Source organism: Falco punctatus, assembly GCF_963210335.1.
Source record: "Falco punctatus genome assembly, chromosome: 3".
In the NCBI taxonomy this organism is placed as follows: Eukaryota; Metazoa; Chordata; class Aves; order Falconiformes; family Falconidae; genus Falco; species Falco punctatus.
The window spans coordinates 46,389,440-46,503,823 of record NC_137582.1 but is presented as its reverse complement, the minus strand read 5'-3'; the positions used below and the strand labels follow the sequence as shown (position 1 = coordinate 46,503,823).

Here is a 114,384-nt window from a genome sequence, read left to right as displayed (position 1 = left end):
CAGGATGAGTACAGGGCTTCACCGTGCTGAGCTCATTGCAGGATGAAGAGTTACACACTCCGTCTGACACACTGTGTCTGTCTGGTGCTTGGTTTTCAGTGGGGGTTAAACCACGGCAGCATACAAAGTTTTAAATCTTTCACTGCACTAATGTTAAAAATCACTTTTGGCTACGCAGAAAATTTAGCACTTCAAAAGTAGTAATCATCTGTCATTATTAAACCAGAGCTAGATTCCCTCCCTCCCTCCTGGCCCCAAAGGCACCTAACACAGGATTTTTGTGAATGCATACCCTGTGCCCAAAACTGCACTTCATATATATTTAATGATCTGTAGTTGCATGACTCAGTAGCCAATGGTTCAGGCTCTGGTACACAGGAAGGTGCCAGCCTTGGCTGATTTTTGGGTGGAGAAGCAGAAGCCTTCTGAGCAGCTGGAGAAAGGCTGTTCCTCTGTAATTCAGCGTTGCTGAGGCTGCTACCCCAATCCTACGCAGCCCTGCGGTGCTCACCTAGGATGCTGGCAACTGGAGAGGATCAAGAAACAGGAGGATTGGAAGATACACAATGCAACAAAGTATCTGTTTCGCTTAAGTAAGGTTATAATTGTTATAAAGCTCAAGTAATGAAATGGCCTGTTAGTGCTGGAAGAAAGGGAATCAACCTTCCCTCTCATTCCCGCCTCTCCTTCCTCCTCCTCCTTTCTCTTGTTCCCAGCCATACCATCCCTTCCCTTGCTCTGGCTGCTGTTGGTGCTTGTGAGATCCTTTTGTTGCTGGTTTGGCTTACTAACCCAGCAGAAAAGCATTCATGTTTTTCAGTGGATTTGATTTCTGCTCGAGCTGTCCCACAGAAGAGCCTGACAGCTGCTGGGACTGGCTGAGGACAGGAGAAAGTGACTGGAGATGGGAGCAGACCTTCCTCGCTGCTGGCAAACTGATGAACTCCTTTACTGAATGCTCTGGTTTCTTAGCTGAAAAGAAGTGTTGGGGCGCTCAGCACATTTCATTATCTGAACAAGATTTGACAACAGGCAAAGAAGGAGGCAAAGACTCTTAGCAAAGAGGGATTTTAACGACTGAAAATTGATGCCAGAGGAGTTAATGCTATAAATAAGGCCAAGGCGGAACAATTATGGTAATGGAGTATGAAAGCCTCTTTCCGAGTGCGTTCTGGGATTTCCCTGTGGCTGGTGTTCTTTACTATCACAGTTTCTCCAGGGGAGCTTCCCCAGGGGACATGCTCTGCCCCAGGCGTGTCCGTGGGGGCGGCTCGGGCAGGCGCTGCCCCGCCGGCCCGTGCGCTGGCCCTGCAGCCCCGTGAGCTGGGCCCCGTCCCCGCCGCCCCGTCCCCGTCCCGTCCCGGCGCACCCACGCCCGGCCGACAAACACGCAGAGCAGAGCCGGTACAGGGCAGTTAGCAGGGTGCGCTTTATTGCCGGGGAAAAAAAAACAAGAAATGATGAATAGAGATGAATAGAAGAACTGTACTTCTTCCTTCACGAAGGTGACAGCTGGGAACCAATGAAGGCAGTGCAAAGGCAGTAAAAAATGAAGAATGCCAGCGGCGAGCCGTCGCCTAGGTAAAGCAAGCGGCCGGTGGGGAGTGTTGCCGGCCGCGGTGGGAGCGGGGGCCGTGTCTAACGGAGCCGGGCCGCCACCCCCCGGCCCCTCGCCGCTCCGCCGCCGGCCCCGACCCCCGCCCCGCGGCGCCACCTTCCCCGCCCGCCGGGCCCGGCCCCCTGCCGCCGCCGGGGGAGCATGCGCGGGGCCGCGCCAGTTCCGCCACCGCCCCCGCTCCTCTCATAGCGGCGCTGCCGGGACCCACGGGAGCCGCCGCTGCCCCTTTCTGTGCTGAAGGGCCCCGACGAACGGCAGCCGCCGCCTCGGACGAAGGTACAGGAAGAGGCCGCGGCCGGCTGGCGGGGCCCGGTGCCTCGTGTCCCTTTGTGCGCGGGCCTGGGGCGGCGGCCAGGCCTCGGCGGCGGGGCGGCGCGGTGGGGAGGGGGGGCGGCCGGGCTGCAAGCACGGCGGCCGGGCATGGCGGAGCGGGGAGGGGGCGTGCCGGGGAGGCCGGTGCCGGGCTGGCTTCACTGTGCCGCTGGCGGGGCAGCGTTTGTCCCCGCTCCGCCGGGGAGCCGTGACGGGCTCCTGCGGGAGGGGGCGGCTTCCCGGGGGCGGCCGCTGCCGGGCGAGGGGCGCCCCCTCCCCGAGGGGCTCCTCCGTCCGCGGCCGGGGAGAGCGGCGGGCGAGCGAACGCCAGTGTGTCCGCGTCCTCCGGCGGTCGTGGGCTTGGGGGTGTCGTCCGACCCCGGTCAGCCCCCGGGGCCGTTGCGTGAGGGCCGTGCTTCTCGGGCAGCGCCTGTGAGGAGGCCGGGACGTTTGTAATAACTTCTTTTCAGACAGGCTAAATATTGCGGGGGGTGGAGTGGATGCGACCGGCCTTTTCGGGTAAGCGGGCCGCGCTTCGGGCCTGAAATGGAGGGAGCAGCTTTCGGAGCTAAACGTGTAACGAGAGCAGTCGCTCAGAGGCTAATTGGGTGCGTATCAGAAGGGAAACGCTGAGTTACGTTAGTGGAGGGCTCGTCTTGCGAAACGGTTGCTCAGTTCCTGATGTCTCAGCCTGACCTTCAGGAGGTTTTGCCCCGGATCTGCTTCAGAGGTGAATTTTGGGGTTCCGAAGTGCCTGACGTCTGGAAGTGGAATCCAGTGTTTCAGTACTGGCGTTGTGGGCTGCCGTAATGTCTCCACGGGCCACAGGCAGAAAACACCTGTGGGTGGTGGGGTTTGTTCTGGTTTGGTTTCTTCCCCCTCCCCCAGTACTGACGGCGGGTGCTGCCAGAGACGGCCGGCGCGGGGGCTCGGCGGGGCCCTGTGCCGTGTCCAGCTCCGCGCTTTGACCCGGGCAGCGTGCCCGGCAGCCCGGCTGCTCCCGGCTGTGCCGCCGAGGGCGGTTCGGGATCGCTCCCCCCCGCAGGGCTTCCTGCTGGCAGCCCCAGCCCGGGCCGGGGCCTGGCGCTGCCCTGGGCGAGCAGGATCTGCTGGGTGGGACGAGCTGGCCGGCAGCGGCAGCCAGGCGTTCCAGCCGGGGGCACTGAGAAGTGGGGGGAGTTCTTAGGCCATCTCTCCTGCTCCACACTCTTCCTTTGGGTTTTACTTTTGCTTTCCTAAACGCTTGCGTCCCTCACAAGATGCAGGAATATGGAAATGATCAGGGAAAATGATTCTGATGTCACTATAGGTCTTTAACAGAGAAAAGGAGGTTATAGTGACTCCTGTTTTGTGGTAGCTACTGCCCAGTGCCTCAAGCCACTACAGTGCCTGCTGGAACTCCTGCTTATGCTGTGAATAATGCTGCACAGAAGTTGTGGGGAAGTTCTTCCTGCAATTACTGGTCCCTGACAGTGACAATTGTTTAAAAAAAAATATCATATTTTAAACTAGATACAGTATTTTTGTGGGTCTGGCCTTACCTGGCAAGGGGTATTCGTGTTACAACTGCCTGTGCAGAAATTGCAAATACCATATAGAAAGCTATGAGCTCACTGAATGCATTTACCGTGGTGACAGTTATTCTGGCTGGTTAGTTGGAAAACCAAAACCAATAACTAGTAAGATTACAAGGAGGGAGCTAGCCTGGTGGCTCCTTGGTACCATGGTGAATGCTTGGGTTTGTGAGCCCTTGGCTGGGCAGGGGAGGTGGCTGGGGGCTGTAAAGTGGCAGGATAAGCTGTTGCAGTGTCGTCTGTGATCCGAGAATGAATATATATACTTAGCTTTGCTTGTATCTTTCTACCAAAAGCACTGTGCCTCTGTTTATAAATTAGAGGAAGGTTGAGGTTGCCTGTTGATGACAAATGTCACCACCAGTAATTGTGTACAGACTGAGATTGGTCTGTGGAGTGAAGCTGGCTGAGGAATAAACATGCTGGGGTTTGCGGCGTGGAAGTGTCACTGGGACAAGGGATGCAGCAGACCCTGTGCTGCGCTCCGCTACTGTGCGGATGTCGGAGATCACAGTCTGCAAAATGCTGCTCTTGTGCCCTTTGGTGCCCTACAACAGGGTGATTCCTTTGGGGACACACTGTCCTTTTCCTGCCTGCATGCTGCTGGGGGTGGGCTGACTTCAAACATGTACCGGTGCTTGGACCGGCAGCTGTAGTGTAGAATTAGATGGTGAGTCTGATGCTGTGTCTGACTCGACTGGTGTTAGCAGCAGAATGCAGCATCTGGGCACCACTTACCTGAGCTTTGCTGGACTCCAGCTTGCATTTGCTATTACCTGTTTGGGATGAGCAAGAGCACCAGACTGTTTCAGGTCAATACTGGATTAAAATGGAGCTTTAAACTGGGTTTAAGTATGTATGTTTAATTTATAAAGCTTCTAGGCTTCAACCATGTTTGGTTTAGTTACAACAATTAGTCAAAAATGTCAGTGGCAATTAATTGTTACAACATAACTGGCCGCACGTTCACAGTTTAGGTCTCGATTTAGGGCATGCTTTTTGAAGTTTTATTTGTAGCTTGATATGATACTGGAGCTGTTGAGCGCTCTGCTGAACAAGTAGAAAAGCTGTTGATGAGTTTAGTGTAATACAAAGATGTCTGTTGTGTTACTGCAATATCACATTAGACATCAGTGTATTTTTTTTTTTAAATCACTTAGTATCTGCATGTACAGAAGCAGTAGCTCAAGGATTTGTGCAGTGGTCACTTTTAATCGGGAATTTTTGCTGAATTGCTACACTAATAAGGACCTCTGTTGTTTGGATGAGTAAATGAATCCCCAAACTGGAAGATTTTAATAGAGCTGCCTCACTAAGGGCCTTCTGTAACTTGCAAAGCTGTATCAATCTTGTTGTGTTGTCCCGCCCCGCAGCGCCCCGCACCCCACCCCCACCCCCGAAAATGTTCCCATATGTTGATGTGAAAGATTTTATTATGGTTTTGAAGAGTTCAGCTGACCTAGGTAAGAATGTGAGTGAGCTCTGGAAAAATGGGGTTTCCTGAAGCCTCAGGTGCTCAGCCCTAGCACCAGGCGAACTTCCAGCTCCGCCTTAGAGGATCATGTGAAACGTGGTGTGGGTTTTCGTTTGTTTTTTTTTTTTCCTGGTTTTGCTCCCTTCCCCCCTCCTTGGTTTCCTTTTGTTGTATTACTTCCTGATAAGTTGTTACAGGGCTCTCCCAACATCACATGAGAGCCAGCCTGGAGCCTCTGTGTTTTGAAACTCACTACTGACTGAATCTTGCTGGTTTATGGTCTCTTGGTGCAATTAATGTGCTACAGATGGGCATGGAAGGCAGTTCTTTTCAGTGGCTTCTTAATTAATGTCATGGTTTAACCCCAGCAGGCAACTAAGCATCACACAGCCGCTCCCCCCCACCCTCTCTCCCCTGCCACCCTGCAGTGTAGGGGAGAGAACTGGAAGAGTAAAAGTGGGAAAAAAAACCCTCATGGGTTGAGATAAAGATAGTTTAATGGGACAGAAAAGGAAGAAAATATTGATAATAAAAGAATTGCAATATACAAAACAAGTGATTTGTGATGCAATTGCTCACAACTTGCTGACCGATGCCCATCCACTTCCTGAGCGGCAGCCCCTGGCCAGCTTTCCCCGCAGTTTGTATACTGAGCATGATGTCATATGGTATGGAATATCCCTTCAGCCAGTTTGGGTCAGCTGTCCTGGCTGTGTCCCCTCCCAACTTCTTGTGCCCCTCTCTCACTGGCAGGGCACGAGAAATTGGAAAGTCCTTGACTTGGTATAAACACTACTTGGCAATAACTAAAAACATCAGTATGTTATCAAAATTATTCTTACACCAAATCCAAAGCGCAACACTGCACCAGCTACTAAGAAGAAAATTAACTGTCATAGACGAAACGAGGACATTGGAATATCAGAACTGATGAAGGTGTTTAGATCCTTTAGATAACAGGGTGAAAGCTTCTGCAGTTGTATATAAAATACTGTCCCAGTTGGGAGGAGGAGACTAGGAGGAGATGGTTAGATTTTTTCCTCTTAACCCGCATCATCATTGCATCCTGGCCTCCTAAAGTCTGTCTTTGCAGTGCATCATGTGAAACTGTTTTCTCTGTATAGGCTTTCTTACCATTGAGACTTAAACTTTGACAACGCTAAGTTTATTAGGTAAAGCCTATTACACAAAGGCTATTGCTGATAGTGGTTTAAATGGGTAGTCTTAATTGAATTTGTGCTGTGCCGGGTATCTGTAGTACTAAGACTTGCAGGTCACAGATCACTTATTTAACACTCTATGCCTGCTTGCTTTTTCTTAAAGTTGTAATACTAAGTAAATATCTCTAACTGCTAACCCTGTTGTTTTTTTGCCTCCCCATACCCAGTGAGACTGCATCAAAATGTCTCTCTATCCTTCCCTGGAAGATCTGAAGGTTGACAAAGTTATTCAGGTACGATGGGCTCTAATAAGATGAGTTTTGATGACAATAATATATATCTTGTGATATTTAATCCAGGGAAGGGGAGACTTTTGTTGTAGGTGAGAGTTCATTTTACCATCACACTCTAAAAGGGAAAAGATAAAAAAACTGTTCACTTTGTGATGTTAAATATGATTAATGCTTATTTTACCACTGTTGGGTATATTTATTGTTTTATGTATTCATTAATAGTCATTTGTCTTTATGTTGGAATGTCTAGTTTTTTTGAAGTATAGGTACTTTGTCTTAAATAGACAAACGTGGTCAGTCTTTTCTCATACTTCAGCTCTGATGTGATGAATAGGTGTTGACTGCACTAACAGATCTGCTATTTCACTCCTGGTGTTCAAACCTGTGTCAGAAAACTCATGGTCAGTTGGGCACAACAAAAGAACACTGGGCTCTCTTAGTATCATCTGGCATCACAACTTGTCCTCTTGCTATTTCATGGTAGTGACCAGTTCTTTTAATATTTCCAAGATGCTCACGTTTGTTTAAAACAGTTTATGTATAAGAATATTGGTAGCTTTATTATGAGACAGGATGAGGCTGAAAAAAATACCTGTGCAACAAAACAATGAAAAACATTAATGGATAAAAACTCCATGAGAAATTTGATATGAATGTATTTTACAAGGAGTTTCCTTGATTCCTTCAGCATTTTACTTAGCTCCTGTTCCTATTTCCTAAACTTAAACTGTGTTGCCTGCCAGTTCAAACAGTAGCAATGAGTTATACTGCATTTTAATGTAGCTGCTACTGCTGTCCTTGTCCTTCTCATTGGGAAGCAATTAAGCAAACTGCACAGAACAGCTTATTAACTCTCCTGAGCTGTCCCAAAGTGGAGTGCCTCAGCCTCACCTGTGTTTCTGTGTGTGGGGTGTGCCTCTTGAAGTTGTGGGTGTTATGCTGGGATTTCTCATCGTTGTCTGCCCACCTCACCCCTTTTATCTTACCAAAGTCCTTCATCTACAATCAGGTAATCCTGAACTGGGGGGTGGGGGGGTGGGGGGGGTGCGGGAATAAAAGTACCCTGGAGCCAAGAATATGCTCCTTTGGCCTCTTAATGACCAACTGCTAGAGTTAATCTATTACGTTTATTACAATTGTTAATTGTAACAAGTATGCCATTCCACTTTCACTGACATTTTTCATAGAACCATGGAATGGTTCAGATCAGAAGGGATCTTTAAAGGTCATCTACTCCAAACCCCCTGCAATAAGCACTAACATCTTCAGGTTGGACAGGGCTCTGAGCAACCTGACCCAGCTGATCTTGATGGTTTCCTGGGATGGGTTATCTAGCATCTCTCTGGGCAACCTGTTCCAGTGTTTTGCCACCCTCTTTTAGTTGAAAACCCTTGTTCTGTTGCAATGGGACCTGCTAAGAAGTCTGTCTCCATCTTTCTTACAAGCCCCTTTAAGTACTGAAAGACCACTATAAAGTTTCCCTGAGGCCTTCTCTGGGCTAAGCAACCCCAACCTCCTCAGGCTGTCTTCACAGGAGAGGTGTTCTGTCCCTGTAATCATTTTTGTGGCCCTCCTCTGGACCTGCTCCAACAGATCCATGTCTTTCCTGAAGAGCTGAGCAGACGGGGAGAATCATCTCCCTCAACCTGCTGGCCACAGCACGTAGCAAAGGCTAAATTATTTGCCTCTCCCAAAAGGTACATTACAAAAATGCTGTTTCTTAAAATACGTGTCTGAGAGCAGTATTAGGAGAAAAGGAGGCAGCGTACTGAAAGATGAAGCCTGTATCCAACACAAATGTGTGAGATTAAAATGACTGCTGTTTAAAACAACATACTTGTTACATTAAATATTCTAACCTGTTCTTCTTGTCTAACATTTCAATTGAAGGCTATTCTTCTAAATACATGTGGTACTGATAAATGATGAGTCATTCTTGCTCTGAAACATTTTCTAAAAACAACTTCCTGGAGAGTACAGGACTATGAGGTCTTCTATTTTAAGCGTGATTTCCTTAAAAATGTTAAGTAATTTGACTGTCACATTGTGTTAGATGATTTGTGTGTCCTGTTCAGTGTCAGGTTTCACTATGCATTTACCAATTTCACCCCCACCCTCACCTTTGACGTTCAACCTCAGGAGAGCTATTGGTATAGCTGTTTCCATCACACTTAACAGGCCTTTCTAAGGCACTGTTTTTCACTGATACGATTACACAAGGCCAAAAATTAGTAGCTGAGGTGTTGAGAAGGAAGGAAGGAAGTTGGCTTACTTTATTTTTAACTTATATTGTATTTATTAAATACAATCTCTATATTTGTGAGTCAGTAAGCAATACAGAAATTAAGCTTAGTGTGTTTGCTGTAGTGGCAACTTCTGTTTAAAAAAAACAAAACAATTTGATAAGTTCCATTTCTTTCAGAAGGTATTAATCTAGTAGTGTTGGGTTTTGTGGAACTTGCAACATTTAAGGGACCGTTGTAGAACTCATGAAGAATGTCTGTAAATGACAAAGAGGTAGAACAGCTGCTATCCAGCTGGAAAAAGTAATTGCAAAACACTCTACCAAAGTTCATACCTTGAAACTTAAAAGTTACAAAGCTTTGTCAGCCAAGTTTAATGTGTCTTAAGGCTCTCTAACTTCCTTGATGACAAAAACAGAACAGGTTGACGGAAAAGCCTTTCTGCGTTATTACTGTAGCCTTGTCTTTGAGGGAGATACAAGTTGATCTACTGAAGTACTTTGATACTACTACAGCATATTGTATTGAAGTTATTTATTTCAAAGAAAAACATGTGACTTCAGAACTTCAAGATGAATAGTAACTAGTGTGTACAAGAAAAAAACACACTTAGTCTTCAGCCTGGGTAATAAAGTTGTAATAGACTTTTTTTTTTCTTGTGCAAGATAACTTATGTGAGTGTCTTTGCTTTTAGGCTCAGACAGCCTTTTCTTCAAATCCAGCTAATCCAGCAATCTTGTCTGAAGCGTCTGCTCCTATTCCTCACGATGGAGGTAAGCTCATGTGCTGTATAGTATCCTAATGTTGTGGAATGCAGTTATGAAATACTAAAGTTAACAGTACAGTCAAAAATACCTATATATATGTAACCCTATTTATGAAAGGTGAGACTGTGCCTTTTTGGAAATGCCAGCACCCACCTTGGTGAAGTGTTATAGGAGTCAGAAAACAGTGTTTGCTTATAAAAGGAAGTTGTGGCAAACACTAACTCTTTCCTTTTCCAAGTAAGCCTAATGTAACAAGGTTTGCTGTTGGTACCATTTGAGCTCTTTTAAACTCTGACTCAAACACTTAGTTTTCCTTATTTATCACATGTATATTTGTAAGCTTTAGAGGGCAGCATGAGACTGTCTTTCTTCTCTGTATGAGGTTGCTTAAGCACAAACACAAATCTTTTTCAACAGAGAAGAGCCCAGTGTTATAAACAATAACAATTAAAACAATTTTATTTGGGGTTCAATCAATTTAGATTGAGAAACAATAAGCAAAAACAGCGCTGGGTGTGCGGAGAACTAAATTAGTTCCACCACAGGCACACCTGAGTCCTAAAAGCAGCATCTTTTCTCCCCGGATCCTGACCAATCTCTTCTTGCCGGATGTTCATCCCGTCCCGCTCTTTCCCCATTGGGTCGTCAGGGTACGCCTTCTCCTCCTACTGGCTCTCCTTTGGCGCGCTTTTTTCAAATCTCAAGGTCTTTGTCTCCTTTGGCTGGCGTTTTCCTTATCTCCCTTGTCGGGCTTTTCCAAGCAGCGATTGCCTCAGGGGAAGGGGAAGCCATCACGTTGTCTTAAAGGAGAACCACACCTGCCCACTCACCACAACTGCGATACAGGTCCCAGATTTACACAGGGTACAACAATTGCACTTATCACAGTACATTCTATTTTTGACATGAATCATGACTGCGTTTATCACACCAGGAAGGTGGAACTTAATCTTACCATGTTATCAACGTAAAGCTTTATCAAGATAAAGCATTAGGCGAGATCTAATGCTGAATGACCTGGGAGTCCTGGGGGACAGCAAGCTGGCCATGAGCCAGCAGGGTGCCCTGGTGGCCAAGGAGGCCAAAGGGATCCTGGGGTGCATCAGGAAGAATGTGGTCAGCAGGTCGAGGGAGGTGATCCTCTGCTCTGCCCTGGTGAGGCCACATGTGGAGTGCTGTGTCCAGTTCTGGGCTCCCCAGTTCAAGAGAAACAGGGAGCTACTGGAGAGGTTCCAGTGGAGGGATATGAAGGTGGTGAGGGGACTGCAGCATGTCCCTTATGAGAAAAGGCTGAGAGGGCTGGGCATGTTTAGCCTGGAGAAGAGAAGACCGAGAGGGGTCCTTTATTGATGCCTAGAAATATCTCAAGGGCAAGCGTCAGAAGGACAGGGCCAGGCTCTTTTCAGTAGTGACCAGTGGCAGGACAAGGGGAAATGGGCACAAACTGAAATGAAAGCAGTTCCTTCTGAATATGAGGAAGAACTTCTTTCCTTGAGGGTGACAGAGCCCTGGCACAGGCTGCCCAGAGAGGCTGTGGAGTCTCCTTCTCTGGAGACATTCAAAACCCACCTGGACGCGCTCCTGTGCAACCTGCTCTGGGTGAACCTGCTTTAGCAGGGGCTGGACTAGATGATCTCCAGAGGTCCCTTCCAAACCTGACTATTCTGTGATTTGTACCTACTTCTCCTCCTTTTCTCCCACAGACATGTACATCCATGAAGGTGCACAAGTATGTTTGAGGTCAGAACTCTGGGTTAGTGAGTTATACTTGGTCTAAAAAGCCTACAGCCTCTAACCAGTATGACCAGCAGCAGTGCTGGAACAGCTGTCAACAATGCTGGTGGATCAGATTGTAAAGCTTGGTGGATGTAACTTTGTCCCCTGTTCTCCTGTGGGTGCTGGTGTGTTTAAGATGACTTTTAAGGCAGGGGTTTGTATAGCTGACCAGAGTGCTGCCTCTTGTAGATCCCTTCTGGAGTAGATACTTACCTGGCTTAACTTCACCAGACCAGTTTTGAGTTAGCTTCAGCACTCCCTTCTTGGCAGCGTTCTTTCTGGTGTCCAGAGTTTGAATTTTCCAGAAGTTTTTGTGTCTGCCGGCCAAATGACAGAACTTTGATATCAACTTGTGCACTAATTGCTCAAGACCTGTGCGTAGCTAAAGAGTGGTTAATAATTTAGTATATCCCAAATGAAGGGAGGCCTACACAATCTATAGGATGTGCCAAACCCACCAAGAACCCTTCTGTTCTGGGAGAGGCAGGAGAATATACAACATCAAGAGCTTTTGGATGTGTTCTGCTGTTTGGAGGTGTCGGTTTTGAATGAGAATGTAATACAGCGAGCAAAGATGCATCTTGTGTTGTGGTCTTTGGTGAAGAACAGAAGAGAAAAATGGAGTAGCTGCAGAAGTCTTGTGCAGCGTTAATTGTATATAATCCTAGGGGCTTTAAAACACAAGGAAAAGTAGAAAGAATATTCATTGAAAGCTTGTTAACCAATATTGGTGAAACTACAGGCTGATAGATAAATCCTGAAATAAGATCAGACTGCTTTCATGTGAAGCAGTGTGCAAACATGACCACTGAAAGTATTAAGGAGCAAAAAAGTCCCCAGTTTATACTGGAATTCACCTTGCAATGACCTTTGTTCTGTCCCAGAAAAGTTACTTTCCGTTCTGGTCAAATGTAGATTCTTATAATAGCTTTATATGTAATAGTTTTATACACGTACCCATAAACAAACTGGGGAGCCTCCTTGCTTCCACGGCCGGCCAGCCCTTGCACCACCTCGATTTTCAAGTAGCCTGTTCTGTCCCCACCAATTCAGTGAGAACAGCAGGTGGACTCTCAGAAGAGTTCTTCTAGCTGCCACTTGTTAGTAGCACCAGTTAATCTGTGGAATGTCAAGAGCAGTATCAAGCTTATTTCCAGAGTGGTTTGACTCGAGGTCTGACAAGTCTGTCGGTTTAACTTCCTTTCCTCCCACTCCTTTCTGGTGTAGAGGAATCTTCTGCTGGGTATTAGGGGCCGTGTTTGTTTTGTCTTGTTCAGAAGCGTGTCTAAAACCCCTTCAAAGCTATGAGGAAATGACAGCTACTTTATGATGACTGATACAGCAGACTGTGCTGTGGACCTTACAGCCGGGAAGCTGTCTTCTGCAGAAACTGCCGTGCCTGGGATCTGGAATGTCCTTGGCATGGCCGTCTTCTGAGAGTGCTGTCTTGCACTTGCTGGAAGGTCGCTTTGTGTCTGTGTGCATTCTCCAGCATACCTGGTTTGGGGGTGGGAGGGGGAGTAGTTCCCCACTAATTGCCCAAAAGCTTTGGAGCAAGGGTGTGTCTTTATGGAGGGCAGCCCAGTGTTGGTTTTGGAATTTAGCACCATGTGTCTAATGTTTGTGCCCTAAAGGATGAATGGAGTAACTGAACGTTCTCTGTAAGCTCTTCATCTCAGAAGTGCTGCTGGTTACTCAGCTAAACTGGACTACAATAACAGCCCTGCTCCAAGTGTGTCTTCCATTGTAATTTTCAAATTAATGCGTTACAAAAGCACAAGATCTGTTGAAGTAATTATACATGTGAAAGCAGTAACTGCTCGTTCTGTTAAACCAACAACTGTAGTGATGGAGTTTTTTTGTTTTGTTTTTCTCCTATAGGCTTATACCCCAGACTGTATCCAGAACTGTCTCAGTATATGGGCCTGAGCCTCAACGAGGAGGAGGTGCAGAGAAACTTACCGGTGGCAGCAGCTGCTCAGCCACAGGGTGTAAGTACCAGTCAAGCATGTTTCGGCAAATGTATAAAGACTAAATGTATATCTAGCATTCTAGAGAGTAGATTACTATTTATTTGTTTTGAGTACCATACTTGACTGATAAATGAATTATTTTGACTAACAATACCTATTTTAATCTGGTCTTAAACCAAGCACTATATTTCCAGTGTTGGGGTTGGGGAGAGAGTGAAGAGAAGCAGGTGTTATGAATTAATTTGTGTGGGTTTTTTTAAATATCACTTCATATAAACTGACATATACCTACTTTAAAAAAGTTGAAACTGTTGTCTGGTTATTTTGTTTTAATCAGCAACTCGTAACACGACCTTCTACTAATTACATGGTAGCTCCAGTGACTGGAAATGATATTGGAATTCGCAGAGCAGAAATTAAGCAAGGCATCCGTGAAGCAATTTTATGTAAAGACCAAGACGGCAAAATTGGACTTCGCCTTAAGTCTGTTGACAATGTAAGTATAGGAGCTTGCTTTTGCTTATACAGATATTAACGCTGGATTAAACTAGTAGTGAAGTTAGTGTATGGTCACAAAATTGTCTTCTATATAATGCTTGCTTATCCTTTATTTGGATTCTAAAATCCTTCATTAGATCAGTACCTAGATTTCCAGCTATCTGGACTAGGATCTGAATTTACAGTGACAATTTAACTTCCGTGTGTTTTGTAACATCTGAAAAATCCTTGTAAGTTTGGTTGGGTTTTTTTTTCCCCCACTTCACAGCATGAAATTGTCCTTGCAGAACTGCTGTGATACTTGTTAGCAGTTCAAGACTTCTTGTCTCAGTCTTTGTGGAAACACTGAGCGGTACTTAAAGCTCAGCAGTATGCAGAGAACTGCCCATGGCTTAAAGTAGCTCCTCTTATAGATTCTTGCAGTGTGTTGCTGGTGAGAAAAGTAAGGATAAGGGTGGGTGTCATCTCACCTATATGTAAAGAGTAATTTCAGAGTAGCCTTTTTTTTTTTTCAAATTTCCCTCAACATGAACATAGGCGCAGGGAGATCCTTAAATCTGCTCAGAAGCTTCTGTGTTTCAGTGTTGTTTGATTCTCAACATGGAAAATGCTACTTTGAGTGTTTATTTTTCTCCCCTTGGGAAGGCTATTTAATTTGATTGTTTAAGAAAAAAATGTACTCAAGATTTCATATAAGGTTAAAATGCTTTTTGTAGTTCTTGTAACGCAAGAAATGCTGATGTTTTCTTAGAGTAGATGTTTTTCTTATTTTGTTTGTGACACCTCCATCTCAAAGGTATTATCTACAGTTTGCCTTGATATGCTTTACTTGGTTTTCAGGGGTACTTTGACTAGAAATAGTTTTTTAACACCTTGGGTTTTTTAGAGGTGCTAGCAAGTCACAACAAATGGGATTGTGAAAGAAGGAAAAATCTGCAACAGAGTTCCTAGCATTGCTGATTTATTCTCCAGCAATATATAGACTTAATGTCTGACAAAGGAATTGTTAGTTAAATGTAGAAGGAGATACGCAAGTTTACTACTGGTCTGTTTTGATCCAGTTCAGATTTCTTGTTAAAGCAGAATAATATTTACCCCTTTGAGTAAGGCTTTAATGTAATGTTTGTCTTTTTTTTTTTTAATGTTTAGAGATCTAGCCAGAACAACTTGCCCACTTCTGAATTTTATTTTAGCATTAATTATCTGTCAGTCTCTTAAAGACATCTATAAACAGGTTGAAATTTCAAAAACACCTCTTAAAGTGATATAGTTAGCAAATTCTTCTGTCTTTTTGGTTTGTATTACATAGAGAATGGAAAAGCTTAAAGGGCTGTGTGTTATGTCACTGGTCTTCATCTTTAGGGAAGAACTTCCTTTTTTTTTTTTTTTTTTACACCCCCTTTTTATCCTCTTTTGTAGGGTATATTTGTCCAGTTAGTTCAGGCAAACTCTCCAGCATCCCTCGCTGGTCTGCGGTTTGGAGACCAAGTTCTGCAGATCAATGGTGAAAACTGTGCAGGATGGAGTTCTGATAAAGCACATAAAGTTCTGAAACAAGCTTCTGGAGAAAGGATTTCGATGATCATTCGGGACAGGTAAAGCCAACTGCAGATGTGGACTGTCATTGTCCATCTCGGAGTAGTAACTCTGTGGGGATTGGGTCTCTCCTTGCTTGAGCAGGACTGTGGGCATAATAGAATCTGTTTGTCCATGTACTTCAACAGTAAAGATACTCAGAAATGATCCCTTTTGTGGGGAACAGTCAAAATGGTTATTAATTTGTTATACCTCATCGTGCCCGGAGTGTGCATGGGATACTTGCATTTTCCAAGGTAAACTAGTGAGTGATCGCACAAATCAAACTTAAAACTCTGAATTCAAGAGTTCTGTGCCTTTTTTTTTCAGACACAAATTGACTGTTGCTTATACTAACTGAAAAGATGGTAGCAAAATACTTGCTATGTTAATGAATACATTTGCGTTTTTATTTAGCATGATACTTTTCTTGTGAACTGTTCCTTACGTGTGGATTAATGTTAGTTTTGCTAGAAGTATACTTGAACAATACAGATATTTAAATAATGAGCTCGTAGCTATTTGTATGTAGTAATAATAGGTCAGATTCAACAGAAGGTCTGTAGGTTATGAGAAAATGGATGGTATGACTAGGTACATGTCCTGAAGCTTTTTCAATGTTCATTTTTAAGAACCAAGTTTGACTCGGTGGAGGGAATGCTGCTTCCATTGGTGCAGCTACTTCTATCCATGTATTGAATCAAACTACTGCAAGCAGTAGATTCCCTGCTCTGTCTACCACTCCTGTGCCCAACTCCTCACCCTCTTCCTGGATTTACTAGCTTTTTTTTAAGGCACAACTTAAATGTTTATGGTCTGTAAAGCAGTAGAAATGTTGGGGAAGCCTTGTACTCCAGAATCCTGTGGTCTGCCTATAACTGTTAAAACTGCCTGTGCTATTTTATCTACTTTGTAACATTTGTAGAGAACGCTTAATTTTTGGTGGATGTTTGTGTGTGGTGGTGGGTGGGTTGATGTTGTATGCGATTTTTGTGTTACTATTGATCCAGATGGTGAAATGCCTGTAGAACAGGGAAAACATATAAGGTTTATAAACAAGTATATATTAATATCACAATACTAACAAAATCAAGTTAAACCCAACTACTTTTCGTTGTAGTTGATGTGTAAGTCTTTTAGAGTACAATTACCTTTTGTAAGTCAAGGTTGCTGAAATACTGTGTGGTTCTTTCTGTGGCTTAGTAGACTGAAAGAATGGTTTTGCATTTTAAATGTCTTCTAGGCCTTTTGAACGAATCATTACTATGCATAAGGACAGCACAGGGCATGTTGGTTTCATATTCAAGAATGGAAAAATAACCTCCATAGTGAAAGACAGTTCTGCTGCAAGAAATGGACTTCTTACAGAGCACAACATCTGTGAAATTAATGGCCAGAATGTGATTGGATTGAAGGTAAGATAAGCAGCATATGGTGGGTGTGGGCAGCTGTGAGTTTGTGTGTGTATAGTAACAGTCTTGGAGATGGCAATGGATTGTAATATATTGTTTAATGTTCATAAAATCAGTCAGTCATGAAAGGTAACAACTTGCTTGGAGAGAAATGTGTATTTTGAGGCTTCTTTGCAGTTCTGTATCTGTAGGCAGGGCAACACATTCTCTTCCTCTCTGCCCCTACCTGGCTAGGCTGACCCTCAGTTTTTATCTTTAATCTGACTTTGCTGGCAAAACAAAGAATAGGCTTCTCTTCCTGCCAGCCTGTGTCAAACTCTAGTAGGAATTCTGTGTATAGTGTCTGTATCCCTTCTCTAGGCAGTTTGTACTAGTGATAATGTGATAAGCAAACATCTATGAAGTGGTATTGCAGGTTCAGTGATTTGCCCTGAAGGTTAAATACTCCACGCAAGGAGTTGTGGGTCTCTTTAAGCTGCATGAAATGTCTAGAAAAAGCTCTTGAACAGCTGCTTTATTAGTCAGCTCAAGTAATGTTGCTCATATGACTTATTGTTTAATAACAGGATCCCCAGATTGCAGACATCTTGGCAACAGCTGGAAATGTAGTGACCATTACTGTCATGCCTTCCAGTATTTATGAGTATATAATAAAGAGGTAGGTAATAAACAAAGCAAAGAAGCCGTGGTGTTAATTATAATCAAGTTGACAGTGACTATTTTTCTGTAGGTTAAATAAAATGTACTCATGCTAACACTTAATTAGAAACTTAACATGAAGACTGGAGAGGGGGTGGGAGGAATCTGAAAATTTGCTTCATCTGATGTTTTACTCAAACTGGTGTGTTTTTGTTGTTTTTAAACTAGTCATGTGTTAGTGATGCTTGTTTGCCTTCTCTTGAAAATGCCTTTTCTAAATGTAATTTGACTAAGACTTGAGTTTCTGAGAACTTTCAAGTACTTAAGTAACACAAATATTTGTTACCTTGTAACTAAAACACTGCTCCTAGCGCAACTAACTCCGGTGACCTACACCTGACTCTTGGCAGGATGGAGGTTTTTTTCTAATCCTTTGGCAGCAGTGGCTTTCTACATCTAAATCTCTCCTTCAAAAATGTTTTTGAAGCTGCTAGAAATTAATAATGCTTTAGGTATAATTGAGTCTTCCCCCTGCCCTCTTTCTCTCACTTGTGGTGCTACTCTGCTTGCACACATGCCCACATCCTGAAAGATGGCTGTACCACAACTCTGTTACTAATAAAAACATTGAGTATCGTGGGCTTCCCTTCTGTGTGTGCAGTTTGGTGCAGCTCTCTGTAGCAACGTATTTGTCAAAAATAGTGGAATAAAAGGCCAACTTTGAAGTAGTTTTAAAGGGCTGGCAATGACAGAGGGACAGTGATCAGAAGCTTTAGTGGTCTTCTGCAGTTGTCTTACAAAACTGAATGTCTTTTCCTTTTCTTTAGGATGGCAACTAGCATTATGAAGAGCCTGATGGATCACTCCGTTCCTGAAGTCTAAACTTGCATCATGTATGTGTGTGTACATATATATAATGATAATTCCACTAAACTTGGGCTATTATACTCAGTGATTTTTTTTCTTCTGCACATGAGCCTTTCTGGAGGCTAAGAGAAGATATGCTGCATCAAGCATTTGCATCTATAATGGCTGGGAATGTTACAGTTCAACATATCTTGTTTATTCACAAACTGTAAAACTTGTAGCCTTATATGCTTGACAAATGTGAAATTCCACTTGTTATGACTTCTCTTCGTAGGTCTTTTGGTTTACTACTACTATAAGCCATTGCAACTAAACCAGATATCACTTGCGAAGTCCCATGTTGTTACCTAGGACAATGCTGCGCTTTGTATGTCTAAGACGAATGAGTATTTTTACTGCTTTCTGTTTGCAAGAGTAGATCTGAAATAGCATATTAGAAGTATGGCTAGTACTAGTTAATTTTTGTTCTAGTAAATACTGTTTACACAGGAATGCCAGTTAAGCTGAATATAGCTAAAGGCATCATTCAGTAAGCGTATTAAATAAAAGTAGTGTACAGATACTCAATATCTTTTTATTACTTGTTATACAAATTGTAACTAAAATGCTTATCTCTTGCCTTAACCATGTTCTTAAGGATTCAGAAGTAACCAAATAAATGACTGAAACTTTAGATCCTCTGTGTGTACATACTTAAGATGAGCTAAGACCAGCTTGTTGAGGCCAGTTTCAGCCAACAACAAAGACATAGGAAATACAATTTAAAGTAGTCTTCTAAATAAGCTTACTGCCTACAACGCTGAAATGTTTTGAAAGGGTAGATCTAGGATAATTTAAACAAGATCTGTGTAACTCTTCCCATACATGGCATGGCAGCCTAGCTGTTCTACAAGATGTACTGATTGTATAGATGCAACTTTATTTTAAAACTGTTTGCAGCTGACTGGGTGTACTGGGTCTGGTTGGGATGGAGCTAACTTTCTTTGTAGCAGCTGGTCTGTGCTGTATTTGAGACTTGTGACTAAACCAGTGTTGATAACAGCCATGGGTTTGCTACTGCTGAGCAGTGCTTGCATGGCATCAGGGCCTCTTCTGCTTCCTGCTCTGTCCCCTGCCCCCAGGGGGTAGACTGGGGGTGACCAAAAGGCTGAGAGGGAACATAGCTGGGACTGCCAACCCAAACTGACCAAAGAAAGAGAAATGCCATGTGGCTTGACACCATGCTCAGCAATAATCTGGGGGGAGTATTTTCAAAGTAGTTGTTGCTTGGAGACTGGGCATCAGTCTGCTGGTGGGATGTGGTAAGTGATTGCCTCTGCATCACCTTTATTTTTTTTTCGCCCTCCTTTTACTTAGTAAACTATCTTTATTGTAACCCACAAATTTTCCTAATGACAAAAGAGTCTAGTGTGCCCAAAATCTGGGTAAGACAGCATCAAGAAAACAAGTGTGAAGGTGCATAGCATACTGTTGCTCAGGTAGTTCTTTTGTGGTTTTCAAACACACTGGCATATAACTTGAGTTGCAAAATTGCACATTAGCAGGTACAGAATACAAAAATAGGATGTGCTGAAAGGAAAAAGGAGTTACAGTGCACCTCTTAAACTCAGGCTTGTGCTGTAATGCAGAAAACCAAAGCCTTGGGGGCCAGGGACAAAATACAACAGGGTGGAGGTAAACAAGCAATGACAGGCATGCTTGAAACACCACATAAAAAGCTTTTAACACAATCCAGAAATGACCCAAGACATTTCCAGGCAAGTGTAGAATGTGATTTTCTATCTCTCCTTTGCCTACACAGAGATTTATTTGGGGAAATATAAATACAATGAAAGGTGAAGGATCAGGGCTCATGCTAAATATCCTGCAGGAAGACTGGTAACAGCAGGCACAGGTGATATGGCTTAATACTTTGTCACATGTGCCTTCACCACACATACTCATTGATTACATAAAGATTCAGTTATTTGCTAAGCCAAGTGAGTAAAGCAGCTGAAATACCAGTTTGCTTTGACATCATGCTACTACCTTACTGAAAGGTAAGTTCAAACTCCAGCATAATAAAAAAAATTGGGAGACTGAGAAAACAGCACCTAACCATAAAACAATTGTTTTACAATGCCAGAGAAACACCTGTGCCCTGAAACAGGTGTTTTGGTATCAAAACCAAGGCAGGATATCTATAGACAAAGGGCCAGCTGAACATAATTTAGAAGAATGCTTGGACTGGACACATTGACAGGCCACCTTAATACCAGCAGTAAAGAATACCATCAGAGAAATAAATATTGATCTTAGGTCATACTGGGGCAACATCACAACTACTTGTTGCTGTAATAAGCCACTTAAAGACTATTTCAAGTCTAGTTTCAGAACAGCTTATTGCAGGAAATCATATCTTAAGTCCTACAGAGTGTAAGCCTAGTACAACACTGCTTTGTCACTGGGTTAAGACAAGAAGGGACTGGATAAACACAGGAGCTGTAGCTCTGTTTAAAGGCTCTATTTAAATTCCATCTCAAAGATTGTATGAGTTGAAAGAAGTTGAGAACACCAAACAAAACAGGACAATGCTTAAGATTAAATATTTAGAGAAGGACAGCAACAGAAATGATAAAAGGCAGTAACAGCAGCTCCTAAAACTAATTTCAGGTCCATTATTAGGGGAAGACTGATATCAATACATTACATGTGTTCTCTGTTAAGAGGATCACTTCCTTTCAGGCTAATATATTAATGCTGTTTCTCAACAGGAAAAAACAATACAGAGTATGTTCTTATTCTCTATGCCTTTGCAAATAGCCACCTTTAGACTAGACAGTAGACTAGACTGACCACTGCTCAGGACAGCACCTCCTTGAGTGTTCGAAGTAGTATTTAGCACTGTATGCATCGTCACTAGGAAGAAAGGTTGCCTACACAAGAGGTACATACATTATGTCATGAGACATGGCACTAAGCTGCAAGCATTCTTAAAGACTTAAAGTTATTGCGAATGTTTCCTCTTTGAAATCTGTTCAAACAGCAAGGTGTGATTCATTCTATGTAAATTAAACAACAACTGCAAAGACCTCTTTAGTTACAAAAAATAGGTCTTTAATTTCATCTCAGATACCATTTTAGACAAGCATTTTCAGTACAATAGTCGATGAAAAACAAATGCATACACTATGGAAGTTAAGAGCTCTCAGTGAAGTTACCATGACATAGAAAGTCATAGCTGAACAAAGCTTCCTATCTGGTTGAACTTCAGCAGCCATCATTGCACAGAGTTAAGTTCCTTTAAAAGATTTGGTTTAAAATAAGAGTTCATTTAAATGTCTGGAGGGAAAGGCACTTAGTATTGCAGTTTCCAGAACATGATTTGTTTGTCTTCCCCTCCTGTAATAACACTGTTGCACTGTTCATTCATCCACATGGACATTACAGCACCTGAGGAAAAAAAACCACCAAAACCAAACAAAAAAGTAAATCCAAATGCAAATAAAAGTGGTAGTTGAGAGGATGGAACAGATCTTTTTAAGAGCGTTTAGGATTGTATGATCGTTAGTTTGGATTACATCAACACCACATATACCAAGAACAGTTTTAGTAGGCTTCCAGCTGGCTGCTTTTATTCACACTAACAATCTCACCCTACATTGCCTCAGCTGCCCTGGGGTACTTGAGGGACAATGTCAATTGCCGTGTAGAATGCAGAACGGCACACTGGCAAAAGGATTCATAGGGATAAGGGGAGGAGGTTTCTTCAGAAAGTGAGATTTTTCACGCCGCCATTTGGACTTCTCGTATTAGAAGTGTATTCACATCTTCCAGCATATGCTTAGAAGCTCACTTCTAAAGCTTCCCCTAGGTACAGAACGATCTCTACACACATCAAGTTCCAGAGTACAAGCTCATAGTAGGGAAGTTTGAAATAACCATTCAGGAAGGCAGCCATAAAACCGAAGCTGAATAAAACTTGAGGGTTTTTTTTTCCTTCACGCATCCTGAATGCTAATGTACTGGAGACTGTACAGATACCTTTAAGAAGGCTATAAATCCCCATCCAAAACAATTTATCTAGTGAACTTCACTTAATTTGTTGTTAGACTCACAGTCTGGATAGACTAACAAAGTATACGATGCAGCCTGTACTACACTTTATTAGGGTTATGAGGTAGAAAAACGTTGACTTCTGTGATGTTGTGTGAATTAGGAAAATGCCAAGTCATTTACCTTTGGTCAGTCTTGTAAACGCAATATTCCTTCATTGTTAGGTTCATGTGGACCTACTTTTAGTTCTGGTGTTCCAGATAACACTATCATCATGAAGAACTGCCCACTGACTGAGCAGATGACTCTCAAACTTTTCAGTACTAGCAGGGCTGGAAAACAGGAATCTTCCATCCAATTTGAGAATAGGAATAGCTCAGGCATACCTGTATGTCCTTTGATTCTTTCAGTAACTTTTCCTCCAAGAAGGTCCCAAATCAATAATTCACCGGATTGACCTCCCGATAAGATGGTATTTCCATCCCATTTGAAGCACCTGCAAATAAGTCTGTAATTAGTTCACTTCAAGATTTTGTATAATGGAGTCCAACACTTCCAAACTGACTAGGCCAAAAAGAACTGAAAATGGAGGTACAAAACTGAAAGAAGTTCTACCCTTTAACAGTCTTTCCAGAAAGGTTATTGCCAAATTATTTTAGAGGGTTGTGTCCCAAACTTGCTTCTCTGTCTGCCCTAGACCCAGCCAGACCTTCCCCTGGCAGAAGGATGAAACTAATTCCTGTAACAGAAGAGGACCCAGTCAGCTGTACGCGTGTATAGTACCCGAGCGCTCACATGAACTACCGCTTTTACTTCTGTCACTTCGTGTTCCTGAAACTGTCATCTAAAGTGCAAAGATGAGTTTCAGGGAAATAACTGAGCAAAACAAATAATATATGCATCTATCTATCTATCTATATTTACGTATAGGCACACACAAGAAACGAACAAGGATACTCCATGTATGGCTGCTATATTTTTACTCCAGTAACTGAGTTAGCATTCTGCGGTTTGTCAGGTAAACAGATAAAGAACTGCATTTTGGTTTGGAAAAAAAAAAAAAAAAAGACTAATTATGATAGCCAATCTTCTTAAAATTGTCAAAACAAAAAGGAAGCATTTGAACTAAAAAAAAAAAACAACCAACCAAGATTATTAACAGAGACGATTCAAGAAGAATCCTTGTTAGAAATTTCGGTGGCTCAACTGCTGGAACTGCTAGTTAGCTACAGTTCCCATAGTCTTTTACGGATGTTACAGTTGCTGTTGGAAAAAACCCCATGAGGCGAGTTACTTAGATACTTGTTTGTTTTTGTCCCAGCTTGGAAAGCTTGCTTTCCATAATGCACACAACATGCTAGAACATCAGCCTTTGCACTTTAAAAAGTGATTCAATAAAACAGAGTTGCCAGTATTACTGCCCCTTCCATTCTGCTGTCACCAGCCAACTATCATCTCCACAGTCAACTAGTGGGCCACACAGCTTCATAACCTGAATGGTATCAGAATTACCTCTGTGGCTCATCAGTAGTTACAGAAGATATAAGCATTCCAGTTTGTACATCTATTACTTTAAAACAATTGTCCTCTCCTGCGCTAAGTAGATGTCTGCTGTCTGTACAAGAGAAAAAAGCAAACAAAAGAAACAATAACAACAAAAAAGCGCATGTTTAGACATTCAGTTATAGTTACCAAAGCAATCTGGGATACAGCGTGTTGGATGTGACATTGTCTGACCTACTTATTTATAGATAATTTACTGTAAATTAAGTCTCTAAGCAAGCAATGATAAACAAAACCGGTTAAGAGTCTAGACCACTGGTCTACAGTCTAGTATGGCCTTGTGTACAATTAATAATTTTTTTATAAAGGAGATGTGTGCCAATCCAAAACATCTCACCATCCCCCTTGAAGTAGTAATTCCAATTAAAAAAGAAAGGTATATTACATGACACCAGGAATAAGATTCCCTTTGAAACTCCCAAGGATGCATATTAAAAACTGAAATCCAACGTACCAGGACTAAAAGCAGCATCAAACACAGTCCCAGAATGACATGGCAACTGGTGCAACACTGTTGCTGTAGTAACATCCCAAACACTAATGGTACCCTCTTTGGTTCCAGATGCTAGTATAGTGTTTGCAGCATTAAGGTTGATTGTATTTACCTAGAAGTTAAACATCCCATGATTTTCCTATTCTTTCATGTCAGCCATCTTGAGACAGGTTTTAAACATACACAAAAGAAGGGCATTATCTATGAGATGATATTTTATTTACAAAAAGCTTTTCCATTTAATTCTGCAACATCCTTAATTAAGTACAATTATTAAAAATCCTGCCCGTAAAAAGTAAGAGATAGCTCCCTTTGATGATATTTGAAAATGCTTTTTATTTGCAGAATCAGAAATGCAAATTGACATTTCCGACTACTCTGAATACCCATACTCTCCATCTAAATACAAGAATTTACCCTTAAGAGTAAAATTCTTTACTTTTAAGTCTTCCTAGCTGTCAGCTGTTTCCAGTTCTCTTGGGCAGAGTTCCTAAATGTTATCAGAACTGGTTTAGTAGTTGCCTATGTTGTGACCTGTTAAAACTATTATGAAGGTTTAAAACACAGTAATTCTAAATATCCTACTAGAGTGATATTAGAAGCTTAACAAGTGTGCAGTTACATATTTATGATTCACTGCACACAATATATAGTTCTAGTGAAATTCACTGATATGTTTTATAGCATGGTAAACAACTCAGAGGAATTCTTTTCCATTTCCTTGCCATTGGCAAACATTAAGAAGTTGTTGTAGTAATAAAAATACTTGAAAAACATTAGTCTTATTTCAAAAGCAAAGCAGCAAACACCACCCCCCGCAGTCTTTCCTGTCCCAGCTGGAACTTTGTACGTACAAGCCAAGCAGGCAAATTAGGCACCTCTGTTTACGCTGTTGCTTCAGTCCCCAGGACAAGGCCTTTCGAGCAGGGGAGCAGGGGACACTGGCGCAGCACGCATCAGACAAAAACCCCCAAAACAAAAAAAACCCACCCCTACACACACACTTCCCAAAACAACACCCCCACTTTAGCCCCCTAACCTAATCCTTGTGCTTTAGCACTACAGCTTGACTTTGATTTTAATAAGTAATTCATTTTCATATTCTGACATACTCTATCTCTACCCACATACTTACACTAACATCGTGTTCTAGCTCTGCAAGCAGTTCAAAGTGGTGTTTCTTATTGCTCAAGGTCTCTCCGGGAACACAGTGCCACACCTACAACACAGATATTTAGGTTTGCTCAAGGAAGCATTAATATAACCCTGGATGAGTTTCTTCAGTACTGAATTCTCACGTTTCCAGGAGGGCTGCTTGTGTTAACTGTGGGCCTTGCCCACATGGCAGAATACAGCAACAACAAATGGCACCCGAACTCATTTACCCTAAACAGAACCACATACGCTGATTCCAGATAGCTTACAGAAGCCTACCCAAGTACAGGTATATCACTGCACTGAATATATACTTACCAAAAAGCTGTACAAGGAAGGCTTTGGGAAATTCTTTCCTGTCCCTTATTTCCAAATTATCTTTCTACCTAACTGTAGGCATACTTTTTCGATTAGCAAGTTCCTGGTCCACCTAGCTGAAGAACATCAGCTACAAAACTATTAAACATTTTAGAAGCCTATTCCACTCAGCAAACAGAATCACCGGTCAAGGTCTCAGAACATTCCAGTTCCTCCAACAAATACAGACTGCCTCCAAAACTCCCATGTTCAGTTACAATGAATTAAATTTCTTTCAAGATAACACTTCAGCTTTGAAACAACTGAGATAAAGTTAAATGAAGAAGATATTCTACAAACAAACTTACTATGATACTAGCTAAGTTATTATTCTAGTACAACAGGTACGGTACATCCACTCCAAAGCATTTGGCTGGCTGACCATTACAAAGTACTAAATAGTTTTTGAAGTATAACAACCCCACATACAAACCTTCACAGTGGAATCCCAAGATGCAGAATATAAACGCCCATCACGCCAACAGATCTTACTGACTGCATCATCATGTCCCATTAAGATGTCCTGCTGTCTTCCAAATGCAATTGAATAAAAATAGCTAATAGGAAAAGGTTAAAAAAGCATTACGTCTTCAGAAAAAAAAAACCTTTTTTCCAAATAGATGAAAGTAGCTTTGCTTTTACAGTTTCTAGCAGAAATCTACTGAAACAAAAAGTAGAAACATAGACATGGCATTTTAACAATGAATTGCTGTATCATTATCTGAACCCATAAACATAATGACCAAGGCACTTGATGTAATTCAGTAAAGTCAACAGGAAGTAAATACATACATATGATTGTCCCATGAAGAACTTATGACAGTGGTATCTCCTGGTAAAATTAGACAAGATGACAAAGCCTGCAAGAAAAAATAAATAAAAATAATGTAGTGTTCGATTTCTTACCCCAATTCAAACAGATGTACATTAACATGCTTCTGGAGAACAAGCAGCATTTTTATTCACACAACATAAATGTGTTTTATGAACACTAACTATGAAACACATTATGGGTTGGACACTGTACAGCAAAAACACTTAATCCCTCATAAATATAAAGGTAGCACTGAAGTTCAAAAACACATACAGAACTGACAGATCTCTGTTCTTTAAATGCTGGTGTTTCAAAGTTTGCATACATGGTATGCAATTTCTCATTCTGGAGAAATTGTGTCAGCTCTTCATCTTGTAAGCTACTGCCAATTTTACATGCAAACAGCTAACAGAAACTAAAAATGAAGGTTTCCTTTGATGTTTGTTCTCCATGACAGCTACTTACCATCTCAACTCTTCCAAACAAATGTAACCAATTCCTACTATTCTCAACAAGAAATATTCTTTACAGACAGCAGCTCAGCCACATTACCATCATGGGAAGCAGCAAAAAAAAAAAAAAAACCAAACCCAAAATAAAAAAAAAAACAGTCCATTGCCTCTACTAGTATCATTACTTGTCACGTTTTAAGACTGTTCTAAAAAACAGTAAGCTGCTGGACTGTAAAAAGGTTACTGCCTCTTGCATTGCTGCAACAGATCAGCACTAAAACTACAGAGAGAAGAGGTGGTTTTTTTTTAAAAAAGTCCTCCTCAAGCAAAAATAACCTTTGGCCTAGGAGTCAGCAAAAAGCTTTCTTTTTACAGTGCCAAGAAACAACATTCCTAACTTTGCTTGGCTAAAGCATTAGAAATTACTGTATCCCAACTCACCTGCTAGCATGTGCCATGGCAGGCCATGGGGTCTTGACCTTGCAACTTAATTGGGTACCTGTTAGAGCATGCTATGGCCTCTGTCTGGGTGACACGTTTGCCTTTTTTGTTCCCTCTAGAGATGAGGGTACAGAGATGGCTGATACATCTTAGTATCTTGCCTCAATAAAGGATTCCAAACACGACAATTGGGAGTGAATCTCTATGACCTAGGTCAGGCCACAGTGTTCAAGCACAGAAAAATTAAATACAGAATCTCTTTTCAGTTGCTGTTTTAGAAGCAAGGGAAAAATGTTGTTAGAGGTTGCCATGACCATGGCTCATTGAGAAAGGGCGGCTCAAATTCACCCAGCATAGATTCCACCCCGTGCTTGATTTTCCTCTGCCAGCTGACTCGCAGCCTTCAAACACTTGGGAGCAGTAAGGCAATGCTGGATGTGAGCACATGGGTGGAATTTAAGCTTTGTGATTCTGATCCCAGTGGCAGTTCAAGGTTGTTCAGGAAGACTCCACTGCACATGCCAGACTTTGTCTTCTGCAAGCCCTTCCTTGGAGAGCAGGGCAACTCAGAACAGAGCTAGCACAGAAGTGAAGTGCAACCATTTAATGCTTCCTTGCCATGTTTGCAGAATGTGCTTTGTCTCCCTGGAGGCCTGAGTGACTATCAGTTCACTCCACTAAATTATTCACACACAATACAGTTGAGTAGGCAGCGGAAGAAAAGAGGCATTGATGCATGCTAAGAACCATTTCTCCGAGTAGCTTTCAGAAAATACCCAATGATCTTGTTTCTATTTTGACAGCAACTTACCATGTTTGAAAAGGACACACTTCTCTGGATTTTTTTTGACTCTTTAGAAAACATCTTCAAAGTTGAATCTGTCAATAATGTACAAAATTGAAGATAAAATGACTGGTTTATATTACAGAAGCTAGTAATTTTGCTCCTGTTTGAATATGCAAGTATCTTACTATGAAAAGCAGGTATAGCTATCTCATATTCTTTGAGAAACTCTTTATAAAGCTTATGATTTGAGCCTGGAACCAGCCTGTTTTGTACCAGTTACAGACAGACTGCCCCATGCCTATCAAACTCTAAAAGAACTCTGGTGTCTAAAGGGAGAAATTACCACCTTCCCAAGCCGAGATAGAGATAACATTGAGACCCTTGAGTCAAAGTGATCTGAAACTTAACAGATTTATATACTTCAGCTATTTAATTACAGGAAATATATATTTAACTTAATTTCTATAATAGGTGACTTGCAAAGGTGACAATCCAAAAGCCAAAGAGAAGTAGCTTTCACATATGAATACTGAAATCCTCTCAAACAGTAAGGAAGAATTGAACGTGAAGCAAAGACAAAATTCCTGCATTTGGCACAAGATAGGGCCGCTTTCATGACTGTAAAAAAATCAGATCTCAGTGATTCCAGAAATATCCCATGTAATGTTGTCTTCATTTTGCTCTCAGTGAAGATATTAATGGGATTCAATCTTAACTACATTTCAGAGTTTCATGCTGTTTTGTTCACAAAAAGTAATCTGCATTTATGCTACAGGTTCTAGTAAATACCTCTGAAGTAATACTTACCCTGGGATGTAGTGAAAACAGAAGACCCATTGCAAGTGACTGCTATTCCAGTAATTGCCCTGTTTAATACAAACAAGTTTATAGGTGATTTCATAGGTTTTGAAACTTAACCATCATACTGTAAACTGACTGCAGGTAAAATCTGTTATTTGATCTAAGAGCTAAAACACTGAAGGAGATTAAAAGCACCACAGTGGTATCTTATATACCTAGAAACAATAATATACCTTGATATAATATGTGAAACGCCAGTACAGGTTTCCCATATTGTTCTGCAAGAACTTCATCCTCATCAGAAAGGACATTGCCATGTGAGAGGATAAATATTTCATAGTCCACCTTTCCAATTTGGGATTAGGCAAAAAAAAAAAAAAAAAAAAAAAAAAAGCCCGAAAGCCAGCCAGGAACCTGCCTACAAGCAGATACCGAATACCTCAAATGTCAGGAAATCAGAACTTGCATGTCTTTTCTCCTCAAATTTGACACTGGCAAAGTCACTATAGTCTAGAAATTCAGACATATAGCTTATGTCAGGGAGTTGGTTAGGAAGGACAAAGCACTCTGCACAGCTAAAATCCTGTTATACAGACCTGTTTATTATTTTCTCAGCAGTCCTCAGGAAAATAAAAACTAAAAAAAAATCAGAAGCTGAAATTCAAGTCTGCTTTCAAGATCAAGATTTCCCTAACCCTAACAATCTGGTAACAGAGGCACTTTCTCACTACAAATATAATCTTGTTTTCTGGACAACAGAATGCTTCTTTTCTAGATTGGGTTACAGTCACCAAGAAAGTAGTTGCACTCAGGGTAGTAAGAAATCCTCCTACTAGTCCAGCCACTAGGACAAAGGATGGCACCAAAGCAAAATCTGTTCTTTAAAATATAGCTGATGTTGTTCATTGTTAGGTACTTTCAAAGTTCACCTGAAGTGCCCCTGCTGACCCATGGCTTCCTAGGAATCCATCAGAACAATAGTTTCTTACCTGGATTAACAGAAAACCTATAGCTGGAGACTTGGCAAACTGCTCATACAGCAGCAGCTAAAGGTGTACAGTAGCTGAACTTAAGTGGGTTAACCTTTCAAATTAAATGAGATTAAGTAGTTAAGTCTTTCTGGGGTTATAAATAAATAAATGGAAGTCTTTGTGTAGCTGCTGCTACCACAGTTTTAGAGATGGGTAATCAATATCTGCTTCAGGTACTAAAATGATAATGAACTTAGCTCTAGATCTGTATAAGAAACAAACAAACAAGCAAGCAAAAGATAATCAAGCTGACAAATACTCATCTTGTGTAATCAAATTAATGAGCTGTCTCACAAAGAAAAGTATTTACCTTAAACCCTAAGCCATCATTCAGATGGATATGCAGATACCCCTACCCCACAATTAAATTGAGCAATTTTGACTGTGAAAAGAAAAGAATAGTACCTACTCTTTGTGAATTTTATATTGCTCATCTAATTTTAGTTTGGCAATATTATTCCAAGCAAGGGTTATACTTTCTTCTGTCAAATCTTCAAATGATTCCTCATTTGGAGAAACTGCAATAAAATGCCACACAATAAAGTTTCATCACAAATAGAAAATAGATTTCAAACAATGAGGTAGCTGAAGTTGCAAACATAAATATGAGAGTACAGAAATCATGCAGAGCTCCAGAAATAAGAATTTTTGGCTAATGCAGGGAGTGACAATATCACAAATTGTTTTTCCAAATTTCTTCCTGGATGCATAATCTTACACAGTCAAAAATATTATTTTTCTCCCAAAACTGGAGCTCTTAAACTGGAGACTTTACAGAATACATTTCCAAAATGGAAAAAAACCCCAAAACCAAACAACAAACCAAAAATGTTTCTGCAAAGGTGTTCTGGTGTTCCATTGAGATGTCAAGAGCTTTCCAAATGGAAAAGTACCAGGGAAGTCACCTACTGTTACAATACAGCACATGCTTTTATTATTCTATTGCATTCTGTTAGGAATGTCACAACTTCTTCACACTGCACTCTTGCACAAGGAAGTTATTCAGTCAACATTGTCCCTGCAGTATGTAGGGAAAACAAAGTAATTTCTATACAAATTCTCATTCAAGTCTTGGAAAAGAAAACAAATTTGGACATTTAATTTAAATTCTATGGGATTATTTACAACAAGCCAACAGATCACTCCAAAGACATGCCTGTTCAAAAACTGAACAAGTCTTCACATCATTTAGAATGCCTGGGGATACAGTCATTGAAGGTGTTATCATATTAGCTTGATTTTGAAGCATCATGAAAGGTCAAGGATGACAGTCCTCCCACAGCTTCAAAAGCACAGGTTGAACAGTCCCAGAGAAGACCATTCAAACAGAAGACAGACCATCGGACAACACCTGTATTTTCAAATTTGAAACTGGTCTTGCCCATTTTTCTTTAATAGTTAGTTAACGGATTTATTTTGAGTTGGCTTACAGGAGAAGTGGCCAAGGGAGCTGTATAATGAGATGCTGTGGGAGAAAGATGTAGTACTTCTCAAAATTACAAATCTGCTACATTGTCAGTTTATTTATTAAACATTTACCTGGAGACTCAGTTATGGAAACACTGTGACTAGATGTTCGAGACAAGCTTTTCAACTTCGGTATTATCCTTCGAGGATGAGGAATTGTAAACAACTGTTTTGGCGTCTGTCCAAACTCCAAGATTTGTGTCAGCAGAGCTACTTTTTCATTGGGGTCCATAATACTTTACAAAAACAAGATATTTAATTAAGCCAAGTAGGCAAGTATTTTTTTTTTCTTGTCCTCTCCCCTGAAAGCATGGGCCTGCAGATGCAGTTACTACTGCACTATAGGCCATCACAAATTCTTACAGAACTGATTTACCACAGATGTGATGGACAGTCATATGACAGCTTCCTTATTTTGTTTATGTACGATGACAATATGCTCATAAATTAAAAATTAAAGCAATTTCAGAAAAGCCGGACTGACAAAGTGTTCACATAACAATCACTCAATGCATGCTGAAACTGAGAAACCTGATGCTGGTTCTCTGTGTATTTGGGAGTATAAAATGGAAGAGCTACACCATTCACATACAGAGCACTTCTACAACCAGCAAAGAACCTGGAGGGATACCGAGAAATTTAGCTAACTGCTTTAACAAAAAAAAAAAAAAAAAAGTGGATTCCTGTTAATTACCTGTTTAAATCCACTCCTCCTTCATAAGTTAATGGGTGAAACGCTAGAAAATAAAGAGTTTATTTGTACAATGTAGACACACAAGGCTTATTTTCTTTGTTTTTATAGTAGTTATGCAAGATGAAGTTGTGATTCTTACTCAACTTGGTTATACCTAAGCAACCAAGCTATTTCAGCAAACTATAGGGTTTGAGATCTTGTGTTTTAATCCTGGGTTTCTTACCTGAAAAAAAGTTAGGATTTCTAAGAAACTCAGAGAAAGTTTCAGAAGAAATCAATCCTTTCATAAATGAAGACTTATTTAAGCTTCATTAAATAACTCCCCACACATATACACAATAAAGGAAAAAAAAAGCACAGTTGCATAAATGGATCTCTGGTTATCTTCTCAACAGGTAACAAAATGTGGTAAAGAATGATCATAAAGGTCCGCCTATTCACCTGTTAATTTGCTATGAGGATAGCAGTTATACAGTGAATTACTTTGGGGTCTCTGCATAAGAACATGTACTTTATCTTTTGACACAGGTTCATTCATAAACAGATAAATTCTGTCTCTCTTTTCTAAAGTATCTGCAACTTGTTATGCTAATAACAATCCATGCTGCAGCAGAAACAGCACGTTGTGCATAAAACGTGCTCTTATTTGAGAGATAAAAATATAGGTGCCGTAATTTAAATGCTGATTTACCATATTCAAAGCCTCTGCCACATTATAATTGACACTTACGGTCACTGTACGGTTGGATGCCAACCCCTGCAAACCTAAAATACAGCCAATCATGATTTAAGGACATGTGGGTAAGCATATTAAAAAAAACCCCAACAACAAAAAACCCACCACAAAACAAATCCCATTATCTTACCCTGGAAGTAGTAAGCACGGGCTACTAAAACGAAGAGTCGCTTATTCCTTCCCTCCCCACTGTTGTAGGCAGGTTTTCTTTTTAAAGTTATTCTAGTTTGCACTTAACAGGGTATCTCAATATTATCTGTTACTTGCAATCCTTCAAAAGCATCAGGGGTTCTGGAATAAACACCCTAAAAATCTAAACTGCTAATGTTCCTTTGCCAAGAAGACATTTCCTTACTGGGTAGCAAAATACAGCAGTTTGATATTTAGCTGTAAGTTAATAATTGGTATTACTGTTAGATTTAGATAAATTAAACACATCATCATAGCAATTACATAACAACAGCCCCTTTTGTGAGCATTTACAATGGCTACATACATGCTCTGAATAAGCTTGCAAATAGTGAAACTTTCCACATGTACAGTAAAAAGTATATACACTACTGCAGTAGTATATATGTGCATAAGGACAAACCTAGTCACTTGCACATTTCTTCCTTCATTCTTGCTCCTGAACAGTTATAGCCCATTAGCCCCTTCTTTCCCTTGCCACTTCTCTCAGGTGGAGTTTGGAAAATTGTATGGATATTCTCACACTGCAATCACGGTGTAGGGAAGTTAAATACATGTTCATGTGGAGATCCTACAGATTCCTATTTTTAATCAGCAGACACTAATTCCATACTACATTGCCACACAACGCTGTGCGAGAAAGTAACAGCAACGCTATAGAATCTTCTTGCCTACTATCTTAAGTACATCTTCAAAGATGCAAATTACGATGAAGGCAATAGACTTTACTAGATTAAGACATCGATTCCAGTAACAAAGAACTGCATTTCCTTTAAGGACCAAGCATTCAAAGCAGTTTTGAACACTCAAAACAAGTCAGACATACAGATATGCTGTTATTTACAATTCCTGTCTAATTAAAGCATCCCTTTGTTTTATTTTTGCAATTTCTATAAAGTGTGTAATTACCATTGTGAGCTGCAACTGCTTCACTGCCTTTCTGCTTGCAGCCAAATATTAGGTCAATCCATTCATGAAGATGTTCTGATACATACTGACTTTCTAAAGCTTCTTGACTCTTCCGCAGAAAGTCATCAGGACCTGGCAAGAGAAAGGTTAATTGAAGGAGAAGATACCCCATTCAGTATTGGTTTCCATCTCTGTTCATCTTCCTTCTTGAAAAAGAAACCAAACAAAAAACAAAGCCCAAACAACCTCAACAGCCCACACCAAACCTCGAGTTTGCTATAAAAGTTAAATGTGACTATTAATTATCTCAATGGTTTAAAGCAAAAAATCCTTCCTAAGAAAACAGAATGGGCATTTTTGAGAGAATCACCACCATATCCCAGAAATCTAGATAATCTTGAATTAATTCATAATACAAGAAGTTTGACTATCATTACCTGATGCCCAAGGGGGAAGCTCTACATCTTCAACTATCTTTCCACCTTGCCTTTTTCCCAAGTCCAACTTCAAACTGTTTACTAGAAAACTAGAATCATTTTCATAAAATTCTGGAATCAACTGGAAGAAGAAAAAAAAAGGAAATTTTGAGATTAGCTTAGCTTTGATCATTTATGTCAAATACAGTCAGTAAAAACTAAAAGTTTTCCAAGTTTGTATGTCAAGTCCTAAAGCTGCGTAGTAATTTTCCAGGCTTTCTTCTTTGTCAATAAAGAAGTACTGGAAACTTCCTCCCATTATATCCTTCCAACTACTTTTAGGCTTTTTGGGTACCCACAAGGCAATTCTTTGAGATAAAAATATTTATGCCACTCTGAATTTAACACATAATGTGTGGCATACAAATCCATAACATCTAAGAGTATCTTCAGAACTGCCATTGCATAGCTACCTTCTTATTTTTAAGATATCAGGTAAGAGTCAAGACAAAAGTCTAGACTAAAACAAGAATGATAGCAGAAGTTTCAGAGGTTAAGCCAATTATTTAAGAACCACCATAGCTAACCATTAACTATAGATATTTTTTTTAAAGTATCACTATTTTAGACTCCTTTATCAAAGAAGCATTAACACCCACTATCTGACAGTTAATCATTCTCAACATATTCTACAAGTTATGGTTTCTCTAAGGCTCAAAAAACTAAGATAAAACTACAGTTTAACCTCACCAGATGTACTGTTGTAACACAACCAAATCCTTACAAGATTCCAGCAGACAATGCATAAAATTGCATCTTTTCAGCCCTAATCCACTCTGGTAATTCCCACTTATTCTAATAACATTCACAATAACACTTCTATTAAATTAAAAGCAGACACAGACAAGCAATCATGGAATTACAGAGAAAGAAGACGTTAAAAACGTTAAAGGATTCATAAATTGCAGTCAACAGCCCCAACAACCCCCCCACACAACTACAAACCACAAACAAACCCTCTAAAAAAATCCAACCAAACACACCCCAGCCCCACTTCAAAACTCTCAAATCAACAGGAGACATCTATGAACAGAAAGCTTAGCACGGATACCAAGGACTTCAATCATTTTCCATCCAATTACCTCTTTGAAATCTGTTGCGCCATCCAAACAGTTCTTCCATGTTTCTGCAAGACTAGATAACATGTATCAGTCACTCATTTGTTAAAAAGCTATTTTTTAAGGCTTTGCAGTCCCTTGATGCATATCTGAAAACAAAACCAATTCAGTTATAGACAAAATGTAAACAAACCTGTTGAACATTCTGTCAGCATGATCAAACTTTCCATTCTGCAGACACAGCATGTATTCTGGGGCTAAGGAGAAATAAAAAAAAACCCATCAGCTTGCTCCAAACTTTGTCCACTTTGGAGGTAACGGTCTGCTCAGAGAGCATGTAAAAGCTGTCTTACCAACTCTAACAAGGTAAAACAAAACGTAACCCGGAGATGAATAATGGCTCCCATACATGAACTTGGGCTCTGGCATTTCCTGATAACGTGTCTGCAACATATGAAGAAGAAAGAGAGGTCTGTTTAAAATCAGCACTCCTGCTTTCCCTCAATATTAAACACATACACACTTTTTATTTTTTTAAGACACAGACTAGGACCACCCTTTTTTTTTTTTTTGTAACAATAAAACAAAGCTCTAATAACCATAATCAGTAAATCAAGAAAGTAAAAAGTTGTTTTAAGTTATATTAGAGATATAGATAGATGATATACATATATATATACACACACAAATTACATATATCATCCAGAATTACCAGGGTTTTTTCCTCTCTCACTTTCACATGTAACTGCAGCGACTCAGCTTCAAAGGAGTCCAAACAAATACTTCCTTTTTGTCTTTCATGTGAAGTTTAATAAGTATGGAAGAACATACTGACTTAATTCAACCTGGAAGACTCTCTCCTGTTTGAAGCACCTAGGTGTTATCCCTAAAACCTATAATAATCTAAATAAAGTTACTTCTACTGTAGGCATGAGACAGCTAACAATTTAAGGACACAGTCAGATCTTAGAAAGAAAACTGCGTACTGTTATTGAAAACATAACATTTATCGTGTTCCTACCTTCAACAACCTTAGGAAGCTTTACAATTTTGAAATATTTAATCTTTTTTGACAATATAATGCAGTTAGTCTGGCAATATTTTTTTGCTATGCTTCATTAAGAACTAATGAATGTTCTAAACCAATATGGTTATGTTCTGTAAATTATTTCAGAATAATTAACTTACCATAGAAGACAATGCTTTTATACAAAGAATTAAAAGCTAAGAAAGGGAGGATCTTCTAAGCTTGTAATTATGTGTTTGCTTACGTAAAGGAAGTCTGCCTACTTTGAGAAATAGAAAAAGTTTGTGAAAGGAAACAGGTTCAAATGCTTTTAAATCAGTACCAATGAAATCAAGCTGAAACGAAATGTGGTATGTTTACAGGTAAGTTTGCTTCTGATAAGGTTTATAGTTTGGTATCTACGTAATTCCCAAAACCTGCTTGACAAAGCTCCTTTTACTGCCCATATGTACAAGGCCCACAATGCACAGCACGTAAAAGCCAAGATATACATACCAATAGCCTATCCAGCCTTTCCTTATTCAGGGCACCAATTGGTTTGCTAAGGTCACGGAACGTTTCAGGCTTGGTCAGATCTAAAAAGATATAGTTAGACTCTAGGCATTCTACTAGACGGGAACGTACTCTGATCAATACTTGAAACCAGAAGACACCCCACCCCACCCCAAACAGCAATAAAACAAACAAAAAACAATGCAGAACCCCTCCAGTAACTTCTGCTCCCTAACTGCAAAAGAATAAAGTCTTACTGTAAATGGCTACTCATCATCTTCCTTCCAAGCAGATGTAATCTCATAGCTCTTGCTTCATTCAGAACTAGTACATGTACATGACATCACCTACTTAGCACAGGTCCTGCTACCCGAGGCACAAAATCAGCTGGTATTGTCTTCCTCCTACTCATTAACTATTCTGTCAGGCTACAGTTAAATACCACCAAACAATTGGATCGAGGTGTTGGTGCTGATGAAAACAGAAATAGATTCCCCTACTCTCCTCCTTGTAGAGGGACACAATCCTCAAGAGGACAAGCTTCCAACACAAACTGCACTAAGACCCTTAATCAAGTAACCAATTTTGGCACAGGCCATTAGTCTCTTCCTTTCAACTTGCTATGCTAAGAACTATAAAAGAACAAGTGGATCCTACACATTTCAATTAATCCAACTTGTTCCATAAAAACCAATTTTACTGGTTCCTTTGCATTTATTAGGCACAGACAGTCTTTGAACACTCAGTACTGCCAATTTTCAAAGCGACCAAGCAGATGCTTGGTGCATACTCTGGATGTGAAGAGTTAAGTTTTTAACAGAAAAAGGTGAGGTATTTTATCCACTAAACTTCAGAGGAGGGGTAAGTGCACAATAAAACTTCCAAGATCACTAATGCCAGGTTCACTCTGATGTAACGTTAACTTTATGCAGTGTAAAAGCTGCCCTGAGACACTGCAGGTTGGACATGATGCACTAACATGCCTTTTTTGTATACACATACCTAATACTGAACTAGAGTAGTCTGCTATGATCCAGGGAAATACAGGATACTGGGAGAGATCGTTGCAGCTTCTATCAGCCAGATTGTTTAGATGAAGAAGATACTGGTAATTTGATATATGTCCTCGCTGCCATTGCAACATGTAACTTTCAGCTGTATGCTCTGTAATATGATTTTCTAAAATAAAAGAAAACATTAAGAGTTTTGTGGTTTGCACTTCCATCCCCAAATTATACTGTGATTAACATGCAAGGTACTGTAACATTAAGGGCACAGTTGTTTAAAAGAACAAGCCAAAATTAAGTGGTAACTTCATGCTTCAATAGCTACCATATTGTATACGTTTTTTTAAGGATCTGTTCAAACAGGCCTGAATGGCATTCAACAAGAACAACCATGCAGAAGGAGTGCTGAAAACATGGAAACAATGGATGGGAAAGAATTTTAACTTTTACGGAGGTATAGAAAAGTATTTGCAGACCATGAACAGCCCTCTTGGCAATCAGGCAATCTTTAGGGTTTCAAATTTCTAGAAGTAGTTCTGCTGGAGTCAAGAAAAAAAAAAAAATATATTTTCCTACTGGACAACTAAGGATGCCCACTAACAATGACTTGTGGAAAGAAGTTATGTTCGTATGTGAACAGGATTCAGTTTCAGAACCACCAAAACAAAGAGACTTGGGGAAGATAAAACTTGACCACCACTCAAGAAAGTAGAAATTATGGACCTGGAGTTTCCATTTGAAGCATTAGGCAGGGGCTAAGATATTCAATATTGCACTACCCCTCTACTCAATGGCAAGAATACAAAGTTATGCTGCTGGACAACAAAATGACCTGGGAATGTTGACTGCATTCTGTCCCTCCACCTTAAAATGAAATTAAAGGCCTTCCTTTGTTATCTTCTCTGGCAGGTTTATCAGGAGAAATTGTGGGGTGGGGGAGAGATAGCTTTGCACAGAGTTTTTTTTCGGGTTTTTCTCTGTTTTTTCAATTGTTCCTTCCATCAATCCAGAGTACAGCACCTTGGCAAATGCCTGAAATAGAACTGAAGGACTGCAACCATGGCATGATGGCAAGAACAGTCCAATCATCAAGTAATCACAGTGAAACCACATCCTAGCTACAGAAAGCATTATACGGCACATTTCTGGATGATTATTTTACCACAACTGTGTTATAGGCTGCTCTTCCCCATACTTAGAAGTCTTTACCTTTTACCATCATTTGCTGCTGAAGCTATAGCACAAAGCTATAGAATTTCTATGGAACATCAAATTACTCCAATATTATCACTGAAAATATTAACTAGAAGAAAAGGAATTCAGATTAGGACATGATCGGCCTCTATTTTAGACTAGCATAGGCTGGAAAAATATATTCCAATCCTCCCTTCACCTTAGCACCTTAAATTCTACATGTAAAAAGCATTAGCACCTTCAAAGAGAGGATTTTCTGCTGTCAGACAGCTATTGAGGTGCTACAAACACCTTTAGAGAAAGGGCTCACCCTTTTTTGATTTCTAAGCTCCAACAACATCATCTGCATCTTGAAATTTCATCTTTGAAAGTTATCCAGAAAAAAAAGTCTGAAGCAGGGTAACAGCAGCAATTATTTCAGTAACAGGGAAAACCATATCAGAACTTACTTCCTTTTCAAAAGGAAAATCTAAAAGACTAAAACAATTCTTAGGGGAAGTGATTGTTCCTGTGTGGCCTTTCTACTTTGCTTAGTGATCTGGGGAAAACGTCAACTGATACTTAGGCAAATTCATTACAAAACAGAACTAGACCTCTGGTACAATAACAGAACAGTACAAACTTTGCATAAACACTTTCAATATTGGCAGTAAACGTGAGTTTCAGTGTTTCAGTTGTAGTAGCATTACAGAAAAACTATTAGTTTTTTTTCTCCTTGTTTTTCCTGTACACACTAGTCTATTTAGAAAGTTTTATAAAGTTTCAGTTCATGATCTGCAAGAGACAGGTATCACTTCCTAGAAATTAATGCAATTAAGATTTAACAGAAAGGAGAATTTAACTGTTTCAGAATGGTAATTTTCATCAATCACTGCTACGAGTGAGGAAAGCTCACATGCTTAAGTGTACACTGGAAATCCATCCATTACAGGAACTTTCTCAACAGGATTTTCACTTGATCATAACTGGTGGCCGGGGGTTCCACCCACAATTCAGTCAGCCTTTCAGCAAAACACAGTTTAGCTGAGTGGATCTTATTTACCCCTTGCTTTGAAGATAAAGTGTTTGTGGGGCTTTTGTTGGTTTGCTTTGTTGTTTTTGGTGGGTTTTGTTTGTTGGTGGGGTTTTTTGGTTTTTTTTTTTTTTTGGTGGGGGTTATGTCAAACAACAGTGTGTATCAAGTTGCAAATCAAATTTCACCTTAATAATGCTATCTCAGCTTCCACACTCAGCTCTTCAAACGAAGAAAATACATGCAACATTCATTCTGAACTTCGCTTACTTCCATCAAAAATTTTTAGGGCCAATATATCTGTTTATTCTTCTCATTTTTCCCACAAATCAACAGAGCAAAGCCCAGACAAATTTACGTTCACAAAGTACTACAGACTACATTAATAAATAAATACTTCAAACCTATATATGTTGCAATAAGGAAATAGAGCTCATCTCGATCTTGATAGTTGTAGAATTTCAAGTAGATGTCAGAACATAGATCATTTTCTGTGCAAAATACTTCAAGTCCCTTAGAAGTTAAGGGGGGGGGGGGAAGAGAAAAGTAAATGACAGCATTACTGACAAGCTGCAATATTAACATTTTTTAAACAGAATATTCCAGTTACTAATATCTAAAACTTAGGACTGTAAATTGGGTAAGAGTTTTGCCCACATATTCTGACATTTTTATAATTTCTATTTCCAATCATAAAAGCATTCAGGTCACACCCAGCTGAACAAATAGCTTTATAGCTAGCCATATAGCCATACACTGGCTCTGTCTAGATTGATTAAGCACAAGTAATATACTTTTTTTGTCCTAAGTGAATGGGGTGAGGCAGAGTTAAATGTCTAGTTCAAATGTGTTTTGAGACAAAAAAAAATTTGTTCGAGACATGCTTTCAGTGTTCACACTGAAACTTCAAAGTTCAGAGGTTCTACTGAAGCACTCTCATCGTCTCTTAGCCATGTACAGCAGAACTCATCACTCCGCATTAGTCTCAATCTGAACCAGTGATCAAACTCCCTCCATGAATCAATTCAGAGAGAAAACACACCATGAGAGAGCAATTCATTCTATCCCAAGATAAGTGTTAGAGATAAATGGAATTAATTGCTCCCTGGAGGTACTCCCTTCTCCCTTCCCCTACACTGACTGCTTACAAAAGAAATTTTTCATCCTTGACAAGAGTTCAGTCTTCCTGTTTTCATCTTTTTCACAACACTGGGAAGCAGAACACTTGAAAACCAGAAAGGATCTGTGAGTGCAGTGCGCTACTTAATTCCGAGTTTTTAAAAACATTTAGCTTTTACCTAATGACATACAGTTTCAGCTGCTCATTTTAAGAAACAATATATACAGAAAGACATAAAATATATTTGAGCTTACCAGTGGCATTAGCCCATGTCTTCTTTTATAGATGCGACGTACATTTTGCAGTGTTATTTGTACTACTGGCTTCTGTGGGGGGCAAGAAGGGGGAATTAAAAATAGAGATATTCTAGAAAGTATGTTCTTCTACATTAACTTCTCCAGTCAGTCTGGAATACCAGCAACACGAAAACAATATCCATCCATGTCATTTTAGCGGTAGAACAGAGGTGTTAAGCAATTATGTTAAAAAGAAGCAGCTTGTCTTTGCTGTTGGTTCTTGTCTGAGTAGCAAAGCAGTTTAAGAATAACGAAAGAATAGCGTATTATCACCCAAGTCGGTTGCCAGTTATAATAATCATGCAAGAGAGGAGCAGAACACAATAAACTATACGAAAAAATAAGGAAGCCATTGGGCTGCTGCGCAAACTGTTTGCCAATGGTGCCAGCTGGTGGACAGAAATGGAATAGCACGTTGTCATCAGCTGTGAAACGCGTTTTCCTTGCCTGGACATAAGTCTTAGCAGGCCACTAATACTCTAAAAGTATCACTGCTATTTCTCTGACAAAAGTTCCAAAGCGGTAACCCGTCTGCCACATGCATTCAATTTTCCTCTAGAGAAAAGAAATTATTAGTTTAATAGAAAACGTACCGAAGATCTTTCAATATAAAGTAAATGCACATAAAACCCGCACTAGGTAGGAACAGCATCACAGAGTAAGATTAAGAAATTTATCTTAAATGCAATGTCAAAAAAAGTGATGTTTAAATATTAAGAGTATGAAGAAAGGATATTTTGTGCTTTGTCAGTAGGAGGTCAGCTTTAAGCAAGTTGGCACAGAATAAAGCCTCAGAAGCAGATATACACTGAATGCAACAGAGCAGCACAGATAAAGGAAAACTAAAGAGCTCCTGATTCTAACTGAAAATAGAGCCTTGGAGATGTGCGCCATGTCCATTTAAGAGGAATCATACAGAAAATGAAAACTGTCCACTAGAGGGGCAGCGTGCTCACACCATATGCAAGATTGTCTACGAGGCACTTACAGGATATCCATTAAGAGGTTGGAAGTACAAGTTAGCATCAGTAACACACACATGCCCTGGATTAGTCACCAGTGGTGTCACCATTTCTGCTTTACATTCCATATGCAGCGTTTCAGAAATGCTTTGAAATCTACAAGTGAAGAAAAGGAGTAAGTTTACCTCCAGTTCTTTCTTAGGTAGAGCTACCCTTAAATTCTTTAGAAAGGTTTTAGGTTAGTTTATAACCTTGGGACTCTACTAAGCCTACTTTAGACATGAATAAAGTTCTTTGTCGAGAACTCTACTTTAACAGGCACTCCAGAAAGGAAAGTTGCTACTTTCTGCATCAGTCTCAGAGCAGTAAGCCAGCTGATTTTTCCACACAGAGCTTTATTTGGCATATACTGATGCCAAAATTGCAACAAATTCACAGATAAATGAACAGTGTGGAGAGAGAAAAAAGTAACACATTCATCTTCATAACACAGAATTTCCCATTTCCATTCCAGATGGTTCAGAATACAAAGATAACTGCCTGAATTAGAGAATTTATGCTGCCCCCAACAAGCACCTTGTTTGTTAAGTACTCTTGCAGTAGACTCATCAACCAAAAAGCTGAAAATAATTTCCAGTAGAAAGTGATTAGAAGGATACCTGTTTTTATCAAATGATGTTCTAGCCAAGCGTGACTGCAATATAGCAGTTATCTAACGTGGAAGAAAAAAAAAGTTAATATGGTCTATGATTCAAATGCAATTAAAATTATTAAACAGTGATAAAGAGCTAATCAGTTACTTACCATGGCAGCTTGATCTCCCATCTTATCTAGACAAGAAGCCCTGTAAAGCTAAAGAACAGGGAGCTTTAAGTGAAATAGCATAGAGAACTCCCACACAGCTCAGAAGTCAATACAAACTGGAGGGGCCTTTAGCATTCTTAATGACAAGAGTACTAAAAGAGATATTATTTTTTCTTTTTAAAGTAGGACATGTTTGTTCGTTGCTACTGTCATGTTATTACTTTGCCTGTATACTATACCCGTGCACAGTAGAAGCTAATATGGGTAGCTTACGACAGGTGTCAGAACTAGATGCTGTGTTCAACTGCTACATTTTAAAAATAGATACTGCAAAAATTTCACCTTCAAAGTAAGTATTTAAATACAGCTCTCCATTAAATATATATATATATAAAATAATGCTGTGATTAAGTGTGTAGTGATACCAAATAACCACATACCTGATGCAGAGTTTGCACAACATCTCCTAGTTTCCCAGCAACATCCAGTTGGAATAAGTGCTCTGTTCTACCCTAAAACCAAAAGTACATTTACTACAAATGAGTTTAAAATAAAGCTCAGTAAAAAAAAAAATCAAAACTAAAAGCACTCTAAAACCTGGTCAAAGTATGCTATCAAAGGTTGCAGCATACCTGAAACATTCCCAAGGCAGATGTTAAACACTATTTTTTATTCTTTACAAATGTATCCTTCCTGTGGTAAGCTCTTTGTGCAGTATTTAGTCCATTATTTATGCAATCAAACATAGTAACTTTGAAGTGAACAAACCAATACAGCTTAAACATCAGTAAATATAAAAGAGCTACATATATAGCTAAATATATATATTTATATTAGGTACTATATACCTTTATATATATAAAAGGTACTAGCTAAATATAGAGCTAGTACCTGCTCTGTGTACTTTAATATCAGCTGAACACAAGTAAATGTAGAATTAGTAAATGACATATCAAACAGCTACTATGTATCTTTTAGACAAACAATACCAGCCCGTCAAATCTTTAAATACTAGTCTATAAAAGTTACCTTTCTCCTCTACATAAATAGTTTTGAGCTGAAAAGATCCTAAAGCCAACCACAACCTGTTTTGACCAGTTACTTATAAAAACCTCGCTAACATACCACCCAGCATGTCCAGTATACTCATTTTTCCCCTTCAGAGTTTTCCCAGCTTTCTTAAGTGTCATTTCATAGTACATAGTTCTGGGTTTGACTTAAGCATGTTCAAAGTATGTGCATAGATCGACTGGCAATACTTTTACACATAACTCATATTTAGCAAAGGTTGTGGGATCCCTTGATGACCCCTAATGTAGTATAAAATGTATCAACACGTTTCTGTAAGGTTTTGTAATTTCTCAGGCTAATCTTTAAAAAAGAAAAAAAGTGAGCAGTAAGATGACATCAAGACATTGATCAGTGGGTACAACCGGATTGATCTGAAACTGAAGGAAAGAAGACAAAGAAACCTAGATGATCTTCAGTGAAATGTACATGATCTGAGCTGAACTGACAGCAATCCAAAAGGAAAGCATGCTTCAGGAAGCAACTGGAGCTTGAGTAAAGGGAGACAAGAAATCCAGTAACATTTAGATAAAAGCCTTGTAACATTTCACCCAGAGCACCATCTTCCTCCAACAGCGAAAGCACGGGTCTCATAAATCCTAGTGGATGATCCAACAAGGATTGCTCACAGACAACAATGTAAAAGCTTTTGTAAGCAGTTCTCTCTGTAGCTCTCCAGCCGTACACAAAGACAATACCTCAGTATTTTGTAATTAAACTGAAATAATCAGTGCAGGACATGGAAGATAAAATGTACTACCAAATTCCAGCACTCAATGACATGCCAATGATTCAAGTAGAAGATATTCAGCAACAACAGAAAAAAATCTGCAATGATTGAAGACAAACTAGATTTCTTGTTTTAATATGCAGAAACATAGCTGCACTTTGGTGAAGTAAACTATAATGGTTAACTGTCAGGAACATTTTAGGTATGAATGAATCTTGACTTAGGAGAAAATAAAGTGAAAAGCCTTCCAAACAGCCCTTTTGATTGTTTTATTTTCACTGTGTTGGTAATGTGGTAAGGTATTTGTATGATGCTTAATAAATTTTGCACATGGAGGCTAAACAGAAAATAGAAGGACTAGAAAAAAACAGGTTCAATATATAAAGAATGCACAAAACAAATAAAGGAAATGTAAAAATCCCTGTTTAGAGACAGATCTAATCACAAAACCAACCTAAAGCAGCTGTTGAGAGAACAGAGATCAACTCTTGCCTCTTCCCTGCTCATTACAGTAACACAAATTTATGTCTCTATCATTCTTGAAATGTCTTACTTGAACAAATATGTTGAGAAATATAATTATGTCTGTTTCAATTCCAGGGCAAATACGGTGTTTAATGACTCTGAATTTTCATTTTGAGTTTTTGTTTTAACCTGTCCTGCATTCTAGGTGAAAAACTCTTACCTTGAGGCCTCCAGGCTCAGAATCAGAGGAGACCCACTCCATCAAGAGAAATCAACCAGAATTAAGCTCTGATTTATGCTGTAAGCAGTCTTATCTGCCATTTCTTTGAACTGTGAAACACTCAGCTGGGAACTATCAATTAGCAATCTTATCTCAGGTGTGAGCAGAACTGATGAGAAGACATTTAGCCAGGAAGAAGTGTCCACTGGATACTAGCAGTCAGCTGACAGCTCTGACTGTTGAGCCCCCAGAGCCGCACATCAAGCTAAATAGCAAGTGTCAAGTCTGCAGTATGTCCTCCAAAAAATATCACAAGCCAGTTATGGAAGAATTCAGACACTTGTTTTATCAATATGCACAATTATTAATTTTTTAAGCTTTATTGTCATATTCCTCAAATGATAATTATCTTACCCTTTCAGAAATGGGAACATAAATCCTTGCAAAACATTAATTTGCTAAGATTAGCAAAAAAAAGAAAAATACTTACTCTTACTGTTTTATAGGGTGCAATAATGTTTCTTTCTTTAATGAGAAAAACCTGAAAGAGTAAGAGATGTTACTGCTTCAGTCCTTTAAAATAATAAATAAATCAGAAGTACTGATAAAGACAAAGCTGAGAACACTGTTTAAGCAAGCAAAACACTGTTGCAATATCCTGCTTTAGCTACCCCAGACCTACACTGCAGAAAAACAATGGCCTTTTATAGCAGCTGTGTCCTATTTAGTTCAGAGGCTTACTTATCTATGTAGTTTATTAGTGCGTTTTTATTCTAATCATATGACCTTCAAGGAGCTACAACATTAAAGGCAATATGCACTGCCATCTCATTCAGTGGAAGGATCGTCTCCCTCTTTCTTCTGGTGGCCCATGCCCTTAGGGCTCTGTCCTGATGGGCATTACCCCATACAGCAATTCATAATATAAACTACCGTGTAAACCTTCTCAAATGAACCTTCTTCCACTTTCAAACATTTTGCTTCCAGTTCCAGCCACCATGAACACCAGATTTCCTCTCTCATCCATCATTTTGTTTCTATGATCCTATTCTCACACCTGAGAGAATCTTCACACACACACACACCCCCAAACCCACATGAGTACTCTTCAGAACAGACTTGACTGCTAGCACATTGGTTTGTAGATATTACCTTACTATCAGCTGTCTGAGAGAAGCCAAGCCGGAAGGAAGTTGTGGTTTTGCTCTGTTTGTAGGGAAGGCTCAAACTTGCTCAGTCTCAGGTCTGAGTGTTAAGACTCAGGATTGGTTCTGAACTGCAAAAACCACACTGGACTGCACTACCAACTGCCTTCTACTCCATGGCCCCAGAGACTTGGCTTGATCAAAGGGCTTTTTCCAGTGCCTTAGTTTGTTTCCTACAGCTAGCACACCTGTGGCTCTACACTCCAAGGCATCATGGCAGCAGTCTCAAACCAAGAGCAAACACTAAACTTGCAAGAACAGATGCTGTACCATTCTCTAGCCAAAAGCCTTCTGGCTGGCACGTGCAACCTTCCCACTTCCCCTTGGCTGGCAACAGAACCAGCCTTCACCACATGACCACTCACAGCACTGTCCAGCTAGAAGAAAGCGAGTGGTGTTCTCAGAAGCTTACAAGCTCAGCATGCCTCCCTAAGTGCTACATTAAAAAATAATGGCAATTACTGCTTTCATCCAACATCAGCATGTACAGATCTCAATCAGGCCATAGGAGAATAGGAATCAGAGACACCTGCTGTACACTCAGATAGCTCTTCTGCAAGAAAATTAAACATTTTTCTACACTGAGAGCCCCAAACTACATTAAAAAGTAGACAATAAGAAAAAAAAAAGCAGCAAGCAGAGCAAAAACTTTAGGAAATTAAGACATTATGCTATTTTGGAGCATTTTCCTCCAATTTTATCTTGAGAAAGAAATAGTGAAATAATCTCCTCATTCCCATTTGCTGTATTTTATAGCCACTGGTTTCTATGTTGCCTGTTACGCAAAGCAGTTTCTTATCCAGCTAAACATTAACAATTTTTTTGAGCCTGACATTCCAATTATTCACTACGTGCAGTTTCCTCTAAGGCAGAAATTCTTACACTTAGATCATGATTTGTCATATGTACAACTAACAAGTGCTTCATACTTGAAAGTCCCTATGCCTTTCATACAAAATACCAGCATTTATCATGCCAGTCAACTATTTCAGAATGTTTCCCCAAAGACAGAAGGATGACTGGCAAGCTACACATGGGAGAGGCAGGGAGTGGGAGGTACTAACCACTGTTGCCATTTTAGAAGTTAATTCTCCTTTCCTATGAGATGTTTTTATAATCATTTTTTCTTCAGAACATATACTAAAGATGTATGGTGGAACAATGGCATAGAACAATTAGAAACGTATTTTTAAAAAACTACTTAATACACTAAAGAATTCCCAAGACAAGAAACTCTGACTACACAATACTTTTCACAGAAGCAGTTTCAAGATGAAAATAAATATACTGATTACTTTAACACAGTCCACAAGTTTCTCCAGCATAGACAAAATTAAGTGCTTGAGTTCATTTTTGACTGTAGCAGTACTTAACTGAGCAAAGCTATCAATTTCAGGTATTGCTAAAGGCAGATTTTACAAAAGTGTTGGAATGTTTAAAAGGTTATTTCCCACCTCATCCCTGTTTTTTCCTGAAATGAAAACAAACAGTTTTTGGAAACTTTTACAGCTTTGGAACACCTATTAGCTGCAATTTATCAAAGCTTGAAGTATATTCCCTTGGTTAACATTAAGTATGAACATATCCAAGTTAATCACAAGTCATGATTGAAACTCGAACTCAATATTTCAGGACAGCTATGGAAAATTATTTGGTGGACATACAGCACAGTACAATGTTTTCACAAAGCTGAACTGCAAGGATCAAGATGGCTTTGCCATTATCACTACACACTGCAGAAAGCAGAAGAAAGCAATACTGGAAGACCAAACCAATTATGATTAATAATCAGTTTAATTTCAGTCTATTCTCCTTTTTCATTCAATTCTAAAATTGCTTTAAGCTCCATTATAAAATGCACAGTGCAAAAAGTTTGCTTTAACAAATTAATGACTTAATGAAGTCATTAACAGTTTGAAATCTCCAGTATCAACAGCTTCACATTAATGCGAAGATTTTGACACTAATTAGTTTTGTTCCCAGTTAACCCCCCACCTTAAGATTCCAGCTTTGAGGAAGACACCATTAAAGAATGTAACCTTGCTCATTTACCAAGAATCTGTTATATGCAGGTCTTACCTGGTTACTTACAACAGAAATCCCTCCAGATGTATCCCTAAAATATAAATAAGATATTTGAAGAGACGGGTGTTTCAGCTTAAAAGAAGTTACATATATATATATAGTAACTCAAATTCACGTACCGTGTGAAAGGGTTATTTGCTTCATTATCTTCCGGGGCTTTTATACTAATGCAGTCTCTCAGTGATATCTGCAGCAAGTTATAAAAATACATACTCCTTAAAAGCTTTTTAAGAAAATCTTAAGTTACCAAGAAATTGTAAGTTGACACTGCTTACCTTGATAATGGGTCGGATATTGTCATCAGGTTCAAAAATTATTGACTTTGAGCAAATTTTTAGAGAGCCTCTGAATTTTCTAAAAGGAACAGTGAAAAAGAAAGTATTTGTATATGTGTTAGGAGATACATGAGACTAGAATGATTCCAGTAAATGAATGTATGCAAGAGTTGTACCTTTCATCTCTGCAACCTTTATTTATAATATGATTAGCTGTGTGCTGCTCAAAATAATACTCCTCCAGGTTAAGAAGAAGCAGGGAAAACCTACAAATAAATAAAACTATTTGGTCAAAAAGAAACCACCATAACAATTAGTATTCCAAATAAAATATATCAGGTGTTTGGGAAGTCTTCACTGATTTCTGTGCCATACCCCACACCCCAAAAATAAATTAATTTTAATTATTTTTTTTAAAAGAACAAACCCATATAGAAAATTTGTATACATGTATACACATGAAGATCAATGGATGTTCTTCCAACATATACAAAGTTAGATATTTGATTCTGTTCATATGTCTCAGGTGGGAACTATCCTAACGTAGCCAGGATTTCCGCCTACTAAACATTAGTTTAGCGCTGATCAGTGTATGCCAGTCAAAACATGCAATAACACAAAAGGAGGGGCAAGAACTAATCACTTGGAACAAAGGAGGTTAGATCTTTCTGAAGCAAAGCCAAATTACATTGGTCTAAAATGTTATATGAAAACATGGTTTTTACAACACAGCTGAGCCACATGCCGGATACCCTCTGAGGAAGCATTACCTTCCTCTCCAACCACACTTCTGCACTTCCTCTGTACCGATGCCTGTTCAACTCCACAGGATGGCTGTTTGTGAACTAATCCAAGAGACAACAAAACCCAACAACAACAACAAAATTTAAGTCTTCTAAATATTTAGTTGCAGGATTGTAGTAATGCCGATGCTGGTACGAGGTAAAATGCAAATAGGCTAGATTAGACACAACATGAAAGTGCATTCTCTAGGGACTTAACTTAAAAAAACGTTATACATGATTAAAACTCAACTTTACTAACAAGGTGAACACATGGTCATCGATGTGTTTCAACTGTGGGGAATGCCAGTGGGTATTGGCACAGCAGGAGAAGCAGAAACATATTACTTCAGCTGGAAGTACAACAGCTTGTTTGTGCGCAGCACTGGTTTGATCTGCAGCAGTACTTAGCATTCATTCACATCCATGCTTTGAGCTTTTTGTACTGTGTTCGCAATGTGCTTCACGAGAAATGCCTGTGACAATGCTAATAAACACCATCTCCCCAGAGCAGTACTCAAACAGCAGTAAATATGTTGAGAGTTCACAAAATGAACTAAATATACTGAATAGCATGCTTGTTAAGAAAGCATATATCACAATAGGAAAAACAGTGTTATTGGAAAACACATCTTACTCACGTAAGATTTGTGTTGTGTCTGTTATATTAAACAGAACATAACAATAAAGGTTTACTGTAACTACAAGTAACAGTGGGTCCATATATTCAAATCTGCTTGTGTGTACAAGACACTCTGTCCTAATGCTCTGCTGCCTTTTCAAAATGGCATTATCTTTACCTCTCCTCTTTTGAAAACAGATAGTTTATGATGCCATTAAGAAACAAATTATGTTAAAATTTTAGAAAACATGTGAATTAGAACAGTATATGCCATACAAAATTCAATACAAGTCTCCAAAACTCTCTTCAGCCTCTACTGTTGCTGCTACTATATGGTTCTTGAATATCTCTAGTTTCCAACAGGGTTTTAGAGGCTTTGCCTTCCTGTATCTTTCCTCAAAAGACATAACTTCTTGCCTTCTGTTTCTCATTAAGTCTGTTCTTCAAACTTACTGTCACCTATGAAAGCAAGTACTATCAACAGGTGTACACTGAATTTCCAGGTTTCTCAGGCTTTGGTGACTTTGAAGGAGGCAAATCATTTTTTTCATACCTATTTTGATCACTCACCTTCAGGAAACTGAAACAGAAGGTCTAGCCCTGCATTTTGAGGAAAAAAAAAACTTCACTAGGAACAGTCTACAAGCCAAGGGAAAAGATGAGTATGAAACCATAGCAGCTTCCACACAGTTACCATTACATTCCATTTTTCAACATATCATCAAGTTGAAATCATCTGGGATGAACTTAAACAGCTTTCAGTCAAAGCGTGATAGGACTTGCTACATCTGAGTTTGCAAAATCCCAGAAATATTAATAGTTACATTAGGATACATAAAGAACAATTCACCATCAGAATGCTTTTCTTTCTAGTTTGTATAAGAACGCACATTCAACTTATATACAAGCCAAAACATTTAAATAAAATAAGTTAAGAACAAAGGTAAAACCAAGATTTGTTTGAAAAAAAAAATTAAAAAAAAATCTTCCTCTACCCTTATCAGGGGACAGACACTACTGACATAGGGAACAACCAGCTTCACAGCAATGACATCCACTGTACCACAACTTTTCTTCCAAGAAAACTGGTAGCACCTGGTTGATAGAATGCATTTCTGAAATTGTTCATTCTTGGGCTCTTCCCTTTGTCTCCACCTATTTGTTAGACAAACTCCCCACATTTTTTACACTTTCCAAATTCAGCTGTTGGCAGCACTGGTAATTACTAAACTTTCCTTTTAGGTCTTTGGTAAATACAGGAGTCCTTCATATGTTCAAGACAACCCCTGTTTTGACATTAGAACATTTGCTCTGTTATTCACAGTAACTACAGCATGTTTACATAAGCCTAAAAAACATGAACCAAGAGAGTACTTTCAAATTTCTCAAGATAACCATCCCCTAGAAACTGCAGTATCTTTATACTCAACACCTTATGCATCAATTCACCTTCCCAAAACCAGAAGCTGTGGGCTACTGGGAAGGATTTGAAGTACATTCTCCCTGGCATAATCCTCACTCCTGCTTAATCAGATGATTTCACAACAAAAAATAACACACAAGGTATCCACAAAAAATCAAGATAAACTTTTCATATAGGCTAACTAGGTACTGTGGGAAGGTGTAGGTTTCTTCCTTTTTAAATACAGTATTTACCAGCAGCATCCAATTTACCCTTCTACTATTAGTCTCTGTGTCTCTTCCACATGACTATTCCCTAACCAGTTTCACAGGGCATTGCTGTAGAGCTCCTTGCTGGATAGCAGTTACCTCCTTTGCCATAACCTCATGCTCAATTTCTGATCTCAGTTTTGCTGTCTTGAGAAAGGGTTATTTACTAGGAGATGTTAGTATGTCATATAGGCCAAGTGCATTTTCCCTGTTTTATCTTTCAGTTCACACTCTCCACAGAGCCATCCAGGTGGTTCTGCAGTCTCTTCCAAGCATTTTTGCTTGTTACTACTCTCCTACTTGCAAGTCCACTTACTCTGACCACATCTTCCTATATTTTCAGCCTGCTGTAAGTCACTTCTGCAGGCAGAGCCAGACATCATCTCCACAAAGACGTTAAATCTCCACAAATACAATCACCAATCTGTACTCTTCTCAAGTACCCATTGCAACTGGAATGAACTTAAAGCCTGTCCAAATATTGTCACAAAAACTGCACCTTTCAAAATTCTACCTTTCTTGGCTATAAATGTTCCCTCAAACCACATGATTTCATGGTCTGCTTCTTCACCAGGCCAAAAGAGCATACGATTAAAGACACCACTAGCTAAGAAGAAATATCGTTATCCTTTTTCCTGGAGTTCGGCTGTTTACATACGCCTATTGAGTCTATCTTTAACTCTTTCTCATGGTACTGCCAGTGTCTCCAGCTCCCTGGAGCTTTCCATGTCTCCTTTTCTCTTATCATGAGGAATTGAAAGAGAAGAGCAATAGTCCCTCTTACCTTCATTTCTAAAAATATGTTTTCAAGTTCTAGTTATGATACCATAAGTAGAACCAAAATTTTCAGACCTGCATCTCAATTACTGGCTAACAAATCTAGATAAATTCAAGTTACTGCTAATTATGAACTCTGGAGATTATGAAGCATGATCCCTGCAGTAACAAGTATTTAAATTTCATTTGTCTGTGTTAAAGATCCACAGGGTTGTCAAAAAAAGGAAAAGTCTAGTAGCATCATCAGATGTTACTAGAGTACAGTCAGAGCTTTTTATCTTCAAAGAACAGACTTCTTCCATGTAAATAAGCAGAGCTACTGATAGTTATTCTATCAACAGGGTTCCTCTTGAGAGCAATTACTGCACAGGATGGTACTTCAGGCTTGCCACGAGGTTTAACAAGTATCTACAGAGAGCAAGGGAACAGATCAGTCTCTGGTATGTTGTGTGAGTAGACAAACAACATTGTGAAGGCCTGGAAAATTAGGGAATCATTCACAATAGCTATACAGTTAAAGCCATGGGGATCTTTAAGATGCAACTAAGCAGCTGGACCTTAGGCTGACTGTCTTCCAAAGAGCTAAAGAAGGTATTCCGAAGACACTTTTGATATCAAGATGATAGTATATAAATTTTGTATGTCAGTCAACTGCTGTGTAAACCTATGACAGGAATTTGTATGCACACTTATTATAGATCCAAAATAGTAATTTAATACTTCTGTGCATGAAAGGAAGAAAAAAATCCAACCCCAAAACAACAAATAACAGTAGGAAGAGAATGCACGATACCCTGCATAAGAAACTGATTAAATCTGTAACAGCTGAGAATTGTATTTTAGTGTTCAGCCACTAAGCAGCTGTACCGTTCCCTGGGACAGCACACACTGTTAGCTTATGACTTACCACAGTGCCCTGGAAGAACAGCCTGGATCACAAAGCCAACGTCAAGTCAAGTAAGACTAACCCAGTTTGTTCCCAGTCTACTCATGCTTGCCTTCAAGTCTAACTGGAAGGCACAAACACCCCCCCTCAATCTCACCAATTAATCCAGTAAACTGGTCTTCCAGTGAGAAGGACTGGACAACTTCAATAATGCAATTGGCTCTCCCCCCCAAATATAAAGAAACCAATAAAAATAAAATAATCACATGGCCCTTGAAGCAAACCATAAGTATTAAATGGGAAATGTACAAAAATATTGTAATATCTAAAATGAAAAAGTTGGGCTTTTTTTTTTGTACTTTTAAATTGTCAGCAAGAACCAGCATCTTAAAAAACCAGTGCTGGTTCTAACACAAACAGTTGTGGGTTTTAATAAAAAGCAAAAGGATCTTCTACATTTGCCTGCTATTCTCAAACTTTGTATTCTTATAACACAGAAATAATCAAATATCAGTAACTATTCCATTTCAGGCAAATGGAAAAGAGTCAAGTTTGAGATATTTTTCTTATCATCAGCAAGTGGTTCATTTTAATCCATTTTCCAAATGTATAACTCAACTGTTACTTGACACTTCCCAAGTATAAATGATTTAACCAACATTTATTAAAAATCTACTTAGAGAAGTGTAATGCTATATCTTCTTTTGGAAAGCAACTCATGTATCTGTTGATGCAAACCCCTTTGAATTCAAGCAATAAAACTCACAGCTTAAGGTGTATTACAGGATATTTTTATACTGACTTCCTAATAAAGACACATTTCACAGGTGTATGTTCACAAATTTTGTGGTCACCATGCTATTTAATGGCTTGCAACAGACAGATTAAGTTAGTAAGCCACAGTTGTGTCTTCAGAGATCATTTATCATTTTCTTATCTAAATAAACCTTATATATTCTTTTGAAAACGACAAAGAGAGACAAATTAGACAAGATTTTCAAAGAAAGCTCAAACCTTATGAAAGTATCTGTAAGGGGTGAGAGTTTGAAAGATGTTCAGTGCTTTATATTATGGCTTCTTAAGTCTGGTCTTAAAAATCTTACCAATAGCAAACAAGCTTTCAGAAAACTTCTGAGAAGATGATTTTCTTAATACATGTGATCATTTAAAAATTGGAACTTAAGGGAAAAGAAAAGAAAAAAAAAAAAAGCTTCAGTAGCTTCAGTGGTCCACCAGCCTGAACTTGCAATGCCACAGAAACTACTTATGGTTGTGGAAACCATCCACTTCCAACTGAAAAAGCTATCACATTAGCAGATAGCTCACAATACAAGCTTCTGTTCACAGCTGTGGAGTTTCCCCAGGGCAGTTTTGCACAGATTTAGTAAGCTGAATCAGCCCATGGAAGGGAACATGAAGTACCAGAGACAGTACAATGTGAAGGAGCTAAGGGCAAGAACAACGTGGCCAGGAATGAGACCCTACCCTTTGGAAGGCAGGAAGCCTGCGCAGCAGCTCTGCTGTCAGAGATGCTAAGAAGCAGTTTCACTTTCTAGGATGAAACCAGTCGGTAGCTACCACTGCCACCAGGGCAAAGCCCTAAGCTTTAGGGTGGGTGGAAGGGCACTTAAGCTGTTACAGCTCAGGTTCAATGCAAACCGTGTATTTGAAATCAACAGCAGAAACAGCTTGGAGGAGGCAGGGAAAGAACAACATGCTAGGCAAGAGAAGATCTTCTATTATGACAACTGACACAGCTGGGGGGAAAAAAAGCAACACAGAAAAAAACAACAACCTTTAAAGAACATAAGGAGTTTCCCAGGTCTGAAACAGAAAACAGATTTTCAGTCACGGTTGTGTCTGTCTGTCTGTTTGGAGGTCTGTCTTGGGGGTGGGGGCGCACGAGGGGGGACAGTAGATAATCAGTCATGCACACCTCCACACCCCCCCAGATAACTCTAATGAAGGCTCTAACAGCTTTTGTGTTGGAACATCTTCAATTTCCACTCAGTGTTGTAAGTATACAGAACCTGGTGGAGTAAAGGTTTTACTTTTTAATAGCATACGACAGAGCTGTTTCAGCTTAAAAAGGTAAGCATCTACACTTAAGGGAAGTAGTAGATTAAAGCATGCTAATATAATTTTTCTTGAAGGCTCATTTTACATTTCTGTCTTTGTATAGTCCCAGAAAAATTACATTAAGAAAATCTGAAAAATTCATATGAAGTGACGTGGAAGGTATTTTCTTGTGAAGGGAATTGGTTTGAAAAGCAGTTTGCCAAGAAAAGCAGAACTTAATCTACAGGAGCAGAAAGACAGGGGTGACATAGGTAAAACCAGTAAACGAACAAAGCAGTTAAGAACTGCGGTTGCTTTCTTCTAAACACAAAGTTCAAAGTGACCTGTTTACTTTTTGCCTTTTTCAAAAAGCTGCCATATAATTGACACTCTGAAAGGGCAGAGAATGAGTCAAGACACAGGAAAACTAGGTAAACAAGTCACGAAACTAAGCAGCAGCAAAACTTCGCCTCCTATTATGTCATACCCTATACACAAGGTTTAGGAACCCAAATGGCACCCAAACATTCCTAGCATTGTTCACAGTATGCAACAATGAAGCAAACCACACTTTACAACTACAAGTCCTGACAAGATGCTATAAAATATCCTGCAAATAGAGTGTGTCCTATCAGGCTTAGTCTACTTTAGAATTTTACTGTTACTTTGCTTGATGTGCATGTCCCTCTACACTTCACTTTGAAAAGAGCTTGTCTGAGATCCAACAACATGGTAGGAAAAAACCCCAAAACAATAAACCCAAACAAACAAACAATTTCTTTTATATGCTAATGTCACCTACCAGCTGAAGCCCTGGACTTGTTCAAATTGGACACAGAAATGAACATGCAGGGCCCAGTGTCTTAGCAAAATCCTGATTATACCACCCAGAGAAGGTACCCCACTGATCCTGCTTTAAATTCTTAATCTGTGGTTGAATTCTTACCATTTCCATCACTTCATCAGGAAAGCACATGCTGGAAATCTACTTGGACACAAGGATTTCAAGTGGCTGATCCAACACGCCTTGCACAATCACTTGACCTGATATTGGAAGTACAACCCTGATAATGGAAGGACATTGTCAGGGATGCAAAAGCAGGCCGGCCCAATCGAGCAGCAACCAACAGCTATGTAAAACCAATTCTGAAATTAAACATAATGAGAGCAAGCTGTAGGACTCAATTGCTGATGTTTGAATAAAAGCCTTCATTATGTACATTGTGTCCCAAGAAAGTAAGATAAGACTACAGACCACACAAAATATCCATCCACAGGACCTACATGGTGGCAGTAGGCTGCTCTGCAGGAGTGATGCTCCCAGCAGAAGAGATTAACCCCTCAAACGGGAAGCTGAGCAGTGTGCAAGACAAACCAGCAGAACCATTTCATAAAGAGCCTCTCTATGAAGTGTTTGGTTGCCCGGGTTTGGGCACACTGCCAATAGAACCAAGAACTCAATTTATAAAGAGAACAACACCGTGAGCCAAACACCACACCGTTTAATTTGAAGTTTTGTAACTAAAGCTGTTGAAAAATGGATTCTTGTTCATGAGTGCTGAGTATTTTAGGCATTAAATAAATCAGGTAAGCATGCAAACAACACTAATTTAAAAAGGACATAATATCTTTCTTTACTCTGAACACCTGGGCAAAGTGAAAATAGAGATGTACACAGATGAAATCGAGATAAAATACAGATGAATTTGAATGGAAAATTCCTGCTAGAATGAACCTTCTCAGTAGTGACTTGGATTTGTTCAATCAAATGTAAATTTAAACCCGCTCCTTGTCTCAGTGTGCACACACAGGACACTTCAGTATTTTCTTGTTTTCTTCTAGAGAACTGCATACAGTCAGAGAAGTAGGTTTATGTAACCAGACATTAAAGCAGTCCAACTAATTAGTTAAGAGGAAACAGTTCTTTTCAGATCACTTAAAACCAATCTGATCTTCCCCCCAAAGCAACTGTATAAGAGGATTAACTTTTTACCTACTAAGTTTCACAGTACTCTTAACTAGAACTTCTACAGGTTACATTTTATAGAAAGTGTTGAAAAGAAAAGCTCTCCAAGGCTATCCCTTCAATTAAGTGACAAAAAGCTGGCTTTTTCCTGCTGTTTTAAGGCAGGACTGTAAAGAAAACAGGAGACAAAGCTCACTATTTCTCATTTGGTATTTCAGAGCCCGAAATCTTTTAAGTCACTTAGATGTTTTTAAGATTTCCTGATTCAGAAAAGCACAGGAAGAGAGAACGGGAGAAGACCTGATACAGGGTAAAAATTATACACAAATTTACTTTTATTTTAGACAAATATCAATTGTTAGGCAAGGGGTACAAACAGAGAAATTAATTTGCAGAGATTTAGATAGGAAAAGCTGCCAGTGCAAATTAGAACAAGTCTCATCTTTCATGAGCTGCTCAAATTACAAACCCAAATAAGATGATCTTAAAATGCCTGAGCAAAGAAAAATATTTCTCATTAGAGAATTTCAGTAACTGCAGATCAGTAATACTGACAGACATTGATATGTTGGGTTTGTTTTCAGGCCTTTTTAGAAGAGATTTAGATGCCACTTGGGTTCTTTGGGACAAGTCTGATGAGTTCTGGCCACCTTCTCAGCTTCTTCAGACAAAGGAGACTATATACAATCCTTAACAGAACTAACACAGTCATTCTTCACACTTTTCCTATACTTCAGGTATTTTACTTCAAAATTAAAAACGCTTCTCTTCTCTTTCTACACAGGAAATCCGTCCATTCTCCCTGTGATCCCTCACACACAACTGAAACCACAGCAGCCCCCAAAAGCAACAAGGAGAACCAATATACAAGATAGCAAAAAGCAAGCCAGAATATGTCTGTACTTAGAAAACACTTTAAAAGTTGCAGTAGCTTCATGGGCTGAATAGCAATGAATCAGAATTTTTATAGGGACAAAGTGAGACCAGCGCTTTGTCATGTGGTTTTCTCACCAACAATAAACAGTGCTGCGTAACCAGCAGAGACCTACATCAGGAATTTGCACGGGATCAGACTGTCCAGCTCCCGTGCCTGCTGGCTCCCCAGTTCCTGCAGCAGGAGGCAACTGGGGAGCCCTGCTCCCCCCAGAGAAGACACCCGTGTCGCTCCACTACACGACCCATGCTAACCTGGGCTCTCATCTTACAGAGATTTCATACACGGCAATAATGAGATGGCAAATGGTTTTGACACTTTGTGACAAGCCAGATGCTGATAAGCCACATGAAGGAAACAGGACACTACCTAAAAATAAGAGAGTAAATTCAGCATGTACTCAAGACGTTCTTGCATGTTCGGTTAGCCACAGGCAAACAGAATAGATTACAGTCAGAAAGCAAGAATGGGCTAATTGAACTTAACACTTTAAAGCGCCAGCACAGAGTCTGTAATTTAAGGGCTGACAATACACTGATTATAATGTTCATGAAAAAAAAAAAAAAAAACTCAGTCTTATAGCGAAGCAGAGCTGTAACTCCGTGCCACTAACACAACTGAGAACAAATACAAAGAAACCTGCAGACGCTATTTTCACGCAGTTTACGCACGGCAAGCTGCATTCATATTTTCCCAGGTCTGTTCTACAGCCTTTTCAGCCTTAACTCTCGGGAATCATCAGCCACCTCATTAAAACAGCAACAACAACGAGGGCACAGCCCGGTACAGCGCTGGCTGCAGATCCCGGCGCTCCACCGGGGCGGGCTGCCTCTCTGGAGGCCGCCCCACCGCCCCTCCGCCGCCCCCTCCCCGGCGGAGGGGGCAGGCCGGGCTGGCGTGGGGGTAAGCCGGGACACCGCGACACCGGACCCGTCTCACCAGCGAGGGAGCGGAGGGCGGCCCTGCCGCGGGGCCCGAAGCCGAGCGGGTGGCCGGGGCCGCTCACCTCTCCTTGGAGTACAGCTCCCGCTCCAGCCGCCGCTTGCGGATGAAAGCCATGGAGCCGCCCGGCCTAGGTGCTGCTGCCGCCACAGCAGGCCAGGCCAGGCCAGGCCAGGCCGCGCCTCAGGGAGGCGGGGAGAGCGGGCCGGCCCGCGGCCGCAGACAGGCAGCCGGTCTGCCGGGCCCGGGCGGGGGCGCCCGCGCCGTTTATACCACCGGAGAGGCGGGGGAAGCTGGCACAAGCAGCCGGGAAAGCCGGCCTGTCTGCGCGATGGCTCTGCGCCCTCGCCTGGGCTGCGGCGTCTCTGCGGCCCCTCAGGGCCTCCGGGAAGAGGGCGCCGGGGCCGCTGGGCTGCCTTGGCGGGGGGGGGGGGACCCTGTCCGCGGGAGCGCCGCAGTCCACCCCACGCTCCCTCCCGCCATCCCTTGCCTTAAAGCTTCAGCCGTTTTACGTGTATGGTTGCAGGCACGCAAGTGCCACCCGTGCCCGCGGCTCCCGGCAGCGGGGACAGGCTGCGGAAACGCGGCCCCTCGGGGCCCGGGGCGACGGTGGGCCCGGCCTCCCGGCCGCGTCCTGGGGCGGCAGGGAGCGTCGTGCTGGGGCCGAGAGCCGCTTTCGTGTGCGCACGGAGGGAAGCGCACCCTTCGTTACGTAGCGAAAAAGCCTGCTTACTTGCATTAAAATAAAAATTGTAAATATAATGCCAGTGCAGTGAGATCCCCTCTGCCCGTAATGTGTGTGACAGATGCCGTCCTGGCAGGGGTTAAGTTCTGCCGGGTGTTCAAAGCCCAAAGAAAAACTCTGCGGAAGGGGGAGGTAAATAAAATCCCTTTGTTCATATAAAACACTTCAGTTCATATAACTGCCATTGTATCTGAACAATTCATAATGTGTTTACTGACACGATCTCTTGTGAGGTAGAAAAATACTGCTACGTGCATTTTTATAAGTAAAAAAATCGATTCACAGAGGGAATGTAATTTTTCACATAGGAATAAAAATAATTACAGGTGCGTAGGCCTCAAGAGATTGTCTAATCTAATCTCTGCGCTGAGGCTGAATCCGGTATATATATATGTTGATCAGTGTTACTCAAATATTTTCAATTTGTGGACCTATAAGCGTGGGTATGAGAAGTATATATACTGAGGTTTGCTTTTCCCAATTGTCTTTCAAGGACTTCTTAGGAGTAGTTCACAGAATCTAAGGAGGTGACAGATCACAGTCTGAAAACCAGTGATATCAGCTGCAAGAACTATTTCTCCAATTGATTTGTAAAGGCACCTGTTTGAAGAAAATCTGCAACACTTGCATGTAGCTTGTACAAATGCCTAACAGCATTTATGAATATGTATGTCCAATATCCAATCTGAATTTTCTTTGCTGCATTCCTTGTTGTCATACTCCTGGTGGAAATGGACCATATTTGTTATGTTGTTAAGTTTTAATAAATATGTGTGTGTAAATATATCTATATTTATTTATACAGCTGCTTATATGTGCAGATATGTATACCATCTTCTCATAGACTAAACAGTTTTGTTCAGTTTCCTCAGAGAATGCACTCCTAAATGATTTATTCTTACAGTTTTACTCTGGCTTCTTTCCAGTGTGACTTTTGTCTTTATCTTAAGGTATAAGATAGCAGTCCAATTGAGGCATCAACACCAACTAGAGTGCAGTAATTATATCCCATGTATTAAACATGAGAGGAATATTTATAAATACATCCCAGAAAAAAACCTGCTTTTCTTATGACAGAAACTGCTGCTCAGAACCTTTCCTAACATATTGCCACCTAGTTCTCCCCATTTTATGCTGTGTCTTTAAGTTCTTCTCGGGTATTTTGCCTTAGCCTTAATGATTTAATCAGCTAACTTTAGGCATTTATACAAGTTATGAAACTAGTTTTGAAATCTGATTCTGTCTTCTAGCTCTCAGGTTGGTGAACACCAGTTTTTTTTATGTATCTATATTCCGTAGCATCTTGCAGATCACTAATGGAAATATTGCATAGAACTGAAGTGACTACAGATCCTTATGGGTTCTCACTGCAAATGCGCTCAAAGTTTGATTTTTGCAAGGAGCATGCCAACTGGTTGGTAGTTTCATGACAATTATGTTTCCTTTGCTTTTTGTTTTAATGAAGTGGTGTCTAAATTGTACTAAACTCAAGATCTATGATACTTACTCTTTTTCTACTGAATCAGTGAAATTGATTGTGAAAAAGAGCATTAGACTAGTGTGAGAGCATCTGACAAACTTATGCTAACTATGTCTTCTTCATCATGGAGTTTCTCCTAGAATATCCCTAAGGATCAAAATTAATCTGGTTGTCTTTGGACCTCCTTTCCTTAGATAGACACATTTTATCCTTTTATAGTTGCCTTGAACCTGTGTGGTCTTTTAGCAACTCAGAGACTGTTTTTGCTGTATTATTAAGTAAATTTCTTCAGGCCCTATTAACTAGAATACATGCAATTAAAATAGTTTTTAATGTGTTCCATTTCTAAATTCTATGGTAAGATAAATTTAACTAAGTATCTGGGCACTTCTAATGCATTTCCAGAACATTTTCTTGTTGCCCTTTATACCACTTTTCACCTGTCACTCATCTTGTACTGTAGGCTTTCTGATTTTATTATTTTATTCATATTCTTTTATGTTACTTTTCAGTTATGTCCCCTTATTGTGACTTTTTTTTCAAGTCCTTGAAGAGCTCTTAGTGTGATGTTAACACAGTCTACTTAAGCTTCCTCTGGTTTCTTTTGTTTACATCAGGATAGCTTTCTGTTGTATGTTTAATTAAAAATGAGTCTATTGTTCTCTGTAGAAAATCTAGGTTAGCTTTTAATGACTGAGCTTAGGCCTAGACCATACAGAAAGGAGGTTAATTAACTCATATAGAATGTCATGCTGTTATGATGAGCCTGCTTTTAGTACCTAGACTAGCTTGATTAAGGTTAGCTTAACTATTTCTACATAACAATGCAATCCATAGTTGGCAGCGTGAGCGTGCTTTTTCTTCCTCTTTTAATTATGGTAGGGAAGCCTATTTTGGTAAAATGTGTCATGATCACTTTCACCCAGTTTACCTTCTGCCTTTAAAATCAAAATGAGTTCCTCCCCAGTTGTCATGCAATTGAAGTTGGTAGTGCCTCATATAACTTCCTCTGCCCTGTGCAGCAAAAAATCATCCCTAAAATATCACAATAATTTGTTGGACATTTTATGTCCTGCCATATTGTTTTCTAACTCATATTCAGGTAATTGAAATCCACTGTTCTCTCCTGTGCAAGCTTTTTGAATACCTTTATTAGTTGTTCAGAGTAAGTCAGAAAAAACATCAGCTTCCTCCTTTTGAATATAGCTATAGCCTCTTATGAAAAATAGGCCCCAATCGTGCCATACTTTTACTTCCTCCTTGACATTTTCACCAAGAACAGTATCTTTTGTCTCTTCCTATGTTCAATATGAAATGAGTCATCCTCCCCAGATTTCCTGTGCCCATTTTCCATAGCATTCTTATATACAACTATCACTGATGTGTGACACCGTATCTCTGGGATGCTACTAAAACCATATTTTCCCCATAGGTTCACTAGATCCCTGGCATTTGACTTCAAATATGCCAAGATATTTTTCATTATTTTCTTTTCTGTCTTAATACCTACTTCTTTATTTTCTCTTCTTCTCTAAGAGTCCTTATTTCTAGCACTTTTTAACTGACCTTTTTTAAAGTCCCTTCCTAATGGTGTCAAAAGGTCTGTGAATCACTGTCCTAAATGCTTTTCCCTGTCTTTGTTGAATGGACGTTATTTCCTCCCAATAGTATTTTGGAACAACACCCCATGGTCAAGTAGCTCAGACCCTCTGCCAAACCGTCCACAAAACTGTGTCTTTAACCGCAGTATTTGTCACGGAGCAGCCAAAATCCAGTCCTCCCCATAAAAATATTAGTCTTCTGTCAAAGTGCTGTGATAATCCTGTCAGTCTGGCTGGTTTCCTTCATTCTAGATTTGTACCAGCATCTTGCTAGGGATGTCCTTGTCTTTGCTTGTATTTTCCAGGTAAGCATCCCTGCTCGTTTTCCTGAAGAAACTGGTGGAGAGCAAGTAACAGAAAGAATCAGAATGACAACACTTAGAACCATTATATTTTCACACTGGTAGTGCCACCTTAAATAAATAAATGGTTCTAATCAGTCAGTGCCTACGTATCAGCACAAGCTTAAAAATGTACATAGATTATTCTTTCATATATACATATGAATTTATATTGCACAATATGTACCTTAACATCATTGTAAATACAATCTTCATGTCTCAGGCGTAATACTGTGTCAACAGTTTTATTAGGGAAGGTTTTTATAATAGTGGGTTTATGGCAGCAATTCTTTGGGGTATTTATCTAGTAAAGCTTTGTCTTTCAGGTGCCTAAGAAGCCTCAAGTAATACAATGCTCAGTGTTCCATGTCAATCTGTTCTATTGTGTTGAGAACTTTTAGACATGTTCAGAATAGGCTTAACCTCAACTATTGAAATCAGTGGTGAAGTTCTTACTGAACTGTTGGGAGCTTAAAAGACTCCTGCGTGTATTCAAGAATTCATCCAGTAATATGTTTATTCTGCAAGGTATGTCAACGGCCAACCCATGACACATTAACCAAAAGCAAAGCTAGTAAAGAATACAATACTTTAGCTTATTGTTAGAGTTAGTCAGAAAATGGAAGCACAGTTTTTTCATGGGAAATAGCATAGTCATCGCTCACTGTTTTCAATGACATTTAAACTATTTAAAATAAGTTTGCAGTTTTGTAAAGTTATCATTTTTTAAAGATACAAATGAATAGTTTTGCTTTCAGCAAAAGTTTAGGGCAGGCTAAATTCTGTAAAGCAGATGATAGCTCCAAGTTCTTTGTGGCATATGCTATCTTTTCATTGTGTGTGTACTCAGCCTAGAATAATATATCCTTAACTGGTACGTCTTGTTTCTACCACAGTAACAATAATAGAATCAACATCAGCAACAGGAACAATTAGATGTACCATGGCTTACCTGTTGCCCTGATCTGAATGATGACTTGAGGTACATGCAGAAATTCTCCTAATTTAAAAATAATCATATACAGTTTACCTTGATAATACCATTGCAAGCTCTGGTGTGAACACATTTAAATTTATAATCAGCTTTTTCATACTAAAGTCTTCTAAGTTTTTTTGAGCTAGTTGTAAATCAGTTTGTATATGTACACAAAGAAGTTTGTAAATATTTAACTGATTTAAAATCAATTTTAATTAAACCAATATCTGTCAATAAACAGATGTATAATTTACCATTGTACCTGGAGTAAAACAACCATAAAGTCAGATTTTCAGTGTCAGCATTTAGAGCTGTTCTGTAAGTAATACCATGAAGGCAAGGAAGAGAGACTTTTGTACAATTATTTTACCCAACAATTTAAATTCATGATTTTATGTAAAATTAATGTTTCTAGTGACATCCCTCTAAACTACACCCATGATTAAATGGAGTACTTGACTATATATATATATTTTTTTAATTTTAGTTTTCATTTGAAGAATTAGGTGGTTAATACATCTCCTTTAGATCGCTATATTCCTGTGGTAACATTGCTACCAGCTCTTTTTCATAGGTTAAGCCATGTAGAATTTGAGGGCTGGATTCTCAGCCTCTGGTTTGGTATACACTGCTCAGAAAGATTGATCCCTCCACTTCATTATGGAAGTGTCCTGAACAGGACTCGTAAAATAGTACAAAGTGTATGGTAATCCAGAAATAATCTGGTACAGTTTATATATATCCGCGCTGCTGGGGAATACAACAATACTGATTTAGTCTCTTTAAAGGCATGTAAGATTTAAAGATCAGAGGCAAAATTTTAACAGAAAGGAATATATTTACTTTATTAAAACATGCTGACTGTACTGGAAATAAAAGCTGAGTATGTTCATCAAGTAAGATGCCTCCTCACACCTTCAGTGACTCAGCTACTTTATGAAGCTGATGACTTGGCTCCCCTCCAACATTCATACTTCATGTCATTAGATGCATAAGAGTCACTCTGCTTTGCTGTATAGCTACTAAATATGATACCAGAGATGTTGATTTGAAAAGTGGATGAGCAGTTGAGTCATTTCTCTGTATAACGAGTGTTTTAAGGAAAGGCCTTTCTGTAAACTTGTTACATGTAGTCCACAGGACAGTGGAGCTGTATTTCATTTAATAGTAATAAAAGTAAATATGGATAGTAGTGGTGAAAGAAAACCCAACAAGTCTCAGGGAGGGTGGGAGCATCTATTGAGGACAGATACATTATGCCAAAGTAGTATACAAATACAGCCTTACACATTAAATTCTGTTTTCTTTTTTAACCACCTCTAAAATATAATGGAAATTTAAAGAGTAACTTGTAATGTCGCAGGGTTTTCCCCATTTTTGTATGGGCAAATTTGATTTGTTGGCAGAACATTAGTTTCCAGATGAATACATTGTTTTATTTCTTTCCCTGTGAGCAAGTGCATGTGACTATATGTTTAAGAATATGTATGTACAAAACTCTAGGTCAAAGGAAAGTTTAAATCCCACTCTGTAAATGCAAAATCACAAGTCTCCCTTTTTTAGTCAACAGGCTCAGTGTTCTGCTAGGAAGAAAGTGTCCTCCCTGGCAGATGGTGGCTTACCTTGGACGTAGGAGAGGGAAAAGAAAGCAAATGAACTGAGATGCAGGGCTAGACTGTCATTTGCTTAGATAGGTTGTCTTTAAAACTTTTAAGTTTTCAGCTAAGAATATTTTAAATGGCTATGTTGTTTTCCATAAGTAATAGTCCCAGAGATGTTGGGCCATTAATTAAGTACTTCTGCCCTGTTCCCAACAACATTCCTGCTGCAAAGAAGAGTTGTGACAGAATAATATTCATGCTTCCATTTTAGTTCAGTAAAACAAATGCATAATTTAGACTAATTTTCAGACATACATGCAAGCATGTAATATTTCTTTGATATATATTCTAAATTATTGGTTGACTGTATCCTGCTTTCCACAAATCATAACCTAGTTCAGCAAAGGTAAAGAGCAAACCTATGACAACATAAGTTCCGTATAAAAGATAATACTGTGTGATGAACTGGGGAGATACAAGATCAGCTCAGCCAAACCCTATATTGAAGAACACACAACAAATGTATAAAGGCCCTTCTTCATTCCCAACTAGAAAACCTGACACATTTTGTATGATGTGTAATACACGTGTCCTATGAATATATTTCTGAATGCAAGACCAGATTTTTTCTGAACTGGAAAATGCTGTCTCCTCTGTCACCAGTTGATAGAGTTATATTTTATTTCAGAGCAGCTGGAGAAGTGACAAATGAATACAAACAACTCTTGTATTCAGAGCGATTGTTTAGAACATAATTTCTTCAGGAAATAGTTGTACTTGAGGCACTAAGGATGGATTCTTCTCACTTAAATTTAGCCAAATATGTAAGTTAAGCCTCTAGTCTGAGATAGTCTTCCGTGTTTCTACTATACATCATGGAGACAGGTGGGTGATTCACCGTTCTTATCTCTGACATCACACCTAAGGAGAATAAATTGCTATAGGACCTCCATTCGCTATGGAGAGAGTCCAGATGACTGTCTTAAATTAGACATTCAGTTTTAAGGTAACTACAGCTTGACAAAATAGCCATGTGCTGCAGGAGGTGCTTTTCAGAGAAAAGTCATGGATTATGTTACGTTATTTATTAACAGCAACCACAAAATTGTCCTAAAGATCAAACTCACCAATTGCCATCTCACACACATGCAGGAGTAACTGCTAGCACATTTTAAGCATGTCAAAATCTCTGTGGCCATGCTGGGCTCATGAGTTATAATGATCAGACATGCCTGGACAGGCTTTCCACCAGGCAGCATTGTGTTCACTGGGAAGTTGAACATTGAAAGTTTGCTGGACATAAAGCACACTGCTCTTATAGCTGCTTTGTAAGTTGTGCTTTTAATTGTGGTAGAAACATAGCTACTATCAGGTGACTGGTTAGAAGGAGAGAAGAAAAGGAGCCTTTTGCATTTTAAGAGGAGCAGAGGTGAAATTCTGGGTTCTTGTGTGCTCTGAAAAATTTCCAAAAAAGTTAGCGCTTCTGCTCAGTACTCATAAGGATATGGTAATTTTTGCAGTATCACATTTAGAGTTCCCACTTGGTATGATATGAAAGAGAAAAATTCAGTATTTGATATTGCTGCCTCATTATAATAGCCTGACTTCAATAGCCTTCTGTTCAAAGAATTGGAACAGAATAGGGTGTGAGAAACTGCTTAGGACTACACTCAGCAATATGCAGAAAATAAATTGAACAGTTCCTCATGCTATATGCCTTCCAATATTTAAACATTTTTTAAAATTTTCTAAAGGAAAAGACTATATTAACGGAAGAACCTGTTCAGCTTCAAGGTGGCTGCTCACTTCTTTCAAAAGAATGCTGGAAACATGGTTTAGACATTGAAGCTGTATTTATCTTGTCATTCTTGGCTGGTAAACATTAAAGAGTTCATATGCTACAATGGCATACTTTAAGTAAATAAGATTTTTTAGAAGTCTAAAGTGAAAGGCACCTATTCTTCTAAGATTTTGAATCTGAAATCCATTTCTTCAAAGCCACCTGCGTGGTCAACATCTCTTAATGGTCAGACGTTAAAGGATGTAGGACTTTGGCTGACAACTTAAGCAATGAGCTGTGGTGGTTTGGGAAAAATGGAACAGAAGGCAAAAAAGCCAAGAGTATGGTTCATCATCACTACATGGATCACCACATCTGTGTCTAATAAGTGGGATGCATTCTTCTAGCCAGTTGTACCTGTGAGTTGGATGTTTTTTACTCTGGTTGTTTTCCTTCCTCTGACTGTAAGGATTTGTTATCTGTTCATGTAAGCAAACTAAATTATTTGGGAAAAGGAGCATCTTTTGGTTGCATTTGTATAATATGTAGCAGGATATTGTGGTCCATGACACTAAATCAATTACAGCAACAGAGCTACATTAGTTGTTGATGTTGTTGTCAACTGGGCCGTAAGAAAGTCAAGAAAACCAGCAAGACCTCAAAATCTAAATTAAGTTATGAGACCATAAGTGGATGCCATTAGCAAAAGGAAATGTTAGGATGGACAAGGTAAATTTCTGCCTGACAGCATGTGGTTGACATTCAAGTTTTCTTCTACTCTGACCACTGCTCCTCACTCAATCACTAGAGCAGTATCCAAACTCTTCCAGAATTTGAAACCTTGTAATTTAGGGGTAATGTTCAAGTGGATTTGTCTCTTCAAAAGTGTTCTTCAGTTTTTGCCAGCAAACACATATCTCTTTGCAATGGGTACAGATATTCCTCTGGATGGTCTCCACTGCTAGCTGTGCTCTTGTCACTGTCACATCTGTCCAGATATATGACAGCTTTTTTCTCCACAACCTTTTTCTAGATAGATTTAGAAACTGTATTAAGAAGCAAATAGTTTTTAAATTATATGGGTTTATAATGTCATAGGAAAGTGAGAAACAAAGCAGGAGGAAATACAATGAAAAGCCAGGAAGTTATCATATACTTAAATATGCATTTTAAATGTAAATACTGTCTGAATATATAACACTGATTACACATCTCCCAGTGCACTTAGAACACTCCTAGCCAACACATGAAACCACTTTAAAAGCCAAGAGATATGTGCAGAGCTTTCCTGCAGGCTTTTCACAAAATGGATCTAACCGTAAACCACAGGCTTTTGTGAAATAGCGACACCACAAAGGTTGGTTCTTCCTTACATTTCATCAGAAGCTGTAACGATAAATGCTAACTGTCCACACATGATACAGGAATGAATTTGTAAAGGGAGAGATGTGGTGAACTGTTAATAGAAGACTTTTACAAAATCACCTATGATGTTATTTTTGCTTTTGTGACTACTAGGTGACAAACAGGATTTGTAGTGATACTCCACTCTGCTCTTGACCACAGCAAGTCCTGGCAGACCGGTATTCTTGAAGCTTGTTTATTACTCACCAAGGCACGACCTGGAATTTTTAAAATGCTTGTATTTATTGTCCTGTCTGTGGATGCTCAGCTCTCCCAACTTCTCCTTTCACTCTCAAGTGTGTTTTATGAGGTGTTAACATTGCTTTTCTGCCCATTCTAGGGCTTATATCTACTTGGCGGCTGATGGTCAGCTCCGTCTGATGGTGGAAAATCAGCATGACAGACCCGGGAGAAAACAGCTCACTCCACCTCAGAGAATGAAACTTTTGGGATTGGTTCCACCCTAACAAATCATAAACTTACTATGTATTTATCTACTACATTAATGAGCATTTGAAATGATTTTTTATATATTTTAAATAGATAAGAACTGGAAAAATAATTTGTATAAAAGTTTTCTTAGAAGTTTGCATTACCTACGCTTGTTTATGCAATGTTTCATCATATAATAAGTAGACGCACTAAAACCTAAACATTTGCCTTGATGTATCCATTTCAATTAGTTTAGGATGCTTGTTTCTGACAGAGGTAACTTCTGTATTTCAGGAAACAAAATAAGGATTTATACAACTAGTTTAGGATGTCCTTCATTAAAAAAACACCTTATATCAGAGCTTTAGGATATCACCATATAATAAAAATTGTTATGAATTTTCACCTAGGTGAGACCTCCTTTTGAATTCTAAACAGCAAAGATTTCAGTCACAGAGGGGAGTGTAGTTCTTCAAACCTTATAAACTGAGAAAACAGAGGAAGCCTTGATTTATCAAGGTATGCAAGAAATTCTGAAGCTAACTGGGATTCTTATTAGATATGCCCTAGAAGTAGATCATCAAAAGCCTGTGAAACTATTTCCCTGTACTTCTATCAAAAGGATAACAGGTCAGCTTTCCTTAGTTTAAAAAAGAAAGACAAAAAACCCCTGAAGTAGAAGTGCTGTTTCACATTTTTGGTCACTTGATGGCACTAAACTAACACTATATACATATTAATCACCAATAGAATTAAGACCATTCCCATGCCACTGTATTTTTTTATATTTTTTTTTTAAGACTTGGCCCGATGAAAGTGTTTTGTTTTATTGAGGGCAGATTTCAGACATAAAAGAGATTAAAATATAAGCAAACATAAAACCGAGAAACAGTTGTGAAATCTGGCTGACTGTATCCCGTCTGTCTTGTTAAAGTTCATGACATACTACAAATACCACGATGTAATGGAATACATAGCATTTCTGAGAAAACCAAAAGTCAGTTTTCCAACATAACACACCAAAGACCAAACCAAGCCTTCCAGCATAAGATCTGAGAGAAATATCTGCAAACTTTGGACAGCGGGGTTTCCAGCAAAATGTGTGGCCATTAGGTAGATATCTACATGAGGCAGAGCATGTGGCCATCCTGGCCTTTTCCATGTCTCATTATCTACAGGGAAATTGCCAACATTTCAGAGCTAAATGTTGGGTTCTTTGTGTGAATGCAGAGGTGAAGTAGGGGGAGCTTTGCTTGGATGGTGTCAGTCATGTAATAGGAAGTTCCTGGTGTAATAGATGGCTGAGGAAGGGATTGTAGCCCACTGTGTCTCCCAGTAAAGGTATCTCCTCACGGACTGTACAGCAAAATGTCTGCATTGTCTTTATTTGCACTTAGAAATCTGAGAACTCAGAAATGGAGCCTTTTCCAGGACTTTTCAGGATGTGATTAGAGTGATAAGGGAACCTTTTTATTTGTCGGAAGTTTTGAGCCTTCGAAGTATTTTCCCCTTGTACAAAGGGAAAAATAACATTTTTGAAAATTTTCACAGATGAGCAATCAAAAATACTTTTGTTGGCTCAAATAATGTATTTTTTCACACAATGCCTTTTCTCTGGATGTTTTTAACTTCTTTTTCAACAAGAAGTTACTTAAATTTGAAAACCTCCAGAAGTTTTGAAAGATTTTTTACAACCTGCAAGGGCAATCTCTTATTTTGGAAACCTAAAGCAGGCTATTTCAGCAAGCTGAAAAGTCAGGGAGGGATTTTTTTTTTTTTTTTCTTTTTCAAATGGGGATTACATTCAAGCCTTTCCCATAAATAGGTTTTAATGAATCTGTAAACACAACAATTTTTGGCACAACATTCCCAGGCAGCTCTAGAAAATGATGCTGCAGATTGCAGCCTCTCCTCTTTCTGGCAGCACTCCTGAAAGAGCTGTTGTGACCAACAGAGCAACGCTTGCACATGGGGACTTTCCTAGAGCCGAGTATGGGAAATCCGGTGACATCACATGTGCCTGTCCTGGCTTAAGGGGAAGGAAATGGGGTCATTGTATCATGGTATCTTAAGACAATGTGGGGTTTTACAGTTGGAGCCTTTTTTTAAAATCATAGAATCATTTAGGTTGGAAAAGACCTTTTTGAGATCATCAAATCCAGCTGTTAACCCAGGACTGCTAAGCCCACCACTAAACCATGTCCCTAAGCACTGCATCTACATGTCTTTTAAATACCTCCAGGAATGGTGAAAACCACTTCCCTGGGAAGCCTGTTCCAATGCTTGACAGCCCTTCCGGGGAAGAAATTTTTCTAATATACAGTCTAAACCCCCCCTGGTGAAACCTGAGACCATTTCCCCTTGTCCTATCACTTGTTACTTGGCAGAAGAACTGACACCCACATTGCTACAACCTCCTTCCAGGCAGCTGTAGAGACCGATAAGGTCCCCCCTGAGCCTGCTTTCCTCCAGGCTAAACCACCCCAGTTCCCTCAGCTGCTCCTCATAAGCCTTGTGCTCCAGCCCCTCCACCAGCTTCGCTGCCCGTCTCTGGACACGCTCCAGCCCCTCAATGTCCCTCCTGCAGTGAGGGGCCCAAACCTGAACACGGCATTCGAGGGGCGGCCTCACCAGTGCCCAGTGCAGGGGGACGGTCACTGCCCTGGTCCTGCTGGCCACACGGTTCCTGACACAAGCCAGGGGGCTGTTGGCCTTCCTGGCCACCTGGGCACACTGCTGGCTCACGTTCAGCCGGCTGTCGACCAGCACCCCCAGGGCCTTTTCCTCTGGGCAGCTTCCCAGCCGCTCTGCCCCAGCCTGTAGCGCTGCGTGGGGTTGGTGTGACCCAAGTGCAGGACCCGGCACTGAGCCTTGTTGAACCTCACACACTCGGCCTCGGCCCATCGGTCCAGCCTGTCCAGACCCCTCTGGAGAGCCTTCCTGCCTTCAGGCACATAAACACTCTCCCCCAGCTTGGTGTCATCTGCAAACTTACTGAGGGTGAACTCAGTCCCTTCATCCAGATTGTTGATAAAGATATTAAACAGAACTGGCCCCAACAGCCCTGGGGAACACCACTTATGACCGGCTGCCAGCTGGATGTAACTCCATTCACCACCGCTCTTTAGGCTGTTCAGCCAGCTTTTTACCCAGCGTAAAGTACACCCGTCCAAGCCATGAGCAGCCACTGTCTCCAGGAGAATGCTGTGGGACATGGTGTCAAAGGCTTTATTAAGGTCCAGGTAGACATCATCCACAGCCTTTCCCTTATCCACTAAGTGGGTCACCTTGCCATAGGAGATCAGGTTCATCAAGCAGGACCTGCCTTTCATAACCCCATGCTGGCTGGGCTCCATCATCTGGCTGTTCTGCACATGCTGTGTGATGGCACTCAGGATGATCTGCTCCATAACCTTCCCCAGCACCGACATCAGGCTGAGAGGCCTGAACTTCTCCAGATCCTCCTTCCTACCCTTCTTGTTAACGGACATCACGTTGGCTAACCTGCAGTCAGTTGGGACCTCCATAGTTAGCCAGGACTGCTGGTAAATGATGGGAAGTGGCTCAGTGACCACTTCTGCCAGCTCCCTCGGTACCATTTGTCCCATAGGTGCGTGTGTGTCTGAGTGGTGTAGCTGGTCACTGGCCATTTCCTCTTGGATTGTGGGGGCTTCATTCTGCTCCCCATCCCCGTCTCCCAGCTCAGGGGTCTGGGTACCCAGAGAACAACTGATCTTGCTATTAAAGACTGAGGAAAGAAGGCATTAAGCACCTGAGCCTTTTCCTTATCCTTTGTCACTCTGTTTCCCCTCTGCATCCAATAAAGGATGGAAGCTCTCTGTTCAGCCAGGCCAGTCTTCTTCCCCGCTGGCTCGTCTTTTGGCACGTGGGGATAGTCTGCTCCTGTGCCTGTAAAGGTGTCCTTCTTGAAGAATGCCCATCCTTCCTGGATGCCTTTTCCCTCCAGGACTGCCTCCCGAGGGACCCTTTCAGCCAGGCTCCTGAACAGGCCAAAGTCTGCCCTCCAGAAGTCCAAGGTGGCGGTGCTGCTGATCCCCCTCCTTATTTCTCTGAGAGTTGAAGACTATCATTTCATGATCGCTATGCCCAAGACGGCCTCCAGCCATCACATCCCCCATAAGTCCTTCTCTGCTCACAAACAACAGGTCCAGGTGGGCACCTGTCCTGTGTGCCTCACTCACCAGCAGTGCTAGGACATTATCTTTCACACACTCCAGGCATCTCTACGACTGTTTCCTCTCTGCTGTATTGCATTTCCAGTGGACATCTGGTAAGTTTAAATCCCCCACAAGAACAGGGACTAGCAATTGCGAGACTTCTCTCAGCTGCTTACAGAACATTTTGTCTGCCTCTTCATCCTAGTTGTGTGGTCTACAACAGACTTTCACCATGACTTCTGCCTTGTTGGCGTTCCCCCTGATTTTTACCCATAAACACTCAACCCTGTCATCTCTATAGTTAAGCTCTAGACAACCAACACATATATTGTGTTTCTATTCTTTTATTACCTATTATGTTATCATTAACTTGTAGTATGGGAGACCTGGAGTATTCATCCTGAGGGGAAAAGACCTCCTTGACTTCACCAATTATGGAGCGCCGGAGCATTTATCTGCAGGGTTTTTTTTCATGTTGTCATTGTCTAACTGCTGCAGAAATGATCATGATGGGCTCACTTTCTCATATCCTTATGAAGAAGGATGGTGTTTTCTGGGACTTTTGTGGACTTTACAATGGCTTCAGTTAAGTGGAAGATTTGCAACTTGCCAGCCAGTGAATCCATTGTACCAAAATTTTGGTTGGATTTGTCATCTTGTGTGTCCTTAATCAAGTTAAGCTTGAGGGAAGGATTTGGTCAAAACATTACAGTGATTTCCACTGTATGCAAAGCCAATTTCTGTCCTTCCTACTCATGAATGTTAATAGCTTTCCACAGGAGGTAAATGAGGACAAATTTGGCTTTCTTGGCTTAAAAATACCTTGTTTTCATGGCTATCTGATTATGTACTCACTAAATTTAATCCAACTACAACAAACTGAATCTGTTCATGAGGTTGGATAAATGTGAGCTAACCTAATATAAACCATGTGAAAAATCACACTGTTCTATGCGGTACCAGTCAAACAGTATTTGAAAAATATATGGAAATATAAAAATACATATGAAAATTTTCTCAAAAATAATAGATGCAGGTCTAGTCTTTATATGAAAAATAAAAGCATACGTTCTCAAGCCTAAAATCAGACTCACAAACTCACTGCCAGAAAACAAAGAAGAGAAATGGAGAAAAGTTCAAGAAATCCTCCTTCTAATATCACACACTGTCATATAAGATTCCCACTGTTCCATGTCTTAGTCTCTTATGCTTCTCATACATGTGCTGGAACTACATAACACGAAGCCTAATTTTTTATAGGCCTGGTAAAAAATGATCATCATTTTAATTACATGTGAAGGTTTGATTATGGTTGTATGCATGCAGCTCAGAAACTGCCTTCTCCTTATGTTGCTGAACTTTGATGATTTTTAAAATTTTCTTTGTCATACAGCATAAATTGAGTTATTTCTTCTTTTATACATTTACAAAGGGTTTTGAAAACATTGCAAAAGTAATCAGTCTGTAAAGATTTGAATCAAAAACCTGGCATTTACTGAAAAGGCTGCTAGAGGGACTTTCAGGAAGATGGACGCTCAAGGGTCTGCCTGGCTGAGGGGTGAATTTGCTACCAGAATGGCATGGACACTGCTACCTTGCCCCCTCTGTGTCTTCATGGAACCCCATGATCCTTATTCAAACCGATTTGCATTACATTTCTACCTGAATAAAATGTGATAAAATGGAGAGATGACTGTGACTTAACCAGAAACATTCCTGGAGACTCCTAGGGAGACCTCTCATGTCCACTCACTCTACTACTTACCCATTTTAGCTTTGATCAGGCATTAGCTATCTAACAGGGCAGACCCACAGCTCTGCTGTACTCAGTTCTGTCTTATCTCTTATAATTATTTACACTCAGATATGCTAAGATTTATGCATCTGACAGATATTTAGCCTAACTGACTCTTCATTGCAAATAGTTTTGGCTATAGGCCTTCCTAGTTGGAGAATGTGCTTGTCAGATTTTCATAATAAAACTGAAAGATAAAATCTTGGTCTCAGTGGATAGGTTTGTATTTATTCTTGAGGGATAACCCTAGCAAGGCTCAAGATTGCAGCTTATCCATTTGGCAAACCTGGCCCCAGCAGAATACATAGGACCTTGCATAATAAAGGTTTGGTTGCTTGTTAGATGCAAACGTTAAATACAATTAAATACAAGGGTTTAATTAATCATTAAATTCAAGGAAGTGGATGGCAAAAGGATCAGCAACGAAAACAATCCATGGCTGTCAACAGTTAGGGAATGGGGAGATCAGAGAGTTTGGTGTGGCCCCAGGCTGCTCTTGCAAGATGTAGACATTGAGATTGATGGGAAAAATCACTTTGTGGTCACCTTCTAATTCTGAACAGACTTGTGCCTGAGTGTAAAAGAGGGAAGGAATTCATTGCATCTTCTTCTGCCTTGCAGAGACCGAAGAGACTCTGTCCATATGATTTCTCTCATTCTCTGTCAACATTTCCACTGACTTCAGTAGAAGTCTAAATTAGGGAAGTCCAGCTTTAATACCTTTTTATGCCTACAACTTTCCCTTACAGAACCTACTCATTTTCACAAATTCACAGACTATATTTTTACTTATAATAAAAATAAAAATCATTCAGTTACAAACTTCAGACAAATGATTAGTGCATGAGTACTGAAAGCTGAATTCAATACGAAGAGAAAAAAAGTTGTGAAGCCAGATACTAGGCTAATGGAGCTTGGCATAGTTCCCTTAACATCAGTGGAGCTCTGCTGATTTATCCAAACTGAGAATCTGGCCCATTAAAATTTAAAAATAAAACTACAAGTACCTACTAAATTTGAACTTTGTACTTTGAAATATAAGGCAGACACTTTATCCACAGGTCTGTGCAGTCTTTGGTTAAAAACCACTGGAATTTAAACATATTATTTTTGGCCACTGGAAAGTGCTGGTATTGTTCCCTGAAAGAAACAGAAACATGTTGTGAATTTAAAAGAAAAATTAATAGAAAAGTTAAAAAAAAATAATTAAAGAAGGCTATAGAGTTCACACAAAGTGCATTCCTTCGCCCCAAATTAACAGCTGTGTGCATGAAGATCTGCTCAAAAGTCAGACTTAATTTAGCTGTCTTCCCTCTGCAATTAGTGTGGTAACAGGAGCGAAGACTTTCTTTCCTCTCTTTACTAACAGTTCATTTTCCTTTTAATCTCCTAATTCCAGTGCTGAATAATGTGTGAAATTTTGGAAAGACACTCTTTTAACAAAAGTGCAATTACAGTTGTGTGTGTTGATGGCACAGTACCTTGCCGATAACCATCCTCTCTGCCTTTGCAGCCTCTCTGCCTGCTGAGGGGTCCCTGTCACCTGCAGCCCAGTGTACCAGTCCCATGGGAGGCTGCAGGGTCCTGGCAGAGACCATGGATGAAGGTAGACAAGCACGAAGGCTCCCTAAAGTATATATGCCTGGAAATATATAGGTAAGAGGAACTGATCTGTCAGGCCATGGATCACAGATTGGGCATGTCTATGAGGCCGTGAACAGCCCCATAACTCCGAGCTGGAAAAAGGGGTGGTTTTCCTGTTACAATGGGTTAAGCATAGGAAAATGTGAGTTTTGACTTTTCAGACAGTGGTAGAAATCAGGAATAATTAAAACAAAGTTAATGATCTCAGGTGGAAATTGGAACAGAGGATGTGCATACCCAAATAAACACGCATACCCAAATCCTGTACTCTCCTGCACTCTTCAGCCACTGGAAGCCATGGGAGTGTTTAACACACATCTACCTGGCTATGTAACAGGAATGATGGAGGAAACCCATACTCTGATCATCCGTGTTGTCTGATTACTCAGTACTCCACTGGCATGATTTTGCTCTGTGCTAACTAGCGTGTTCTGCCATTATGGCTAGATTCAGATTTGGGGTTTGGAGGCACTGGGGACCATTCCCACAAGGGCAGTATGAACAAGAATGACAAGACTTTGCTGCCTCCACCCTCCACAGTTCTCCAAACTGTACTAGCAGCTTTTGTACCTCAAACATGTCAGCATATCAAACCCAAGGCGTGCAACCCTGATTTTATTTTCATGCTGCAAAATCACTGTTTTGGTAAGATGCAATGCACTTTTGCATTACTGTGAACATTTTGCGCACACACTCGTACAATGATAACCATATGTTAGAGCCTCAGGGGTACGACGCTGGACCTGAAGAAGACCTGAAGGACAGGTGGTACCTAGTGTAGACAGGATCAGGTCAGGCCACTTTGCTTCAGGGCCAGAGAATGGTCCCTGAACAGGTGTTATTTAGCAGTACAGCCATATTCACAGCAACTGCAGTACCAGGTTCAAATAGTGAATGTTAGTGCTGCAGAATAACTTACTCCTGTGAACTGAAATGCCACCTCACAGAACATAGCAGATACAAGCGTAGCAAAAGCCTTTATCCTAAATGTGCTTTAGGTAAGCATGTTAATGTAAAGATATGAAAATAAACTAAAATATCAAAGTATAAATCAGTCTAGCATCTGTTTTCCATTGCAATAAATATTTTAAATAATGTCCCCTTAAAAAAAGTGTTCTCAATTTTTAGACAAGTGCAACTCATTGATATGCTGTATTATGCCTAACAAACCAGAACACAACAATAATAAAGCCCCATGTTTTATTGGACAGAATGCATAATACAATCTTTTCCACCTAGAGAGCTTCCTCTTTTCTCACTGGGATGAAGTAAGAATATGAATAATAAACTAAGTGGTAGTTCTAAGAGACTGGTGCTCTTTCTCACCTGTGGAAGTCAGAAAGACGGAAAACAGGAAAAGCATCCTGCAAGTAAGAGATGGGTATTTTTGAAAACATCAGGTATGAGGATGTTTAAGTTCAGGTAGCCATTACACAGCTACGCTCATGCAACTCCGGTTGCCTTAAATGTGTATTTAGCGCTGATCTGTATGCTAGAACACTTACATATTCCTGTTCACTTATTGAGAGTAAATATTCTTGAAACAGACTGCTCAAGACTCGCTACAGAAAACCCACTTCAAGCATAGCTGAACAAACTTTATAAATCCTGGGCCAGGAGAGACACAAAACAGCACACCAATGAGAAATATATATTCAGAATGGTCTTAAGATACAATGCAAATTTTAAATTAGTTTCTGTTTTGATGGACATTCTAGTCTATAACGGTCAGATTTTCTTAGAAATTGGGAAACAACCTGAGTCTATGGGACTGCTCCCCATGGTGCAAGTCTGATGAAATCATGTTGACATTAATACAGAGTCAGAATCACATCCTACCAGTGTAAGGACAAAGGCAAAGGCTCACTAGCTGTGCTAAACAAAGGGTTTGAGCAATAACTTGGCTAATTGCTGCATGTATGTGTGGAAATGTGCTTAGAAAATGAGAAATTCTTCTGCCACGTTTCAAGAACAGTGTTCTTAGGTCTGCTGTCTGCCCTCTTCATCTGCAACCCACAAACAGTGTGGGATGTACATTGGAAAATGCATAGGGTAATTACACTTGCCAGAACACTTTCTCCTCTTAGGGACAAAGAGGTCAATGTTTTCAAATATTGGCTTCTACACTTAGGCACCTCAGTCCTCAGTTCAGCATCTAAGATTCTTGGCCCTGGTTGCCCCAGTGAATTTCAGAAGAATTGGTGTTACTGTCTAAGGATTAGGTGACTGCTCTTTTAATCACCCCGTTTTTAGAAACGCAGACATGCTTCTCTACTGGAAGATGTCTGACTGTTCTGCAGATTATGCATTTGTGGCAGATGGTATTTGGCCTTCAGTTATTGATTACAAAAAGTTGAAAGCATGTGAGTTTACATATAGAGGTTTAGCTAAAATAACAAAAAAAATCTTTTTTGATACTGTATAAGGCAGTAAATATTAACTTAAAAAAATTCCATTTGCCATATGGTCTTCAGGTGATTTGATGTAATTCAAAACAGGCATTCAGTAGCCTAATAGTTTTACCGTATCACAGATGAGTGCATTCCCTTGAAATACATTTTTAGTTTGCTTCTCAGGCCTTGATTCTTCTGCTGGCATTAGAAGCCAAATTATAGAAGCAAAGCAAATTCCAAATTCAGTCCACAAGCCCACATTATCAAAACCCTCTCCACTGGAAAAATATTCATGTCAGGCTTGAAATACCTTAATCATATTTTTCTTCTTCATCCACCAACACAATATATGAGGATATGATGTAGAAGAGCTAGAAGCTACTCAGCAAAAGCTCTTCCCTGTGTTGTCCAAGTCATTTCAGAGAACTGTGATTTGAGTCTGAGCTTAGGCTCATGGGTTCGTATTTTTAACATGATTATGCACATGCATGACTAGCACCCATACTCGAGCGCACATACTGCAGATTTTAAGTCCGTGGTTCCACACACATCTTAGTTTGTTTTGTCACTGTGTCTGAAGCAGCAATGATAGCTCTGCGAGAGGCTTTAGAGAAAAGGTTTTTTTTCTCTGCTGTTGTGATTTCTTAAAATAACAGAAGTATTAATGTGAAAACCTTGAGTTCAGATGGGAAAATATTCAAACTGAATGACTATGTATTTGTAGATTCAGGAAGTTTAAATACCAATGAAATATCTGTCTGAAACCTTAGGTAAGCAAGCCCACTTCACTTGCACAGCCATTTATTAGGGCTGTTGTCTAGCAGTTGATGCATGATCTTTTCCTCTGCAACCTACTTCATGTAGATCCGATATTAAATAAGGAGGGTAGTAATTCTACTGGGCAAACATGTTCTCTAAGTGTGGCCAATGTGAGCCAAGCAGTGTGTAGTTGACAGATACGAATATTTTGTTCTGTTTTAACCATACGAATCAAAGATTAGTGTAACAGACAACGTAGCTGGCAATCGCCTACTAAATCATGTCTTCTCAATCAGTTGCTCACTATTTTTCTCAGCATTATATCCGTTTACATCTAGTTTATACTCCTGGTGATTTTGTTTTAAACAACTGGATTTTAAATAGGACTGTTTCAAATGGCTAGAAAGATGATGGAGCCACTGGTTCCTTAAAAGATTTTCAGACTCCCCACAAAACTCTTCACGAATCACCATTAGTGAAGTGGGACTTCACACACACCAGTTCACCAGGGACAGTATATACTAAAAATGCTTATGTTGTTAGCATGGTGAAGGACTAAACATGTGCTTTATGAGAACTAGATACTGCCAGAAGGCTGAGCAGACAGACCTGTGGTGGACTAGCAGCACAGGACAAGTTAGGAGAACACGGAGACCACACTTCATGAAATATGACATAGACTCTTCCCTGAAATGAGCTCTTGCTTTGCTGAGTTACCTGTGTGGCAAACCATTATAGGATATCACCACTTTTTTTACCTTAGCCTTTAGTACATTTAAAGCTAATATGTGTAAGCCTAGTCCTATAATCGTCATGTTGCCATGCTGTCACACCACCAGAACCAGCGCAATTTAGACATGCGCAGTGGGCACAGCAATTATTTTGGCATAGTGGCCATTCTGTCTTGGAGAGCCTGGCCAGGAAGAAGGTGGTGCCACCACCTTCTGGGCCTTTCTTATTCTCTTTGCAGGTTAGCAAGCACAACCAGGAGCATCTTAACTGCTCAAAGGTGCCAGGACAGCAGTTGTGTTCCTTGTTAGGACCTGAGCACAGAAAAGGGAGAGCCGCCCCACTCTTTCTCACTCATGCGTGTGTATGGGTAGTTATAAAGCTCTTGGTGTGGGAGGGACATGAATTGTGAATCATCACAAATGCTGCTGCTAGGTATCACACACTCTTTTTTTAAGGCTAACACAGGGATACTTATGGGAAACTACAATTAAACTAAACATTATTTCTAACCTTTTATTAATGAGATCACAGTTCCTAGTTCAAAGCAGGTGAAACAATAAATACATAGTTTGAGCAGAGAATGTTAAATGATATATGGAACTTCTTATTAAATAAAAGTAAAAAATTATGTTGCAGACATTTTTTGCCAAGCTCTTGTTGGTGTTCCAAGAAAAAATTAATAAATGACCTACTATAAAAGCTATTCTCTTATTACTTTTTTGAAGCTTTCATCAAAAATAGGTATCTTGAGTGTGTTGGATATTTCTGGTTCTTTTGATGATTTACTGTAACATTAATCTCCACAATGTGGTTGTGTTAACACCTTCCTGCTGCTAAACCAAATTTCACCTTCAGACACAGAAGGACTAAATTTTTAGACAGGGATAATCCAGGACTCAGCAGCAGTGGATTTTGGAAAAGTGAGTGAAATATAACCCAGGCTGGGCTGACTGGGTTGGCAGGCTGAAGCTGAGACAGCTTAACAAGAAATGAGTCTTTAAAGATCCTGTCTGTTGATACTTCAGTAGTATGTTACTCTTCTGAAATTTCCAAGGGACTTTATGAGGACTAGAAAGCACTATTTCATGGCTGCTCAAGACCAGATGTTTTGCTTAGGAACAAGAGGAGTCCACCTCAATCCATTCTGGCCTGTCAACTGCTCTGACACCATTGATCACTAGAGCTACTAAAATGGCTGCAGATCCCTTTGCTTCACGTGCACATAGAAATTAGAGTTGAATGTTTTCTCATGTATTACAAAGTCACAGGTACTACAGTGACATGAATTGCATAAGTCTGGTAGACGGCTATGCAGGCAGATAAACTTAGGAATGTTCTCAGAACCTAAACAAGACCCTCAGAAGTTGACGCTATCAGTTATGTATATGACATCAGTTTGATGTAGGTGAACCTCTTCTTAGGCTGCAGTCTGGGTAAGGGATTGCTTGGATGAGGCTCGACTAACAAAGCTGCAGGGTGTTCACTAGATAAGGGCAACTCCTGAAGGGCACAAAGGAGATGAAATCTGAGCTATGGTTTTCTATAGCCATTGCAAATGAAGTGGGAAATCTTAGCTCTAGTTACAGGAATAAACTACTATGGTGGTCCATTGTCATGGGAATGTAACTTTTCCTTCAAGCACTTAAACAGTTTTTTATGCCCATACATATATATACATATGTGCATGTATATGCAATGTATAGCAATGTGTTCTGTGTCAGCCTCTGCTTGGAAAAAATCTAAGTAGGAAGTTTGCTAGCGAGTGTTGTAATGATGTGTTTATTTTCTGTACCTTGTTTGTGTAAAAAGGTTCTTTAATTTACTTATTTTTTGAAGTAACTGAGATCATCTTTTAACTTGAAGAGCTCTTTGGCTATGCCTACATTAGCAAAAGTGCAGGCCAATAGAAGTGGATCTGTAGACTTTCATATTACATGCATTTCAGAAGGTGTTACTTTGGGCTAATCCTATTCTGCTTATATGGATTGAATGCCTGTCAGTGCACTAGGTGTGCTGCTGGAGTTGTTGGGTTTTTTAAAAATAATTTCTGCAAGTGTCCACAGTTCTGAGTGTCTAAGCATTATCCTTTAAACATTTGACAAATGAGTTTCAAGGAGCTTTAAAAATCTTTGCAGTTCCAGAGTGGTTGAAATAAGTGCTGCTATCATTGGTTTACAGTTCACATACTAAAGTATTGCATAACTTGCCAACAAAGAAAGTCTGTTTGAACCAGGAATATATGCCATGTATGTATGACTCCCAGCTAACTTTTAAATTTCTCTTCAGTAGTTTAAATACAGTCTTTTTCAGAACCACAGATGTCTAGATTTGTACCTCAACCTGTGCAAAATAATATCACCTAATGGTGATCGTTGCTCATCACCTAATAGACAAAATGGGCAAGAAATACCTAGGCTATATCAGGCTTGTTCTTTGTGACCACATGATGTGAAAGCAAATGCTAAACACAGCCAGAATAGAGTAGTATTTCAGTCAAACCATATTCACTTTGTGGTACTCTAAATATCTATGCAATATGCAAGATTATATAAATCAGGCATGCAACTTGTAAGCAAAGATATTCACCAGCAAAATGTTGTGACTGATTTATTTAAAATGAATTAATAAATAAGAACCAGACTGTGCAATACACTGACACAGATTTTTGACTTTGTAAACAACAGTGACATAGATCTAATTCAGACTTACTTTTATTTAAAAAAACCCCACTTTTAAATCTTGTCTAGGTTAAAAATATCATACAGCAACTTTTTGTCTTCTGCCACAAGTCTGCCCTCTATTTGATCAATGACATTTCCTTTGAAAAATATATCTAGCTTCTGAAACTACAGTGTCCATCAATGATATTCCTGGTTGTGAAAGAGCAACAAGAAGGTGATATAGCAGATAAGGTTACCGACATATCTCCAAATAGAATTTCCTCTGTGGCAATTTTGAATAGTCAATTTTGAACACTTATAGTTTCCCAAATAGACAGTGAAACTTTATTATCTCCAACTGGTTAAGGAGATAGGGTATTCTAGAGTAAAATAGATGGCTACCCCATTCAATCTATCCTTCTGCCTACAGATGTGTTCGCTGTCTGATTGGAAAAGTTTTAAAAGAAGTCTGCACAACAAAAACCATAATACACCTGGCCAGTTGTGGAATGCTGATTTCCTAAAACATATTCCTGCCTGACTTCTGTAAGTAATCCATTTATACCAACAAGCATGAGGTTTCATTATACTTAATTATCTTAGCATAATTATAAATGCTAATGGTCACATAATTATCTAGATCTTTTTAAAATCCAATCACTCAACTCACTATTTCACTCAAAAGGTCTCTTGGGGCTGTAAATCCTGTATTTTGCATGAAATAATATTTCCTTGAATTTGTTCTTCATTTAACTGCCATTAATTACACCATATAACCTCTTCTTATATTTTGGAATAGAGAAAGACTGGGTGCTTGTCATAGTTTTATATTATCATTACATTTCAGTGCTCATTTTGTAATTTAAAATCGTAAAAGAATACATAAAAACCTAATGAATGAGTTGATGACAATCATAGAAAATAACAAGCTTTATAAGCACTATTACAGCCACTACCTTAAATCATCATGCAAGCAGTCCTACTCAAAAATATGTCAGGTCTGCAATCAATCCAAAGTTGAAGTATGTAGGTGTCTACCAAAGAGATGAATCCAGACTTTAGGATTGTATGATAATACCATTTTGCAAAAGGCACCGTAAAGAATTCCTGCATAGTCTGAAACTGTCAGGTAGTTCTCACAGATCCCAGGACCCCAGACCAGTTAAAAGGCTTTGTAATCACAGATGGATGATTAGTACTTTTTTATTCACCCCTTCATTTTAATGTCTTATTTCTGGACAGCCCTTCTTTTGCACCATTGCAGATAACAGGGTGTTGCCATTAATGCTGGAGAGTGCTGGACTTAGATCAGCCCTTCCTCCCACTGCATGGTTCGCTGCTGCTATCACCACTTAATTCCACTCCATCCCCACAGGTCATTAAAATCATTACATTTTTCATTTCAAGAATCTGACTCTTACCATAAAGCCCACTATGGAGTCTCTTTTCTTTAATGGGGAGTAACACACCTGCATCAGGCAGAGCAGGGAATACTGCTTGCTGTCCTGTGATCTTTGTTTTTCCAGCGTACAAGTGCTGCCCCTGATCACCACTCTTAATAACTACCTTAGCTGTCACCTCCTCTTTCATGCCTTCACATGTGTCAGCAAACAGGCTCCTTGTCTTCTCATTCTTCACCATTCTCTGTTCTTATCTCTTTCACAGTGTGAACCAGATCTTCTTGCCAAAATGTGACCTTCAGCATCTTTTTGAGTGTTTGTACTCTTATTCCACCACTCATTGAATGAAGTCAGCAGTGCTCAGGTGTGCTACAAAGCTTTGCTGGTTAGGCAGAGACCTAAGCCCATAAGTTTCACAGGCCCTCCAGTGCTCTTCCTTTTCTTGTCTCACGCTTGCATCTTACCTTGCACACTGAAGTTAATGAGAGCACCCATTAATATAAATTCAAGCTGTACACCCTAAGCCTGGGCCTAAGCGTCAGTAAAAATGATGTGACAATTAATAAAACTGTAGCCTATAGGTCCTACAGCTGGATTAATGACTACTGACAAATGAAACTAAATAATAGTAGTTTAGGTCTCCGATGTGAAAGCAAGCATGCACCGGTCCGGCAGAGAACTGGGAGACAGTCTGCTGTAAATGTGTGGTTCAAACACATCAGCAATTAGAGGTGTGACGCAAAATATCAGCAGTACTTTGAGTAGAAAGGAAAGTGGGTAGTGCTTTGCAGATTTCAGGTGCAGAGAAAATGGGCTGTACTCTGTTGCCCATTTTGATTTTAGGCTAACATGGCAGTATTGTGCAATTTTGCTATATTGCCTGAACAAAGCAAATACAATGATTTTATCATCAAGGCTAGTTCTTGGCAAAAATAGATCAAGGATCTTTAGCTGTTTAGGAAAGCATATCTCAGAGGATAAATCAAGGTTTATAAGGCTCAGGACTTCTGCAACTAGCTAAAGTTTGTAGAATAGAATCATGGAACCATTTAGGTTTGAAAAGACCTTTAAGATACGTTACATTTCAAGAACATCCCAAGTTTTTAATCTTGTATTTTCTCCCTTGTTGTCTGCCCTTCTCGTGTTTAATAATTGGAGCCACAGTTATATTTTTAGAAAATGTAATACACCACAGTCTTTCTCATTCTCTGACTCACTTCTGGACCTTCACCCACTCAGTGCTGTTCTGTCTCATCCCTTCTGGTGTCTTGCTGGAGCCCGAGACTGATAGAAATCCCCTAAAACTTGGCTAAGAAATGTGGGGTTTTCTTCTCAGGAAATAAAGGATGATGCTTCACAGAACCACAAGTTTAGATGAGTTTGGAAGGCACCTCTGGAGACTGTCTAGTCCAAACCCCCTTCTCAAGCAGGGTCAACTAGAACAGGTCACCCAAGACTATGCCCATCTGGTTTTATGTATCTTCTCTCTGTGCTGCTCTCCTGTCTTCTAGAAAGAGAAATCACATTTTCAAGTTCCTAGCCCATGAGCCATCTGGATGCAAAATCTTAACTTAAATGCAACAGACAAAATATTTCATCACAGATTTAATTTATGATTGTTTATCACTGGTTTTAATATGATAACAGTGTTTGCACATGCTTGTGGAATCCATAGTGCCAGCTATAGACCCCAACACACCTATTTGAAGAAGAACCTGCTTGTTATTTTGTTTGTTGTCGTGTAACACATGAAAAAGGATTGTGTGTGTGTATGCACATATATACACACACATGCATATATAAAAATACATATGCATATTTATGTGTATGCACATATATATACATACACACATGTATAAAAGGTGTTTCCTTTGTGTACATGTGAAAAGTATTGGCAAAGCCAATTTCACTGCTTTCTTCCTTTCATCACAAAAAAAGTTGTTCCCCTGTACACGAAAGCACAGGAAAACTCACATCTGCCCAGCTGCAAATGTGGAACCAAATAAATATTGACAACAGTAACAAGTAATAGAAAAAAAATCATTTTTGTGCTTTGAGTAGCACAAAGAAAAAAACAGTCTTTCTTCTCATGTCAAAAAGATTCTTCTCAGATCTAAAAAGACATTATTGGCTTATAGGCATCATTCCACTATGAAAACGGTGAGTTAAGTGATTAAAATTGGACTAAGGAAAGCCAAATAAACAACACCCAGAAGAGCTATAAAACATGTCATTGATGAACAATGTCATTATTGTCATGCTCATGAGTACTTCCATTTGCAGAGACAATGGGTCAGATCCCCAGCTAAGTGAAAGAATATACATTCAATTGAAATCAATAGACCTACTTTGGTTGCATATAAACTGCTGGTTGTTCATTCCCCTACTGCTTCTACACTTCTTGATGCGGTTACTAATATAGCTTGGCAACTATCATGGCTGATGAAGCTGACTGAGTGAAGCAGGGAACAATGGTAAAGTGTAACTGAAAATGCTAGTATAACTGTAAATCTTGACAAACTTTGTGATCAAAAACTGCCATTTTGAGTACTCAGAAAAAGACAGAATTTCTAAGAATTCTTTCAGATAGTCTTTCCTTGGCCAGCATATGACATTTAGGAATATCTAGAAACAGGTGTCCGTGACCCAGCAGGGTTTACAGCACAAATAAATTGTAATCCCTTTAAAATCTATGTATCCCGTGGGTTGATCACCACAAATGGGGGTGAGATAACCATAATGCCTTCTCTACAGTGAGCAAATCTTCTACACTAATAGCATGATCACGTAATGACTAGATGATCTCTTCCCACAGGCACTCTCAGTAGTGAGTTGGGAGTTATTTTGGCAAGTTTTGCTGAAGATCATTTTCGGTTCAGAAGAGGCATTCAGCTTCATTCAGAAGTACTGTCTCTGAAGCTACTTCTGATCAATAATATCTAGTCAGAGTGCAAAAATTGCTTTGTTGATACGGCTTTTTGGATACACGCATCTCTTGCACAGCACTGGCTCCGCTTTTTTTATTTATTACATTGAACAGGAGACACCTCTATTTGCCTTCATGACTCCCTCCAAATTCTTTTAATTTTAAAGCCATCAATAAACTGATTGCAATCCAAATAATTTGTTACATTGCAACAGTTTCAGGACACCAGAAATGTGGAAATAAGTAATTTCCAAAAATTTGTAAAAAAAAGTTGTAGTAAGTAATTGATGTGAATTATTAATTGCAAATGTCTATGAACATTGTATGAAATAGCCCAGAAGCTACATTTCCCAAGTGAAAAGAAAAGCCTAACTAACTCAAACTTGCTTGAAGAAAAAAAATTAAATTGCCCCTCTTTTTATTGGGAGAAAGAAGAAATTGCTAGCAATAAACATTAATCATAACTAAGAATTTTTCAAACAACCAAATGTGAAAAAATAATACGATTTTTTTTTCTGGGTTTTGTTAATGCAAATATGGTAAGGTCTGTCAGTCCAATAGTACTGTAAAAAAAGGGAAACATTTCTATTTGTATGTATGTACAGCGTACAGTGTAGAATATGTCAACATCAGATACGTACTTTCCAGTTGTAACTGAAGAGTATGTTAGAGAACAGCTGTGGAAGAAGATATTTTCAAATCAGCAATCTGGTCATCCCATACCCATGAGTTTTAAAAGAGCTGGCAAAGGAACTCAATGAACATTAATGCTGAAATTTAGTCAGTCTTGGAGCACTAAAAAAATTCCATTAGACATTTTTTAAAGTTACCATTGTATTTTAATAGGTAAGAGGAATAGTCTAGGCAATTACAGGCCTATCAGCCTCTTCCTGTTCAAATAATAAACAGCTGACATAGGATAAGCAAACCAAAATGCTAATATAGTTCTGTGCTACAGTTCCTTTTAAGTGCTAATCTAGTGCTAATCTAGTTAACAGCAATTCACATGCACAGATGGAAAACAGATCCTGTCTGATCAACCTGATAGGGTTTTTTTCGGTGAAGTTGGGTGATAAACATAATGATGCTTGACTTCTGGAAGTTTTTGACAGGGTTCAGCACAACCTTCAGGGCGAAAGCTGGAATGATAAAAAGTAATGTGGCAAAAATAACCAATAGGAAACTTTATAACCAGTCCTTGCAAATGGGGGGAATGTGTTGGGCAGAGTTACTTCTTCCCACTGGGAGCAGATCTGGAACCATTTCATATCTCTGTTGTTGCTGACTGGGTTTGCAGATGACAGGGAAACTGTGGGAAAGGCACGTGATGAAAAGGAAGGGGTGAGCTGCTCAGTGGAAGCAAGTTTTCAGACAGTCACATGTAATGTCACTCAAGTCAGCTCTCTGTGCAGAGGGAGTCACCAAGCTGTGAAAAAACAGCTCAGATCGGTACAAGTGCGTATTGTGTGGCAGTGGGCTGTAGTGCTGATGTGATCCTTGGACTTACGTAGACAAAGTGATCTTAAGAGCTGAAAAATTATATTCCCCCTTCAACTGGCATGAATCCGACACTTACTACAATCCCGTGTTACTGTTTTCTCTGCAGCCCTGGGAAAATGTTTAGAATTTGGAGAGCACTCAGGGAAGAGTCATGACAAATACAGAAGGACAAGTAAACATACCTTGGAGAGAGATGGGGACTGGGAGAGCTCTATCTGTTCAGCTCAACAGGGAGCAGATAGGAGTATGCCTTTGGTCACAGTCCACAGCCAACTGCAGGGGGAAAACAGGACAGAATAGATGGTTCTTCGGTCTGGATGTGAATGTGTAGATCTTTATCCAGTGCCGAGAAGTTGAGGACACACTCACAGTCTGTGGTAGTTAAACACAACTAAATTGTTTACCAAAATCCGTGGTGAAGTCATCTGGAAATATCTCAGTTAAGATCACATGTTCTTTAAAGTGTTTTTCATTATGGGCAGGAACCAACACAGTGAAGTCCTGTGGCTGATCGCTGAGTCAAATCTTACCCACAACTTTCTTCCCTCCAGTCCAGCATATTTATTTCACTGTCTGGCAGGAGACGAAAACCCACCATTTTTGTACCTTCTGCACACACAGAGCCTCTTAGAGCCAGGAGCTGTTCTATTTGCGTGGGATAAGCAATTAGTACCGGAGTCATCTCTCCTATGCCATCTGCTCATGGCTCAGCATTTAGGACTGTGCCTGCACCTGCAGCAGAGCGTGAATCAGATAGGCTTGTACAGTACAGGCAGGAAGGCAGGTTAAGTGATCACAGTGGTATCTTCTCTCTAGATAATCTTTGATTCTAGTTAAACAAAACCAAATGGCTTTATTTAGTACCATTCTTTAGCGGGACTGGATGGCACGCCAAGATCTATTTACTTAGTAGCACCAGAGGCAGCCTTATTGAGACAGCCTAAGAGCAGAACAACCTTACACATAATAAAACAATTCGTATTGATGGGTGTGCACTCTGAGTGCACCAATGGGCCTTATGTGCCTTTACCAGACTTAGTGCCCCGACAACATTTTTCCTGATAACTTTTCCTTAACTGTAGCTTGGAGATGATTTAGATTCAGTGGAGTGACCCTTTCTGGGAAAAAATCTACCTTTAAATCTCCTTCACTTTTATCTTTATACTTCTGTTGTATTTTTCTTTATTTACTAGTTCCAGAAAGTGGTTTATGATAATTTTTTTCCCCTCTCTCAGGGTCTGTGTGTGGTTATCACCACATATAATCTTTGCATAGCACAAGCATAACAGCATTTTAGGCAGTTACATCAAGGACTGGCTGCTAGTTATCTAGTCCTATCAAATATGAATTTCAGCTAAACACTTAGCTGTTGGAATAAAATAAGGATCTTTCATAATTTCTGATTGTGTTCATAGTATTATAAAAGCCTGTATTCTCCTCAGCTATTTGTCTGTACTGTTGTAAAGCCCAGCTGTTCAAAAGACAGCTGGACAATGACATAGTGTCACTTCTGTAAATCACTGGGATACAGGCACAAAGGAGGGCACACACACCACATTGCATTAGCAAATGCTTTAATCTCAGAAGGGTGGGAAAGGATCTCTTGAAAAATTCTGCTCTTTGGCCAAAACTGGGAAACGCGTTCAGACTGAAAACTGAAAAGGAAGATTACACTGAATTCTACACAGTCTGGGAAGGGAGGATTAGATATAGGTAGAAAATTGGGTTAGATTCCCAGTCTAGCCTAATTTCCAAGTTAAACGCAACAGTCAAATATTGTGGTAATGCTGCCTAATCCCAAGGGCATCTGCACATTTTACACAAATGGTTGCTCATAGCTAGAGCTTCACTTCAAGAATATCATCTCCACTACTTCTACTGAGGGAAATCCTTTAGTCCTGTGGTGGGGACATTGTAACTTGGGGTGGGACAATGGATTGGTGTCCTTTTTGGAAATGGCAGAAAATGGACTCAGGTTTTCTGCTCTCTGACCAAAGACTACTGAGGCTGCTGTCATCTGCGAAGAGGGATTGGTCCCTCCTGAGTGCTTTTAGAAAGCAGTTTGGAGAAAACCCAGTGTCTGACAGTGTCTCTTGGCAGCACAGAACCACGTGCTAAAAGGGAGGAGATGAGCAGGACTTCAGACCTACTTCTGTCCTCAGGTTCTCCTAGTAACTACCCAAACTCTCTCAGGCTGCTGAAAGCCACTGTGAAAGCTGTTCCGACACACCTACCTTGCCCTGAGATTGCACTGAGTGCTTATCTGCCTAACTCCACGTGAAGGCTTTCATTTCAGGAGTCTAGATACATAAAAAGTAGGAATCTGCTTCAGCAAACTGCTGAGTTTTGTAGCCTCAGTCTTCCTCTACACCTCATTAAAAGCCTGCAGCAGAAATTGTGCTTGCTTGATATATAAGCAAGTAGGTTTTGTACCGTTCAGGTGAATAAAGTAAAGCCTATAATATGGACAACATTTGTTAACATTCTGTGAGGGACTGCCATATTGACCATGGCCCTGAAGTAAATGGCCATGACATTTCCTCAAATATACAGAAGGGCTTGAAATCCTTAGAGCTCTTACAGAACACAAACTAGCAAACCTAATCCATTACATGGAAAAAAATTCAGGCCTGCCCTTTCCCCATTGTTGTTTGGCTGGGTAGATCCTTTTCTCCAATTTTGCTTTTTGTTCTCATAGTTTTCTGAGGCTTCCCAAGCTCCCACAGCTCCATACACTCTTTCATTTTATGGACAAAACATGGTTGTCTGTATGACTCCTCACCTACTGATCATATTGCTTCTTTCTCATGTTGCTATCAGATTGCCACACCATGGAACAAATATGTAACAAAATCTGTTTTGTGTGATTTTTTTTCTACACTGTGGGATACTCAGGGTGAGAAATTTCCTCACCAGAAGCTTTCTGAGATGTATGGATGTCCTTCAAGAAGGCCAGGAATTAGAGGATGACCACCTTCATCAACCCACCTTTTGTACTGTCTACATCCTGGGATTAGGTTTTATGTCCTATGATGACCAATGCCTCACAAATACATATATTCTTTGCCCTTGCTGCAACGCCGATCCATGTGCTGTTTAACAGACCCTTGAGCACAGACTCGATGCAGCACTGTCTCTGTAACAGTGCCGTTAGTGCATGTGGCAATGTCTCCACTGCACAGCCAGGGAGTTAATTTTTCATTGAAAACTACAAAACTCTTTATTTGGATCAGACTTGGATTAATTTGTCAAACCAGACTCGCAGGGCTGGCTATTATCCTTTCCAGGGGATGGTGATTAGATCTGTACATAGGTTGGGGGTCTAATCTCTGTCTTATACAGTAATAATAAATATTATAGCCTTCTTTGCTTTATGTTTTTCTAGCTGTGCAATCTGTCAACCAGTTTATCTTCTTTGCTAATTAGGCTAGGGGCTTTGGGGGAATTATACTGCAACTCCTAAATCTCTTCCTGATTAGCTTCATGTTTACCTTCATCATTTGATTTGATAGTTTTTACTATTATTTTAATATAGAAGAATACAATTATTAATACCCTTGGAGGGGGCATTGGTGCCTTGACTGTATAACAATGGTGTCAGCTGCTACCCCCTTGCTGTGCATTCCCAATGCTGAAAGTGGCTTTAAATACCGGTTGGAGAACTGCTTCTCTGTGCTTCCAGTTAGTGCTTGTAAGTAGCTGTCGGGAGGGCTGCTTTCTCACTTGCATTACATTCTGGAAAAGCGTAAAGAAACAGATTTGTGTGGTAGATGTGTGGATTTATCCCCTGTCGGAGCACTAGCAATGGGGAGTGAAAGGCTTCTTTATTCTGCCAGGAGAGAAGTTTTCAGCTGGAGTGGAGGCACCGCCTGCCACACTGCATGATCCCTGAAGTAAATGAGATGCGTCATTTGGATAACCATCAGTTGGTGACCATTGGATTTTGCCTTTTGATGAGAAGTAAAGACAAAGTTTCCCAAGAAAAACTTTTGCCTTCTTTCTTTGGGAACTGAGGACTGTAAGCAAGGGACTACGTAAATACTCACTTTTCAAGGAACTGTAGAAAATATAAAAAAGACTCTGAAAAATGTTTTCTAAGTTTAAATTCTGAGGTTATGAAAGAAAATGGCAAACTACACGTAAAGAATCTTGGAAGAAAATATTTTCTATTTAGCTGATAATAGCTAAGGGCAGTGTTTAGATGAGTCAAGGAAAGGGTGCTCTGGAAAATGGACATCATAAAAATGCCCCTTAGGGGTTCATGTCAAAAGAATCAATAACTTTCTCAAATCAACCCAAAACAGGAAATGAAATGCAAACCCACAAAATCTGCATTGGAAAAACATAAAAATTCAAAGGAAGTGAAAATTAAATTTCCTACAGAAACAGTGCCCTGGCTGCAGGGAACATTTACAAACACTTCTGTGTTCTCTTTTTCTGGTTAAATGAGTATCTTGATATGCTGTATTGTTTTTGCATGGTCAACAGCTATAGGAAAACATACTTACATTGCAGGCAACTAAAAGCATCTATTGAAAACTTCATTTTTATATTTCCTGATTTATTTTTTTTTATTTGAACTGTGAAAACATAGCATAATATTACTACAGCTGCTTGGATTTAATAAAGAACTGAAATGACACAGAATCAAGTGAGTTGTGACAAAGCCCTGTAAGTGATGCTGGTCTGGTTTACAGGCAAAAGGAATGTGAAGAAGCGGGGAAGCACAGGATCATAAAATCCTAGTTTGGGGACGTGAGCTTAAAAGTACCACTGGGGCCAGGGCCACCAGGCGAATGAAGAGTTTGCTCTGCCCTGAAGGATACTCATCTCTGATAGTTCCAGCAGCAAGAAATTATGGTTGGTGGGAGCAGGGTGTGGGAGATGAGGAGGCACAGCCAGGGTCATGAAGCTCTATGTTAGAGCCAGTGTCAGCATATGCAGGACACTCTATCCTGTGGCACTTGGAGGACAGAGGAAACAGGAAAATTAAGCTAATATCTTAACAACAAAATGTTGAGTACAGTGGGTACTCCAGGTCATTTTAGAGTATTTCCTCCTCGAGTCCAAAATCTAATGGATTTGCAGTAACTTCAGTCAAGACAGCTTAAAAATTGATGAAGGCAAGCTTGAGGTGTACTAATCCTGGAGATGAAAGAGGGGAGAAAAGTTCCCCAGACCAGCTTGTATGTACTCTGCGCAGCTCAGTGCCTGCAGCAGGGGCTGAAAGGAAGATGGGGAGCCAAGGACAGTGTCTTCCTGCAGGACACCAAACCAAAGTGTCTCTGGGACCTGACAGGAGCAACCAGACTGTGAGCACAGGAAGGGTTGCCAGAGGGGTCCATGCCAAAAGGAGATAAATGTTCAAAACTCTCCATCTTGCTGCCTTGACCACAGCCAGGCAAATTTGGGTGTTTCCATTTATTAAAAAAAAAAAAAAAAAAAGAGTGACCTAGCCACCTAATTCTCAATGTCTGTGATAATGAGGGTTTTGGGTAAACACTTTTTGGAACTTAAGCTTCTTAGAGCATTAGGGAGAGGAAATCCTCAGATGTCACTTGTACTGTGCCTGCTTACTTATTTTAACGCAATGTGTCGTGGAAGTGCAGTGGATGGCTACTCCTGAGTGTAGCGCAATAGCACACTGCGATGGCCATATGTGGGGAAATAAACATCTTAGTAAACTCCTTATCATGTGACCAGTATTGAGTACAAATCTACAGAACAAGAAAAAGCAGCCCTTTGTGCCATGAGATTATTTTTAACTTGAGTTTTCAAGTAGCTATCAGAGATTACCTCTCATCTTTCACAGCATGAATTTCATGTCCATATTGTTAGGAAATACAGAACAATATGGAGAGCGCAAAGGAAGAAAGGAGGAATTAATGTACCTAAATCAGCTGAGTCATGACTGAAATACAAAAAGGAATTCTGAAGGGTTGACACTGAAACAGTAATGAAAAAAAATCCCTCAACTATAGCTACGGGGTTACTTACTACAGTGTTTTTGATGGGAATTATGACAGGGTTCCTGGGGACTCTCTTGCTTCAATTAATTAAACTCACACTGAAAGGACTACTTCAGCCCTTCAATGATTTTTTTTTTTCCATGGGAAAGTAGGAAAAGTGATTTGAAAAGAATTTAGTGAGCTTTTTTTTTTCTTTTTCTGATGTTGAAGGCTTTGAGTGGAAACCAGAGCTCAAGCCACGGACCTGAGTCTGGGAGCAGAGCATGAGGTGAGAGGTGGAAGGCATGGAGGGGAGGGCAGTCCTGCAAGAAAGAATCAGCAAAATCTCTCAAATGTCATCACCTCTCATATAAATTTGTTCTCCTTTCTTTTTTTCTGTATTCCTACTGATTTTTGCCTCTCACCCTTAATTCACTTTTGTTTCTGAGCTGCAATATGCTTTTTTAAGAGAAATTTGAAGTTGTTTTGTTATGTTTTGCTTGCTTATTTTATTTGTAATAGAGACAAAAGGCTAAGTGTTCCTTTCCAGGCAAAAATCACAGAATCACAGAACAGTCAGGGTTGGAAGGGACCTCTGGAGATCATCCAGTCCAGCCCCTGCTAAAGCAGGTTGCACAGATTTGTGTCCGGGTGGGTTTTGAATGTCTTCAGAGAAGGAGACTCCACAGCCTCTGGGCAGCCTGTGCCAGGGCTCTGTCACCCTCAAGGAAAGAAGTTCTTCCTCATATTCAGAAGGATCTGCTTTCATTTCAGTTTGTACCCCATTGCCCCTCGTCCTGTCACTGGGCACCACTGAAAAGAGCCTGGCCCCATCCTCCTGACACTTGCCCTCCAGATATTTGTATGCATTGATAAGGTCCCCTCTCAGTCTTCTCTCCTCCAGGCTAAACAGGCCCAGCTCTCTCAGCCTTTCCCCATGAGGAAGACGCTCCAGTCCCCTCGTCATCTATGTAGCCCCCTGTTGGATCCTCTCCAGTAGTTCCCTGTCTCTCTTGAACTGGGGAGCCCAGAACTGGACACAGCACTCCAGATGCAGCCTCACCAGGGCAGAGCAGAGGGGGAGGATCACCTCCCTCGACCTGCTGACCACACTCCTCCTAATACCCTCCAGGATCCCACTGGCCTCCTTGGCCACCAGGACACACTGCTGGCTCATGGCCAGCTTGCTGTCCCCCAGGGCTCCCAGGCCCTTCTCCGCAGAGCTGCCTTCCAGCGGGTCTGCCCCCAGCCTGTGCTGGTGCGTGGGGCTGTTCCTCCCCAGGTGCAGGACCTCACACTCGCCTTTGTTGAACTTCATGAGGTTCCTCTCTGCCCAGCTCTCCAGCCTGTCCAGGTCCTGCTGAATGGCAGTGCAGCCTGCTGGTGTGTCAGCCACTCCTCCCTGCTTTGTATGACCAATATGAATCATGCTAACTCCTGTGAGCACTCGGAAGGGTGATAACTAACTCGTTGGAGCTGTATGGTCTTTCAAAACAGTCTGCTATTCTCCAAGACATCAGTCTAACTCCTAAAGGAGATACCACTCCCCAGATTTTGCCCCATTCCGTTTTCTCACAAGAAAGACAGTTATTTGAAACTATCTTCCTTTTTGAAACAAGTCACTTAGCAGTGCATTATTTTTTTCTTTCTGAAGTTGGACATAGGGTAGTGCATGTGGTAAGTATGAAAACAACATTGGGTGATAAGAAACATACAATTAAGCCCATGAGTGATAATGAACAGATGCTTCTCTCCCACAAATGCTTTCTCATATCAAATGAAATCTGGCTGCAAGATTTTATCAGTTCTAGGAGTTTACTCAACTTTAGAGAAAAACGTGACCTACCTTGATAATATCCCATATGGTTATCTCTTGCCCCAGGGCTTTTACCTTTGTGGGTAGGTTCTTGTTGTTTCTGTTAAACTGATTTTGCCGATGTTGGCAAAATTAAAAACACAACCGCATGTTACTTCTTGTGAGTTTACAATTGACAAAGCCAGTGCACATGCTAACTGATGGTGGATGTTTCTCTGTACTCTTACTAACTACTGAGAGAGTTTTCCTCTAATGGGAGTGGGCAAAGAGAAACCCAACCAGTTTGTATCAGCAACATGAGCAAGGAAATGCTGGCGAAAGTAGTTTGCTATCATATTTGATCCAGGGCAGCCAGGATAGGATGGTTTCCAGCAGCAATCTGTCTTTAACATGTTGAAACTTCACTTTGATATTACTGCACTAGTATTTATTACTGCACAGCAGAAGTGCCTGAGCAGAGATGTGGACCTTTCACACGGGGACCTACACAGGTCTCAAGCAGGCTGGATAGCTGTGAGCCCTTGCAGCTGTGGGGTGGCCAGTGTGGCTGGGTGGGCAACGTGGCACCAGGGCTAGCCTGGTGCCTGCACCCACCTGCTCTCCAGCTCTGCCACTGCTCTGCTGTAGAGCCACCAATCAACTATGAAGTTCTCTGTGTGCCTGTTTGGTCCTTCCTTTTTACTTGTCCTGATGTTTTAGATTGAAACCTCTGTAGGTGAAGGATGCATTTTATCATGTGTCTGTCAAGTGCCAGTCTTGGCTGGGAAATCTCAGCACTCCTGTGTTATGAATAATAATTCCAATAATAAAGGCAAAGCCTGACCATCTGGCTGCTATTATGGTAATGTCTTGCTCCGTGACAGTAGGTCACTGTGCAGCTGCTTCTCTGGCTCATTCTGTATTGGAAAAGACTACTCGCTGGCTTTGGGCTATGTCTCCATGGCTTGAAGATAGAAAAGTCCTGTGGTAGTGCCACCTGTCCTAGGTACGGAGGCTGATAAGAAGCCCACTGTAAGGAGAATATCGCTCAGGGTTGTATACTGTGATACTCAGCTGCAAACAACAATTAAGCCACTGGTTTCATCCCCAAAGTGAGAGAGAGTCACTGCTTCCAAGTGAACATCTTCTCAGATCACTCCATTCATGCCTGTCTGGTGTCTGGACAACATGGTCCATCCCCAAAGAGTATGAACTTTCCGCTTTTATTCAAGCATCTATGGGTAATGACAGGATTATGACTTAGTAGCAAACCTCTTCACCTTCCAGTCAGCTCCATCTCTGGCTCCTGTGACATGAGCTAGCTGACAGTAAGGTGTTGGTGTGTCCTCACTGCCCACCTAACTCCATTTGCTTCTTGCAGATTGCTGCATTCCTGGTTGGCATACAGCAGACCCTTCAGTGCTTTGAGATCAAGATACCACTATAGCTGTGAGTTGCAAAATGAAAAAAACCATAAATTAGAAATTACTTATAAGTGCACATTTAATGTTGATCAGAGTTTTCAAATGTGGACTTTTTCATATTATAAGATGAAGTGTGACTCGTGATGATAATTCACGTGGCTGAATATAGTGCTACTGATAATAATACTCGACTGGAAAACTGTGAAATGCTTAGCCTCACTGTCTATTTTTTTCTTCCATTAGCTGTTTTATTTTATTCCATCTACAGTTTGCTTTAGTTTGTACAATATGTTTGGCACAAGCTACATTAAAAAAGTGCTATTGCATTTGAAAAATGATTTTTACTGTCTCAGAGAGATAGCTTGCAAATTTAAAATTGAAATTAAAACTCCTTTCCCCTCATATGCACGTACAACTCCATAATAGACAGGGACCTGAGCATAACTGGACGAGCAAGAATAATTTCAGTAGTCTTTCCTGCGAAGACCAGCACCACTGTATGGCTGATGCCTTGCTCACAGTGCTGGCCAGCGCATCTGCAGGGCCATGTGATCCCAATGATTCCTTGCATGAGCCACAGAAAAGGTGCAAGGGATGGATGTGTCCCTTTAGCTAAGCTGTGGCTGAAGGCACACACCACAAGGACCCATCCTGGGACCCCAAACCAAACAGCTTAGTGTGGTCCAGCCCCCAGCCCAGGGCCAGCCACCCCTCAGGCAGGCTGGCTGCATCCATACCACACAGCCTCAGCACAGGGGCCCCAGTAACCCCACGGCAGCCTGGATCTGCAATGTGCAGATCAGTTTGTGTGACGGTTTCCTTTCTCAAAACCCATGATGAAGGTTTTATAGCATATGGCAGGAAAGGGAGGCTGTGTGTGGTCACGGGAGTGGGCCCCTTCAGGCTGATGGTCATGTGGAGATAGTGCTGGAGTACTGCATAGGGCTGGTACCATCTTGTCCATCCTCAAGGACAAAACTAAAGGGTTTCCATAAGGAAATGGGCTTTAAATCACACACAGGCCTAGAGTGAAGAGGAGCTTCACTCCAAGAGAGACCCCAGGAGTGAGCTACCACTTAAAGCAACACAGATGTCAAGGCCCAAGAGTGAACTGGTGAGCTAAGTTACTTGGCAACATTGATATATCCTGTAAATCGCAAATATTTAGGAGAATACAGTTTATTTACTTGTGGGTTTTTTTTACCACTGATCAGGCCAAGCTTGCTCATATCCAGAAGTCATAACAGGCTGTAATTTTTTAAATCCCCATGGAGGGCTTGTTGCAGCAGTGTCCTCAGGAGAAAGGTGGGTTCTCTGTGTGGCCCAAAGCAGGTGGAGCATTCACATGTCATATTGCAAATTGGATGCTTTATTCCTTTGGGAGCACTTCCTTTGTGTGAGGCAAATTAAATCTCTGGCTTCTCTGAGGACAAGGCAAGAAGACTCTGTTTTGAGGACAAAGGGGAATTTCAACCCTCTCTTGAAACACACCTTAATCAATTTTAAGTGTTTGCTTCTGCACCTTCACCTATTTTATCTGTTTTATCTTTTGAAAAAACATGCACCATAGCATGGAATTAAGGCATTAATTCAATAACATTCTGTGCTATTTTTCACTCATATATTTCTGCAGTCTATGTTGTTTTTCTGCTTTTTAATTCAGTTGTATTCAAAACAATGGCAGAAGTCCCTTTAGTCTGAATGGTAGAGGATCAGGCCTTGCTGGAGGAACACTTTCTTAGTTTTCTTGATTTGCATGTGTCTCTCAAGAGGAAATCTGATTCATTTTGGGAAAGGCATGAAAATCCCGAGATAAATTTATTTTCCCAAACAAGATAAAAGGAACCATTTGGAAAGTAACCAATGCAGGCAAGTCAATTACACCAAATTATTAATATGAGGAGTTACATTTTTTTCTGTTTGTAAATATGCAGCATGAGTCTGATGTTTAGAGAGATGAAGTAGCTGTTTCTTGATATGCAGCTAATTAATGAATGGTTCATTGTAATCCAAGTAATAGCTCTTCAGAGGGTATGCAGGTCATGGTTTGGGTCCATTTTCCCTGACTGGATGAACATTATTCTTTTAGAATCTATTTCCCTGGTACAACTATTCACTGTGACAAAATCATAGTAATGATTATTTGCTGCTATGATGAGAGTTCCTTTCGTTAGAGCATGAAGGGAAGGGAAGGGTGAGCAGAGCCAAAGCAATGTGCTGAAAAACTTCCGTACAATTGGAATACAATTCCATACAATTGGAATACAATTCTGTACAATTGCAATACAAATCCATACAATCCCAGACATGGAGACGGTTCTTACTCCCTCTCAGATGTTTTACATGTCACACAATGGTCAGTTTTTCAGGTGTGACTGAAATAGTTGGCAATGGCCAATGACCCAGCTTCAAAGGCCAATGACCCATTAGACTTCAAAGCATGGAGAGTGGATGGAGATAAGAGCAGAAAAATGTTGGGGGAGAATAATAAATGAATAGGTAGCTCAGCATTTTTTCCAATCCACTTGCTGCTGCATTGGTGTGCTGATGCAGAATTTTTGGGTGTGGAAATCTTCCAAGAGGCAATTATTAGACTCTTTAACAGCCTGTGAGAGGTATCTCCCATAGCGTAGATGTCTGCTGTGCTCCTGGGTCAGGTCTCCAGGAAGGCAGGCAGTGGAGCCAAGGCATTATGGTGGAGCAGTGCTGCCAAGGAAGGGACAAGCTCTGACGTTTAGCTGCTGTGAAATGGAAAGCCAAGGATGTAATCAATGACAAAAGTAGTTCACTAGCTTTTCACCCGGGAAAATGGATCCACATCCATTGAGGAGCATCAGATGGGACAGTTACCCACTCCTGTTGTAATGACTCCGTGGCAGAGGTCTCTTATCCAACCCTCAGTGCCCACAGAGGGGAATGCCTGTGCCCCAGCTATGGCCCATGGCTAAGTGATGTGCTGATGTTTGGATTATTTGGGGAAAAAAAGAACCCAGACAACAAAAGACTCCTGTTTGCCACTTTCCTGTCCAAATTTTTCTCTTGATGCAGGAGGTGCATCACAAAAATAAGCCTCGGATCAGCAGTTATTTCTGACCCATAGATTATGTTTGCTTTTGTTTCATATCACAGGGCCTTGTGGCTGTCTTGGCCTGCTTAGGTTTTCCTGGTGCTGTTCACTGAAATGTTTTATTTTCCACCATTGCCTGTAGGCACTGACATGGATTAGCATTGGCAGCACAAGGCAGGGGGCTTACACACCCTGATGCTCACTAATTACAACCTCCTGAACATCCTAACAGCTATAATAATACAGTGATGTATATATGAAGTCACGGTCTGTCAATGTATTGCCCCTGTGGTGTAAACCCTGCAAGCAATATACTCATGACTGGAAATCCCCTTATTGCATGGAGAGTTTTGTTCTTTGGAGTGGTTTCTATTTACATATCCTCAGGTTCTCTGAATGTCCAACAGAATGCGATACTGCACAAACCCATATCTTGAAGACACATGAGGATGCAGTTTTCTTTCTTTTCCTCCTTCCTTTCTTGCTTCTGACTGCCTTACCTTCTTTTTCCCGTAGCTACTTGCCAACGTTTTTTCTGGCACAGTAGCTGAAGTACCCAATCTGGGAAAACGCGTATAAGGTTTATTTGTTTGTTTTAAATCTCTGTGTTAACAGTTAATGCATTTAACTTGCAAAATACCTGTCAGGGTCTAAATATGAGTTCAGGCACCTAACTTCTTGTGTGTGAGTTGCTACGTTGCCAGTGGTGAGGTGCAGTGCAGGGGAGCTGCATTAGTACATTTAGTCCTAAATGAAACCCCTTAACTTTGTGCAGTGCAACTATAGGAGCTTCTTCAACCAGTTAATCAACTCCTAATAGACAGAATTACTTCCTAGTTGTAGTGCAGACATCGGTTTTTAGGCTCTGCAAGTGCTGTAGAGAAGTTGGCAGAGTGCTTTTTTTCTTACATAACGTGTACATTGGAAGTGCTGATCCTTCTCCGCTGACTGCAGAGGGAGGTTCTTAACAGTGTGCCTCCATTGGGTGCCAGAATTAGGTCCTAGTGCTCTGCATGACCAATGGGATGGGTACTGGACACCCCTGAGCATCCGGAGAGCTCTTCTGAAATGAGAGAAAATGGCAGATAATGTCTGCTCTGGATCAATGGTGATGACCATGTTAATGAAGAGATTCTGGTGTTTTCTGTGTCCTGCTCTGCTTGGCTCTAAATGAGGTCTTTGGATGACAAAGAAAGATCTCACAGAATTAAAATTACTCATGTATGTCCTCCTAACATCCCCTCAGCACGTGCCTAGCAAAGCCACATTAATTTCATTGCTAGGGGGAATTCCCTACCTCCAGAAATGGGAGTGGATTTGCCTGTAGTAGCAATTAGGGTTTCCAGTAGTAAACCCTCTCCAGTTTTCACACACTGAATGTATTCCTCACAGTAATGATATAAAGACAAAAAAAGGAAGATAAAGGGTCTGCATCATTATGTGTGACAGAACATATACACTACTTTTGCAGAGATTGGCATAATCATAACTAATCTCATGGAAAACTGTAAAAACATAAAGGTTGTATGAAAAGATACATAAATCAAATTTATGAAGTAATTTTATTGTGCTTTTTTGGATGTAAATTCTTTTAGAGGACTCATCAACCACATTATGGTATGAATCTTATTTGATGATAAGAATGATGATGATTAAAATATTAGAAACTAGTGAAAACTTCACTTCTGGGGAAAAAAAAAAGTTAAAACCAAGCCTTGAGGCTAAAATGTTAAAAATAGACATTTTTTGTATGAAACCATTTGCACGAATGAAACTAATAGGTTTTTATCTAAACCATCTGGTGGAGGAAAAGCATTAAAATGTAAAGTCACGTATTGAAGCCCCCAGAGACTTCTTTTGAGTGCTATATGTTAAAGAAATATATATATAAAAGGAAAACTGTATCTTTTCCTTCATTTATCTGAGGCTTTGCTCCCCAGAGTCCAAGATTTAACCAGTCAGCTTTGCTTTGGCAACCAATACACTCCTGCTTGTCTTTGCATAAAAGTTGCACCCTCAATATAATGCAAACTAAATTAATTTCAGGAAAACGATCAGTGGGTTAACGTCTATGATTTCCTTGGGAGGTTTTTTTTCCCCTTGAATAAACCTCTACAGGAAACTCAGATACAAATGACGTTCACTTTTGCTTTTTCTGTACATGTAAAACCAGGCTGTGAAACCCCAGTTTAAAATGGCACAATGTACTGTAACACGAGGTGCGTAACAGGAAGCAACCAACAAAGACTTTCTCACCCCCTTTCCCAATTTGAGGCTAAATAACCGTGATCTGCTGGGCTTTCTTTCTGTCCTACGTGTAGGGGATTTTGTGTGAAACAGAATTGCAGACAAACCTAGATTGAAAGGGATCTCTGGAGGTTTTCTGGTCTATCCTATCCCCACAGCCACAGCTGGTGCAACTTAGATGGAGTTTTCCAGGGCTGTCCCCTTGAGTTTTAAGTATTTCCAAGGACATAAATCCCACAGCCTCTCTAGGCCCCTGTTTCAGTGTTTTCAAACTCTTATCTGGTGATTTTTTTCCCCCCAACATGTAATCAGAACTTTCCTTATTTCAGCTTGTGGCTATTGTCTCTTGTCCTTCATGTATGCCTCCAGAAAGATTTGGGCTCCTGTCACAGCACTCTCCAAACTATCAAGCTGCAACACGGTCTTTTACCATCTCATACCAACATACTCTTCATGCCCATCCCTCTGCTGCCTTCTCCTCATCTAGGACGTGCTCTCTCTTCCTTGGCTGCCCAACCACTTGACAGAACCAGCCACAGCTGTGCCTCATCTACATCGGCCAACCCACCGCCCCTGAAGCCAGCCCACACCTGTATATTATCAATGCTAATTAACCCAGATTCATCCCTCTACAATTCCCCCTTTTTTTTCTTCTCTTTTTACATTTCATACCTTATGTTTTTAACAATCATTACAACCTTTTTACAAATAAATCTTTCATACAGTCCTCTAAATCCTCTACAGGCTCTGTGTTTATAAAGACGCCCTAGGCAGTTACACGCTGCAGTAAGAGCTCCCCTTGGATTCCTCTCCTTGAGACTAACCAGATCCAGCACTCTCAGCCTGTCCACCTGCACCCTGTGCTCCAGCCCCTGGCAGTCGTGGTGGCCTCCACTGGATTTACTCCAATATGTCAATATTTTCCTTATCCTGGGATCACTTTTGGAAATGCTCTCACCTCTGGGCTCAGGTTCCTTCCCAGTCCAAAGGTGACAACAGTACAAGAAGACAGGATGCTCTCTTTCTGGCTTTTGATCAAATTGTTCTCAAAAAAATTCTCTCTGGAGAGTTGAGAAGTACTCAGCCTTGAAAATCTATCACCCATGTACTGCAGAAGCATGACCTTCCTGCCAGGATCTCATTGACTATCTTCAGTCTGTTTGCAGAGGGCAACTTCTGCTGGGGACTCAGGTGCAGGACAGCCCCGTCCCACTGCCATGAGTCTCCTCAGTGTGCAGGTGTAAGTATATGTATGGTGCTTTGTTAAAGCTGACGCAGAAAGTCAGACAGGTAAAGGACTTTGCTGAAGTCTAGGGAGAAATTCTGCAAAAACAGAGAGAGACATAAAGAAGTCTGAGGGGTATGAACAGTATAGTCAAAATTCCAGTCTCACAAGCTTTGAAATTTTAATCAAAAATTCCAGCAACATGAAGCCAGAGATTACTCAGACATCTCTCTCTTGTTATTTTAATCTTTATAAAGTTTACAGTTAAGTTTGAAAATAATACTTGACTGTACACTTATGACTTAAAAGTGGAAAACTGCTAAAGACAAATAAAACCTGGAAACCTCCCCCTACTTGTTATTTGTAAAATCTCACCTGAGTTAATGTTGTCCTTGTGGATCTTAGCACTGCTTCACAGTTTTTGAACTTTATTTCTGACTAAAGCAGAAGACTGTTTTTCAGAACTCTCAGATCTCAGCTACTTTTCCTATAAATTACTCTTGTCCCTGGGTACATCACTTACCTTCTTTCATATTCATCTCTTTAACAAAACCATGTAACACATGCTTGTATGCCAGAGGAGTGGAGAGGCTCAGCTCATTATTTCAGAACTCTGAGCAGAAGTAGATATCAAAACATGAAGGCTTTCTCTACTAATTAGGGCATCAGCCTTATTTATTCAAGTGATGACATGCTTTTGAATGAACTTTGGAACTTCATGTTTCTATCAAAGCCATGCTATGTAGAGAGCAGGAAAAATCTTTCTTGCATCTTCGGTATTTAACAATATGACTGCACTGATGACATAAACATGGGTCTGTGTTTCACTGTGAAGAAAGTCAGTGTTACAAAAGCAACCTGTGGACTTTGCGCCTGCAGAGGGCTTACCCTGGCACAGTTGCTTTGCTGGCATAGTAAGGGGAACAGCCCTCTGCCCCTGCCCTCAGCCCTCAGCCCATACTGGAAAGGCTTTGGACCTTTTTACTTCCACTGAAACCAAGCTTTTTGGGAGCACCAGATCAGCATATATGCTGTGCATAGACCTGGGAAGTTCTAGTCTTGATGTATCAAAGTATGAGAAGCTGATTATTCAGTAGAGATTTTTTTTTTTTTTTTTTTTTTTTTTAAGTACTAGAGCTGTGCAGATTGTAAGGAAAACTTCTTAGAAAGCTAGTTTAGAGTAGCATCTGAAACATGTGATTCTTGGAGCCTTCAGAGACTTCTGCATTATAAAATATGTGCCCAGCCTTCCATGAAACAGCGGCGCATGGAATATCAACTACTTATAGGTTTGATTTAGCTAAAGAACACATGTTTTACAAAGGTATCCTTTTTTGTTCTAACATCTTTTTTTCAAGTGGTTGTGCATCCACCATGCTGCTTGGTAAATTCAGAATTAAAGGGAAAAGGACTTCACTTCCAGTTTGAAATTTTCTGACCTAAACTTCCAGCCTCTGGACATGGCCACGAGTCTTCTGGTTCTGCCTGCTGTGTGCACTCAGTATCTGCCGACCGCAGCCTCACTGCTCAGCTGGCTGGCGGTCTGGGAAACACTGGTGTTCTAAGGGTTACTGGATTACAATTGTTCTCTGCAAACAAAATTCACATCTGTTCTGACAACTTATTTCAGCCTAATGCAACTTGAAAAGGTCGAGATTAATCCCAGAAAATCAGACTTCTATTTGAAAGGCCAAATCAACTTTAATTGTAACACATGGCTATTTGTATTGGCGTTTAGCTGCAGCCGTTTGTTTATCCTTCTTTCCATTGGTATTATTTGTTTCTGAGCTCACTACTAAAGCCCACAATGCAAGCTGAAATGTTTTAAGTAACATAACAAAAATAACAGCTGACATCTTTCCTCTTACAGGTTTCCATTGACCTAGGGTATTTTGTGTGCAGCGCTTTTATAACTTTTGTTTCTCAGCAGTCTGGGGGGAAAAATCATGGAAGGAAATGTTGGCTCATTTTATAAAGATTAATGGTGTCTGCTGTACTTTCACACACCCCTCTAGCTTGTTGGCTTTACCCATCAGAGCCCAGGGAGGATGAACCACTCTCTCTGGAGTTCTGCCTCCTATCAAACTTTGACTTGATGGCAGGAGCTAAGGGGTTTTAAACCCCTTTGTGTTACAGCAGTTGCAAGCTGTGGTTTTGTGTGTTGGTGAGGTGACTAACAGCAGCACCCTTCCCTTGGTGTGGGGGACGGGTTGGTGTAGCACCTCTCTAACCACTCTGCTGGCTCCCGGCAGCTGCTATCAGCTCAGCCATCGAGCCATCAACTGACATCTGAGCTCTCCGATCCCCCCAAAAGTGACAGGACAAGAGAGACTCATTTGGCAGTACTTTGCTCTTGCTGTTTGGCCTGGAGAAAGATACTCAAAGTGGTAAGATTGTTTAGCAACAGCTGGCAAGCACCCGGGTGCGAGCCTGATTTTCAGACATGACAGGCACTTACAGGAATGTTGCCAGATACAGCTGTTTAAAAGCCTTAATAAACAGCAAGTCAATACTAATCTTTGCCAAATTAATCTTTTCCTTGACAGCCCATCAGAGCAATTATGCTCAGACTCGTTGTAAACACACAATTGTCAGAAGGTAAGGATCTTCTCTGCAGTATACTGTTGATTTTTGCACACACCTTGTTTTCCAAATAGGAAGGTTTCCTTTTCTTTTCCCCTTCTTCTCTTTCTTTTTTTTTCCTCTCTTATTTTATTTGCTAGCCAATTACATGTTTGCCAGCTTGGTATTAGCCTGAACAAAATTTCATTGTAAAGTGTCTATCGCAGAGAGCCCTTAATAGAATGTGAAATGATGACAGTTGCAGGATCCATGCAGATGCACATTTGCTGGTGGGTTTCTCTAATTAGGCAGTAACTGTGACAGACTCTGAAATGTTACAAGTCATTGTTCTCACTTGTCCTCTTGTTGGTGGAATAAGAACTACATTTGAGTTGTGATTTAAAGTGCTGCTGGGTAATAATAAAATACATGACTTTGCAAAGGAAAAGCAAATGCTGCCTGCAAGACCTGACACAAAGCACCTCCTGTTCTCCAAGGTGCTCAGCACCTCCGGCAGCACTGCCAGCACACTGCTATACTCACTAAATAATATTTTATTTAAACATAAAAGGACTTGAAGACACCAGGTAAATAATTAACAGGGCAATGGTTGTATATCTGTCTGTCTATCTATGTACACCTGTACCTGTATCTGTATCTCTATATCTATATCCATCTACCTATCAATGGGAGTTCTGGGGAGTAATTCCTGTATGGGTTACATACAGCTCTTTAGTTCCTTCTCACAGCGTGTGCAAAACAAGGATTTTTTTACCTACTGTGTTTCCCCAGAGCACAGAAGGAGATCTCTCTAGGTCTGCCATGTTTACAGGATCAGGTAAGAAACAGGCAGATACAGTCTTGGAGATGGTAGTTCAGGTTGAGATTAAGTCTCAGAAGCTTGAGGAAGGTGGCAAAAGCATGTTTTGCCTTCCAGTAATGAGTTCTTATTGTCGGATTTCCTGTTTACGGCGAAGCCTTGCAGGGAATGTTTGGCGGAGACGCCGCTGGAATCAGGAGCAGTGAGATCAATTCGGTGAGAGAGAGAGAGAGAAGTGGGCACGAATACATTACACTTCATTGTGAATGGCTGGGGCACTCCATGAATACATTACTTACTGCCTGTGGGTGAATGTGGGGGACAGAATCCTATAGCAGGTCCCTTTGAAGAGCTTCTTTGGGTCAGAGGCAGCAGCTGGATGGGATTTCTGCTCAGACCCCCATGGGTTTGGTGATAGAGACTGGGACTCACATTGCCAGAACGGGGCACACTGAGAGCAGCAGTAAATTTGAAGAGCCTTTCCTTTTCAAAACCTCTGCTTACCTTGGGGCAGCCAAATGGGATTTACATCTTACAGAGTGCATATGTTGCTAACCTTTCATTTTGCCTACCACTATAAAAAAATAATTAAAAAAAATATTAATTTCAATTACTGGAAGAAATTATTTCCCTGGTTACTATCACTTTGAAAAATGTCTTTATCATATTTACTAGCTGTTACTGTGTTGCTTCAGCGTGTAGGTTGTTTCATTCCTGTGTGCTTTCTCATTATTGTCATTATGACAGATGGTGACTTACAACCAGTGGCTCGGGTATGTGTGTTATTCTGGTGCCTAAGCCACAGCACTTCAGTGAAGAACGGGGTGTACCCTCATGAACTCCAGTGGAGTTTCACCTGCTTACAAGAAGATGTCAACCTGCTAGGCTCCATCCATGGACAAGTTGTGTCTGCCAATACACAGCTGGAAACAAATAGCAGACTGCCCTTGACCGGCAACCATTGCTTTTTCCAAAGGCCAGACAAGAAGAACTGACATTTACGTGTGGAAGTGGGATCTTTCCCTTGCAACAAAGTGGCATCAGCATAACCCTGGCCAAAACTGCTGCTCCTCCAGGGTAGCTACCCTGTTGGAACAGGACCCAGGCACAGAACCACACACAAAGCACTGGCTGGGTAGGGTGCTGTATGGTAAACACAACGCAGGCTTCCCTTCTTACAGACTGAGAGACAACAAATAGCCAGAGGTTCATACAGAATAAGTATTTTATTCATGATGTATTTTTTTTATTTACATTAAAGTTTTCTTGTATTTTGAACTCCGCATGGATACCAAAATTAACAACTTTATGTGACTGCGCACCTGCTCTAAAAGAAATGAAGATAACACAGTTCTTTTCCATAAAAGAAAAAGAAAAACTGCCTGTCAAAATCAAAGCTGATTTTTCTTGTCCCCAGTAATTATGTTCTCACTTTAGAATTAATATGAATGGAAAATGTAGTTTACTATAATATAATAAATAGAAGACATTGGGTAATTAGTAGTGCTGGTATATTTCTAAAGTACTAAACAGACAAACAATAAACTGTGAATTTAATCACAAATTCTCATACAGTTTCAAGACAGGAAAATTAGAGCTCTCAGCTACAGTCATTTGAGTAATCACATCTGATCTGCATTATTTATTAGTTATTACATGCCAAGTGATTCCGATTGTACATTGCCTGAAATCGTTCAAAACCAAGCATGCCTTTGTTTCTGTTTTGTTTTTAAAGAAAAATCAGTGGCACTGCATAACGTTAATTTTATCCGAGTTGCTTTCTTTATTTCACACAGAAAATACAAATTAGTAGTAATTGGACAGGCATTTGGGATGAAATCCTCCAGAAATGTATTTTCAGAGCTATCCCTGATCCAAAACATTGACAAAATACCTTCTTTTGTTTGTTTGTTTATCCCTTTCCCTGTGGCTGTGAACTTACCTTTCACTTTAGGATGTATTTGTGATACACTCCTTAAAACTCTGTAGGACATTTTGAATGTATAATAACATAGTTGAATCACATTTGGTAATATTTCTGTTGGTAATGTTTTTATTCCACTTGACTAATTAACCAAAACTGATGAAGTTCCAAGAAGCAGCATTATGCAGTTTTATTCAGTTAGTTTTGTTGGTTCAAGTCTTAGTTTTGGGCAACTTCCTGCTACAATGCTTTAAAAGGGGAACTACCTAAAATGCCTTTTTAATTTTTTTTTTTTAATTTTCCCTTAACAACCAAAGAAATAGAGAAATAAGTATTGGTTACCTTCATTTTCTGCCAGTAAAGCAGGTTTGGTCTTATATATGTCACTGTAAAAACTAAATAAAATATTCACATCAGTTGTGAACAATTTGTGCCAGCAAAAGTTAAAGCGTCAAAGAAACTTCTTTAAAATGCTAACAAATTTACTTACAAACACCTATATTTATTATTTCATAAATAGGCGCAACAGGTTCCATAAAAAAGATTAAATACAGACACAGTATGAAGAAACAATAATACATAGCCATATGTAAAGGTTATAATTTAGCTGTCTCCAATCTGTTTCTGCATCTAATAAAATATCAGGTAAGCATTTGGCAGTTTTATACATAAAAGGACTTAAATGACATTTACTAACCAGTACACATAAAGTGATTTTCTTTAAAAAAAAGAAGCATTTTTTAGGCAGTACAAAATAAATGTGTTGCTCTTTATCAACATTAGTTTTTTTCCCTAGTTTTTTGTGTTTATTTCATGCAACAAAGCCAATATTTTTAATTAATATCATTTGGGAATATTTTACTTTTTTTTTCTCCAAATACTTTGAAAATATAGAACTATTAGTCAGTTATTTAAAAATGAAGTAAAAATATGAATGTTTGCCAATTTAACCCTTATTGTGAAATCAATAAACTGGAATGAGCCAGTTTCAATTACAATTAGCTACAAAAAACATTCACATTTTATACTCTAGGAGAGTGTAACATAGATGCTATTTACAAACTTGCTATGACTGCTACATCAAGCCATTTAAAAAGTCTTTAGTAGTTTCATATAAACACCCATTATGAAAAACCAATGGAAAATCCAGGACTTTTATCCGAGACATCTACAGTTGCTAAGGCAGTTACTATCGCAGCACTTCACAGCAAAAACCAACATAAAATCTGAATGGTCCAAGTTTCCTTCAGGGAAGAAGAAAAGCAATGTCCGTTAAAGGATCTCAGGGTAGGGATGGAAAAGGAGGAAGAAAGAGAAAAAAAAATTTTTTTGGGGGGGAGGGTGGGGAGAGGAGAAAATGAAAGAAGCAAGACTATTTTTTCCAGAGTGGGTGACCCACAAGCTCAAATAGTCCTAAGTGCTTAGCAACTTGTATTTCCTAATAAAATGCAGAACTGCCTTGACTGCATAAAGCAATCCATGATGAAAAGACTCCCCTGCATTCCTCAGTGGAAAGGAGAGGTGTTTCAGATTTTCAGGTAAGGTACAGTGCTTTGTCCCTCTGCATGCCCCTGTTCAAAGAGAAGAAGAACAAAGGTGATTTTTTAAAAAAAAATTGTCATTTTTTTTGTCCTGTTCTTCCAAAAAAACCCCCACAACCCTACTGCATGTCATTCATTCCAAGCATATCACTGAAGTATGGCTGCATTACCAGAGTAATAAAAAGAAAAATCTTAGTGCTATAGTGGCATGTAGCTACCCGGAGACCTCATCTAGCTCTAAACTACACAGGACCGGCACATGGGTTTAAGCCCTGGTTTGGGATAACCTGCAGTAGTGGGCTGGTAGCACTGACTATCCCTCCCTCACAAGCCACGTAGGTACAGCTGACAGTTTAGCACAGGTCTCCCAATGATACTCCATCAGCACCTTAAAGATGTGCCCACTTCCTTAGAGGGCAGGAGAGCTTAGTTACATGAACATGGGTGCCAGCAACTGACATCTCTGACCTATTTTATCTAGTAGTAGAGCCATAGCCAAAAAATGATGGTTGGCAGGTTCAGGTAAGCACATGGAAGGGAACACAGAAGCTTCTGGCAAAGCCAAGTAGACCAGCTCTCTGCTGGAGACTAGGCTCTACAGGAGACCTTCCACCAACGCACTATGTCTGGCACACTTTTACATTCTGTTCTTGCTGGGTTCCAGCTTCAACTGAAGCATAGCAGTTCAGAGCAAAAGAAGTCATTTACTGGTTTCTAAATTGGAACAGTCTGTAGAAGTCAGAAAAAACATATAATGTAAAGCAGAAGAAGCATCACTGATGGGGCTTGGTTCACACTGCAGAGTTTTTCTGGGAGAGGCTTTACTCTTAATCTCCTGCTTCCTCACCAAAACCCAGGCACCACTTATGTTCTTCCACAGCTTTAGAGTTTACTTTGTTTGCAGTCCAAGAGCAGCACAGAGCAGTTTATGCCAGTGCTATAGCAAAGACAGGTTAAATCCATGCACACAGATTCACACAGGCATATCTACACAGTATGTACAGGGTCTGCTCAGAGAAAGCTTCTGCTGATGGAAAGTTATGCCTAGTGGGCACCAAGAGGGCACTGCTGGGAGTGTTTGCACATTGTTTTTTTCCAGAAGAGACCAGGAATCAAAGCCACAGGTGATTATGGCTTGTTTGACAGAGGACAGTCTATTCAGAGCTCAGTGTAAGTGGGTATAAAGGTCTGTGGGCTGGGCAGGCTCCTATGAGGGCCAGCAGCACAGATCAAGACATTATGGTG

The 114,384-nt window shown here is 40.1% G+C and overlaps 3 protein-coding genes across 10 annotated transcripts in view; 1 reads left to right on the top strand and 2 right to left on the bottom strand.

The window, feature by feature from the left end:
* Positions 1–1,737: 1,737 nt before the first annotated feature.
* On the top strand, positions 1,738–18,854 carry SDCBP (syndecan binding protein). The gene is made up of 9 exons (XM_080380409.1): positions 1,738–1,894; positions 6,366–6,431; positions 9,369–9,447; positions 13,099–13,208; positions 13,528–13,686; positions 15,108–15,283; positions 16,507–16,678; positions 17,242–17,333; positions 18,142–18,854. The coding sequence occupies exons 2-9, from the start codon at positions 6,381–6,383 to the stop codon at positions 18,194–18,196; spliced, it is 894 nt and encodes a 297-aa protein (XP_080236535.1). The 5' UTR covers positions 1,738–1,894; positions 6,366–6,380; the 3' UTR covers positions 18,197–18,854.
* NSMAF (neutral sphingomyelinase activation associated factor) lies at positions 18,455–60,669 on the bottom strand. Of its 2 annotated transcripts, XM_080380398.1 has the most exons (31): positions 60,304–60,666; positions 49,778–49,867; positions 49,602–49,680; positions 49,446–49,513; positions 49,321–49,357; positions 46,527–46,577; positions 43,994–44,065; positions 43,554–43,601; positions 43,409–43,461; positions 42,776–42,905; positions 41,746–41,817; positions 40,776–40,884; positions 38,161–38,337; positions 37,162–37,241; positions 35,993–36,083; positions 35,833–35,896; positions 35,664–35,715; positions 34,543–34,663; positions 34,106–34,237; positions 32,272–32,314; positions 31,650–31,813; positions 30,520–30,628; positions 29,086–29,144; positions 28,303–28,370; positions 26,577–26,644; positions 26,218–26,341; positions 25,408–25,491; positions 24,234–24,384; positions 23,729–23,831; positions 22,603–22,712; positions 18,455–21,613 (listed from the first exon to the last, which is right to left on the bottom strand). In XM_080380398.1, exons 1-31 carry the CDS (start codon positions 60,354–60,356, stop codon positions 21,519–21,521), a joined length of 2,757 nt encoding a protein of 918 aa, XP_080236524.1. In that variant the 5' UTR covers positions 60,357–60,666; the 3' UTR covers positions 18,455–21,518. The 2 variants fall into 2 exon arrangements, 1 of the variants encoding a protein (XP_080236524.1); XR_013927008.1 differs by lacking the exons at positions 18,455–21,613; positions 24,234–24,384 and having other exon boundaries at positions 60,304–60,669.
* Positions 60,670–108,220: 47,551 nt separating this feature from the next.
* TOX (thymocyte selection associated high mobility group box) overlaps positions 108,221–114,384 on the bottom strand; it is a 229,060-nt gene continuing 222,896 nt past the window's right edge. For all 7 annotated transcript variants that reach the window (XM_080380400.1, XM_080380403.1, XM_080380401.1 and 4 more), the window contains one exon: positions 108,221–113,169. In XM_080380400.1, coding sequence (XP_080236526.1) covers positions 113,133–113,169 — 37 coding nt within the window. In that variant the 3' untranslated portion in view covers positions 108,221–113,132. The remainder of the gene's footprint in view (positions 113,170–114,384) is intronic.

What these genes read in the sequence shown, in the direction of transcription:
- SDCBP (XM_080380409.1), top strand. Translation starts at nt 6,381, where the DNA reads ATGTCTCTCTATCCTTCCCTGGAAGATCTGAAGGTTGACAAAGTTATT. An exon ending in CAGCTGCTCAGCCACAGGGT is followed by an intron (nt 13,209 to 13,527) that starts GTAAGTACCAGT and finishes TGTTTTAATCAG; the next exon opens with CAACTCGTAACACGACCTTC. An exon ending in TCGATGATCATTCGGGACAG is followed by an intron (nt 15,284 to 16,506) that starts GTAAAGCCAACT and finishes AATGTCTTCTAG; the next exon opens with GCCTTTTGAACGAATCATTA.
- NSMAF (XM_080380398.1), bottom strand. Translation starts at nt 60,356, where the DNA reads ATGGCTTTCATCCGCAAGCGGCGGCTGGAGCGGGAGCTGTACTCCAAG. An exon ending in TTTCTGTTGTAAGTAACCAG is followed by an intron (nt 46,578 to 49,320) that starts GTAAGACCTGCA and finishes TTACTCTTTCAG; the next exon opens with GTTTTTCTCATTAAAGAAAG. An exon ending in TGGGAGATCAAGCTGCCATG is followed by an intron (nt 43,462 to 43,553) that starts GTAAGTAACTGA and finishes CTTCCACGTTAG; the next exon opens with ATAACTGCTATATTGCAGTC.